This window comes from Serinus canaria, chromosome 21 (genome assembly GCF_022539315.1).
Source record: "Serinus canaria isolate serCan28SL12 chromosome 21, serCan2020, whole genome shotgun sequence".
NCBI lineage: Eukaryota > Metazoa > Chordata > Aves > Passeriformes > Fringillidae > Serinus > Serinus canaria.
This window is the reverse complement of record NC_066334.1, coordinates 3,407,154-3,551,332: the sequence shown is the minus strand read 5'-3', so window position 1 is coordinate 3,551,332 and position 144,179 is coordinate 3,407,154. Positions and strand designations below refer to the sequence as shown.

At 42.9% G+C, this 144,179-nt stretch overlaps 2 protein-coding genes and 1 long non-coding RNA gene across 5 annotated transcripts; all 3 read right to left on the bottom strand.

The window, feature by feature from the left end:
• Positions 1-39,547: 39,547 nt before the first annotated feature.
• LOC127060332 (uncharacterized) lies at positions 39,548-44,215 on the bottom strand. The gene is made up of 3 exons (XR_007779262.1): positions 43,950-44,215; positions 43,044-43,172; positions 39,548-42,315 (listed from the first exon to the last, which is right to left on the bottom strand). It is a non-coding gene; the product is annotated as an uncharacterized LOC127060332 (long non-coding RNA).
• Positions 44,216-52,765: 8,550 nt separating this feature from the next.
• On the bottom strand, positions 52,766-105,043 carry PRDM2 (PR/SET domain 2). 2 transcript variants are annotated; one of them, XM_050982319.1, is made up of 8 exons: positions 104,966-105,043; positions 97,397-97,470; positions 90,860-90,977; positions 90,502-90,605; positions 87,506-87,658; positions 81,603-81,729; positions 61,076-61,186; positions 52,766-60,188 (listed from the first exon to the last, which is right to left on the bottom strand). In XM_050982319.1, the coding sequence occupies exons 2-8, from the start codon at positions 97,403-97,405 to the stop codon at positions 55,819-55,821; spliced, it is 4,992 nt and encodes a 1,663-aa protein (XP_050838276.1). In that variant the 5' UTR covers positions 97,406-97,470; positions 104,966-105,043; the 3' UTR covers positions 52,766-55,818. The 2 variants fall into 2 exon arrangements, with proteins under 2 accessions (XP_050838276.1, XP_018775988.2); XM_018920443.3 differs by lacking the exons at positions 81,603-81,729; positions 87,506-87,658; positions 90,502-90,605; ... (1 more) ...; positions 97,397-97,470; positions 104,966-105,043 and adding an exon at positions 64,443-64,465.
• A 9,426-nt stretch (positions 105,044-114,469) lies between these two features.
• Positions 114,470-130,334, bottom strand: PDPN (podoplanin). Of its 2 annotated transcripts, none has more exons than XM_018920303.2 (6): positions 130,012-130,334; positions 118,321-118,406; positions 117,797-117,890; positions 117,523-117,558; positions 116,616-116,727; positions 114,470-115,630 (listed from the first exon to the last, which is right to left on the bottom strand). In XM_018920303.2, the coding sequence occupies exons 1-6, from the start codon at positions 130,079-130,081 to the stop codon at positions 115,624-115,626; spliced, it is 405 nt and encodes a 134-aa protein (XP_018775848.1). In that variant the 5' UTR covers positions 130,082-130,334; the 3' UTR covers positions 114,470-115,623. The 2 variants fall into 2 exon arrangements, with proteins under 2 accessions (XP_018775848.1, XP_018775849.1); XM_018920304.2 differs by having other exon boundaries at positions 116,622-116,727.
• Between the last annotated feature and the right edge of the window lie 13,845 nt (positions 130,335-144,179).

The window sequence follows — 144,179 nt, the reverse complement described above, 5'->3', positions numbered from 1 at the left end:
ATTTCTGGGATATATGACCAGCACCCTCCTTTTTCATTTATTTCTGCTCCTTTTAGCTCCCAGGCTGCAAAAACAACAGTGACAAGTATTTTAAAGTATAATGGCAAAAAGGTCCATGGCAAGGCCAGGCTGGATGGGGCTTGGAGCACCCTGATCCAGTGGAAGGTGTTGCTGCCCATGGCAGGGGCTGGGACAAGATGGAATTTATGCTCCTTTCCAGCCCTAAACCCCTCTCTGATTCTGAAACTTTAAATTTATGTTCATATAGGACTCCTCACACAGAGCACAATTGTGGGAACCCAGCACATCACTCCTGATGTCCAGAGCTACCGAGAGAACCCTTGGGGGGGGCTCAGGAGCCTTGGAATGTTGCCAAAAGCACTTGGTGGATGGATTTTGATCCATCTAGGGATGTGCCACCGATGTATGAGGAGATGGAACCTGTGGGAATTACCCAGGTGTGAATGGTGAAGGGAAAAACGTAGTTATAGGGTAAATTAAAGATTTTGGAGTTTTAGAACAAGGAGGTTATGGAGACAAGATGGAGGAAACAAGGCGTGTCACAAGACTCTTCTTTCTTCTTCTTGTCGTCCATCTGCTGCTGTGGTGTTGGCACTTGGGGATTGGTCTGGAGTGAGAGTGTATCCGGTGATGAAGGTGATAAGTATTAGAGATAAAAAGTAAATATGATATACGTAGTTTTTGTTATAAAAGATGTGCCCGCCTTGGGGGTGCTCAGAGTGCCTTTGGCTGCCCTGCTGGTCAGATCCAGGTCGGGCAGAGAAGGGACTTTACAGATAAGATATAATAAACAATTCTGAAGACCGAAAAACCCAGAGTCCAGACTCATCTTTTGAGACACAGCCTGCCAGAACCATCCTAAGCGTGTGTGGGGACAGAGACAGACAGCCCGACCCCACACACAATCAGAAGCTATTCCCTTCACCTCAACTAACAGCAATAGATTAATCTCTAATATCTTTATTTTTTTTCCCCAGTGTGTTTTTAATGCAGCCATCACTGCAAACCTGGTCCCCATGATTGCTGAAATACACTCCCCTGATGAGAGGACTGTTCCATTCACCCCCAGCTCTCACAGAGGCAGTGAAAGCAGCAGGATGGACCTAACCTCTCATCACCCAGATGTCTGATGGCTTTAACTGGCTTTAATTACACTTTAATTACAGTTACAGTGAGCAGCACTTGAGATGGTCTATGGCTGGCAGATGTATTTATTCAGCTATTAGACTTTAAATCTGTTCCTTTCCACAGATTGCTGTGATGTTAGGGAGAATTAAGCATCCCATTAATAGCACCCAACAGTAGGTGGATAACAAGCCAGACTTGCAGCTACAACACCAGGAGTCCAGGATAAAGAAAACAGAAAACTTCCTGCAGGTGACCAAGGTGAAACTCTGCCATTTGTTGTCCTGGTTCTTGACTGTACTTTTGTAGTGGCTGTTGAGAACACAGCCTGGTTTTGATAAAATAGAGATGTTTCCTCCTTCAGAGTGTTTTTATTTTAAGGAAGTAAAAGCTAAGGGTGCAGGAACAGAACTGCAGACTGGGATTTGGATGCGTGAGAGAAGCAGCAATTTGCTTACCAGCCCACAGGGGGTTCTGAGGCATGGAAAGTCAGCAGGAGGAAAACATCTGTCTCTGGTTTGGGTGGGAGCCTGTCTCTGCAGGCAGCTCTCCCTCCTCTCAGCCCAGGTCCATGCCCGTGGGACAATTCCTCTTTTTCCTGTGTTCAGACAGAAATCCAACTGTGGCATTCACATTCTCTGAAAATTCCCTTCACCCAGGGTTTTTCTCCTGGGAAGCTGTCAGAGAAAAGGGAAACAATTCTGATCTCATTTGCTTCTCCTGCACTGTGCTCATGTGGAATGTGTTTGGGGATTGTTCACCCACAGGTGATTGTTCCATTGCATTCTGCTGGGAGTTGTTTTCACTCTTTGGCCAACCAGGGCCAAGCTCTGTTAGGCTCTGGAGAGAGTCAGGAGTTTTTGTTGTTATCTTTTTAGCATTCTGTAAGTATCCTTTCTGTATTCTTCAGTGTAGTATAGTGTTCTTTAATATAATAAAGTAATAAATTATCCTTCTGAGAACATGGAGTCAGATCCATCCTTCTCTCACCTCGCTGGTGCAGCTGCATTTACAATATCTGACCATGCCATCTATTTAACTTTGGATGTGCTTATTCCAGAATTGCTTCTGGGGCAGATTTTCCAAGGCACTGCAAATCTGCTGAGCTCTGCTCCTGCAGCCAAGCTCTCAGCTGGCCCCAAAATCCCACCCAGGACAAGGGATCCCACCAAGGACTGCCCTCCATGGAGCTCCTCTGGCCCAGAGCCATCCCCCAGGGGCTGCTCCAGCCCCTCTCTAGGAGCCAAGTGCTGTTTGAAAAATTGCTGTGCTGTCCTTTGGAAATTCAAGCTCCTTCCAGAGTTTTCTGTAACAAACAGCACAGGGGACTGCAGTGGCATTGGTGAGCAGAGCCAGTTCCTGAAGAACCTCTGTGGTGTTTGTGAGGGTCCCCAGGATGAGAGATGAGAATCTGACTACAAGTTCTCAGAAGGCTGATTTATTATTATATTATATTATATTATATTATATTATATTATATTATATTATATTATATTATATTATATTATATTATATTATATTATATTAATCTATACTAAAGAAAGAGAAAGGATACATCAGAAGGCTTAACAAGAATGATAAGGAAAGCTTGTGACTGACTCAGAGAGTCCAACACAGCTGGCTGTGAACACACAAAACATGCAAAAATCCATTTTTTCCCCCCTCTTTCAGGTTTTGAACTTGTGGTGCCCTGGGGCTGAGAGCCTGCATGCCCACCCAGCACAGCTCTGGACCACCCACACTCTGACTCGGCCGCAGAGCACAGGAAAAAATGATATCAGGGATATAAAAGACAGGTATCCCCATTTGTAATTATCACATGCCAACTAACGCCTGTTGTCGGGGAAAAAAACATTTTGCAAGCATCTGGATGCTTAAACAAGCACCAGAGAAAGTTCATTAATATAGAAATTGGAGTTAATTAACTAACTGATGGTCTCCTCTGTTGCATTCACTTTAAAGGAATCTGCATCCTTCCCTTGGTCTGCTGACTGGCTTTATTCAGCTCCAGTTGCTATATCAAAGTGATATATTCTGCTTACAAATTCAAGGCAAAGCCCATTTATCTACTACAGAAGGAGAATGGATTTACATTTAAATGGCTGTTCTTCATGTATCTAATAACTCAGCTGAGTAATCAAAGAAGTACAATCTAAGCAGGAGCCTCTCTGTGTTTGGCATTAATAAAGCCTCTAAGATTCCTCCACACATTCCTCCCAATTTATTTATTTCACCAGAATGGGAAAGCTGTTGTTCCCCAGCTGCAATCAGCCAGTGAGAAGGTTAGTTGGGAATTAACAGGCTGCTTGCTTAGGCTTACATTTCAGTTAAAAACTCAGGCTCAACAGGAGAGCAAGGAATTACCACGGCACATGGACTTTCATTCCTTTAAAAAAGTAAATAAATAATGCTTCAAAGGTGTGAGGAGAACCTTGGCAACAAAACTGTGGCCACTGAGAGCAGCTGGAATCGTGGGCTCACTGAATTCAGTGAGAAATTGCAAGGATTGAGCTGGCAAGATCCAAGCAAAACAATTTGCAAAGTGAAACACACTTGGAATAGGAAAAGGCCAATAGGAAATAAAATTCAAAATTATGGTAATCAACTTTTTAATTCCTTTTCCTTGGGCTACATTCAAATTATCTAAACATATGCAGAGAAATCTGTGTGTGCATTAAGAAGCAAGCAACTCTAGTTGAACCAAAACTATCTTCCCAGTGAATGGCTTGCAAAGCACAGAACTTGCTATTAAATTTTGGGTTATAGCAATTTCAGGGGCAACTTGACCCCAAAAACCTATTAAAATCCAAGTCAAAGATAAGCAATGAGAAAGAAAATGACTCTGAAGGGAGGCAGAGAAAACCCCAGGCTCCCTGCCCCGTTGATGATCAGCTGACTTTTCACTGCAGCAGAATGTTCCAGGAGCTGGAGAGGGCTGAGGAAGCACTGAAATGAGAGGAGTTTGGAGCTCAGCACATCCCTGCTGCTGTTTGACTGCAGGGACCGCGCAGCTGCCACCATGGACACAGCAGATGGCCTAAATAAGGCTAATAAAGATACATTAATGTTTCTGTTGCCTTCCTTGTAAATAAGATTTCCCTCTGGGCTGGCTAATTCATTAGCCAGTTTCTCTGCAGCTTCTGACCACAGATCACAGAGCCATGCAGGAAATGTTTAAGTCTGCTGCACACAGTCACCATCCTGTCCTTTCCCACAGCAAGGATTCTGCTCCAAGAACTCTGAATTCTAGGAGAAAGTCTGCTGGGGTGTGCTGCAAACCCAAGCAATGGTTTTGGTTTTGCTGCTGAGCTCCCAGGAAGTTTAGATTTAGAAACAACTCTTGGATAATTTATTTATAGATTTTTAGGTAACCAACTCCAATTTAAGTATTTTCCCAAAACCCCACAGCTGGCTGAATGCACAAGCAAAGCACAGAGCAATCAGATTTATCCTGTATACCCTGTCTGCCTCTGGGCCAAGGATGCTCTTCATGCCCTCTGGAAAATGAGTATTTTATGATTGGCTTTTTGCAAATATTAAGATAAATATTATATGTGTTATGTTAGAAAGTTATGTTGTATTAATTTTTTTAAGTAGTGTGTTAAATAGAGCTTAGTTTATAACATAATGTTAAAATAGAAACTGTGCTATGTGAGATATTTTTTTTAAGAAAGAAAGGAGGTACTCGAACCAGACAGCAGCCACAGGACACCTGAATCTTTCAGAGAAAGAGAATTTATTGCCCCATTATCAGGAGAAATGAACTTCTTCCTGCCTCACTCAGCCCTGCAGACGCCGTCAGGATTCAGAGGAAGAAGCTGACACTGCCCAGACAGAATCCTGTGTGTGAATGGAATTGATGCACCATGGATGAGCTGTGTGAATATGCAACAGGCTGTTGCTTTTAAGGGTTAATCCTCTATTAACGTGGGTCCTTTTTGGGGCTTATTTTGCCCAGAAAGAGGTACCTGGACTGTCTGTAACTCTTTGCTTCTATTGTCTCATATTGTCCTAATCAAAATTGTCCAAAATTTTTATTACCCTAATTATATTGCTATTTTTATAACCATTTTATTACTATTAAACTTTTAAAATTTTAAAAACAAGTGACTGGCATTTTTCACACACCCCCTGCTCCACTTGTGAGTTCCCCTGCCCCTTCCCCTGCCTGAATGCAAAGCAGATCCCCTGGGAGGGTCCCAGCCCTCCTCCCTCAGCAGGAAGGAGGAGAGGAGAGCCCTGCTGGAGGAAATGCCTCCAACAAATGAAATCACACCCTGCTAAATAAAACCAGCTCCATTATCAGCTCTGCTTTCCACCTGCAATTACTGTACATTTCAGCTGAATATTTTTTCCTGGCAACTGAAACAGTTTCATTACAGCTTAAATATGTGACAAGGAAGCTGAGTGCAGACTTGTGAAAAGCAATTATTTTGGACACTGATTACTTCCCGTGCAGGCAGCCAGTGCTGCAACTGCAGAGAGCTGGGGAAGACCCCAGTGATGGGTGAGGGACTGCAGGGTCTGGAGCAGTTAATTAATGTTTTGGGGTGAGCAGGGAGGGGGAAACTGCAAACACCCAGCTTAACATTCAAATTAATTAACATGAAATAACTTAATATGTTTAGTTTAAATGCAATTAATTTACGGGGGAAAAAAAAGAGCCAGCCTAGAGACAGATAGCTGGTGCATCTGGTGCCACAGTCAGAGCAACATCAAGTTCCCATGGCAACATATTTGTTAGAAACAAGACAAACATACTTGGGATGGTGTGGTTTTGGTTTTAGCCCATCTGAGTGAGGAGCACTGCACCAACAGGGCTCAAAATATGGAGATAAAAACTTAAGGACAGCTATGAAGACTCTTTTTCTTTCTCTAAGCTGAGAGGGCATTGCAGTGGGATCTGAACTAAATCTGGGAATGCCGGTGCTGATGTTGGGAGCTGCAGAAAGAACAGCATTGCATCAGCACTGGGACCAGTGTCCCAGCCCCTGTGGGCTCTGCACAGCTCTGCCACAGCAGATCCTGGCATCCCCCCTGCAGACAGAGGGAACTGCATTTATGGCTGCTCCAAGGCAGCTCTGCTGATTTGAGTCGAGCTTTGATGGTCCTTAATTACTTCATTAATTAGAAAGAGCCAAAAAGACACCCCAAACCTGTCACTCAGTGCTGTAATTGTATTTTTTTAACCAGTGAGTCATATCTAATGATGTTTCTAAAAGATGGAGGAATCCTGGCATACCTGAGCTCACATATAATTATTTTCTGAAGAAGCAGGTGTCACAAACCCCCTGGCAGGTGCTGTGTTCTCTGTGTCAGGGCTCAGGCTGGGCACGGAGCCCCACAAGGCTTGAACACCCTGTCCTGTTTGAGCAGGAGGTGAAAGACCAAGGGCAGATCACAGAGATCCAGGAGGTCCCTGGGCTACCTGAGCCACCACCCCCATGGGAGTTTGTTCTTCTCTGACAGGAGCTTTAAAGCCAGTTCAACTCAGATCTGGAACAAAAAAAATCCTTAAGTGGCAAACTTGGGTTGCACTTCCAACTGGTTTCAGCCAGAGATAAATTGATGCTCTGCCCTTTCTCAGGGGTGTGAGACAGTGATTTTCTTCCCCTTTCAATGCCATTAAGTGGATGTGACATTCAGTCAGGATCTTATTGACAAGTGAATATTCCCCACGCAGTCACCAGTCGTGGCCACTCAGCTGCTGCCCTGATCAGGGATAATGACAAAGGGAGCTGCTCAACCCCTCCACATGCATTTAGCTCCTGGATAAAACCACTGCCTCACCTCCTGCATTCCAGCTGCATCATAAATCCGCTCCTTTCCTTCTCCTCCTTGAAAAAAAGCACCGGTACTCCCTCAAAATCAGATTTCAGAGGAAATTTCCATCCTTGTGCTGCACTTGCTCATTAATTATTTACCAAGACCTTCAAAACACAGCAGCATTGATTGCAAGTTTGTAATTAAGGCTGACTTGTATTTTTCACTTAGAGCAAATGTTCATATCCTTTGTGTCCCCCCCATCTCATAGCACCAATTCTCTGAGTATTGTAAGATTTTACGGGAATATTCAACAATTAGTTCAGTTTGTGGGTGCTGCCTTGAGCAGTGGCTGTTCCTTGGCTGCCTGGTTGCAGGAATGGATCGACACAGACTCCAATATCAATGTTTTACTGAGCAAAGCTGATTTTAAGTTGGGATTGTTTCCTCTAATGGCTGTGATTATCTGCTGTGCAGAGCCTTCTCTACCCCATCGTTGTTCTCTAGGGATGATACCACAGAAAGATAAAAGGCCAGAGGGTAATTATACAACTTTTCATTTCCACTGATCTCTAAGCACTGAGTAAAACACAAAAATGCCTCCTACACACACCAGCCAGCTTCAGCACTAAAGATTTACCTGGCAAATAGAGAAAGGATTGAGGGTTCAGAAATAAATTTACCTGGTAAATAGAGACAACACTGAGGTTTTTTTCAAGGACTAAAATTAGAAAACCTCTTTTTATCATCTGAAATATTTTCCTTTTGCAGCCAGCTTGTTAACTTGGCTGTAGAGGGACCTGATAAATGATAGAAGTCCCTCCAGGAGTGCAGATACTTGTGCTGGAGCAGCAGCAGTGCAGAAAAACCTGGAAATAAAACCAGCATTGAGATGGCCATGTTTGCACATGGGATCATTTAGGTTGGAAAAGACTTCCAAGATCACGCAGTCTGTGAAAAATGTCCATTTTATGATTGGCTTTTCACAAATATTAAAATGAATATTATATGTGTTATGTTAGAAAGTTATGCTGTATTAATTCTCTTAAGCAGTGTGTTAAATATAGTTTAGGCTATAACAAAATGTTAAAATAGAAACTGTGCTATGTAGGATATTTTTTTAAAGAAAAGGCACACAGTGAGATAGCAGCCACAGGACACCTGAATTTTTCAGAGAAAGAGAATTTATTGCTCCCTTATCAGGAGAAAGGAACTTCTTCCTGCCTCACTCAGCTCTGGAGACGCCGTCAGGATTCAGAGGAAGGAGCTGACACTGCCCAGACAGAATCCTGTGTGTGAATGGAATTGATGCACCATGGATGAGGTGTGTGAATATGCAACAGGCTGTTGTTTTAAGGGTTAATCCTCTGTTAACGTGGGGCCTTTTTGGGCTTATTTTGCCCAGAAAGAGGTACCCAGACTGTCTATAACTCTTTGTTTCTGTTGTCTCATTTTGTCCTAATCCAAACTGTCCAAATTTTTATTACCCTAATTATATTGCTATTTTTATAATCATTTTATTACTATTAAACTTTTGAAGTTTTAAAAACAAGTGATTGGCATTTTTCACTAGTCCAACCACCGCGCCTGCCCTGCCAGGTCCATCCCTGACCCTGACCCTGACCCTTCCAGGGGTTGTGACTCCACCACTTCCCTGGGCCTGTCCAAGGCCTGGACCCCTCTCAGTGCAGAAATTTTCCCCAGGGTCCAACCTGAACCTGCCCTGGCACAACCTGAGGCTGTTTCCTCTCACCTGTTCCCTGCAGGAAGGACCTGAGCCCACCTGGCTCCACCCTCCTGCCCGGGGCTTGGAGAGCAGGAAGGTGCCCACCCTGAGTCTCCTTTGCTCCAGACACATTTCCCCAGCCTGCAGATAAAACTTGCTGATTTCCAAGCTAAAAATCTTTATTTCTGACCTCATCCTGACTTTCAAATCAGAAAGAAAGGCACAAACACTCCAAGCTCCTCGGCCAAGGATGGTGTTTGGGATTTTCTCCCTGTTTCATCCATCACACTGGTTACAGAGTCCAAACTCTCTCACCCACAGCTGCACAGTCACTGTTGTGCCAACAGGAAAAAAAAAGCAGCTTCTGTTGGCAAACCTGGTAGATCAGAGCTGGGTCAAAGCTGCCTCTGGAATAAGGAGGGGCCTTTTCCCCAGGCTGGTTTGTGATTTCTTCCCCTCAAGAAGCCGACACAGCAGTTGCCAGGGCAGCTGTGGGGGAGAGGGGGATGTGAGCCCGGGCACACACAGAGATCCCAGCCCAGCCTTCCTGTCCTGACTGCAAGGCCGTGTGTATTCCATTGCCATCTGCCAGAGGTGGGGCAGCTGTCTTCTGTCACTTGGGCAGTTTTCTTTATCTCTGCCACACCCAATCCTCCCTCTGGAAGATTTACAAATTTATAAAAACTCCAGCATCCCAGTGGGAGATGGGAGCCCAGAGGGAGGAGCCAAGCATTCCTACCTGGATAGAATCTGAGATTCTGGAACACCAGCACAGCTTCTCCACTGGATTTCCCAGAGGAGCAGCAGCTGCCTCTTCCCCTGGCCCTTCAGAGGCAGAGTGCTCCCTTCTCCAGGATCCCTGCTCCAGCAGAACCAGCCCTGGCACTGCAGGAGGGCTGAGCCACAATTCCAGTGGCACTGCTGCCAGCCCCCTGACCCACAGGGTGTCAGGCTGTGCTCTGGCTCTGGCAGGGTTGGTTTGGTTTACTCCATTGTTTATTTTATCCTTTTATTTTCTTCCCTATTAAAGAACTGTTATTCCTGCTCACATATCTTTGCCTGAGAACCCCTTAATTTCAGATTTATAACAATTCAGAGGGAAGGGGTTTACATTCTCCATTTCAGGGAAGCTCCTGCCTTCCTTAGCACACACCTGGCTTTCCAAACCAAGCCACTTCCTCACAGCCCCAGCAGAGCCCTGCCTGCTACCCCAGCATGGCCTCAGCCACACAGGAGTTACTCACAGACTGCCCTCACCTGCTCCTCTGCAACTCTCAGTGACTACACAGCCCCTAAAACAAAGTGCTCTCAGAGGAGGGAAGGAAAAAAACCCAAAGAGAATATTCTACCTTCCCAAAGAAACAAAACTCAATCAGATTTGCAACAAGGAATTGTAAGGCTCGGAATTTTTATGGAGTGGTTCTATTACTGGGATTCCTGCAGGGGACAATCAGTGGAAGACTGTTGCTCTTGTGTGATGACATTACCATGTGGGGAAATTGTTCCTGGGTATAAAGAGGATTTCCTCTGATGAGCTTCTGAGCAGAGCACTGGGCATCTGTGTCTTTGACAAGGAAAAGGACAAACAGAGTTATCCAAAATACTGCATGGATGATTTTTGTCACCTGGTGTCTCTTCCCTTCTAAATCCAAGGCAGGAGCACATTTGTGAAGTCTCTCCAGGAGGACCAGAAGCTTGGATTGAGGAGTGCTTGTTTTTGATTGGAAAATAAAGCACAGATTTCTTCCAGACTGTTCTGCTCCACACTTTAAAAACAATGTCTGTTACAAGGTTATGACTTTCATCAAACCCAATATGTTTCTATTAGTGATACACAGAACTAGGGAAAAAAGCTAAATTAGAAGTCAACACTTGGGTCAGATAAAAAAAATTAAATTTCAAACCAGCAAAATTCCAGTTTATCAGCTGGAAAAAATACACATCTGCATTTCTTGCTTGGTCACAACACTTAGATTCCTTTTTTCCTCGTGGAACAACTAGAAATACTGAAAATGCTGGGTTGGATTTTCTCTTTCATTCATGGGCCTCTCAAATTTGATCAACAAATTTAAATTCAGTATTAATGAGCATCAGCTTCTTCCCTCCTTAGGCAACAGCAGGGAAGAGGAGAGTGAAAAAATAAATGATAGCAACCATGAAATACTGATTTTTAAAGAAAAAAAATGAGACATCCAGTTGTTTATTCATTTTTCTTGCAGTCTTATGAAATAATCAAATTAATTAAGCCCCTCAAAAAATGTGGAAGCCAAATGTGTGTCTGGGGGGAAGGTGCACAAGAGCATAAACCCCTTGTTCAGCATCACCTCTCCCTGACCTGGGGAGATCCAGGTGCTACAAATGAAGCAGAAATTTCCAGAAGCATTAGACTTAAGAGTTCTCAGCACCTGTGAACACAACACCCAGGAAATAGACACCACTCACTGCTCTCAGAAAAGAAAAAGATCATCTCCATTTTTCCTGGCTCTGTTCTTTAAAACATGAGGTTTAGCAGTGCTTAGAACTGTCTGTGCTGCAAATCATGTCGGCAATGATCCCACAACTGCTGACTCTGGGAACATCATCCTCACCTTCCTCCTCTCGTGCCCTGTGCTGACAGATGGATCCAGATCCCCACCAGCAAATCCCATTTGAATTTCCAATCAGAGGCAGTGACAAAGTTCCTGCAGTTTTACTGTGGAGCATTCAAGCAGCTCTAATGGTATGTGTGCTTTAGACATTTTTAGGGAGAAAGATGCAGTGAAAAGAATGAAATTTAATATTTTGCTGCAGCTCTGAGCTGGATGCTTTAAAGGGCTCCAAAATGTCAAAGGCTTTGTCTTGTCTGAAAGTAGGAAAAAGTATTTTAAATAAAGTCCTGGACTACCCAGCTCCACCCAAAACAGCGGAAAATGAGTTTATACTGAACTGGGCTTCAGAAGTGACCAGGCTCAGAGCTGTCTGGTCAGAAAGTTTTACCAGCACATATTGCAGTGCCAGCCTTGGGTGGGAGGCAGGAGAATGGCAAAGGATGAGCAGCATCTGCTGGGCTGGGGGAGCTGGGGAAAGCAGGATGTGCTGAGCTGGGAGTGCCTCCCCACCCACGGCTGAGCAGTTTTACCCCCAGCCTCTGAATATTTATGGCTCCAAGTGCAGCTGTGCTGGAGCCGCCTTGTCTGCACACTCTCATCCCAAAACCCCTCAGGATTTCACCTCCTGGCTTTTATTCATGCTTCAAAGGGGAGATGCCACTCAAAATGCAAGTTGGTTTGTGTTAAACACCTGAGCAGTGTGAAACAGGTGTGGTGCAGCACTGCTGACCCTGCACTGAACCTCAGGGCTCAGGGGACCCTCAGCCCCCGAGAATTCAGTGAATTCCAGGAGGTTTGGGGAGCTGTCAGGGGGGGTTTCTCACAGATTGGGCAGCTAATAGTGAATTATTGCAATAGCACAGGAAAGGATGGAGAGGCACAGGCCAAAAACCAGCACCCAGATGGCAATTCCACATGGAAATAAAGAGTGTTTGTTCCCAGCACAGGTTCCATCTCCAAACATCCTGCACTCAGAGCATTGCTGCAAAAGCAAGAGTGGAAATCTCTCTGAGGAGAACAGCAAGAGCTGATTTCACATGTCATTCAACAAACACCATCCCTGCTGCCTTCCCTGGCACCCCAGTGCTGGTGTTCCCATAACAACAGAGGAGATGCTCCACTGACCCCGCTGCTCACGGACAGCCTGAGCAGCCAAGGGGATCCAGAGCTCCTGAAATGCTTCCAGAACATTCAAGGACCAGATTCTTACCCAGGAACTCAGTCTCAGTCTTGAAATACACCTGCAATAGCACCCACCTTCATCCAATATCCATTGAAGGGGTTTTGATGGAGATGAAAACAAAAGGAGATAAAAGCCTAACAAAAAATTTGGGTCCAAAGCTGAAGAAATAAAAAATCCAGGCTGAAAAATAACCAAACTAAACCCATCTTTTTTTTTAGCCCCTAATTTCCCCAGAATCATGGTGTGTTTTACATATGGAATTCAATCAAGAACTTTCACAACTCTCTACATAATTTTCAGTACAGAATAAAAACAATGAACCCAGTGAAGCTTCAAGCATTGGACAGAGAAACATAAATCATGGCATCCAGGATGAGCAGCAGCACTGAGGTATCAGTGGTAAAACAATACAGGACATTTGTAAAACAAATACAAACAAGAAAACCTATTTATTAAGTTAATTGGAAATTCAGCATGGAATTTGCCCCGAGAAACTTGCTCTTCCATAAAGAATTGAGATTTCTTCCAAGGGCTGATGCATGTGCCTTGACAAAAGGACTGTCCAAACTGGTCATGTGCCCACAGGCTGTGGAGTTAAATTTGGATAAGTTTGCTTAATTATTCATCCATTTATTAACCATGACAGCCCCAGAAAAGAAGACAAACACCTTTCCTCCAACACATTACTCTCCACTGTAAAACATCAGCCCTGGCAACTCTCTCCTCATCACAGACCTATTTCTGCTCATTAAAGGAAATTATGGCACCAGGCTGATACTTGGAAACCATTTCACAGAAACAGACCCTGAGGGCAACACCCTACAATGGACACCCCTCTTTCCATGCAGGAAAACAGAAGGAAGGAGACATTTATCAGCCCAACAACCACATTTATCAGCCCAACAACCCCCCCAGCACTCAGGGACTCCAGGGACTGACGTTGTACCCAGAGGGATTTCCAGGAAATGCCAATCCTGCACTTTCTCTGCAGTCTGTCACCAGGGCAGGGTCACACCGTGTGGTGGTCCTTCCCCAGGGGAATGTGGCCCCTTATCACAGTGACCTTTCAGCTGCCTGAACTCTGTCTGACAGGCTCTTCTTGGCCCAGGAGCCAAGGCAGGGCTGTCACTGTCACAGCATGGGGACAGGACTGGACAGGTCAGAGTAAACCACTGAGCCACAAAAAAAAATCATCCCTGAGATGATCCTTGGCCTACTGAAGGGTTAGACTTGTAAAGGGGGAAAAATGGTGACAATAAGAAGAAAGTGGATCAAGGAGCTTATTTCCTAATAAGAAATGTCATAACTCATTCTCAGGCTCTTTGTGGAGAGAGGGGAGCCTGGACAGGGGTGGTTGTGCAGGTAACAAAAATCCCAAGAGGTCAGAGAGGCACAGCTGAACCCAGCTCTGCTCTCAGGCTGAGCCCCCCTGATCCCACTTAGAGATCCCTGGATGATTTCCAGGGACCTGAAGGGACAGCACAAAGGGTCTCGCATTCACACTCTCTGATAAAATCCCTATACCCAGGGTTTTTCTCCTGGGAAGCTGAGAAGCCTCTGAGAAAAGGAAAACAATTCTGATCTCATTTGCTTCTCCTGTGCTGTGCTCACATGTGGAATGTGTTTGGAGATTGTTCACCCACAGGTGATTGTTCCATTGCATTCTGTGTGAGTTGTTTTCACTCTTTGGCCAACCAGGGCCAAGCTGTGTCAGGGCTCTGGAGAGAGTCAGGAGTTTTCATTATCATCTTTTTAGCCTTCTGTAAGTATTCTTTCTGTAATATAATATAATATAATATAATATAATATAATATAATAGAATATAATATAATATAATATAATATAATATAATATAATATAATATAATATAATATAATATAATATAATATAATATAATATAATATAATATAATATAATATAATATATAATATTATCCTTCTGAGAGCATGGAGTCAGATCCATCATTCCTGCCTTCCTCAGGGCAGCCCTGCAAGTACAACACGAGGGGGAATGGTTTCAGACTGCCAGAGGGCAGGGTTGGATGGGATACTGGGAAGGAATCCATCCCCAGGAGGGTGGGCAGGCCCTGGCACAGGGTGCCCAGAGCAGCTCTGGCTGCCCCTGGATCCCTGGCAGTGCCCAAGGCCAGGCTTGGAGCAGCCTGGGACGGTGGAAGGGGTGGCACAGGGAGGTCTTTAAGGTCCCTTCCAACCCAAGGCAACCTGTGAATGAAAGGAAGACCCCTCTGGGAAGGGAATTCCCTCCTGTCTTTGGAGCTGTTCCCTGCAGCTCCTCACTGGCCCAGACCCAAAGGCTCCTCACACACACAGGTCACGTTTTCCCTGTGTCTGGAAACTGCACAGTGCCTCTGTACCTTCCAAAAATGGGGGAAAACCTTCACTCCTCAGGTGTGCCATGTGCAAAAGGGGAATAAACAATTAACTCTTCATCAAGAGCACTGCAATATTTATTAATGCCTCATGGTAGCTGAGCTAACAAATAATATAAGAGCTACCAAGAGCAATTCCCCAACAGGATTCACCACCAAATTGTAAGAGTAATTGCTCACCAGAACTTAATTTAGCGAAACCTCTCCTCTGGCAAGAACTTCCATGCTCAGCTTGCCCTACCCTTCATTCCCAGAATTATTTTGGGGTGAATTGTTGCTGACCTGGGTGGCTCCATGTTCTCTTGGGGTGCTGCAAGCAGCACCAAGCAGGAATTTCATTTTTCTTGCACCTGCCCCTGGCACAAAGACTTTTGTCGCTGCCTTGGCCACACTGTCCTGGCAAAAATCCCAAACACGCAGCAGCCAAAATCCTGCAGTAAGCCCAGTGTGGGTGCTCCAGGCTGGTCTGGGGTTATCTGCTCTAACATGAAGCTGAATTAAATCAAATTGATGCAGCCCAGGAGAATTCTCAAGGTTGCCTAGGATATCAAATAAAACTTTTACAGAGGGCACAGCTACAGAGAAACTGACTGATGAATTTGGACTGATTGCCAGGAGCACAGGAGGCCCTTGATGTGAGAGCTGGTAAGAGCTGGTTTCCCAAAATACTTTTTATTTCCTTAAAATATATATATTTTTTAATATAAATAGGCAGATTGCAGAGCTATTTCTGAGAGAATTCCTTTTTCTCTTTGGATTTCACTATTCACTTTGGGAAGCTTCAATTCATAAAACTAAGAACATTTCTCCCAACAGAAGACACCATAAAGACAAAAGCTCTGGTTTCTAAGTTTTTACTCCCTTTTTTCAAGTTTTTATTTCCTTTTTTTTTTATCCCCCTGCAGGTGAGATCACCAGTACACCACCCTCACACAGCTGAACATTTCTTGGGCTCAAGTTGTCTGGACAAATTTGATTTACATCTAACCTGGCCTATTTGATAAACCCAATGCTGCTGCTTGTAATCACCAAATCTCATTAAATCAGCCCAAATGACCCTGAAATGAACCCGATTCTGTGCAGATTAGCTGACCTGCACCAGCTCTCATCTATCTCATGGAATCTGATTGCAGCCCAGGATCTGCCCCAGGCAGCTTTGGGATGTCAGGAGCTGCCAGTGAGGAGCTGGGCTGAGAGATCAGGTGGGTGAGGAGGGATGGAGGGAGGAAAAGGAGGGATGGAGGGAGGAAAGGAGGGATGGAGGGAGGAAAAGGAGGGATGGAGGGAGGAAAAGGAGGGATGGAGGGAGGAAAGGAGGGAGGAAAGGAGGGGTGGAGGGAGGAAAAGGAGGGAGGGAGGGATGGAGGGAGGAAAGGAGGGATGGAGGAAAGGAGGGATGGAGGAAAGGAGGGATGGAAAAGGAGGGGTGGAGGGAGGAAAAGGAGGGAGGAAGGGAGGGATGGAGGGAGGAAAGGAGGAATGGAAGGAGGGATTGAGGGAGGGATGGAGGGAAGGAGAGATGGAAAGAAAGGAGGGATGGAAGGAAAGGAGGGATGGAGGGATGGAAGGAGGGATGGAAGGAAGGCAGAGGGATGAAAGGAGGAAAGGAGGGATGGAGGGAGAGATGAAAGAAGGACTGCAGGAATGGATGGAGGGGTGAAAGGAGAGTTAGAGGGGTGAAAGAAGGGATGGAGGGGTCACCTGAAGCCCAGAGGGTCACCTGAAGCCCAGAGCCACCAGCCCCCCGTGCTGGCCCTGCCTGCCCTGGGGTTTGCCAGCACAGACACTGCAACTCCAGGAACTCCAGGAACGTTTGAGTCAGGCTGGCTGGGAGCTGGGCTTTGCAGCGTGCTCTGCCTCCCTCTCCTGGTCTGTTCCCAGGAACTCCATAAATCAAGCAAGGCGAGCAGCCCCAGCCCTGGTGATGGATACTTGTGTGTTTGAGGTGCCCAAACCCTGCAGGTGGAGAGTGGGCACCTGGGAACCATCCCCGACCCACCCTTGCCATGGCCCAACAGCAGGAAAGAGAAACGGGGCAGCCAAAACACCCCAGATCTGTGGGAGTCACTGTCTGAACCTGGGAGAAGCAGAGAAAAGAATGATCAAAACAATTCTTATCATTTGCTGTGCCTGTGTTTGTGCCAAAGCAGAATGCAATGTGGAGATTGTTCACCCACAGTGATGGGGTTTTGTTTCCTTGGCCTGTCAGGGCCAGGTGTGTGTGTGTGTGTCAGGACTGTCAGGAGATTCTGGGCAGTGTGTGCAGTTCAGTGCTTGGCAGATTCAGTTTAAATGTAATGTAATATAAAATAAAATAATATAGTATAATAAAGTAATTCGTTTGTCACTGTCATGTTTTCTGGAAAAATCCCTTCACCCAGGGTTTTTCTCCTGGGAAGCTGAGAAGCCTCAGAGAAAAAGGAAAACAATAATAATTATCTGATTTGCTTATCCCGTGTTGTGCTGCTTTGGAATGTGGTTGGAGATTGTTTATCCAACATGTGAATGTTTTATTGGATTCATGTTTTGACTTAATGACCAATCAGGGCCAAGCTGTGTCAGGGCTCTGGAAAGAGTCACAATTTTTTCATTATTATCTTTTCAGCCTTCTGTCTGTATCCTTTCTGGATTCTTTAGTATAGTTTAATATAGTATTCTTTAATATAATATAGATCATAAAATAATAAATTAGCCTTCTGAGAACATGGAGTCAGATCCATCATTCCTTCCTTTGTCTGGGAACCTCACAAACACAATATTCATTAACTTTCTGATACCAATAGAGTCAGGTACATAATTTTCTCCCCCTCACTGGGGCACCCTAATTTACAGTAGGAATCCCCCTGCAGATCACAGGTATCAGAGCCCACCCTTTCTACGCAGCCGTTCTTAAAGAAATGATCACAGCCCCACTGTCTCATGAATAATTTCAGATTTGTTATAAAATACCCTCCCCCAGGGAAAGGAGGGGTGGGAAGGCATCTGAGCCACCATTCCCTAATTCAATCAACATGAATGGAAGCAGCAAACCTCAAGTGGAATATTACCCAGCTCAGCGAGGGTTAAGCACAACAAAAACTCTCCAAAAAAGCAGAGAAAACACAACTTTCCTGGAGTGCAAACAGCACTGGGCATTTCCCGGTAACTTTTTTCCCAAAAAGCTGAAAGGGAAGGGAAAAAAATACAAAAAGCATCAAAACACTCTGTTCTACTCCCGAGGCAAAGCACAGCCCCAGCCTGGTTTTGGGTTTATGTAGATAAATGTGTGATTGATGCCTGGCAATAGTCATAGCTGGAATACAGTAAAATGCTAAGATCAAGAGGATAATTAGCATTAGATGTAATTAGATCCACACAGTTGGATTCTAGGGGAGTTAATTTGTGTTTTAAACTTTCTTGTGTGCCTTTTGCCATCAAAGCTGGAGATCATGGTGGCTGTATTTCCACCCCCCACGTGGAGAACATAAAAATATTAAATGATAGAAAGACCCTCAGAAAACCCTGGCATGAATCCCATCCATCTCTGATTCTAATGAATATCAAATTTTAACTAAAATGCCGAACTTCAGAGGGGGAAAGAAATTCTCACTTCTGAAATGCCTTCTCTGGGATTCCTACATGTGTATAACAAATCTTCACAGGAGTTAATCCCTTTTAAACAACAGTGAATGTTAAATTACCCTTCTAATTCATCTGCAGTTTGGCTCGGAGATAAAAGCTTTGTTTTTATCTGCAAAAGCAGCATTTTGCTGTTTACAGGAAACAAAGCCCACCTTATCTCTTTGCCACTTATCATTTAATGAGTTTGCTGTACTTAACACATTATTTACTAAAACCCTGCATTTTGAGAAGGAGGAAACAAGAAAATCTCCTCTTTCCATTAGGAAATGGGATTAAGAAATAGAGGACATTCAGAAACAGAATAAAGATTTTTCCTACTTTTGTATTTTAAAGCAACCAGTTGAGCTGGGGCTGCCACCCCCAGCCTGACAAACCCACAGGGATTTGTGATGGATCATTATTTCCCAGGGCAGGGTGTTATTGGCATCTCCAGCACACAGCAAGCTGATGGATAAGCTGGTGGGAAACAAACTGCTCTCAGGTCTGCAACAGGCCACTGGAAACATGCTCGCCAGGCTGAAGTGATTTAAAAAGGGAAAGGAAAATGAAAAAAAAAGAAAGAAAAGTTTTAAAAAAGTGGGGGGAAAAAAGGGGGTGGAAAAAAAAGAAATTATTTCTTGGAGAATAGTTGTGCTCTGTCTCAGAAAACATTTTGAGAAACACTTTTTATTTTTATTATTGCCACAATTTTTTAACTTGAAACCAGGTGTTTAATGGAAGTGAGGATCCAGGCAGGAGCAGTTCTCCCTCAGCACAGCAGGAGACAGCAGGCAGCAGCCACCGGGGGTCAGCACCACAGCACAAAGAATTTATCTTCAAACACCAGCTTTCCTAGAAAATCACAGTTATTCAGGCTGTGGGAAGTGGCCACAGCTTGCACAGGCTGCTGTCCAAGAGAGGGGCTGGAATACTTAGTGAGAACTTCAGCAGCCATGGACAGAGCTGGTTTTGGAGAGTCCTTTGCCATCATTATCTGTCTGTGGGTGAAAAACAGAGGAAGGAGCTCCAGCCTTTCACAATCTTAAAAATTACATCTTGATTTAACCTTTAATTTTAACCTTGATTTAATCTTTAATTTTACACCTTGACTCCTAACTGGGGTCTTCCCAGACTTTTCAGAAGCTGGGAAACGTGGATCAACAGACTGAATTTCTGTTCTCAGAGCTGTGTGCTGCCATGGCCAGGTCACTCTTGATATTTCCAGTACATTCCAGGGAACTGAGGAACCTCTGCTCCACCCCTGACCCATCAGGCTCCCAGACCAGGCAGGAAAAATCAAACTCTCATTAAAACCTGCATAAGCACCTCTGTGAGAGAGCCTGAGCTGCTCAAACCAGGCACAGGGGCTGTTTCTATCCAGGCTGGGAGATGCTGCAGGGAGAATGAACCTTCCTTTTGCTCAAACTCCCAGCACCAGATGCCTTTTGCTTTGCCAAACCTTAAGAGACGCACTCTGACTTCCCTGGAATTTAATTTATTTGGGTTTTTTAACCCTTGAGCGAGGGCAGCACTTCCAGCCCCACTGTGAGTGCCAGAGGGTACCAAGGACACAGAATGTAGCAAACCACAGCCCCACTGCTGGGGTGATTGGGCAAGCTGGAATGAAAGGATTGGTGGAAATAGAAATAAATGGAATTCCCTGGTGCTTGCTCTGCCCACAGGAGGCAGCACAGCCTCCTGCCACAGCTGCAGGGCAGGGGTGACTTGGATCTGCAACCCAGCTGGGCTGGGAGCCCTCACAAAGGGATGGAGCCCTACAGGATAATACTGCAAAAATGCAGCATTCCTGACCTGCAAAAATGCAACAGTCCTAACCTGCAAAAATGCAACACCCCGACCTGCAAAAATGCAGCATTCCTGACCTGCAAAAATGCAACAGTCCTGACTGCAAAAATGCAACATTCCTGACCTGCAAAAATGCAACATTCCTGACCTGCAACAATGCAATATTCCTAACCTGCAAAAATGCAACACCCCTGACTTGCAAGAATGCAATATTCCTGACCTGCAAAATTGCAACATTCCTGACCTGCAAAAATGCAACAGTTCTGACCTGCAAAAATGCAACAGTCCTGACCTGCAAAAATGCAGCATTCCTAACCTGCAAAAATGCAACATTCCTGACCTGCAAAAATGCAACATTCCTAACCTGCAACAATGCAATATTCCTGACCTGCAAAAATGCAACACCCCTGACTTGCAAGAATGCAATATTCCTGACCTGCAAAATTGCAACACCCCTGACCTGCAAAAAGTCAACATTCCTGACCTGCAACAATGCAACATTCCTAACCTGCAACAATGCAATACTCCTAACCTGCAAAAATGCAATATTCCTAACCTGCAGAAATGCAATATTCCTAAACTGCAACCCATCTGCCACAGCCCTCAGGCACTGCAGGTCTTTCTCTTCTGCAGAATGAGCCCCATCCATTTCTCCCTCCCCTCCCTGTTTTCTCTTGACCAGAGCTTTGATGGCTCCACATTTCCATTCCAAAACCAATGGAACCAAACCTATTTCCAACTCCAGCATGGCTTTCCCATGTTCAAATTTCATGGAATGTGTTTCATCCCAAGCCAAGATAACATATGGATATTTTGAGGGTCTCACATCCCAGCTCTTGAGGAATGTTTCATTTTGGAAGGGCTCACATGGTTTTTATCCCATCCTTACACCCACTGCACTCACCAGGAGGACAAAGCACAAAGGCAGGAACCTCAGCCTTGTTCAGCTGATTTACCAGTTCAACCCATGATGGCCTGGGTGTGTGAAACACTTTCATTATTTCATTTCAGAACTTAGGAAAAATATCCATTCACACGATTCTCCAAAATCCCCACCTACCATAAAATAGGATAAAGCCAGAGCAAAGGCAAATTCTTTGCTTCGTGGCTTTCACCCCCTTTACCATTCTAATCATGCATGGCCATTAAAATTGCCTCCAAAGGGAGAATAATAACTAATTCCTGTTTGTAGCTGCAAGTGTAATCACACACGTGTTTTCAGTTCATTATTTTGGTGTCAAAAAACAAGAGGGTTGCAATTGCAGTGAATTATTACATCCATGTACTTTGCTATGAGCATTAAGTGACAAAACCAAATTAGTCCATCAGGAGGGCAGATGAACACTGCCCATAATTGAATCAGGAGTGAATCAGCTCACAAGTGCTTTGTGTACAGATGCTGTAATAAAGGGGTCTGATTATTGGGATGACAGGGAACAATTTATATTTAATTTACACAAAAAACATCGTGGAATATTTTCTGTTTCGTGCTGTTGGTTTGGGGTTTTTTTTTCAGATACTTGGTATCTGGTTCTTGGTAGCACACAGCAGTCAGAACATTTGGGAAAAGCTTTTCCTTGTTGTTTTAAGAATAACCCCCTCCTGCTGTGCATTCTATAAATAGCTGTAGGTGCATATCCATAATTCCACACTTCATAGGACATCCATGGTCCCCCCTCAGAGGCTGCTCTGGGCTGGTTTTAAACACAATAATCTCACCTCAGAGGCTGCCCTGTGCTGGGCTGGTTTTAAGTACAATAATCTCACCTCAGAGGCTGCTCTGGGCTGGGCTGGTTTCAAACACAATAATCTCACCTCCCTGGCTGCTCAGGGCTGGTTTTAAACACAATAATCCCACCTCCCTGGCTGCTCTGGGCTGGTTTTAAATACTATAATCTCACCTGCCTGGCTGCTCTGGGCTGGTTTCAAACACAATAATCTCACCTGCCTGGGCCCAGGAGTCCCCAGGGTGAGGGGCAGAGGAGCTGCTGGCATGGAGAGCTCGGGGCCACCTCAGCTCCCAAGTGCTGCTGCAGGCTGGGTCACACCCCCCAGGTCCAGGGTGCAGCTCTGGGGAATGCAGCACCAGATCCACCCAGGAAATGGGGGTTCAGCTCCCCTCCAAGGCCATCTTTTGTGGCATCGTGTTTTTAAAGATTTGTTATTATTGTGTTAGTTGGTTTGTGTTAAAAAAATGGTTTGGTCCTTGGTTCCCCCCATGTTCTCCCCTCATGATGGTTTGTCCCAGGTTGTCTGTTACTTTCCTTTCCCGCCACTTGCCTGCCCATCAAACCCAGTGATCCTTCCCTCCTCCCTCCCTGCCCTTATCAGTCCTCTCCCCTCCCAGTGGTGCCACCTACTCCCCTTGTCACTCACTGTAACCACCCCCCCTTTTGTTCCAGATTTTTCCATGTCAATCACCCTTACTGTGCTGTATGATTTGCCCCTGGGGCTTTTCCCCTCCCATGTATGATCTTTATTGGCTCAGATATGCTGTTCGTTCCTCCCCTACCCTATTCTTATTGGTTACTTTGAGTGTCCCCCTTCCACACCCACTCCCTGTATCAGCTCCCTCACGAGTACTCCCTGTATTTGCTCCCCTGTCTCCTTTGTCACTTGCCTTTGGAACCACTAAGGAATAAAGTCTCCTTGACAGCCACGCAAGTGTCCTCTCTTTTTCCTTCACCTTGGACTCCTCGTGGTCTCCTCCTTGCCTGTGCCACCCACGCCACAGACGGCACCACCACCTGGGGTCCTCTGAGGGAACCTGAACCTGGCAAATCTTGCGGCTTCCTCCAGCCCAGCTTGGGGAGCAGCTAGCCGGGACTGACTTGCTCCTGTGGCTGCAGGGAAGAGCTGCAATCTTTTACCATCTCTTTAATTCCCACATCCTCTTTGTTTGAAAATACTGCTTTTTCCTCCCCTCTTCCAAGCAGGTCCAATCCATCACCCTCAGGACACCAGCTACTGTCTGGCCATCAGAGAAACCTCTCTCTGCTGTAAGAGATCCCTGTCCTGTGTTCCCAGCCAGGCTCTGCAGCTCCCAGGAGCTTTCCCAGCCTGAAATAAACCAAACCAGGAAATCCTCTCCGAGATAACAAACCTTCCAACCTGTTACACCCCACTCTGCTCACTGAAACGTGGCCTCCATGGTTCTCTCAAGCACTTTATTATATAGAGTTACATATTTATATATTTACAGGGTATTAGCTGGCCCCTGTCTGTGATGCCTCTGTCCTTCAGGGCCCAGTGAAGCTCCCCAGGCAAACAACAGCAGCAAAATGTTTGTGTGATTAAAAGGAGAGCATTGAAGAGCAGTAAAAGCTACAGACAGCAAGGGGACTCCATCCACTCAATTCCCTCCTGGGAGCACAGTCCTACCTAGTGAAGTGAAAAGAGGGAGATAAATGTCACTTCTTTTTGTCCCTAATAACAGCACATTCCACTGGGTGGAGAGGAAAAATATTCCTGCTCTTCCCATTCCATTTCTGTGCCCCCTGAATCTATTCAGCTCAGGCAGGAGCACATCACCTGCCAAGGAGAATTTTTACCCAGTGCTTTTCTGGGAGGAGGGAAATGGTGTTTCCTCCTAGAGCTGGAGTTGGCCCTGGAGACAATCAGGTTATCCTGTTCTCCTCTGAAACACAAAACTCCAGGGGCTTCTCAAGCAGTTTGTTTGTGATCCATTTCTTGTCATGCCAGAAAACCAGGCTTGGTTTTGACAAAAGTGTCACCTTTTTCTGCACCAGCACACTCCAGGTGATTCAGCCTGGCAGGAACATGCACAGAAGGCTGGCAGGGATTTTACTCTGCTCTTTCTCAGGCACCACAGTGGTGGGCACAGATTCATGTGGTTGCTTTTGAGCTGCTGAAGTCTGAGAGCACCAGCACATAAACCCAGACCACAGCTCCTGTCAGGGAACAGGAACTCAGGAGCAGCCAGATTTGGTAAAAGGAAAATCCCCAACCACCAAATCTGACAAAACAAAGTCAATTTCAATTGCGTGGTGCTGCAGGCAGTAATTTTCTCTCCCAGGTGTCTGCAACACAACAGCCTTGGCTGCCTGCACTGCAGTGACAGGACAAGAGGTGATGGGTCCAAACCCCAAAGGGGATATTTGGGTTAAATATATGGAGGAAATTCTTTCCTGTAAAGTGTGGGCAGGCCCTGGCACAGGTGCCCAGAGCAGCTGGGGCTGCCCCTGGATCCCTGGCAGTGCCCAAGGCCAGGTTGGACAGGGCTGGGAGGCACCTGGGACAGTGGGAGGTGTCCCTGCCTTGGCAGAGGTGGGAAGAGATGGGTTTTAAGGTCCCTCCAACCCCAAGCATTCCATGATTCTATGGCCAATCATCACAAGTCAGTGGTGCCTCACCTCAGCAGGCCCAGACTCTTTGGTATCACCAAATCACTCTCACTTCACCCACCTGACACCTGCTCCAGTTTCTTATTTTCCCAAAACTAGTTAATCTAACCCGAGGCACAGTAATTACACCAGGCTGCTGCAAACCTCTCTGGCATCCACACACACAGCCCCCCTCCTCTCCTGGGAGAGCAAATGAAACAGCTTGTTACCATGAAAGATTTATCAGTGACTAAAGCACGTAGGAAACCTGATGCTCCAAATGCCAGAGAACACATCCCCAGCCCTGATCCTCAGTGGCCCCAAACCAACTGACCCCAGCAAGTTTTATCCTGACTGTTTGCTGCTGCTGCCCACGGGAGGCAAGGAGAGCTGTCACTAAAGGTTTGCTCTGGGAGCTGGAGCTCACAAAGTGTTTTAATTCAGGAAACCCAGCAGCAGAAATTAATCCATCCCTGGAAGTGTCCAGGGCCTGGTGGGGTGGGGCTTAGAGACGCCTGGGAGAGAGGGGTGGAGAACTGTGGAGTTTGTGAGGTCCCCAGGACGAGGAGAGAGATAAGAATCTGACTACAAGTTCTCAGAAGGCTGAGATATATTATATTATATTATATTATATTATATTATATTATATTATATTATATTATATTATATTATATTATATTATATTATATTATATTATATTATATTATATTATATTATATTATACTAAAACTATACTAAAGAAGGAGAGAGGATACATCAAAAGGTTTAACAAGAATGATCATGAAAAACTCATGACTGACTCCTCAGAGTCCAACACAGCTGGCTGTGATTGGTCATTAAGTAAAAACAATTCACCTGAAACCAATCAAACATTCACCTGTTGGTAAAGGATCTCCAGAGCACATTCCAAAGCAGCAAACACAGGAGAAGCCATCAGATAATTATTGTCTTCATTTTTTTCTGAGGCTTCTCATCTTCCCAGGAGAAGAATCCTGGGTAAAGATGATTTTTTAGAAAATACCAGGGTGGCAGAGAACAAGCTGGGTTTGAAGTTCCTTCTAACCCAAGCCAGTCTGGGGGTTCTGTGCATCCCCCTCCGGGCCTGACAGGCACTGCTAAGCTCAGCTTTTGGGGAGAAGAGAGGTGAAACTGCATCCCCTCAGCTTTTGGGGAGAAGAGAGGTGAAACTGCATCACCTCAGCTTTTGGGGAGAAGAGAGGTGAAACTGCATCACCTCAGCTTTTGGGGAGAAGAGAGGTGAAACTGCATCACCTCAGCTTTTGGGGAGAAGAGAGGTGAAACTGCATCCCCTCAGCTTTTGGGGAGAAGAGAAGGGGAAACTGCATCACCTCAGCTTTTGGGGAGAAGAGAAGGGTGAAACTGCATCACCTCAGCTTTTGGGGAGAAGAGAAGGTGAAACTGCATCCCCTCAGCTTTTGGGGAGAAGAGAGGGAAAGACATCAGCTTTGGGAAGAGGGAACTGCATCCCCTCAGCTTTTGGGGAGAAGAGAAGGTGAAACTGCATCACCTCTGCCTCAGCTCCAGGTAAATGGTTTGAGAGCAGATCCTGTTTGGTGGCTTTTGAATTAAATAATGGAAAAATGCACGAGGGACTAAAGGGCACAAAATGAGAGAGCCCAGATGGTGAGTGTTCATCTGAGCCTCAGTTTAGAAGGTCAGAGAATTCATTCTACATCTTATCAGGGGCTGAAATTTTCCCATTAATCACTTTTTTCAGATCTAAAACCCATCAGATCTGAACTGCTTCAAGGAGCACAGCTCCTGAGCAAACCTTCACCCAAGTCAGGGGGTACAGAGCAGGTCTCCTTAAAATACTATTTTGTTTGTTTAAAACCACATTCAAGCACCAGATGAAGGAATTCTATCTTGCAGATTCCAGGCTTTGTTTGCAAAACAAAATCTTTGCAAAAAGATGCCAGGCCAGATGAGATTCCAGGGATTTCATGCTGCATGATAAATATTTTGCTTAGGTAATGCCACATCAATCTAACCTCACATTCCCCTTGAGAGGAACTGGATCAAGAGCCAGAAACGACAGATCCAGGGGGGAAAGGCAAAAGCTTTGAGGCACATGACATTAATTTCCATAGAAGAACCCTAAGAATTTTTTTATCATGAATTTTCTAGAATTTATGATTATTACTTATTATTTATTATTAATTTATTTTATTATTTATAGAGGGCAGTCAAACCAGACTCACATCCATCTGGGGAGCAGCCAAAGTGGAATACAGAATGCATGTAATGGGTAATATATGTGTAATGGAAATATAATATGGAAGAGATTCACTGCAAAATCCTAAGTTCTGGATGATTTTCAAATTATTTTCTTGTTCATTCTGGTTGCATTTTGAATCAAGTTCCTTTTTTCATAACCAATGGAAAATTAACTGGCAAGATATAAAGAAAAAGTATTGGGAGCCTAACAAATCAGCAGCATCTGAGAGCCAAGGAATTGATGGAAAATGGAAATTAATCTAATGGAGCAGTGAGTCAGAGAATAATGCATGGCTGTAAATCCAGAAAACTGCAATACACCAAACAAATTGCTTGGAATTTGGCCATGTATAACATAAATGGTTTCTGTACTAAGCCCAGTTCTTCCAGAGAACACTCAGCTCTCCTGGAGATCAGGTCTCACTCTATATATTCAATATTTCATGGGAGATCAGATGGGAAATACTCCTAAAATTCTTAGTAACCTCCATTTTGAAAGTTTGGTAGTGACAATCATAAATCCTTCAGACTTTATTTAAAATTTTCCTTCTAAAATGAACAACTGGAGTCTTTCATTTGGGTACAAGCCACATTTATAGCACAAACCTGTGCCAGATTTGAATTCGTGCTCCAAGCAAGACCCCCCAGCACTGCCTGGGGCAGGAATTTCTTCTGAGATCAGAACATTTCGGATGGGGCTGTGAAGCCAGCCTCTTTCCCAGTTACTCCTTTGGAAATCACCAGCTTGTAGCTAGGCTGCACAGGCAAAACATCCCTCACCCTGCATGGCTTGCTAAGGAAAACAGAAATCTCATTCCCTGAGTGATCCCAGGCAGGAATTACAGCCCACTTTGGGAATTGCCCTCCCTCCAAAGGTGGCACTGACAGATCAGCCAAATTTAATTCCTGCAGCAGCAAGGGTTTGCTGCTTGGGAAATGTGGGCAACAGAATTACAAGATCTGTATTGTCTCACCCTTCAATGAGTCTGAAAATGGAATAAAAGTTTTTTAAACACCTCTCAGTTGCCTCATCTCTGGGTCAAAACTCCCTTAATCTGCCAGGGAAACTGGAGTTTTGTCAGGGAACTCTGAAAGCAGGAGCTCAGCCAGCTGCAGCCTTCCCATCCCCACTGCTCCCAGGGCAAATAAACACCCAGGTGATCACCAGGAGCACAAAGTCATGGGGCTGTAGTAAACTGGTGAGGAAAGGGGCAATGGGATAAAATGGGGAAGTAGAAAAATAACTTTCCCAAGAGCATCCCCTGTGCCGAGCCAGCAAAGGCAAACACAGAGGGAGGACCTGTGCAGAGGGCAGGGCAGGGCTGCCAGCTCACCCACAGGCTGGTTCTGGCTGCAGAGATCTCCTCCAGCTGCCCATGAACCATCAGCCAGTGGTGCAGGATCAGCTGCTCAAACCCCAACTCTGCAACTCTTTTATCAGCAGGGACAAGGTGCAGCTGGCAAGGGAAAAGCTGACTTCCAAACATTCAGCATTGGGTTTTCAGGGTAAGTTACTGCAGAGCAGCACAGGGAGAAGGGGATGTGTTTGCAGGGGAGCATCACACAACCCTGGTTCCTCCATCAAGAGCAGAAAGTGCTCCAAAAACCTGAAGGACATTTTGCAAGCAGAGCCCAGCTCCTCTCACAGGTACTTTGGAGGAGAAATGTCCTTACACCACAGGCAGGAGCTATAAAAGCCACGAGATCCTTGCAGGTGGAACATCAAAGAGTGCTGTCAAGCTGTGATCTATCTCAGGCTCTGCAATTCTCCAGGCACAAAATCTGACATTTAATTAAGGCCAGCACCTTTTTCATTCAAGCACATCCCAGTGTTATTAAGGAGCCCAAATGCCACCAATGACAGTGACGTGGTACTGGGTACCCACAAATCTTTCCTGTGAGATTTGGACTGTTTGGGTCAGAACTTGGCTCCTCAGAGGTGGCTGATGAGGGCAATCACAGGGGCAGGATCAGGTTTTGTGGTTTGTGAAGGCTTTGGCACAGCCCTGCTTGACACTGTGACCTTTTGTGGGCCTGTCCCAAATGTCAGCTCAGTGACACAGGACACAAGTGTGAAAAATGCATATTTTGTGATTGGCTTTTTGCAAACATTAAAATGAATATTGTATAGGTTATGTTAGAAAGTTATGCTGCATTAATTTTCTTATATAGTATACTTTTAGGTCATAAGATAATGTTAAAATAGAAACTGTGCTATGTAAGATACTTTCTTTTTCTAAAGAAAGGACTGGCAGTGAGATAGCAGCCACAGGACACTGAAATCTTCCAGAGAAAGAGAATTTATTGCCCCATTATCAGGAGAAACGAACTTCTTCCTGCCTCACTCAGCCCTGCAGATTCTGTCAGGATTCAGAGGAAGGAGCTGACACTGCCCAGACAGAATCCTGTGTGTGAATGGAATTGATGCACCATGGATGAGGTGTGTGAATATGCAACAGGCTGTTGCTGTTAAGGGTTAATCCTCTGTTAACGTGGGGCCTTTTTTGGGCTATTTTGCCCAGAAAGAGGTACCTGGACTGTCCCTAACTCTTTGTTTTTATTGTCTCATATCGTCCTAATCCAAACTGTCCAAATTATTACTTTCCAAGGGAGGGGTAAGGTCGATTACTCCAATTATATTACTATTTTTATAACTATTTTATTACTATTAAACTTTTAAAATTTTAAAAACAAGTGACTGGGGTTTTTCACACAGGTGAGGACCCAGAGCTGGGTGTCCCAACCCCGTGTGTGCTCCCACAGCCCCAGGGCACCCTTCCTGCCCACACTGCCAGGCCATGGACACACACACACCCCCAGACACTGCAGCTGAAGCTCTGCTTCCAGGAGTGCTCAGCGTGTGTGGCCATTGCCGTCAGGACAGAAAACTCATGGGAACACTCATGAAATCCCTTTGGATGTCACCAACACCCATGGCAGCCATCCTTACACTGCATCTCACCTCCTACCTGAGGAAACATCTAGAAAATGCTCCCAAGGTGATCCACCAGTTGGTCTGGTTGACTGACTAATGTGGAATTTGAAAACCCAGAAGTCCCAGGTTTCCTTTTGAGGCATTTCCCTCTAAGAATGGGAAAGGAAAACAAACCAAGCTAAACCTACCACCTGTGTTTTCCCACCTTGCTCAGCTGGGACACAAACTGCTCACCCAGAATCAGAGCTTTCCCCCACATCTCTCCTTTGGGTAAGACCTGACATGATGGATCCACAGCCTTTGGACTGATCCCAGGACATGGAATAGGAACTTTTAATACCAAACCCTCTTAAAGATCTGCCTGGCATTTTCTTGGAGGCAGCAGCAGGATCTCAGACTTGATTAACTGAGTAACAGTCAGCTAATTAGTCACCTAATGAGTCATCCTGCCAACTCTACCTGTGAAAGTTCAAGAGGCAGAGCACAAGTCCCACGGAGACCTGCAGGAAACTAATACACAGTATTTTTAATGCCACCACAATAAACATACAATCCAGGTATTTTTAATGTCACCACAATGAACATACAATCCAAACATTATCAGTAACAGGACTGGCTGCTGGAAGAGAGAGAAAAGAGAAGGAAGAAGGGTGGGACATTGTGCAGGAGAGATTTGCCACAATACCTGTACCAGCACAAACAGTAATAAGAAAGTACCAGTAGATCTGAGAAAAACAAGCTCTAAAAATGCAGAGCAAGTGCTGTTATGGCATCACTGCAGAAACCCAGGTTTATCCATGGCCCCAGGTAAACAAACACATCCTTCCTCAGAGCTACCTGCCAGCAGGGATAGGAAAACAGGAGTAAATCTTGTGAGATCCAGTCTGTTAAACTTGGGGAAGCAGGAATGGAGGAGGGTGGGCGTGCACAGCTCTGGGGCACCTCAGGGACTGGTGCTTCAGAGCACCTGAGAGGAGCAAGAGGCAAACGTGGAAAATTTGGATTAGTCACATCACACACCTCCTACTTAACAGCCAAAAGGCACAGACAAGAAATAACCAGGCCCATCTGCAGAGAGTTAGAAATTTAGGAAACACCTGGAAAAGGAACAGAGCTTCTGGGTGCTACAGTGACACAAACAGCCAGGGAAAGCTTCATGGGGAAAAAACCACGTTGTCCTTCACAGAGCTGAATACCAAAACAGATATTCACTTGCTGCAGCAATTGCCCTTCAAAGCAGCAAATCAGCCTCCACTTAGAATGTCGTTGTTTTGAAATGCAAAAATCACCTCACAGTCTTGCTCACACCCAGACAGTAACTTCACCATCAGAGGAAGAGCAGCTTGTTCCAGCCCACTTAACCCAAACCCACAGGGCCATCCCACCCCTTGCTGTTTGTAAATATTTGGGCACAGAGCTTTTGAGTGGTTCAGGGGTATTGAAGGCCAGTGCTGAAATGCAAAAGGGGTCACCCCAATCCCTTTGGAAAATACCAGATTTTAGGGAAGAACTTGGGAAACAGAGCAAGGACAGAAGGAGCAGCTTGTTCCAGCCCAGGTTAACCCAAACCCCCAGTGGTTTCAGGGGTATTGAAGGCCAGTGCACAAATACAAAAGGGGTCACCCCAATCCCTTTGGAAAATACCAGGTTTTAGGGAAGAACTTGGGAAACAGCAAGGATAGAAAGGGCAGCTTGTTCCAGCCCAGGTTAACCCAAACCTACAGGGCCATCCCACCCCTTGCTGTTTGTAACCAGCAAACCCAGGGCCATCCCACCTCTTGCTCCTGTCTGTAAATATTTGGGCACAAAGCTTTTGAGCTGTTTCCGGGGTAGTGAAGGCAGGTGCACAAATGCAAAAGGGGTCACCCCGATCCCTTTGGAAACCACCAGATTTTAGGGAGGAACTTGGGAAACAGAGCAGGAAAGGGACAGCAAGGACATTACAAACCAGGATGTAGATGACACGGAGCTGTGCATGCTCCCCCCTTACCTGCTTCCATGAGCTGGCACTGCTGCCCAAAAACTTGGGAGAAGGTGACAGGTCCTGCAGCAGGGCTGGAGGAGGCCGGGGGGGAGTCCATGGCTTCCCTGCCGAGCTGAGTGTTGGTCATGGAGTAGAGCCCGGAGCTCCCAGCCCTGCTGTCCCCGCAGACCCTCGGCGGCAGGAGGAGACACCCAGGGAGGAATGGTGCTGCCTCCTCCGAGGTGCCAGCCTGCTCCTTTCAAGGGACACGATCAGCACACGTTTTCAGCTGAGTGCCAGCAGTATTTTCATGGAGAAAACCAAAGGTCTGTGCCTCTCCCGGGAGGCTCTGGTGGCTTCAGGCACAAATTAGTGCCGGGCACTGAGGATCGGCCCCTTCTGGGGTATCTGCCATGGTCAGAGCAAAGTCCCGAGGCTCTTTTCTTCTCCCGAATGTCCAAGCCCAGCCCTACCTTGTCCGTGAGCTCGGACACATCTCGGGAGCACGGGAATTCTCCTGTGGGGATGCGGAGGCTCCGTCCTTCCAGCCCTGCCCGCTGAGGGCACCGGAGCACCGGGGATCCTCCTCCGCAGGGCTCGGAGCCCCGGCTGCCCCTCAGGAGCTCAGGGGAGGCTTTTGGGGCAGGTTTCCAGGGCAGGTTTTCAGGGCAGGCTTCCAGCGGAGGCAGCCGCGGGTGGCACCGGCAGGGCCGGGCCGGGCTCGGGGGCTCTCGGCATCACCCCCGCCGCTCGTCCCTTCCCTCCAGCCCGCTCCCCCCTTCCCCCAGCCTCACCGGCGAGGGGGAGGAGACTGGAGCCACGTTAAATAACATCCTGTGCCCTGCTGCAGTGCCCGCCCGGCCCTCCTCCCTCTGCCCGCCTGCAGCGGCTGCTCCCGGAGCGCTCCGGAGGCGCTTGGCGGTGGGAACTCCGGCTGGGAACGACGAGCCGCCAGTCTTAACCCCTTCCCGCCTATCTTAACCCTCTCATGGCTGCCTTAACCCCCTCCTGCCCTCCTTAATCTCTCCTGGCTGCCTTAACCCGCTCCTGCCCTCCTTAACCCCCTCCTGCCCGCCGGGATGCTCCAGTGACAGGGGAAAGGCGAGCACAGGCTGCCAAACCTGCCCGCGGTGCCCATCCCGCAGGGATGCCCGGCTGGAATTCCTTCAGTGTAAGCAGCAGGCAGGGCTGTTTCCAGGGAAAAGGGGCCAAGAGTTAACTCCCAGCAAAGTCTGACAGCGCTGATTCATCTCTGTTTGAAAAGCTCCCCCTGCCAATGCAAAGGATGCTGACTCCGGGAGCGCTGCGTGAGTCTGTGGTCCGTGAGTCATCGGAGCTTTTTTGGGGGAAGTCTGCAGGGAAGAAAGGTTCCCGCGTGGTGAGGAAAACACTCGGTGAGCCGGGTGGAAATGAGACACTGCCAGACTGCAGCAGCAGAAAGCCCAGGGCAGAGAATGAGAGGTTCCTGCAGGTAGAGCAGTGCCGGGGCAGACAGGGCTGACCGCAGCCCGAGGAGGCAGAGAGGGGCCGGGAACACCTGGAAAATTCCCAGCTGAGGGAATTGCAGTCACATCTCGTGGTCTGTGCTGCAGCAGCTCCTGGGGCAGCATCGCTGCACAGAGTGAGCGCCCAGCCGGGAGCTGTCCACAAACCCCAGCTGGATCGGTGTGTTGTGTTTCCTCCCTCAGATATTACATCCATTTTAGGAACAAATGTTTTGCAGTGAGGGTGGAGAAGCCCTGGCACAGGTAGCCCAGAGAAGCTGTGGTGCCTGTAAACATTCAAGGTCAGGCTGGATGGGGCTCTGAGCAATCCAGGGAGGTTGGAGGTGTCCCTGCTCATGGCAGCAGGTTGGACTAGATGCCCTTTACAGCATCCTTTAATTGGTCTAGGATTCTATGATTTATATGATTTTAGGCTCAGATTATCTTTGGCAGGATCCAAGCAAACTGACCAGAGGCTGTTTTTGTGTTTATTTCACTAAAGACAGAGGAGCAATCTCTGCCCTCACACAAACAAGAGATTCAACCTGACCTTCCTGTCTACCACATGGAGGAAAGCAAAACTTGGGCCATTTGTTCCATATGTCTTCAACATTTTTTCCTGTGCTGCTTTCTTCCTCCCTAAGTGTGCCTGATGCTCTCCCTGACCATGTCACATGAAATCCACCCAGAGCTGTTTGGTAACTTCCCTGCAGAGCCCACTGCAGAGCGGCATCCAGCTCTAAAAGCATCATTTAGGCCAAAAAAAAAAAAATGCAAGAGGCCACCTGCAAATCCTTATTTCCTTAGCAAAACTTTTCCAACTTCAGGACAGCAGGGGTTTTAGAGCTGCAGATGAACTCACAGATGTATTTTTCCTTCTCCCCAGTTTCAATGTGCATTGGGAGAGTGCATTGGAGGTTCTAAACCACCAAAATAATCTCAGGTAACCTGTCTGCTGCAGGTGCCAAGGGCTTTGTCACTGGAGGGAGGGCACTCTGGGGATAAGAGGGAGCCCAGTGGGGAGCTGTTAGAGGTTGTTGTTTTATCTCCCAGCAGCCCCACAGCTGGTTTAGAAAGACAAGTCTGCTATTCTCTCACCAGATGCAGCAACACAAGCTCTTTAAAGACTGCACAGCTCAATTTCCATCAGCCAAGTGCCAGGAAAAGTCCATCTACTGCACCTTTATCAGCCCTTGCCCTGGAATGAGAGCTGAGAGAGCTCCCAGGCCATTTCAGGAGGCTGCAGCTGTTCATCTGCTCCCCACTGATGACCAGAGGCCCCAAAATGCAAAGGGGGCTGCAGCCCCACATTTCTCTTCACAGAGAAAAGCAAGGCACAATTCTCACCAAGAATATTTCTGGGTTTCACATTCTCTGAACCTCAGAGAAACAAAACTCCATCACTGTGGGTAAACAATCTCCACGTTGTATTTTAATTTTGCACAAACACAGGCACAGCAAGTGAGATGAGAATATTCTTGGGAAGAATTGTGCCTTGCTTTTCCCTGTGAAGAGAAATGTGGGGCTACAGGGGGCTCTGTGGAGCTCCAGCCCCCAGCCCGTGCTGCAGCAGGGACAGGTCACACCAGGACAGAAGAGCCTTGGAAAAGGCAGCTCAGTGGAGATCTGCTTCTCTTCCACATCCAATTATCCCACTGAACACACAGCAATGAGCCCCAGGAAAATGCATGAAAGGGAGAGAAGAAACTCAGCTCAGCTCATGACACCAGGAGAACAGACGTTCCATTGCTGTGGCACTGCTCAGCTCCAGAAATACCCTGGGTGGGAATGGGGTCATTCACCACAATGTTCTTTGTACAGAAGGGTTTGGGAAGGGCTCAGGAAAGAACATTCAGAAATTATCCTTAATGAGATGTCATCAGCTATGAATGGTAGCAGGCGAGAACTTATCTCTTGTGTCAGAAATCAGCATTTCACTGGTGCAAGGCAGAGGCTCTGGGAGGGGAAATAGCAGCTAAGGGTTTCTGCATTTTCCTCCAGCACAGCACTGTCACAAGGAGGGCTGGTGCAATCACTGGCTGGGTGCATGGGGATGTGTGGATTGATTATTCCTCCTCAGACCACAGCACTGACATCAGCTCTGGAAGGTTTCTGCAGTTCTGATGCCTGCGTCGTGCGAGGCAAATGGAGTTTTGTAGAACTCACTTTGAAGAAAAGCACTTAAGGTCTGGCATCAGAGGCAGCAATTAAACACATTTCTGCCTTCCTTCAGATTACATCTCCAGCAGCTCTTGGCTGAAAGTCAATTTTGTTTGGTTGAGTTTTATTCTTTCTGAAAAGAAAAAGTTTGGAAGGCACAGAAGAAAACGACGTAAGTGGTGCAGAAAGGAAATGCCCTTAAGGACTTAGGGAATATTTAGGGTAGTTTATCAAAAGTAAGGCTTTAGACTGGCTTAATTAATATATAAATATCCTTGTAGAAAAGAAATACCAACTCTGAAAGGACTCTAATCAGTTGGTGCTGGGCCCAGGGAGAAGCTGAACTCAGACAGAATCTACCAGGACAGAGTGCTACAGGATTTCCCTTGAAGGGCAAATTAAAAGCATTCCTGAATCAACAAACCCAGGTAAGCCTGATGGAGGAACCCAAGAAAGGAGTTCAGGGAGTCTGTCAGTTCTGTCAGTTAAACACAGCAGCTGCAGGAAAATTCCATATAAAAGAGAGTAAATACATTGTGCAGAAGGCAAGATGTGAGTTAATAATGAGCACTGTGTTTTATAGCACAGATTTTCTGGTGCAATGCCTGTCCCCACACAGTCTGTTCCCCAGAGCTTCACCTGGAGGAGGGCAGAGGCCCAGAGAAGCTGACTTTGGGCAGGAGATGAGCCTGGAGTTCATACCCCCACAGCCCCTGACACTGGCACACAAGGACCAAAAGATTACCAGGAATCCAACCCTGCAAAGTGCTGCTGAAGTCAAGGTGACCCAAACCAGCAGAGCAGTACAAAAAGGGGGGGTTGCCCTATTTGCATTATGAAATCAGACACATCTCACATCTAAGATAATACATCCAGAGCTGCTCTCAGATAAATGCCCCTTCTTCTTCCAAGGCAGCTGCAAAGCCTGAGAGGAACCAAATGAAGCCCAGCATGAAACTGGGCTACATTTCATCCCCTACCCCAGCACCTGTCAGTGCCCCTCCTCTTCCTCACTGGGGAGTGGGTGGTGCTCATCTGTGAGCAGCAGGGCAGAACTTGCTCTGCTGTCACTTCCAGGTGAGCTCATCCCTGTCCCCATCACATTTTCTGGAAAATCCCCTTGCCCAGGATTCTTCTCCTGGGAAGCTGAGAAGCCTCAGAGAAAAAGGAAAACAACAATTATCTGATTGCTTCTCCTGTGTTTTGCTGCTTTGGAATGTGGTTGGAGATGTTTATCCATCAGGTGATTGTTTCATTGGTTTCTTGTAAACTGTTTTTACTTAATGACCAATCAGAGCCAGGCTGTGTCAGGGCTCTGGAAAGACTCACGAGTTTTTATTGTTATCTTTTTTTTAGCCTTCTGTAAGTATCCTTTCTGGATTCTTTAGTATAGTTTAGTATAGCATTCTTTATATAATATAGTATCATAAAATAATAAATCAGCCTTCTGAGAACATGGAGTCAGATTCATTCCTTCCTTCCAATGACAGGGGTCTCAAAAAACACAACACATCCCTGCACCACAGGAAATATCCCTTGCAGCAGGAGGCTCAGCACTATTTCTGTCAGTGCCCACGGGGCTGGAGCCTCCCTGGTGTGTCCCAGCACTGCAGCAGCTTCTGAGCAGTGACCTTGGCTGGGAAGGGCTCGAGGGCTGCCCTGCTCAGCCCAGGAGGATGTTCCTCTGCAGTGCTGCATGTGCAGCTCTGCTCCTGCTGCTCTCCCTGAGATGAGCTCAGGCAGCATGGATGTCTCATTCGTATTTTCTGGAAAATTCTCTTTGCCCAGGATGCTTCTCCTGGGAAGCTGAGAGGCCTCAGAGAAAAGGAAAACAATTCTTATCTCATTTGCTTCTCCTGTGCTGTGCTGATGTGGAATGTGTTTGGAGATTGTTCACCCACAGGTGATGGTTCCATTGCATTCATGTGAATTGTTTGAACCTAATGACCAGTCAGGGTCAGGCTGGGTCAGACTCTGAAGAGGGAGTCACGAGATTCATTGTCCTTCTTTGGAGCCTTCTGAAAGTATCCTTTCTGTATTCTTTAGTATAGTTTTAGTATAGCTTTTAATAATATAATATAATATAATATAATATAATATAGATAATAATATAATATAATATAATAGAATATAATATAATATAATATAATATAATATAATATAATATAATATAATATAATATAATATAATATAATATAATATAATATAATATAATATAATATAATATAAATTAGCCTTCTGAGAACATGGAGTCAGAGCCATCAATTCCTCCTTCCTCCTGGGGACCCAGCAAATACCCCAGATGGACTCGTGTCCTCTGTGCCCACTGCTGAGCACTCACAGCTCTCTGTGCCACAGCCTTGGAAGAGCATTTGCCACCAGCACTGGCACCAAGCACTGAGCACCCCCTGGATTTGCTGACGGGGCTTTGGGAGGGCATCCAGCCTCTGGCAGTGTTGTGTGCTCTGCCTCCTTCTGCCAGCACCACACACACTGAGCTGAGCAGCCTCAGGATGAGAAAGTGATCCTCCTTGTCTGGTTTTGGATGCAGCCTTCTCCCAAAAAAGCCACAGCTCTTACAAAAAGGAGTAATTGGTGCTGCTTCATGTGACAGCCCAGACAGAAGAATGGAGGCACGCAGCTATTTAAGGAATATTTCTCAAGGTTCTCATGCAGGGACAGAGTGACAGCTCAGCACAATCAGATCCCTTCAAACTCACCTGAAACTGGGTGGCATTTCCTGAGAGCCAAACAGGCTGTGACACTGCCAGAGGAGCCTGGCTGCCTGTCAGGCTGCTGCAGGCACTGGCAGGCGACAGTGACAGCAGTGGCTCTTCTCTAAGGGAACAGATTTTTAATGCATAAAGAACCTTCAGATTTTCTGGGGTGAAACAGCCATTTTTAGCCCATGTGAAATTAATATTAATATACATAATTCAGCCGTTCTCAAACCTATTTCTGGTACCTGCTGTTGTTTTTAAGGATGGGATGCATGGGATTAATGCACCCATGACTGCCCACCTCCCTCAGGGATTCCCTTACAGGGTTTTCAGCTGAAGGAGGCTCCTTTTAGAGTAGATTTAAAGAAGGTTCTTACAATGAGGGTGGTGAGGCCCTGGCACAGGCTGTGGCACAAAGCTGTGGCTGCCCCATCCCTGGAAGTGTCCAAGACCAGGTTGGACAGGGCTTGGAGCACCCTGGGGTGGTGGAAGGTGTCCCTGCCCATGGCAGGGGGAGAATGGGATGAGCTTTAAGGTCCCCCCAGCCCAAACCACTTTGGGATTCTATGGAAATGGCCCTGAAGAAAGCATGAAATGTCTCAGAGTGCTGTGCTGGCACCCAGTGCATGAGACAGGGAGCACTCCAGGAGGAAAACAGCCCTGCCTGAACATTTCCCTCCCAGCTGAGCAGAGCAGCCTGGGAGTTCCACAGGGCTGACACACCTCAGCAGAGCTTGGGACTGGGATGGATTTGCCCACTGCAAAGGGCTCGTGGGCTGCTTCTCCAGGCATGCAGGCCTCGGGGGGAGCTGTCAGGACCAGGAATCCTGTCTGTGTGCACTGAACCTGTCAGACCAAGGTGACACTTACATCTCCTTCCTCCTCTCCCACCACCCACCAGGAAAACCCCAAACCATTCCATTGTTTCAGAGCCAGAGCACAGTCAGTCTCCATTTTTAAGGCCTCCTTGGCTGAAATAACAACAAATATTTCCATAATGCAGTTTTTCACATTAATTTATTGTTGTTCTTTTTCTTTCCATGGCAGACAGACAGCAGAGCTTTCAGTCCTCCAGAGCAATTCAGAGCCCCAGCACAAACCAGGTCCCACCACATCTCCACACAGTTTATTTTCAATAAACTCATTTCAGCATTGCCATGAGAGCCCTGCAGAGCTGCCAGTGTTGTCCTTGCAAATTCTACATGCAAAACCTGAGCTTTTTCCCCACCCTCTCCTTGAATTTTCACAAGAACTTGTGATATTGGTCAAGGGCAAAATTTCACGTTTCATCAGCAGGCACGGGGGAGGTTAAAATTTTGCTGCAAAACTGTGAAATTCTGCCTTGGGAAAAGATGGCCATACTTTTCCTGAATTCACTGGGAATGAAATCTCCTCACTGGTCCAGAGAAATGACATCATTTTGAACTGATGCTTTTTTTCTGCAAGAAAAACCATCCCCCCCCCCCCCCCCCCAGAAAAACTGCATTTTTATCTGAGGAAAAATGATGAAGTCTGGTGCAACCATGGGTTATTTCTTGTTGGTGACATGGACATTTTTCTGCTACAGCTTAGACTGTAATGGACCCTTCAAACAGACCAGTACCATATAAAGCTGTGTGCTGTGGTCTCTTGGTTGAGTCCCATGTTATAAAACTTTAAAAACAGAGCATTTACAGTCAGGGACATAAAGACGTGCTTTTAAAATGGTAAATACATATTTACAGGCTTGGGTGATAAACCAGAATTCCTCTGGGAAAAACGTTCCCACATCACAGCCATGTGCACACTTCTCTCCTTGAGTCTGTCAGTTTTTATAGTTGATAACACTGTAAAAAAGGCAGCAAAAATAAATTGCACAGAAGTGGCCTCTAGTAACCTCACTGGGATGCCTTAAAGGCACTGAACTGGGCAGCATCCACCCAGAACTCCATACCTGGTGGAACTGACTGGATGCTGAGTGGGTCTGAGGAGAAGGGATTGTTCAGAGCAGTATTTGGGCTATTTGGCAAGAAAACTCTTCCTCAGCAACAATCCTCAAGTGAGCAGTGATCGTTTATACTCTAACTGTGATCTTTGAGGAGGTGTCCTGCAAAACTGCTCTGGGAAAATTAATCAATCACTCACTAATAACACTGGTGCTTGAAGCTAGAGTATATTGGGTTTATTAGCACTTTATACTCATCTTTCAAGTGATTTAGGCACTCTCCAAACACACAGGAAGAGCACTGCTGTTTGAAAGAACAGGGTTTACCATACTGAAATTACATTACAAGAGAAAGGACAAAATGTGGAGAGAAAAAAAAATAAAAATAAAAAGGTGACGTGCAAAACCAAAGTGAGACAAACTGATCAGAGAGCTGTGTGTGCACACCAGCTGCTTGGACATAGACATAAGGCCAGGAAAATTAATTTTTTGTGCTATTTGACCAAGATTTACCAAGCTGCCTAGCAGATCTGGATGCTCCCTTCCAACTAGTTTGAATAACCAATGAGATTCTCAGTCTTCCAAGGCTGCTGTGAAAAATCCCAGCCTTTGTTTGCAACTAGCACATCTCTTTCAAGGGGAGATTACTGCTAGATAAAAACTCCAAAGGGAACAAACCCTAGAGATCCTCCACCCCAGAAATGAGACAGGGCAGCCAGCATGGCACAAGGATCTCAGTGGTCTCACAGGCTGGGGCTGGAAGCATCACTTCCAGCATGGAAGGGGATGCAGATTTTTATGGCTCATCCAGGTCTCAGCCTTCTCCCAAACCACAATTGCACTTAGAAAGCCTCCAAGAGGGGTTTATCCAAAAAATCTGTGGTGAGATAATTCAAGATCCTGAAAACCTTTTCTTTCCAACTCAAACAACACACACCTGAAAGATTTTAATGGTGAACAGTGTTTCTCCTATAAAGCTTTTCTATTAATTTTGAACAATTTGATTTTCATCAAAACGATACAAAATTAACTGTTTCCAGCAATTCCATACATATATTTTTATCTGTCATATATATATCTATATATATGAAGATATATCTATAAAATTGATCCTTTTTTTGACTTTTTCAGGGTGGTGGGGAGGAATATCAGCTGGGCACTTGTTTCTTCCTAACTAACGTGTGCATACACAGATCTGTGCTTATCTGTGTGGAGTGCAAAGTCAAGGACAGGAATGAATTGACTGAAACAAGAAGGAAACGCACCAATCAACCCCTTTGGCCTCCTTAAAAAGTTCCAAACCTGGGTGTTGCACTAGCAGGGATCATGGCAGAAGGAACCCTTCACCTCATGGGTGAAAGGGCAGGAGTTCTGCCCAGACCTGGCAGAGGATGTAGCTGGGTGTGACTGAGCCCATCTGGGGGCAGGAAAGAGGTGAGAGACCTTTCTGCACTGCATTTTATCAGCTGAGCTGACCTGTGTGTTCCTGGAGTTAGTCTGTACTGGCTGTCCTCAGGGATGGCCTCTGGACAGCACCCCCAAAAACAAACACATCTCTAGAGACACACACAGGTGCTCTGTTTAAGGACAAGTCTGGCCTGATACTGCACAGCTACACCTGTGTTTGACACTGTCCCTAAATAAATAAATCCTGGCTCCAAACAGGCAGCACAAGTTTTGGCAGGTTTGAGACATGGATGTTTGTTTGTCCCTTGATGGGACTGGGCTGTCACTGCATTTCCCAGGGATCGTGTGACAATGAACATGTGTCCTGATGCACTTCAAAAACAGCAGCATCTGCCCCTTAAAGCTAAAAGTCCAGAGACTGGGGTACCCACAGACTGACCTGTGGACACCTCAGGACACCCTACCACTCCCTTCTTTGTGGGATGCCCAGTTCTTTACCTGTTAGGATGGAAAGCAGAAACCAAAAGGATGCAACAGTCTTCTCAGAATTTAATTGCATAGTATGTTAAACCCTCTGTGTTCTCCCAGAAACTCCTCCAGAGCCACCCACCCTCTGAGCAGGGGTACTTTGCCTGCAGGTGCCTGAACACTTCTCCAGGTGCTCTCCAAGCTGGCCCGTGGGCTCCATGCACGGGCAGAGACCAGCCTGTGGCCAGCACCCCCAGCTCAGCACTCCCTGGGGAAGGCAGGAGCCTGCTCTGTGCTCCCTCCCTTGCAGGGAAGGCTGAGATGACAGAGGCACACCATCACTTCCAGCAGAAGATGCACCTGTCCCTGTTGTCTGCTGAGGAACCCATCTCACCTCATCTGAGCAAAGCAGGAGAGGATAATGCTTGGGGATTGCTTCACCTCACCCTGTCCAGTCAGCAGTTTCTGGTACCTGAAAATGCACAGAGAGTTTAATCAGAAATAGTTTAAGGAGTCACAGTTCCATGTTCCATGGAGCTGGAAGCAGGACAAGTCATTCAGTGACCTCTGCACAGCAAACAGACCCCCATGGTTTAATTTTGCTTGGATTTGGACCACAACTAAATGGTCTGTGCCACAGCTGAAGATATTAATATTCATTAGCAACCATCCCCATTATTCAGGAGATAGCAAACCTCAGAATTTTAAAGTATTCCCTCAAATGTTGGGTTTTTTTAATGGTTTAAGAAAGAATAAACTTCAGGCTGCAGTGTCTTAATTTTGTTGGTACTCATTGTCACCTTTAGCTTTACACAAGTGAAGGATCCTGTTCCTGAGCTGTTCCATCAGGAGAAAGGAGATCATTATCTGAAAGTTAATGGTGGGGAAATGAAGAAGCAGAAAACAGTGTCTTGTTTGAACCAAGAGAAAATCAGCTCAGCCTCACCAATACTGGGGCTGGGTCATTGGTTTGCCCAAGCCCATCACGACAGGCACGAGATGCTGGGCAGGGTGTGCAGAGCTGAGGGCTTGGCAAATTCAGTTGAGATGTAATGTAATACAGATTAATATAGTACAGAATAATAGAGTAAAATATAGCATAATAAAGTAATTAATTGGCCTTCTGATAAGATGGAGTCCTCCTCATCATTTCCTCCTCCGTCAGGGCCAAAAATACCATGGCTGGCAGTGTGGCTGTACCTGCTTTGGTCAGACACGGCCGGGGTCTATTCCTTGAAGGAGTGGGATGAGGTGGAGCTGGGTTTCTTGCCCTGCCTGCTGCTGGGGCTGTGCGAGGAGGAGGAGGGACATCTAGAGGCCATGCGGAGCCTGCAATGTGCAAAGAGGCAGAGGAGCATCAGGGACCGGGCACAAACAAACCAGAGTGGTGCTCTAGCAAGCCATGAGAAAGGAAAACGACATTCCACCCACACTGCAAGTACCAAGAGCCACTGCTGAAGGCAGGAGGGTGGTTTTGGTCTCGTTCTGAGCTTACCCTGTGAGTTTATTTAAGCAGGAAACAGAAAATGTCAGCTGGAAGCAGCATCCAGGCTCCCACCACTTGTCCCAGAGGCACCGGGGACAGACAAACCCAGAAACTAAAGAGTCGTGTTCCCTTCTCTCAGGACAGCCCAAATCAGGTTTTACAATTCATATTTGTGGAAAATGAATTTTGCTTTCCAAGAGCCTCTACCACACCTGGTCACTTCTCCCCAGGTCCAAGCTGGCAGAACACTCCTGTCACGACTGACAGAATTGACACTGCAGGGCACAGCTGTGCCTTTGCTGCACTCCAAACTTCAAACCAAGAGTCCCAAAGTGAGGGTGAAAATCTGAGATTTTTACTGAAACATTTTCATTTTATGCCTCAGTTGACTGTGATTTCAAGAAGAAAGCCTGAACACAAGACTGGAAGCAGGGAAGCCCAACTGCCTCTGCCCTGTTCTAGACATCCAGTTCAGTTCCAATGGAGACCCCAGCCAAACTTCCAGGCACTAAAAGATTCCCCAAAATCCCCTGTTTGTTTTTAAATCCAGCACCTTTTGCTACCATGCACAAACTTGTCTGCTTTCCCTCACACCTGTGCACCCCTGGGTAATTACATACCTTCCTTCTCAAGGCAAATTCTTCACAATTCTGACCAAAGCAAACCACTTATGCTCTTCCAAGAGAACATCTTTTGAAATATCATTTTCTTACACAGCAACACGTCTAAAAAAAGTTCAAAGCCAGGTTTCTCTCTGGGTTATTTTTAGAGTTCAATGCACACCCTTTAAAGGAGATTTCAGTTTGTCCTTCCACACAATGCAACTGCAAGTTGGACATAAAGAAGTGCAAAACTTTCCATTACAACAGAAAACCAAAACCACAGAAATTTTCAAAAGCAAGCAATTCAATTATTTTCAAATTAAAATTGGTGGTTAAAATTGCCTGCCAAAAGTTTTGTTATTGTTCTATGTAAATCATCCACTCCAGCCTTTGTGAATTCAATCCTGAAACTTTCAGCCAGTGGGGAAGAACCAGAAATTGGTAATGGGGAGGTCAACAACAGCCAGATTTTTGTTGTTCCATATAAGGACTGATACCAAGGGAAACAGAAGAATATACAAAATAAATTTAGTTTGTTTGGCTTCAGATTTTTACTATAACTAAAAGAGGGAAATTTTAGTTTATTTCTGTTTAGAATGTCTCCATGTAAGTAATGCTTTCTGTCAAAATATTAATTATGACTTCTTAAAGTTCTTCTATAAATCAATGACATCTGTGTGCTCCTGCATGCAGTGAGGCAGGGTCTAGATCCCATGGGAAACCTAAAAAAAATTAAATGTTAAAAGGCTCAAATCCAAAGAGACCAAATATCAGGGAAATCTGACCTAGACTTTCAAATGCACACCCTGATCAGGCATTGGGAAGAAATTTTTTTCCTGTGAGGGTGGCACAGGGTGCCCAGAGAAGCTGTGGCACCTCTGGAAGTGTCCAAGGCCAGGCTGGATGGGGCTTGGAGCAGCCTGGGGCAGTGGAAGGTGTCCCTGCCATGGCAAGTGGAAAGAGATGGGTTTTAAGGTCCCAGGCTATTCTGGAATTCTAGGATTGTTCACCCCTCATTTCCTCAAGTTTTAAAACTGATAGATCAAGGCTTGTTATTGAGGGTTAGAGGAATGAGATAAAAAAGGATTTCTTTTCCTAATTGAGTTCCATATGGAGTCCTTAGTGCTGCCTTTCCATGGTGCTCCAAAGCCACAGCCCTGCCAAAGCCAGAGAGTGAAAATGGTGTTTGACAGGAGTCAGGGCCCTCCTTGCTCCAACACTCACCTGCAGAGCGTGCAGAACTCTCACCTGAAGCCTGTTTAAAGAAGAGCTGGGGTGTTGGGATGATTGTGACCAACTCCTGGTGTGCAAGGGGAGCTGTTCTCTGAGAGGAGGGGAGCTGAGATGCCCCTGCTGCTTCAGGAGCTGTGATTGAAATTGCTATTTTTGTCCCTGTCCCTTTGCACCTGCTCTCCCCCTCTCAGCCCTGGGTAACTGGAGACAGGCAGAGAGGGAATTCTGAGCCAGCCTGTGCAGAGCTGCTGAGGGATGGTCCCATGGGAAGGGCCAAGGGCTGTGCCCAGCCCCTCACAGCCCAGAGCAACAGCACAGCCCAGGCTGCCCCAGCTCTGCCAGAAACATTGATGGGAACAGTCCCAGCCAGAAAAAAATCATTAAAAAAAATAACATCAGAAAACATACTCTGATTGTAAGGAAAAAAGGCCCAGAACCCAAATGTCAGGTAGCAGAAAGGACTTGTGTGCACCAAGTTTTCTCTGTCAACTAGGGACTTTAAACCCAAGCTAAACAGCTTGGTGGATGCACCAGCTATTCCATAAATTAAAGAGAACCCAGAAGTTCCATGAGGCTGTTTTTTACAGGAGCTAAAGCTCTCTCTCCCAACTGAGAGCATACCCAAACCAGAAGAGATAAATCACCTGATTTGGTGAGACTCCCTGCAATAAAAAATCCACTAAATCCCAGCTCTTAAAGTTTTCCATCCTCAAATCTGAAAGTGTTCTGCAGTGTGAGTCAGTTCCATGAGCCCAGTTTTTCAGATCCAGAATGGAGTCAGGTGGAAAGGGATTTGCCAAGGTCACTCAGAAAATCTGCAGCCTTAAAGCAGAGGACTGAACAAAGGAAGAGATTCCCACAGCACCCACATTACTGTCACAGGTTAAATTGTCTCCTGAATATTTAATTTGTCCAAACCAAGCTCCTAATTCCATACACCTTCCCAGGCTTCCCCAGGAGCCTTGCCATGAGCAGCAGACACAAACTCAAAGGCCAGCAAAAATGCCAAATCCTCACACACCCCTTCCCTGAGACATTCCCAAAATACATTTGGTATTTTTTATTCAAATTAGCTGGTCTTCTACCACACTCCTTCAATTAACATTCTCCTGGGTTGCTAGTTTAATTCTCTAGGAATGCCCTAGAAAAATAAGCCATGATATTTGTGGGCATGAAGGCTGGAGTGATCTGAGCTGGCTGCCAGTCCCACCTGGGAATTCAGTGAACAAACTCATGGCACTATGTGGTAAAAATTCAGGTGATTTACATTCACATTTTTACCTCAATTAAAGTGTTTTTTTCCCTGCAAGGATTAAACTCTATAATCTAAAATAACCCCAAGGATATGCTCCAGAATTTCAGACACACACACACACACTCCACAATACATTTAACAATAAGCATGCCAGGAATATATTCCATCAAGTGTTTCCTACTCTTAAATAAAAGAATTGCTAAGCTGACACAAATCATTGACTGCCTAGGGAAAAAAAATAGAAATGTGGATGTTTAAGCCCAAATTGTTGGTTTTGCAGAATTAGGCTGAGTAATTTCACAGGTCAGAAGGGAAGCAAGAAGGTTCATGGGGTGGATAAATGCCATTTCTGGGCTTTCTGCTCTGAGATTAAACCCCAGTCCTGCCACCCTGACTGCAATGGACTCTCTGCCAGCAGTACATTGCTCAATGGGAAAGCAAATACATAAAACAAGGACTTGGAAGAACATAAAAACCATCACCCACTAAGGAAAAGACCTTCATTTGTCTCTTTCAGTGAAACAAAGTATTTCTCAAGACAAAAAGTTTAATGGATAGAATTTGTTGAAAGGGATGTTTCCTTTTGTATGGAAAAGTCCTGACTCACTGCAAGGAAAATGGGGAAGCAGCAGGAAGCAAAAAGGATCTTCATGTGCTGGACTGTGGATATTTGGAGAATTATGTGTGTTTATTCACAGAAGCAGGGAAAGAGCTGGAGCACGTCAGGATTTTACCTTTCCTTCACAGAACATGAATATTATGGTCAGGCCTTGCATGAATGTAAACTGGAAAAACCTGTTCTTGAGATCCTTGGCATTCTAGACTTCCAAGAAGACACCTAAGAGCACTCTGCAGCACAGTGCTTCAAAGAACTGAACCCTTTAGAGCAGCACTGCTGCCCCACAGGAGCTCACAAACCGCTTTGTTTCACACCTGCTCTGCAGTTTCACTTTCTTCAGGGCTGGCTCAGTTCCACTCCCTGTGGATCACGAGGAACTGGGGTGAGGAACACCAAACCAACAGTGAGAACTGCTGGAAAAAATCTCACACCATGCCTACAGCTCACCTGGGGGGCTCTAAAATTAATGCAGTAAAATTTACTATTTAAGTAAAATGGTGTTTAACATTTTCAAAAGCAACCAGGGACCTAAAGTAGCCCCTTGAAAAAGAATCCAGCACTGAGATGGCTTCTGAGCTCCTCCAGAAAATCAGTGGCCTTGAAGGTACTTCAAGTTGAGCTCAGATTCTTATTCACTTGAGAAATCTTGATGTAAAACAGTAAATTTAGATGAAGAGGATCATGCCAGCAATTTGTCTTCCTGCCCTTTTAAAGCGGCACAGAGTATTTGGAACCATTTTGAATTAAAAACAGAAGTACTCAAATTCATCTTCTATACTGTCAGGTAATGTGATTTGATAAAAAGTTTGTATCTACTAAATGACATTCCTAACAGAATGAGAAAGCTTTCATCACGCATAGGGAACACTGTAGTTTATTTTATTTAGCTTTAGAGAGAAATGGTGACACCAAAGGAGTTTCAAAGGATTGCTGAAGAAGGATGAGCCCTCAGTCCTGCCCATCTCATTACACAAAAAAGAAACCACAGAAAAAAGTGTGTTTTGATTTGAAAAGGTAGATGAGGGACATACTGAATATGCCAAAATGAACAGGGAATACAACTTCAAATTCCAGTGACAGAGGAGTTTGAGTGTGAAACTCCTCAAAGCAGCTCAGTAAGAATTCAGTATTCCTCATCTTCCCACCTCCTTCCACACTGCAGTGCTGAGCAGAGATCTCAGCACCTGGAGGAAACACTACATAAATCCCCCCTGAGTCACTGGGGCCATGCACAGGGTGTACATGGGAATGAGCTCTGCATTCCCAGCAAAATCACCTCCCTGAAAAAGTCCTTGCATTTACACAAGTATTAGAGGGGACAGTCTCCAGCTGCATCAGGGAAGGGATAGGTTGGATATTGGGAAGGAATTTTTCACTGAAAGAATAAGAAAGTCCTGGAATGCTCTTCCCAGGGAGATGGTGGAATCACCATCTCTGGAAGTGTTTACAAAAAGCCTGGCCATGGCCCTTGGTGCTACAGTCTAGGTGAGGTGTTAGGGCACAGGTTGGACTCGGTCTTGGAGGTCTCTTCCAGCCTCATCATTCTGTGATTCTGTGATTGAACTCTGCTGAGCAGCACTGCCCCAGCTGCAGAAGGAATCACAGACTCACTGAGGCTGGCAAAGACCTCCAAGGCCATCGAGTCCCATCCCCACCTTGTCACCCAGCCCAGAGCAGTGAGTGCCACATCCAGGTGTGCCCAGACACCTCCAGCATGGGGACTCCACCACTGCCCTGGGCAGCCCCTGGACAGTCTGAGGCCACCTCCTCTTGTCCTGTCCCTTGTTCCCTAGGAGCAGAGCCCACCCTCCACCTGGCTGCACCCTCTTGTCAGGGAATTGTAGAGACAGACTGTCCCCCTGAGTGTCCCCCCTGAGACCCTCTTCTCCAGGCTGAGCCCCCCAGCTCCCTGAACTGGAAACAAAGCAGGCTTTGCAGATTGTTACTCATTTTTTGACTGACACATGGCATTGAGTGGTGCAAGTCTGAGTTTTGCTGCTCACCTGCTGTGTGCCAGACCACCCTGAATGACTGAGCTCTGCATTTCAGAGAAATGGAACATCACCTGCTGAATAACCAAAGCCATTTCTCACAACCCTCTGGCAGTTTCTGGGAGTTCTGTCATCCAAACCATGACTCAGAGACCCTGTTTGGCTCATGAAACATGAAAGTCTTAAAAAATTAAATAAAGATATATATACACAAACAATGTGCATGCTGCTGATGACATTGTTTCACTAACCACTCGAGCTGTGAATCAATTAGGAAAATGAAGCAGCTTTGGAAAAAAAGCCTCCCTTCAACTGGATGTCTGCTGAAGCTTCCCTTGAGTTTCAGTTTTACTGCCTTGTATCTGAAAAAACCAGAAATTAGAATTTCAGTACACTTTTCCCAATGAATGCTCTCTAAAACCATTTCTAAAGACTTACTAAGAGAAGTAAAGGTGCAGCAAAATGAGAATGGAAAGTGATGAAGTGTGTGTGGGAAGCAGCACCCAGAGGTGACTCGAGGGCTTCCTCTGTGCCAAGGAAGAGGCTCAGAGGCAGCAGTGGGTGCAGAGAAATGGAACATCACCTGCACAGGACTCCTGTGCTCTTCTCTCAGTAACCTGGTGTCAGACCCTGGATGCCTTACACCCCTCCCCACTCCAACCAGCTACTTGCATTTTAAACATCTAACTGGTGCTAGACTGTAACTGATGGGCACAAAGCAGCACCAACTCCTGCTGCAGCCTGTGACCTTAGTATTCATTTCATTCCAAAAAAATCATAAGACATTTTTACTCAAAAAAAAAAAAAGATCCCAAACAAAGCTTGGGAAATATCAGCACATGGAAAAAAGACCCCTCTTTAATACCATTCAATTCCCACTCTCTCATTTGATGTGTAAAATGCACTATTTACTGTACACTTATACCATGCCTTATTGAGGAGTATTTTATTTGCACCTTGCTGTGAAATAGATTTTCCTCACCATTCTGCTCTTGCAAAGTATTGGAAGGTGCATCTTTTTTTCCACTAAGAGGCTGCTAATTTTTAGTTTAATTAAATAGTTCACCCCTCTCTCATCACAGACTTACCACAAAAGCTGAGCTCCAACCCAGCATGTGCTTGTTCAAAATCAATTGTTTAGCTCCTTTTCATCATGAGCAGAACTCCATCACCATGTGACTCACGAGATCACATTCAGGAAATAAAGGCCAGAATTAGTATGTAAGGTCCTCCAAGTTCTCTTTTTAAGGTCATTCACAAGCTATTTGTCTGTCTCTAGCAATTCAGCTCCTTGGTTAAACCCAGCTCCAGTAAAAACCTGGAGCTGAGCCCATAATTTTGGAAATGAAGTCACAAACCACAGTAAATGAAGTGAATGCTATTCCTATTTGCATTCAATATTGAACATTTAGACATCAAACTCTACGACATCTCCCCAAAGAACATCATCAGGAACCAAACTAGAATTTTAAATAACAGCCTTGTAACACAAAATGCTGACAAAGCAGAGAAGCAGAACCACCCCAGCCTGAATCCCCCTGGGCAGCTCCCACCAGGGCTGAGCTTGCAGGGCAGGAGGGGCCTGGCTCTGACACCTAGCACTGAGCACAGCTCAGCCAGCTGCTGCCACAAGGTGCTTCCCGTGCCTTCCAGCAAACTGGAACATGGAAAACACAAAAAGGTAAACACAACCTGTCAGATCTCCCTCTCCACAACAACTCCAGCACTGCTGGTTTTATTAAACCAACACTCATTTGATCTCACCCAGTGTGTCACTTGGGCTCTGTAAACAGGACAAGTTAAATTGTTTTCATTGCCTGTCTGGATGCATTTCAAGACGTGTCAGCACTCTGTGGGCTCTGTTACAGCTTTATTGTTGCTTCAGATCAGACAGAGGCAGCTATAAAAGCCAGAGAAATTCAATTATGCAGATGAGATGCAATAGCAATAGTAGCTCTGAAAGCTGCACATTTCTCTTTGTGATGAGTCACCTGTTTAGGACTGAAACTCTTTGATGATCATCTCTCATTTGGAGATCTCCATCACCCAGCATTTCCCTCATCAACTGGTGAACACAGCTCAACATCTCAGGGTGGCACATCCTGGGGACCCAAGAGGATTTAACATCACAGCAGAGAAACCACACACAAAATGGCAAGAGGATTTCTGCCATGATATTCAAGAATGAGGCTGCTTTACTCACCATCAGTTCCCTGCTAGCCATGGCCAATAAATCCTTACAAGGTGACTGAAACACCCAGACTGCAGCAAGAGCAAACACCAAGTGATATTTCCTTTGTCAGTAAAGATTGGAAACAATGAATCAAGTTTATGTCCCATCCTCTGCAATCTCAAGACTGTGAGTTTTCACTTTTATTCATGTTTCCTTTTTCTTATAAAACCTCCAAATACAACACTGGGTATGTAAAACAATGTTTTCCCCAGGTAAATATAGTAAAACCCAATCAAGAGTGAAAACCTTCACTGTGGCTTCCTCCCAGCTCCTTGGTGTAACTGCTGCTGGAAGCAGGCCAAGGATTCACCTCTTCCACTGTGGTGCAAATCCCAAACTGCAGAGAGTGCAAAACCACTCCATGAGCAATGCTGGAACCTCTGCATCATCCCATCAGATCTTCCCCCATCAGTCAAATTCAGGGAAAATGTTATAGACAGAACATGCTCAAGGAATGGCACCCCACATGAAAAAATGAACTGGGACTCCTTACCAAAAAGTCTTACTCAGATAGAAGCACTCATTTAAACAACTCTATAAAATAATACTTACTGCTGGCTGAGCTGGGAGCAAGGGGGGGAACTGCCTGCTGCAATGCTCTGCAGCCTCAGCAATGTTACATTATCCCACCCCACTGCCACACTGACATGGACACAGATGCTTCCAGCTCCACTGCAAGAGGCAGAACTCACCTCTTGGAGGGAATACAACATTCCAACATTCTCTAGAGCCAAAAAAACCTTTGCATGTATTTTTCTCATTGAACTATTTGACAAGTTAAAGCATATCAACCCAGAAAATGATAATATCACTAAACCAGAAAACTATAGTATCAGAAATTGAAATAGTGCATGTAATTTTCATTTAAATAGTTTAAATTTATTAGCTGTGTCCAAAATTAAAACCTAAAATCCTCAAGCTGAGTCAGAAGTGGCCAGCTGGTATAAATTCATGTCACTGAACCAGGAGGACACAACTGAAGGATACAAGCACATTTAACTCCTCCTAGATGAACTTGTTTTATCTTTCTAATCTTTATCTTTCTTCCATCTTGGCACATCTGCTTTCCACACAAGAGGCAAGTTTCCCCCAAGTTTTTAAAAAGTTCACTTTATTGGTTTTAGGAATGGGTGATGACATTTCCATCTGGTTGGTCACTAAGTGCTTGTAACACCAGGGGCTGGGACTCACAGCACAGGATGGACAGACAGCACGAGGAGGAGGAAAATCCCTCTGCAGCTCTTACCTGCATTTCCAGCCCTCCAGCAAGGCTACAGCATTCAAAAGCAAGGACAACCCCACTTTTATGACAAATTGCAATTTTTAATGTTTTCATTAGAATAATCTTTATATCACTCTCCAATAGAAGAAACAATATACCTAACAGCAAACTTTAATACAGGAACATGCTCCAAGATTAACAACCCAAAATGAAAACAAAATGAAATTAATGTAAAATGTAAATCACATATAGTACAATTGAAGTGTCCAAAACAATTTAAATAATTTTAAATATTTTATTTTCTTAAACTTGCTACAAATGCTTTATACAATATTTCAACATAAAGTCCCCATAACAGAAATGTAACAAAATGGGAATGATAGTGAAAGTGAAAGTTAAAGTGGCACAAATTCACCAAACAAGTATTAAAACTACAAATTTTAAAGAGGTAGATTACTTTTTAAGAACAAAAAATAAAAGGGGTGTCTGAATAAAGAAACTAGTCACTTCCCATCCATTCTGTCATTAATTGTGAAAGCTCTGTGAACACGTGACAAACAGTATTTCCATAAAAAGCTGTTATGAACAATAGACCAATTCATTGTCTTAAATTAGAGGTGTACAACCTTTTAGAATAATTATATATCTCATTTTCAAAATATGCAGGTCTGCAGCCCTGCTCTAGCCTTCTTATCCATAAAAAGATACACTGCATCCATTATATATCTGGTATTTAGAAATTCATCACTGCTATATAAAGTTTTATTTGCATGTGTAAATAAGAACGTGGAAAATCCATAAAACATCCAAATCAGGCTTTTTTTTTTCCACTGTATTCTGGACATGAAAAGACTCAAAGTGAGGAGAAAGTGGGAAGGTAATTCTGCCCTGCTAGGTTGGCCTCTACCAGCTCATTTAGACAAAAGGCTTTGAGAGACCCAATCCATGACAAAAACACCTGAGGGCAGCAGCTGTGGGCCCTGACTCTACACTGATTTCTGGACAGGCTGAAGGAACTGAACTGCCCAACACCATCCACCAACCAAGAGGAAAAGATTTGGTTCAGTTCATCCCACTGCTCCTTCTGCCATTTCCTGTGGGGTTCCATTTGTGTGTGACAGCACCCTTGGCTTCCATCTGTATCATCCCATGGGTGTCAAGCACCAATAAGAAAATTTAGGCCTGACACTGAGCATGAGCAAGAAGCCTGCAGGCAACTGCATGGCTGTGACTCAGCTTCTGTGAGTTTCACAAGCTTGGATTTCACATCCCTTGGTGCAGTGCTTATCCTAAGATGAGCATGCACCAGCTCTACCATGGCATTAAGGGATTTTTTTAATTTGTTTTGTTTTTACAGGAGATTCCTGGAAAATTGAAATTAAAAAACCAAAAAAAACCAACAAAACAAAAAACAAAGATAAAGGACAAAACAATTTGTGAAGAAGTATGTTTACACAGAAACACTGAGAGGCGAAAAACAAACTGGCAGACAATTATACATGAAGCAAGTCTTGAAAAAATTTTAGGATTTCCTGGAAAAAAAAAATCAAAACCCAACAGTGCCTACATGTAATCAAAGTTAAACTGTGCTGACATTAGTGTATGAAGGCAGAAAAATTCTTCATACTGTAGAGCTGATATAAAAAGAATTTGAGGAGACAATCTGGATTTATGGAAGTTACTTCAGAAACCAAAAGAATTCCCTGCTGTAACCATTTGTTAAACTGATAAGGACTCCAAGCAGCCAAAGTAAACCAAGGGTGTTTGAGCCAGCCAAGGAAACCTTGCCCCAGGTCAATTGTTATTTCCCCAAATGCTACAGAACAATTCCCATATGCACCCATTCCAAGTACTTGGTTATTTTGCCTAAGGTCAAATGATTCATTTGGATGGAAAGATGTGGTGTTTTGGCTCCTTATTCTACTGATCTGTTCTGGCATCATTTAAATGCAGTTTCACACAAAACTAAGAGAGCAGCTGATGAGAATTAACATGAAGATGTTTATGTCCCAAGGGAACAGGCCTGGTAGACATTTCTTGTTCCTAAAAGGCATTTTTACACCATTAGTCTCCAAATTCCAGTAACATTTTTCTCCTTCAACATATCCTAATTTGGGTATGGATTATTTTGTGTCAAATTCCCCTCCAGCACTTGGGAATAATTCTGCTATATTGAACACCTTTACTTTCCAAGGCATTTCCTCACTATTTGCACCTTTGTCTCTCACTGTCAGACACACCAGCTGTGAACAGTTTGGATTTTGACAATGAACAGATCCTGCTCTACTTGTTCTGACAGAGGCTGCCAGTTCCTCCCCCTCCTTTCGACCAAAAAACCCTACCTCGGCCCTAAATCTGGTGTTAATCACAGCCAGGCGCTGCAATTACCAACCCCAAAAGAACTCTTAATTACCAGTGAGCTTTGTGAAAGTTCCTCAGCAAATCAGACTCCTGTTTCCAAGAAAAACAGGGCAGGAGCAAGGTAACAAAGGTTATAAACACTGTGCAAAATATACTGTTGATTTGAGAGACTACATGAAGACGTAAATCGGGACTCAGGCACGTAGATTAAGATTTTTTATTTATTTATTGAAGGATTACCCTTTCTTGTGATTAAAATGCTTCTTCTCAAAAAGAAATAGAACTTTAATTATAAAGTTTTATAGTGAAACATAAAAAGCATGATACTTCTAACAAATTTACATGGTCATGTAACTTTTCTTACATGTCTATTTCCCTTATATTAAGTCTTTTATGATCTCAGTCCGTATGCACATACATTTTTGAAGTATTTGGTCATGGTTTGTTTCTTTCATATATATATATATATATATGCAGAGAATGCTTTTTATTACAAACCAAAGCAAGTTATTTTAGTGAGTAAAGAATGCAGTCATGTTCTTTAACTTAGTGAACCACCATAAATAAATCTAGAATGCTTCTGGGCTACCTTAGATGTCAGATACCAAATACAAGGTCAGTGTCTCCAATAACATAGAGTTTAATGACATGAAGTTTATTTGCACTCAGGTATTGACATTTTTTTTTCCAGAGTTTTCAATTCAGTTTATAATTAAAGACATTCTCTATACAAACCGTGTATAATTTCATGACATGACAAAATGCATCAAGTATGTACATCATACCCCAGCATCAGTAAGCTGCTCATCCATGTTTTAGGAAATGCAACTTCTTTTTTTATTTAAGCATGAGAAACTCAAAAAAAAAAAAAAAAAAGAGACAAAAAAAAAAAAAAAAGAAAAAGAAAAAAAAGACCAGCAAGCAAAACAGCAAGCAATGTGTTCCTGGGTTGTTTCAACTTCAAATGAAATGCTTACCTGAAATCTTTCAGTTCTTGCTTTGTACTGCTTTCATCTCTTTTGTTTTCTGCTGCTTCTGCATTTGCTGCCTGCTGCAGACTCCGTGTGATTGGTCCTCCAATCCTCTCTCTAGATTTCACACTGAACCTGTCTGCCTTTTTCTTACTTGCCACAGCAGATTTACTTGGCAAAACAGCTTTATTATTCCTTTGTATTCTGACGTGCAATTTCCGGGAGGCTTTGCTGGAGATTCCAGAGGAATTGTTCTTAGAAACCACCTTAGTTTTTTTCCCATCAACATGGGACATTTTAGACACTCTCACAGGACTAGAGTTCCTCAAGGATGAAGATGAATTTGGCTTCTTAGATCGCATGGAAGGTACAAATTTAACGTTTTGTTTGGATTTGAAGGAGGCAGAGGGGAGCTGGAGCTGTGCAGGTCCTGAGGTTCGTGCTCTGGTCTTGCCCAGATGAGGCTGAGTGCTCTGCATTTTGATTTCTGCATCTGCTGTTCGCCTGCGCTGGTTGCTGCCTTTGTCACTGCTTGCAGGTGAAGAAGCTGCACTTTTTTTGGAAGAATTCTTTTTGGAGGAGGGAGAGATGGGTTTTTTGGGGCAGCTGTATGAGGCGTGTTTGTTCAAACTCCCAATGTAAGTGAACTCTCTGTTACAGTAGGGGCAGATGTGAGAGTCCGTCTCAGATGGGTTAGTTTTCAGTTCTGCCTTCTGCTGGGCAGATTTCTTTTTTTGCAGGATAGCTTTCTGTACAAGCTGGTTTTTCTTTTTCAATGCACTTATTTTGAGTTTATTGGAGGACATTTTGCTAATCTCCACATTGAAATTGAGTCTTTTAGGCTGACCCATTCGTCTGAAGGCATTCTTCCCAGGCCCAGCAATGACCACCATGCCATTCTTAGGCTGCACTGTCTGTTTGAGGGGGACTGGATTTTTTTTAGGTGTGTATCTCTTTTTATCACTAGCAGATGCACAGGCCAGTATGTGTTTGTGTAGCTCAGGCATGTTATCAACACTTTTTCCACATTTTGTGCATCGAATGGCAGTAGTAAAAGTCTGTGGGATATTATGGGTTGTGAAGTTTGTTGCAGTAACTCCAATCCCCATGGGATTACGATGGTGATACTGGAATGGAGGTGGTTTAAAGCTTGGGTAGTGTTGATTGAGGCCCATACGGACATCTGGATCTTTAGATTTCACTCCAGAAGCCATTATTTTTATAGTTGTATAAAGCTCTTCAGAAGAATCATTCAGATCTTCATCTTCCTCCTCTTTTGAAGGTTCCAAAGAATCTTCTGGCAGGTTCTGCATGTGCTCTGCGTTCGCCTTACTGGGGTCAGTAAAATTCTGGGGTCTCAAAGTCCCACTTTCAAACTCATGATGAGTGCACTCTTTGTCTGGATGGAGATCCCGTTGATGCTGTTGCAAATTGCACAAAAAAGCAAATTCCTTTTTACACACTGAACAAACAAAGATATTCCCTACTCCATGAAGCAGAAAGCGATGTTCTGACAAGTCTGTTTTATCCCTAAAAAGCTGTACACAGAATTCACATTTGAAGGGCCATTCTTCAGCATGAATGGATAAATGCTTCGTTAGGTCTTTAATGGAAAGGAAAGGTGATTCGCAGACATTGCACACAAAGCTCTTGTTGAAGGTTTCCTGCACCACTCCTGATTCACCTGAAGTGTGAGGCTCTTCTCTCGCTTTCTGCTGCTCGCTTTCAGCTTCTTCCTGTTTTATTATTGGGAGAGAACTTTCAAGGTTATCAGCAGAGGAAACAACAGAAGAAACTACAGAAAGAGGAGGTGGAGATGGAGACGATGAGGAGGAAGAGGATGAGAAAGAGGAGGAAGAGGATGAGGAAGATGAGGAAGACAGAGTTGGGGGGCCAGGAGAAGCAGCAGAAATAAGAGGTTCAACAGAAGGGACAGGGGATGGCGAAGGAGAAACTGTAGGTGAAAGAACTGGTAGTGGGGACTGGGCAGTAGTGTTGGAGAGTGGCGAGGGACAGGAGGAAGTGTTAGTGGCACTGGCAGAGACCTCTGGAATGGGTAAGGGCATGGTTGGGAGCAGAGGGGGAGGTGACGTGGCCACAGTTAACACGGGCAGGCAGGGCGGCGGGGAGGGGGGGTTGGTGGGTGTTAACAACGGGGGCAGCTGGCACCCAGCAGGTGCAGCAGGCTGCACAGGTGGCACGGGGGAAGCAGAGGAGCTGAGGGGCTGAGTGTCAGTGGAAGACGCTGCCGAGGGAGCAGGATCGGCGTCGGGCTCAGCCGGAGGCTGCGGGGCCGTGCCGGGGCTGGCGGCGCCGTCCGGGCCCGGCTGCTCCGGGGCTGTGTCCGTCCCGTTGTACTCGTTCAGCAGAACCTTCTGCAGCATGCAGGTGGTGGGCTTCTTCTTCTTAACACCACTGCACGTTGGATGTGTGGAGTTCTCTTTGCATTCCCTAATTTCAGCATCACTGCAGGGCTTCTTATGCACGCTTAGATCTAAAACAGACTCCCAGGGAACCTGAGTCTTGCTTTTGACATCAGACCTTTGTTTCATACCGCTGGATAAATCCAGGGGCTGCTGGTTGCACACATTGCCAAAAGTTGGAGCTGCTGTCCAGTCTTTTGAAATTTTATATTCTTCAAAGCAATGAGGGCTCAAAGTCTCTTTGTCCTCCCTTCCAGTCAAGCTCCAAGCAGGTGAGTTGCTGTGGCTTTCTAACTTTGGCATTTTTGAACTCCTAATATTGTCATTCCACACAGTTTTTCCCTCACCTGATTTGACAAAGTCTCGAAGCACTGGACTGTGCTGTGGAGAGCTGGGAGGAGAGCTGGTCCTTCTTTTAAATCTGCTGGAAACTGGAGGCAAAACAGATGATGATGTAACAGAAGGTCCTATTTTAGGGATTTCACTTGATGGAGTTATCTTATTGTCCTGTGTCTGAAGAAGCTGCTTTAATTTTGATGACAAATAAACCCCTTTTTCTTTATGAAAAGGTAAGCTTTCTGTTGAAATGCTAAGAGGAAGATTTAAAGAACTAGTAGGAGTTATAGGTTCTGGGTCTATTTCAGTTTTTATTTTTGGTACAAGAGGAGGGCTGGCAGTTCTTCTCTTTTTGGATTCACTGCTCCCACTGCTAGAGGGTTCCTTAGGAGGTTCATTCACATGTGTTTGTGTAACCTTTAAATTTGTGGAAATTTCCACTGTGACAGGACTGATTATACAATTCAATCCATACAAGTCTGCAGAGTTGGACTCCATCTGAATCACGTCACAATTGCTAGTGCTGCTGTTGGACTGAATTTTACCATCAATGTAGTAATTTAAATTCTCAGAGATATTGCTGGATATATCCATAAGATAGACATCATCTCCTTCACCTTCCTCTTCTATTTCTGTGCTCGCTATGTACACACTCTGAACTGCTGGGGCTGGCTCTGTTGGGAGAGGTGGCTCTTCAGCAAAGAACCCTTTTCTCCTGACACCTTTGGGAATAAGATGACGTTCGTGAACCCTACGCTGATGCCTCCTCATGTTGGTGTGAGTACCAAAAACCTTCTTGCAGTATTTGCACGGATGCAATTCTTTGGGCTCCTTATTCTCCTCAGCAAACGTGGAGTTTGACATTTCCTGGGAAACTTTCTCAGAATCCAAGACAACAGAGTCTTGCACAATACTGGAAACATTCAGGTCATCTTTAAGACCATCATCCACAATCACTTGGTTATCAGCAACATTATCCAAGTGTTGTGAGGACGTCAGCGTGAGGAATGGTTTCCTCTTGGGCCCGGCCTCGTGGCGTCGCTCGTGCCTGCGCCGGTTGATCTGAGTGCCGAAGGCTTTCCCGCAGTAGCGGCACTTGAACGCGTGGCTCAGGGTGGAGATGTGGATGTGCATGTGGCGCTCAAGTCCTTGCTTTGTTGTAAACTTCCTCTCACAATGCTGGCAAGGAAACATGAATGTTTCCTGAACATCACCGTTGGATTCCCCCTCTGCTTTTGGAATTTTCACCACGAGTTTTTTCTTTGGAGAGCTTTCTGGAGAATCCTCTGACGTACTCTTTTGGTCTTCCATGGAGTCCAACTTTTCTTCACATATCAAAGGCATTTCAGCATTTTCTTTAGGCATATTGACATCTTCTATCTCCTCTTCATCTTCCTCTTCTTCATCCTCCTCTTCATCGTCATCTAAATCATCTGATGCACAGTTTATTGCTTCTCCTTGTTTGTCTTCAGTTACCACTTGTGTTTCGTGGGTGGGACTGGGGATCATCAGCTTTGGAAGCACATCTTGATTTACCATCTCCTGGATCACAGCTGTTTGCTCCAGAGACAGCACAGCAGAAACAGAAGGCGTTTCATCTTCCTCTTTGTGACCTGGAACACAAGGGTGCAATAAAGAAAAGCATGAGATATTTTTAGCAAACACTTCAAGATATGCTACACCTTTCTTGTCATTTTTTCTTCTAGCACAACATATCCAACATTCCTGACCCAAGACAATATCACCACTTCTCATTTATTTACTCATGTGGATGAAAGTTTTCCTGCATGCACGTCCTACCTATCTGTTCTCAGGGATATCCATTGCTGAAGAAAAGAAGGCCACATTGGATGGGGCTCTGAGCAACCTTGTCTAGTGAAAGGTGTCCCTGCCCATGACAGGGGGTTGGAAGAAGATAAGCTTTAAGGTCCCTGCCAACCCAAAATGTTCTGTGATTCTGCAATGATTCTAGAAAAACTCCTTTGCTGCCAATCCCCACAATGCTGCCTAAGTGGGTACATTATAAGGCAAAAATCCTTCTCCATTCCTTAGCTGGGCCATAAGACACCTGAACAGTGGTGCACGTGTTGTGCAAGCAGAAGGGACAACAGAGGGAAGGAATGGAAGAGTTATGGGTCAAAAGAATTAATAGTGTCTTTTTTCCCCCTTGGTACTGACTTTGTTAATTAGCAATAAATAATGACCATGAAACTAAGCCCCAAAGACACTAGAATAAGGATTTTGCTCTGCTATTATCTTCTAAGGAGTTTGGGTTGATGTCTCAATTTTGCAGCACATTAGTTTTTCCCGTGGTCACAGTTGTACATTTAATGACATGCTTCTAATAGCCAAGTTCCTAACTAGTAAAACAATTGGGGTAAACAATATAAACATGTTCATTTTGCTACAGTAAGATAACCTGCTAATGTACTAAACGTGACAAGCATCCTTTGATTCAAAAAGATAAACAGAAGGGGAAAAAATACACTTGAGAACTCACCTTCTTTAGAATCCCTCATATCTGCAGAAGTAGAATCCAAATCAGTCTTTTTCTGTTTTGTATCTGCTGCCTTCTTTCCCTTGTTTTTACCTTCCTGAGTCTTCTTCTTTCCTAGTGGGAAAAAAGCATTTATTATTCCCGCTTAACAATTTTTGTCATATATGAGTGGCAGATTTAAACCCTCAGCTTTGGAGTATAACAAACTCCTGTAGAGACCCTGCTTTCCTGAGAAATACAAATGACTGATTAGAACAGACAGCATTTAGATAAAAACCTTCAGACACTGAAATACTTTCCTCACTTTCAAAGCAAGAACAAACTGCCTGTCCAGGGTTAAGCTGCTCACATCATGCAGGTACCCAATGCCATAATATGGCCACTAAATTCCTGTATCCCACAAAAGTATATGGAAAATAGAAAATCTCTTCATATACTGTTAATTCTAATGTTAATTGGAAGATCTTACAAAATAGGAACCCATAGAGGTTTATTCTAGTTGTATAAACATTCTGAATGATGAGAAGAGTTATGATGAAAACAATGAAGTAATGACACCATGAGAAGAGTGAAAGCAGCATGAGCCTGACAAACAGGGCAAAGGCAGTACAGCCAAACGAGATGGAACTGGGTAACAGAAACCACTGAAGGTATTTTGATGGGTCCTGACACAAACACCACTTTCAAGTTATCACTTTCTGTTCACACAATGAAGAAGCAGCATGTATTAGTTGCAGAGGATGATGAACACAAAAGGGTATTATATGCAAAGAGCTGACCAGTACTGTAAGATGTAAACACACTGAAAACTTCATTTTCCACTCCACTACAAAGTACTGCTAATTTTTGCCATTAAGGTTATAGATTCAGGCCTAAAACACACAGAAATTCTGCTGTGGGGTGTGTAATAACAAATGAAAGTTTATAGTTTTTCATTCACCTCATTGCAGACTGTACTCTCCAAAGAGAATACAGAAAACACCACTGAAACTCCACAGTTCTGCACACAACTCTTGGGAAGAACTGGCCAGAAGCAGCCACCCAAACTCCTCCTGTGCCCCCTCTAACACACAAAATGCTACTTTATAACTCACTGCCCATTGCCCCTGATCAGAAAGGTCCATCACAGCCCTAGAGCCATTTCCTAGCTAGAAGCACATTCTTCCACGTCACAATCCTGTCAAACTCCTCCTTTTTACCCCTTGAAAATATTTTTCACATCCTGAGCCAAGAAACTGAAATGCCTTTTAAAAAAAAAGCTCCTCTGTTCCAGGAAGCTCCAAGTACACATACCCCCCCAAGAGAACAGCTCAGACAGCCTCAGCTTTAAAAGGAAACACTTGTTTTGATTTGAACAAACTAAATAATTATCTATATTTCCTCTCAAGGAGCTCAGATTTCATAGGCCATCCCCAAATTCCAATGTGTTTCAGTTTTATGTTTATAATAAACCTTTTTTAAATTTCTTATCTAATTTAACAGATTTTAGTCTTAGAACCTGACAACAGTCACTCAGACTGAATTTCTGTCACCTTTGGACAGGACACACACATCCTCCCCAAAGTGAACTAGCAATTTTCTCTGAATATCCTCAATTATTGTTATGATGCCCATGTCTGACCTGCCATAAAGGACTGATCCTGCATTGTTTCAACAACACAACATTCAATTCTGCTTTCATACCAAACACCTGTGACTGTCAGAAGATTTAGCACATACTTGGGGGTTCACATAGGCATGAGGAAGTTAAAGCACACTTTCCTTGCATGACAAGCTACTAAAAGTCCAATTTGAACACCATTTTTTATTATTAGCACCTCTAATGTTCATAATTACAACCAAGATCTGAGTATGAAGGATATCAAAGAAGTTTCCAGAAGTATCTCTCAAGTCACTTGAAATTTTCTGGGAAGGTTCAGTAACACAATCCAACAGTTCCACTTCTAGGGAAGAAGTGGAAATGTAAGATTTCAACACATTCCTGGGAGTCAAACATGCATCACAATACACCTTATGAGTGATGTAACAAATCATACATCATTCCAGGAACCCTAAGGACTCAAATTTTTTGCAGACCACTTATCATCTGAAGACCACTGTTAATATCTTGACCTAAAACCAACAAAATTCCTGATTAATCTCTCTTGACAGGTGAGACTGGAAACAAGAATTAAAGGGTTGGTGCACAGGCCCCTCTCACCTGCCAAACCTGGCCCCTGCTCAGACACTTTCCCCCCCACAGTGCAGTGTCCAATGTACTGCAGATGAAGTCACAGGGCAATTCTGTATCTAACCCTACAGCAGCCCTGAATTGCAGCATAACAACAGGTTACTGTCAAAGTCTTCAAACCAAGACCAAATTAATTCTTTTTTCTAACTTTATTGACAACATACTGTGCTCTTTCAAGGGTGAGGTAAAGTATGAAAAGGCACCAACACAAATCCCAAGTGCTAAGGCATGCAGATATGTTTCAAAGTGTGATCCAGTTAGAGAATATAAAATTTATAGTACCTCAAATCCAATGATAATCTGAGAATCACTACAAGAGCAGGATTTTTACACAAAATCAAGGTACTTGTGTCACATACCTTATGCTACTGATGGAAAGCAGACCATTTGCAAGTTCTGCCAGTCCTAAAAAGAGATGCAACTTGCTCATGATGTAACCTGTTCCATGATACAGCTGGAGATGTTTCAAGTTCTTGGCCTTTGAGCAGTGATGTATTTGAAGAGAGGATTCACCCAGCATCCAACTTGCCCTTTCTCTGAACAGTGAACAAACTTTTTGTGCACACACAACATTTCAGATGTGTCAGATCAATTTCTGACACAAATCAAGGAGAGACACCAAACCATTGCAGATGGCCTTAGTTTGTTCATCTTCTAGACTGCAGCTTTCTTTGACAAGGTTCAAAGAATTGAACCATGCACTGAAACATGACAATGACTGTCCCAGATGCACAATTTCATGGTCCTGACCATTCAACAGCATGTGCCCAGCAAGAGAATTTAAGAGCAGAGTAACAGGTGATACTTCACTGCTATGCTCTCCCAGCTTTCATGTATCTGGAGTTCAGAACCTTTTGAAGACATTTAACAGCTGCTGACAGACTTTCTCTCATGAGTTCTCAAAGTGCTTTTAAAATCCATATAAACCTGAAAGATTTGCATCATCTTCTTCCTGCAGATTTCCAATGAAAACACAACCTACTGCTCAAATAAAGGGTATCAACGAGTAGTCCAAGGCCTGTCCCTTGGTTTTCTTATTGTTTCAGAGGTCAGGAATGAACTGAGCCTGCAGGAGGGGGGAAATGCCTCTGAACACAGAACCTGGTGGAAGCCTGAGTATAAGTACACACGTGCACTTACCATCAGGTTCCTGAAGGGTCCTACATGGCTGCTACGGCCAGCTGGATCCTCCACTTGGTCTAAACAAGAAAGATACAGGAATGAAACACAGGGAAAGTGAAATGGAAACAATGACAAAAGAATAAATGAAGGGCAGAACTTAATATGTGTGTATGTGCTTTAGAAGAATTGTAAAAGAAAGATGCAAAGGAAAACAAATGAAATAAACAGATGGAAAGTAGGAACGTGTCTGTAGTGATGAAGATCAAAAGAGGAATTCACCAATTTGCAATCTGTCTTGCAACTGTCAATAGGGTTCCTTTTTCTCTCCTCTCCACTTCTGCAGCAAGACAGCTCAGCCTTCACACCTTTACAATCCCTTTATAACATTGCAACAGGCACAGGAGAACTGATGCTACCACCAATGGCCAGGTCATCAGTAATTCCACTAATTTTGGAGCAGTTCAGAAAACAACAGAGTAACAGTGTAAGAGAGAAGTAATCCTTATTTGCCCATACTTCATTTTATTGATAAAACCAAGACACCTCTGAAGAGCCTAGAGTCAGCTGAGCTCAGACTTTTGTTGTTAACAAAACTACTAATGGGACTATTAAACCACAGAGTTATTTCTGGTGGGATGGAACAAGCCTCCTCAGAAGCTGGGAGGGAAGACATTTAACACAGTCTTTCCATCCACTTGGAGCTGAACTCTATAATTAACTATTGCTCAACTGTACAAGATGCCATTGTCTTTAATAACCTTTAACTGCAGCACCAAACATGTTCACAGTTCAGATCATAAAGTAAGAAGGGCATTCACACCTGAGCTCAAACACTGCTTCAATCTCTTACAGAAACACAGAATGTGGACATTTGTCTCCCCAAAATAATTGGTATGAACTGAAATTACTATGACTTCTTTGAGATTTGTACCCAACAACTAACTGGAGCCCAGTAACATACCCAGACCTTACCCCATGAGTGCTCTGCTGAAAAGGATCCCAGAAACCAGCCCAAATCTTAAACCTACCACAGAAACCTGCCCAAATCTCAAACCTGCCCCAGAAACCTGCCCAAATCTCAAACCTATCCCAGAAACCTGCCCAAATCTCAAACCTATCCCAGAAACCTGCCCAAATCTCAAACCTACCCCAGAAACCTGCCCAAATCTCAGACCTGCCACAGAAACCTGCCCAAATCTCAGACCTGCCACAGAAACCTGCCCAAATCTCAAACCTATCCCAGAAACCTGCCCAAATCTCAAACCTATCCCAGAAACCTGCCCAAATCTCAAACCTATCCCAGAAACCTGCCCAAATCTCAGACCTACCCCAGAAACCTGCCCAAATCTCAAACCTACCCCAGAAACCTGCCCAAATCTCAAACCTGCCCCAGAAACCTGCCCAAATCTCAAACCTACCCCAGAAACCTGCCCAAATCTCAAACCTACCACAGAAACCTGCCCAAATCTCAAACCTGCCCCAGAAACCTGCCCAAATCTCAAACCTGCCCCAGAAACCTGCCCAAATCTCAAGTCTCCTGGAAAACAGTGGAGAAGCTCCCTCAGAGACCCCCTGAAAAGTATTCTCAGGTGACAGACAAAGGCAGCACTTGGCAAGGCTGTGGTGAAGGGAAAAGACAAAATGGAACATTACAGTGACAATGCCACCCCGTTTCATGTGTGAATCACAGTGTAATAACATAAACTCACTGGTTAACCCTTTGCAACTGGCTGAGATTAAAGTCTCCATCAGTCCCATGCAATAGCTGCTAATATTCTATAAAACAACTTCTAATTATTTTATCCTATTAAAAAAAAATAAATCAGTACTTTGGCATTAGAAAGAATGGAATAAAGATTAAGTGAATATTCAAGATAAAACATTCTATTGGAAAATTCAGCAGGAAACAACTGCACTATTATTTCCATATTCTTTTGATTAATGAATTTTAACATACTTTTAACAACTTGAAATTTAATTTGAGAAACAGCTTGCTGTGCACCAGAATTCATCTGTTCTTATATCCAGAATGCTGGTTGATGTCATGTTTTTCAAAATAAATTCCTTAAGCCTTCAGACATCAGTACAATTCTGAGCAGTTGTTTGTTCTGCAGACAGGCCAGAACACATGAATGACTTTTTCACACACAGAATGCTACATCCAAAAGAACAGCACAACTTGCTTCAAAAAATTAAATCCAAGTTGCATTGGCTGGAGGTGCTCAACAAAATGCAAAAACCTCTTGCAGTGACTTCTTAGAACCTTGTCCAACTGTGAATGGCACAGCACATGGGTGTTAAAGACCTTACATATTTAATAAGTTGAATTGATTAAACAGTAAGGTAACTAGGCACCAAAAATGCTGTTTAATTCAAAATGTTCATTATTAAGATGTAAATATTAATGTGTTCTTTAAATATGTTTCTCTGTTTGCATTTAAGACTCTTTGTTTTGCTTTTTGTTTGTTTTTTTTTTTTTTTTAGTTCTTCCATTATTCACAAATTCTTTCATTATTCTCCACCAGCACTTGCTCACAAAGCAAAGACAAAACAAAAACCACCTGGCTAAATAAAGGGCAACATTGCTGTGTGTTAAGGGCTGCTCTGAGCCACTGAGACTGCCAAGAATTCCCAACATTTAGGGAAAGCCTGTAAGAACAACATGTCTGATATACATATATAGATACTTCTATATATAAAATGAATGTTTATGAGGATTATTCATATAATCAGGGGGATTACAAAAATTTGCCAGAAACATGACCTCAAACCCACAAAGTTATGCAAATATTTTATTCCAATATCTAAGCCAAGAGCCACATTTCAGAGGAGACAGTCCAGGGTCCCTTCTGCCCATGCAGCACCTCAGCCTCACAGCCCCAGCACCTGGCTCAGTGTCTCACTCACAGCATCCACCAGCTCCTAGATTCTGCTAATTAAATATTTTTTAATTTGCTGTCCAAAGGTTTAAGTGATCTAGGGTAGTTGAGGTTCAAAAAGTCACACTGCAAATTACTGGAGAAAAAGGAAGCAAGAGTAAAAATAGTAAAAAACCTAAAATTAGGCTAAGAATAAAAAGATTGCAACCTTGAAAGAAAAAGCCTCAACAATTCTATTTTATTTAAACAAACATTGCTTAAATGTTGTAACATCAATTTCTTCCACAGTATTACTGGTAATACAACAATATATCAAAGTTCCTTTTAAGTGCTTGCAGTTAAGCACAGCTTGAAAGGATTCCAGCAAGCTTAGCTGAGGAACTCCAAGTAGCTCTGAGCAGACACACTCATTACCTGGGGAGGGAGGGAATGGCTTTGGAACCCAAAAGCTCCCAACTTAAAATGAGACAACACTTGAAACTGCTGCCTACCAAGTGCTCTGGAGAAAAACAGCCTTGTACTGGCAACAAAACAGGCTCCAAAACCCAAACACAAGTTTCCCAAGAGCCCGTGGCTCAGAAATTCCAATGCTGCCACAGAACATCTTTGTGATAAAATTTTTGAGTATTTTTTCTCCACAATCCACAAAAAGCTTTTCATTTTTATTTCTCTGTCAGTGTGAGACAGATACCCTGTACTAGGAGCATTTCCCACTTTGCCTACAGATCATCCCAAGCACTGGTGGGTACATACACATGAAAACCTCCATTTTCAGCACTGACTCTTGCTAAAATGGAAAAATTTAGAGGCAAAGTCAGCACTTCCAGCAAGTTTAAGGGTGAAATTCAAGCCACAGATCAATTTTTTAACCACCTCATTAAAAGGGATGTCAATGAAATGTAATTGGCTCCACACACAATATCATTAAGAGGCCTATTTCAACAATGCTGTCAGGTAGGTATGAAAACCTACAAAAAAAGCAAAATGTAAAAGCTTTTATTACCCTGCTTTCTTCAATCTGTCATCATTGTAAGTATTTGGTGGAGTGTACTTCTTGCAACACCATAGTAAAGTGATCAGGTACAACTACTTTGTGCAGGCATAACTTGTATTGTTAAGCAAATGAAACACTAAAATTGACACGAGCTGTTTCACAGTGCACAAAAACAATCACCACAGAACTTCACCCTCCAACTCCTGAGAACCACAAGAATATTTCAGAGCTGCAGAAGATCATGGTTATGTACTGTCAATCTGTCCAGACCTAATGTATCAAATAATATTAAAGCTGGAGAGGAAGAATACATACAGCTATACAGTACAGAAAAAATGGATAAGTCTTGTGAATTATCTACAGATTATGGGCAAATGCAATGAGCAAAGGTTTCTCAGTAATTTTTTCCAGCAGAACTTGCATCTCCTCTTCCATAAAAAGACACTTTCAAGCTTACCCAGTAGGAGCAGGAGAAAGAGGAAGCCAAACTTCACAGCAATTCTATTAATACCAAACTGCCTGTTGTATAATGCTACCCATTAAGCATCACTTGACTCCCATTTAACCACTGCACATTTTAACCACTGCATTTTCCACCCACAATATAAAAGGGGTGATGAACACCTTGGGAAGGTGTTTCAGGACACCTAAAGACAGAGGTACATGCCCCAAACTGTGCATGGAACTATTTGTACCAAGCACTAAATACACTTTTTGCAGGAAAGAAACTGAGCCATGCACTGACAGAGACTGTTAACGTGACATTTGCATAACAGATGAACTTGTTGCCATGGAAAGCATAAGAAAATTCTGAGCTGGGCTATTTAAAACACCAATTTCTGCAAATGTTTGGCAAAGTCTCCACTTTGATAATAGCACTGAAGATCATGTTACTGCGTCTCACCACAAACTTCTGGGATGATGGTAGTCAGTACAAGAAATGTGAGGATGATACCACAGGTGTGCCATGCTGAGAAGAAATGACCCAACAGTTTGTAAGAAGCAGGAGGGAATATATTGCCATGATACAGAGTTAGTAAGACTAGAAAATTCAACACTGTTCACAAATTCCAGATAAACAGATTTTAAAAAACTGGTGAAAAGTTCTGAGTGGGAAGGCTGTGTTAAATGTGTGGGATTACACCAATCCCTACAAGCTGAACTATGAGCTATCTCCAGTCTTCTTCATACAAGTTAGCTTGTGTAAATTAAATTATGTACCATAGCTCTGTACCAGACAGGAGACAAAACCAGTTTATACTGTCTGTCAGAGTATGTCATCCACTCTTGCAGCATCTCATTCCAATCCCCAACATGTTCTGCCTTCTGACTAACCTGAGTGCACATCCCAGGAAGTCTTAAGTTTATAGACTACAAACTTTTAATGACTTAAGCAGCACAGAATGTCACCCAACAATTACAAGGCATGGCAAACAAAGGTTTAATTCCAGGCAATTTTAACTCACACAAGAGCTGTGATGGAACAATTAAGTATAAATGTAGAGCTTTAATCCTAAGCAAGATTTGGAAATGTTATTTCTGCCCTTATGCCAATATTTCTAAAACAGTAGAAAGGGGACACAAAAATGGGCCCAGACTTGCTCTAGACTTTCTCAAACACTCCAATTCCTGCCTGCCACCCTCCCTAACCACACAGCCTCCCCCCATTCACTACAAATTCCTAGCAAGCTGCTCCATGGCTGCCACAGCTCCCACAGCCAGCCCAGGACAGAAAACATGATGAACATTCTTCTCTGTACTTCTTTCCATGAGCTTTTGTTTTGCTAAGTATTAAGACAAAAGCAGCAGCAAAAGAAATGTCAGCTGGCACACACACTTTCCAGAAATAACTGTTCTCTATATTTAGCCACTTTTTATTTAAAATTCAGTTAAAAATAGAGCACCCAAATTGTGTATTTATACAGAGAATGTCTAAATTTAAATCTCTGCTTTAACCAATCAAAGCTTTTCTCTAAGCCCAGAAAATGTTGCTTTCAGTCATTAGAGCTTGCTCCAAAATGTTTGTGAAATGCAGTTACTCTCAGATAATTAGAAACACCACCTATACTGACAGCAGTATTTAAAGGTAATGCAAATGAAAGCCCTCACACCACTACTTGTACCAGCAAATTTAAAATGAACACTACTGGATCAGTCTGCCTTCATCTGTTATAAAGAACCTAAATATTTGTCATGGCCCTATTTGGATCACTGAACATTTGAGAGGATTACATCAAAAATATCTGTGGTTTTAGCTAAGTTACCTCCAAAAGTAACTACTTAGGCCTTTACACCTGCCATTTTATTCTGCTCTTTGACAAACCAGGTATGTTCCAATCCAGCAGCAGTCACACAAATAAGTGACATTTTAAAAAAAGAATAAAAAAAAAGGACTTTTGAGTCCACTGCAGACCCAAAAGCCCTTCTCACACAGCTGATCAAGGTGGTGCCTTGCTATCCAGAGCATTTTCCCTCTATGCTACACATGAAAAGCTGTCACTGCATGGAAAACCAAACCCAAAGCACTGATCCAAATGTTTGCCTGAAGAGGGGTGCTGGCTCAGCCTGGAGAACACAGCTGTACAAAGCTACAATCCCCAGGAACAGGGCTGCCTTTGTGTCTAACAGGAGCCCAAGGATTACTGCAACAAGAGTGCCCAGCCCTGGGGAAACAGGAGCAAAGCCTCTCACAGACAGTGCTACCCCCATGCTAAAGCTCCCATGGATAAAATTAAACCCCCCACAACTGCACAAGTCACACTCAACGTTTGCATGGACAGTCACTCAGATTTGTTCTGTTATTCATTTTATTCAAATTTGTCATCTCATTTATGGTTACCACATCTGCAACATGGCACTTCTCAGAAATTTTTCTCCAAGTATTCCCAGTAAAATCACCCCTCTGTGTTTTACAATGTATTTCACCCACTCTTTGACATCCACTTCCAAATTTCATTCCTTTAACCTTATTATATTTCTTCAGTACAACCTTCTTCAGTACTGGTAAGTATGCAGTGGTTTTCCACCAGTGCCCATTAAAAATATTACAGCATCTTCTCAACTGGGTCTCCAACCTAACAAAGAACAATAATTGTTAATAACCAGCTCCTGTCAAAACATATTTGCAGCATGAAAACTCTGCTTCTCTGTATCTGTTAAATTTGGAAGGACTCATCTCCTTCCAGCTCCAGAGTGACAAATCCAAGGTCATAAGGCAGAATATCACAGCAGGTCCTTTACAGAAGTAGATAAATTAGGATAATACTATGTTGACATTACTATCTAAACTCATCATTTGAATGTACAATATAGTCACCAAAATATTTTTATCTGCTGGGAAATTGTGGAAGATTTGCTTCACTTCCTTGGTGAAACAAAGTGCTTCATTCATTTCAGCCACAGCTCACTGATACTTTCTTAGAGAAAGGCCTGTCAGCCTTCTCTGATAACAGGAGATACACTGAATTCTATTTCCAAAGGAACTGTAATCCTCCAGTTGCCCAATCAGTCCATTTCTCAAAAGGACTGTGCTGCAGGACAACAGCAGCAGTTGGTGCTCATGTTAACAAGACCAACAACAGAAGTTCTAAATTTATAATATGCCCCAAACCAGACAAGAGCAAGTTGCCATGTGCTTAATTTGTGACACCAAGCAAGGTCACAGGCTCACGAAGTTATTACAGGGAACAGCAACTTCTTCCATTTTTCAAACAGTGAAAACAAATCTCAGAGCACAAATGTTCTTGTCTTCTGCTCAGTTAACTGCTACATGTGAGATGAAAGTCTAATGTTATCTAAATGGGTTAAAACCAGAAGTTTTTTGCACACACCTGTTTATAGTACAAAACACCAACTAAAACAGACTACAGAAATAAAATGTAACATGACTTAGACAATTTAATTTGCAGGTAAGGAACCAGAAAATAAAACCAGCTCTGGTATCTGAGTGGGGAGAGCAGAGGGTGACACCCAGCAGTTCAGCATTTGAGAGCTATGAGCTAAGTAAGCTTCAGCACAAAGTCCACTTTGCTTTTGCAATCCCTGACAAGGGGCTGTAAGATCAGAAACACTGGACCTACTGCTCTTTACCTGCAACTTGAAAGGGAACATTTTGCAGGAAAGTCAATTTTTTCCTCAACTCACTGCCACTTGGTGATCTACTCCTTGGGAAAAGCTCAGGGCAACTCTCCAGGCCTGGCTGAGGATCCAACTATGGCAAAGGTGGGTGTTTGAACACTCTGATCCCAATCCCCAGCTGGACAGTCAGCTATCCCTGCACTGAGCTGCTTCACACCACAGCTCAGTTTCCCTGCCACCACCACAGGGAAATTTGCATTGGACTCAGCCCTGAATAATGGTGATGCCTGAGATGTTCCCAAATTTCTATGAATCAAGTCACTTTTCCAAACACCAGGCCTTTCCCATTCAACAGGCACATTGTTTCTGATGGACTGCCAAACAAAACCAGATCTGTATCTGAGGAGACTCCAGTGAGGCACCTGACTCTCAACAAGAGTTAGAATAATGTATAGCTGACTACTCATTTCCATGGCATTTTGCAGCAATAATAATCAGGATGATGGATTTTCAGCTATTATAATACTCTCACTAGAATAATTTTATGTCAATCAGCACATTAATAACAGTGCCTCTCTGAAGTTCTGCAGCATTAATCATAGTCAATCAAAAGCTCTCACACAACTCTGATAACAAAGTGTAACAACAGAATTAACTCTTAGCAGCTGGTAAGCCCCCAAGTGCTCAGAAATGATCCAAATCAATATTGTGATTTTCCAGGGGAAAAGTGTCTGAAAGGCAAGTAAATACTTCTAGAAAATGGTCAGACATTGCCTGATTTCTTAGCTCCAAATGCCACTGAGTCTTGTTTCAAAAACTGGTGATAAACCCTAGCAGAAAATCAGTCTGCTGGAACATTTCCTTGAGGAACTCAACACAGCAAGTGTAGAATTCTTCAGAACAGTCATTCCTGTCAATCTGTGTAAGGCTCTTGGCAGGAATGACAAAATAAATTGACAGATTGAAAAAATAAATAGACTCTAGTCTCACAAATGGTTTTTCTTTTTTTTCGTTCGAAAAATATACAAACCAGTTAATAAATCAAATATAAAATTTCTTTGCTATTTTGCAGGTTTGTAATACAGCAAAGTGTGAATCTTCAGAGAGTTGACAAACACAAGTTACCTTCTGAAGAAGACTTCAATTAAAGAAAAGAGCTCTCAGCCACTCACTTAAATAGTCTGCATGTCTTCCATGAATAAACCAGCTATCAAAATTTGGTGTGCACACTCCTGAAGTTAAGTTAAATGTGCTTGTTCAACACTACATAATAAATTACACAGGGCATCTGCAGATAAGACCTCAGTATAAAATATTCCCTGTAAATAATGCAAGTAAAACAAATGGTCAATGCAAAATTATGGTAAATTGCAATAAAAAAGTTTAGTACAGTTAATGATACAATATTATTCACATTAATGCTGATTGAATGGTTTTGAAAAGATGATGCACTAAAAAAAATCTAGAGAAAGGCAATAGAAACACAAGATCCTTACTACAAGAACTTAAAGCCTTGCCTAAATAAAAAGATGGTTCAAGCAGGAGGCAATAAAATAAGAATATTCTCAAAGTCAAAAACTGACTTTACCTTGCATCCACCATAATCCCCAGAGCCTCCAATTAGGAAACGAACACTCAAGTGGGAGATTGCACAGGAGGGTCAGGAAACCATAGAAAGAGCAACAGTGGCTGGTAAAGCCTGGGCTTAACGTGAGGGAACACAAAGCAATTCAAGAAAGGATTATTCATGTGAGCAAAAGTCACCCAGATTTCCTGAGATGGGAGGCAGTCAGTAGCCCATGGAGTTTGCTCTCTTATATTCTATAAGCAAGAGGTCAACTCTAAATCACTAAATCCTGAAGGAATAGAAAACATCAGTACTTGTTTGTCTCTGGAAAACAGTGCTTATTCTACTCTGCAGGAATTCATCCCCTTCCTATTTCGGAACAAATCCTCTAAATCTATCTCAAAGCTCTTCCCTAAAAAAGAATCACCAAATTTTCTCCCCATCTTCAACACAGAAGTGTTTAAACAATCCTATGAGTCAGCAGAAAATGGTCTAAGAAAGTCTTGGAAGATCCCAATACAATAAATATTTCTACAAGGAAACCAGTATTTCAATAGCAACTGAGTAACTAATTATTTTCATGAAAATCAAAACAGTATTTACTAAGAAAGAAGGAGAATAATTTCCAAATGCAGTGGATTATTTTTAAAAAACAGCAGTGAAATATCAAGCAGCTTTTCTTCCAGGTCCCTCCTTGCCTCAAAGCTAATCCTGATCAACTGAAAGAAAAAATTGATTAATAATAAAAAGCTGCCTGGTGCCTTATTTCACTTCCCACTGTGGATTATGTAACTGAAGACAGCATTAGCAAATTTGCTGGGAAATGCCACAAATGTGGTCTAGATATACTTTACTTTTTTAACTTGAGAAAAGCAGTCTAAGGAAGTGTGACTAAAAATGCAAAAGTATGAAAAAAATCCAGAACGCTTTAGAATCTGAGTTACCAAACAACCCAAGGATTTTCATTCTGTTAGGTAACTACCTACATCTGCTTTAAGCAGAACTAAGTTAGTAGCTAGAAATACAACTTGTAACAACCATGAAGGCCAGATTGTTATTTTAAGTCAAACACAAAAACCCCATGGAGATAAAGTAGCAGTGAGTGCAAAGTGCTTGTAATACTTCCAAAGTTTATACATAGAAACAGAGTTTAAGGGGCCAACACAGGCAATTCGGTGCTGAATTTATTTTCTTAAATACAGGTAATTTATTTTTTAATTCCTGTAATGAAGGCTTATTTTCTCCCATTCTTAAATCCATAGGCAGGAGCAAGGCTGGAATGAGTGACAGCAATTGCACTTGGCTGTTCTGAAAGCACAGAGCAGCTGTCCCAGGAACTGGGGGCACTGCTGGAGGTGAAGGCGGGAATTTGGAGTAAGACAAGTCTCCCTTTCAAAGGCCCCCATGTATGGGGGTTAAAAGAAAACTTGCATTGCTGAGAAGAGCTCAAATGCAGGAGTTACTCTCCAGACAGATGCTTCTGTGAGGGATATGGTCCCTTGGCATCCCAAATGGTGCTTCTGAACTGGAGCTGTATAAACCTTATTGCAAATCAATGTGATTTGGGGAAATCAAAGTAAATTCCATTTGAAGACTTTGTTCCAGATGATCTTGATGACTTCTTCCTTCCTCCCTTGTCTCTTCCCAGTCATTGGTTAGGAAATTTTGAAGCCTTGAGCTCTTATCAGAGTTCTTCATTAAATTTACTGGAAGTAGAGCTTAGATAACAATATCATTTCATGATATCCTCGCTACAAACGTACCTCTTACACATCCCTCTATAAGCTACATTCCAACTCATACACAATCATTTTTCTCACAAGCTCTTTTCTGTTTAGAAACAAACTTTTAAACTTAGCCCAAGTACAAACCTAATAAATTTGTGTAACTTAAAGAACAGACAATCACAGCATCACTTGAGCGTGAGTTCCATTTGGGATGACATCCAGATGGCAACCCAAGGCCCACCTTTTATAAACAGGATGCATATTTATGGCACTCTCAGGTACAGCTAATTATTTGGAACTGCATGAGAATACCTAATAAATTATTAACAAAAAAATAAAAACTGCAAGGATTTCTACTATCACAGAATTCAACCTGCTTATTTTATCCCTACATGTTCAAGTTCCCCAGCAGCATTTTGAGATTGTTTCAGCAAAAGTCACACTCTCAGACAAGAGAATAAAACACTGTAACTTTTAGGATGACAGAGTTTATTTACATGTGGGAAGCAGCAGCTTGAAGTTGCACTTTGCATTCAGCCTGATATAAACCAAGGCACAAGAATTATCTGTAACAGCCAATAACTGGTTCTTAATTCACCCACCTTCCCCTCACAGTGCCTCTGGGCCAGTGTTAGTCATTACAAGTACCCCTGTAGTTCATGCTCTGCCTGAAGCCCAGTAAGAACCATGGGAAGCAGCAACATTAGCAATAGAACCATTTAAGGTAACAAAGCTTTAGAAGATTTATTAGCAACAGTTTGAGGTTTTAAAACCACACTGAACAATCACCAGGGGCTGTCCAGGACACAGGTGACCCTGGTGCAGGTGCTCTGCCTGCACTACAATAGCAAAATATTTCAGGAGTTGACACGACTGTGGCTGAGAGGTCATTTGGTTTCACAACCCACTCCAGCTGCATTATGCAGCACAGGCTTCTGGAAGAATGAAATGGAAGATTTTCCCCCCATCAAGAGCCTGATGGCACCAGTGCAGCTCCCAGAGCTCCTGCAGCTCTCACTGAGGAGCCCCAGGGCTGCTGGACATGAGGGGAACACAGAGAGGGCCTGAGCACCTCCAGAAACAGAAACAAGCACAGGAAAAATAAAACTCCTCTTCTCTCCCCAAAAAATGCCATTTCAGAGGTATTACTCCCAGGCATGGAGCAAGACAAGCTTTCATCCTGAGTAACATCAGTTTCTTCTTCCTTCAAAACCAGACTTTTGATCTGCCACTTAATCCACAAGAGAAATGAGATTTTGGCCTTGTTTGATCACACTGTGGAGCCTGTGCAGCACCTTAAAGCAGACTACAGCCTGACAAAAACACTGGATATCTTTATGTCTGACCATCCATTGAATGGCCATCTTTTCCTTAAAAAAATACTTCAGCTACTGAACAGTTACTTTTTTTCAGAAAGACTGAGTCTGAAGCCAGAGACTTCATGTGCTCTTTCTAAAGGAAATACTCTGTTGATGTTACTGCTCACTGCTACAAATTATTCCTGTCATATGAAAAGGAAGACACACCTGGATGACACAATAAAAAATCCACAGTACTTCTCTCAAGGACACGAGTCCCACTTGCAAAGTGAACCCAAGCTTTTCTCTTTTTAATTTCCTTAGAAGGAGAATTTATTACAGATCTTGTGCTAATGCATTTGATTGAGCAAATTTCCCTACAAGCTTGGCAGGCAGCACATTAGCTACAACCTGGGAGAAACAATGACAAACATTTAACAAAAAGAATTTCAGAAAATGCAAAAGAAATAAAAAAACCTAATCTCAGCTATTGCTGGCCATGCACTGGCAGCAGCTGGCTCTGAACTGTGCAGTTAAGGTAGAAATAACAGCTTGGCTCTGATAAAATCTGTGATGGTACCCAGTTCAAGTTCAGGTTTTCCTTTTTGGGGGTTCCATTCCCATCCCTCTCGACTCCTTGTCATCCTACTAAATTTCTTTCTACATCTCAAATGCACCTTAGGAAGATCACATTGTTCCAATGTATGAAAACAAAAGCAATGAATGCTTTTTTCCTCCAGGATTCCTGAGCTGCTGTGCATGGTAGAAGGAAGATGTAGGAGATTTATTCCAGCTAAGGAAAGGTACAGCCAAGCCAGGCAGGAGCCATCAAACACAAACACCTGGGGACTATAAAGCAGTCTGAATGCAGAACACAAACCCAAAGCCATACAGGAGGGAGATGGGGACCTGGAGGAAATGCCAGGTGCCATCCTAGATCCACCTAAAGGAGATTATGGGCCCTTGTGTCAGGGATCACTGGCAAACAGGGCAGCTCAAGGTCAGGGCCAGCAGCTTGGTGGGACCTCGAGTCTGCCCAGCCTGGGCAGCTCCAGGCTCAGCCACAGCTCACAGCTTCAGCCTCCCAGCCTCTGCTCACTCAGGCTGACTCACAGCACAGAGCATTCCATCCTTCACTCAGAGAGGGGACTCCTCCTGCAACAGGAACAGGGCACAGCAGTGAAAGCCTCCACTGACTGACTGGGTTAAACAGCCCATTTTTAATACCTGTGCAATGGGCACCTCTTCTGTCAAGGGCTCATTACACAGATGGCACAACAAGGTGATCTGTCAAACCATAAATATCTAAACTCTAACCTAAACCATCTATCTCTAAGCTATCTATCTCATATCTAACTTATGTTCAAGCAAAAGACCTAAGATGCATTAAAAATGCAAAAGGATATTTGTTTTACTGAGTACAGAATAATTAGGGTTTTATCTAATAACCACAAGGTCTGTATCATAATCATAATACACCTCTCAAATATCAAATCATAATACACCTCTCAAATAATGTCTTGTCTAGCCAATCCTAAGGTATTGAATTGTCACTTTTCTACAAAATGTGATTCTAAAAGACACACTGATTCACAGTTGTTAGAATTTAACAATTCTTACTTGGTTCTATTTTCTTCTAATATGTAAGACAACAGTGTGCAACACAGGCCAAAATAAAATTTAAAAATAACTATGTGGTCTGTATCATAATATACCTCTCATATAATGTCTTGTCTAGTCACTCCTAAGGTACTGAACTGTCACTTTACTTTTCTGGAAAATGTGTTCCTAAAAGACACACTCATTCACAGTTGTTAGAACTTAACCATTCTTACTTGGTTATTTCTTCTCAATATGTGAGACAACAGTGTGCAACAGTGTGCAACACAGGCCAAAATAAAATTTAAAAATATTGATTTGTTTAGGTCATTAATGAATTCCAAATTCATAACCTTCTGGAGGAGCTCTTCTCTATCAAGTTTCTTGAATTGCTATTTAAATTAAATATTACCTTATACTGACTCCCAATTTTTCATATGCATAAAGTTAATTCACAAAAAAAATCTTTCTCCTCCTATCCCTTTGTATCACATAATCAGAGCTATCTATTTTTAAATTAATTACTTTTCAATCATGTTCATCACAGTTTCCTTTATTTCCCCAAACCCCTCAAGTCTAGGGTTAAGAAGCTTCCCCATCCAAGGATACAGCTGAACCTACAAAAGCAGGGATAGGAGTAGAAACCATTCAGGAATCCTCACTGCAGCTACTGCTACCAAATCTGCTGGAAAAAAGTGTATATTTCTTAAAAAAAGATTGCTGTGAATGGCAAATATTAGTAGATGCTACTACAAACACTAAAATAATTGAGAGTAAATGCAAAGAAAAAAAAATCCAATGAAACCTGTAAAAAACAGAACTATAAAATGTCAAAATATCCAATGAATTGCCTTATCATTTTACAGCTGAAACTTTAATCTAACAATTCAACTCAACTAAATACTAAGAATTTGGTCTTTCTGCTTCATGAGACAAGGGTATAACTCCATAAATAGATTATTCTTGGTTATTCTCAAATACTTCATGAATATAGTGCTTGGAGTTGGTTTTTGCTGGGCTGCTTTTCAGTCAATAATTGTGAGCCTCAGTAAGGAGCTTCTGCTTATAAAAAGGGGGAAAAAGATTTAATATTCCTAATTATGCAAGCTGTAAAATCCAGAACAGTTAAAACACAAAACCTACAAAAGAGCACAAAATCAAAAACCAGAAACCAAATGAGTTTACTGGTATATTTACCTATAACTTCATGAATGCAAATCAAACTTCAATGCCACGAAAAATTACCTCAGAAATTATTCTGTCTGGCTTTTCTGATTTATCATATAATCAAATTCCTGCAGGTTGTTTTTCTAGCCTTTCAGGTAAATCATAGGCACACAAATTCCATGGGCTAAGATAATGCAGATTTAGGAAAAAAACGTAATACAGCCTGTAATTTACCAAGTGCTGTTTACATATGTGCTAAATATGCTTTTTCATTATAAAATAAAACTCAGTGCTTGAATTTCAGTTTTTATTTCCTGAACCTATGAAATACTATTCAAAAATAACTAATTCTGTTGCACTACAGTCTCCTCTCCTCAATCTCAAATAAAATACTTACACAACTGTTTTCAATATCTGACCTTGTTTCCAATCTGAGTTCCAGTCACCTTCACTACCTGTAAGATCAGGCTCTATATTTTAAGTTTCAAAAATTATAATGATGATTCTTAAAATATTATCTTTCTTCAGTTCATTTGTAGCCTCCAGAGAATACCAAAATGTACATACTCCCAAGCAAGAGGAATTGATACATCTGTGCTGCAACTGAATATCTTCTTTTTTATATCTAGTCCCTGTAACTAAAGGCTTTGTTGTGATTTTGGCCTAAAACGTTAGTCAAAATGTCAGTTATATAAGGCCACGCGTGGAGGCACACGCACTCTAAAAAACCCTGCTGCTGAATTAGTAATGGAAAAAATAATGGATGTCTGCTCTAACATACATATTCACAGAGGGAATAATGCGTTTTTACCACCTCGAACTCTGTCCCACCCTCCCTCCCCGGCCCAAGTCAGCCAGGAGCAGCCATTCCCACCGCCTGCGAAATTCCAGAACCAGCAAATCGGCCTAGAAACAACAAGAAATTAAAAACCGCAGGGAAAGAACAGCACGGGAATTCTTCACTTGGCTGGACTGACGTACCCCCAAGCCCGGGCTCAGCCTCCCCTTCCCGAAGGATCGCGGCGGCCCCGGGCTCGGCTCCGCTTCCCAAGGAGAGATTGCGACGGCCGCGGGCTCAGCCTCCTCCTCCCGGGGAGGGATCGCGGCGGCCCCAAGCTCAGCTCTCGCTGCCCAGGGAGGGATCAGGGCAGCCCCGAGCTCAGCTCGCTGCCCATGGAGGGATCGCGGCGGCCCCAAGCTCAGCTCACTACCCATGGAGGGATCGCGGCGGCCCCAAGCTCAGCTCGCTGTCCCAGGGAGGGATCGCAGCGGCCCCGAGCTCAGTTCCCGCTGCCCACGAAGGGATCGCGGCGGCCCCAAGCTCAGCTCGCTTTCCCTGGGAGGGATCGGAGCGGCCCCGAGCTCAGCTCGCTTTCCCTGGGAGGGATCGGAGCGGCCCCGAGCTCAGCTCGCTTTCCCTGGGAGGGATCGGAGCGGCCCCGAGCTCAGCTCGCTTTCCCTGGGAGGGATCGCGGCGGCCCCGAGCTCAGTTCCCGCTGCCCACGAAGGGATCGCGGCGGCCCCGGGCTCAGCTCGCTTTCCCAGGGAGGGATCGCGACGGCCCCGGGCTCCGCTCCCTTTCCCAAGGAGGCACCGAGGCTGCGGCGAGCTCGGCCCCCGCCCCACGCGGGATCGCTGCGGTTGCCGGAGCCCCGCGGGCGGAGCGGGCCGTTCCCCCCGCCCGCGCCGCTCCCGCCGCCGCTCCCAACTTTTCCAGCCGCAACTTCCACGTTCCGCCCGCGGCGCCGCCGGCCGGGCCGCGCCGGGCCGGGCCCTCCCCACCCTCCTCTCTCGGGCCGCGGAAGGTCACGGCGGCCGCAGGCCGGGCTGCCCCGCCCGCTGGCGGCGGCGGGGCCGGTCCGGTCCGTACCTCTGCGGGCCTTCGGGGAGTGCCGGCGGCTGCGGGCGCTCGCTCGCTCCTCCTCGATCGCGGCCGCTATCGCCGGGTCGTCCTCGCCATTGTACCACACCAACAGCTCCTCTCCCGCCGCGATTGGCTGCCGGGACACAACACAGGGCGCGCGGCCAATCAGAGCGCGCGTTGTTGGCGGGGCGGGGAGCGGCCGCGGCGGCGCCCACGGCGCTGCTCCCGCCGAGCCTCGAGGGCGCCGCCCCGCGCGCCCCCTGCCGGCCGGAGGGCACAGCGCAGGGAGCGCCCCGGGCCGCGCACGGGACAGCACCCACACACCGAACAGCCAAAAACAACCCCAAACACCCCGAAACGACCCAAAACCACCCCGAAACAACCCCAAACACCCCGAAACAACCAAAAACCACCCCGAAACGACCCAAAACCGCCCCGAAACGACCAACCAAACCGCCCCGAACGACGAAACGACCCAAACACGCCCCCAAAGCACCCAAACCCCGACAACCCAAACACCCCGAAACAACCAAACCGCCCCGAAACGACCCAAAACCACCCCGAAACAACCCCAAACACCCCGAAACGACCCCAAACCACCCCGAAACAACCCAAAAACAGCACAAAACAACCCCAAACACCCCGAAACGACCCAAAACCACCCCGAAACAACCCAAAACCACCAAAAAACAACCCCAAAACACTCCAAAACACCCCCGAAACAACCCAAAACCAGCCAAAAACAACCCAAAACCACCCCAAAACAGCCCAAACCAGCCCGAAACCAACCCTAAAACTCATCATGGACTGTAATACACACAGACAGAGAACAGCACCCAACACCCAAAACAACCCAAAACCAACCCAAAACCTCACACACACACAACAGCACCCAACACCCAAATCCACCCCAAAACACCCCGAAACAACCCAAAACCAACCCCAAAAGCACCCCCCAAAACCTCATCATGGACCGTCAAACACACACACAGAACAGAACCCAACACCCAAAACTACCCCAAAAACCAACCCAAAAACACCCCAAAACCACCCAAAACCTCATCATAGACTGTAACACACACACACACACACACACACTCAGAACAGCACTGAAACACCCAAACCAACCCCAAAACCACCCCCAAAACCCCATCATGGACTGTAACACACACACACACACACACACACACACACAACCCCCAGAACACAAAATATCATTAAAAAAATCACCCTCAAAAAAAAAAATCACAGGAAAACACAGAAAAACTCCATAAAAGTGACAAGACCAAAGACCAGAAAAATACCAATATAAAAGATAAGCCCTAAAAATGGCAAAAAATGACCAGAAAAAAATAACAGAAAAAGTCAAAATCAGAAAAAAAGAATCACAATTTCCCCCCCGCAAAATCACAAAAAAAAAAAAAAAAAAAAAAAAAAGGAATGTTAAGAGGTTGGAAGGGACCTGAAAGTCCATCCAGTGCCACCCCTGCCATGACAGGGACACCTCCCACTGTCCCAGGTGCTCCCAGCCCTGCCCAGCCTGGCCTTGGGCACTGCCAGGGATCCAGGGGCAGCCCCAGCTGCTCTGGGCACCTGTGCCAGGGCCTGCCCACCTTCCCAGGGAAGAATCTCTTATCATCAAACCCAAATTTCCCCTCTTTCTATTTGTACCCACTGCTCTTTGGCCCATCATACAGTTCCTGACAACACAGAGGTAATATTAATACAGTTTTAGTTAATGTTACTATAGTTAATTATTAATATGGTCCTTGTATTAATAATTCATGCATAGTTGTTGTTATTATTATTATTTTTAGCATGAACCTTCCAGCTGTAATGTCCCAAATTGTGGTTTGTCTCAAATAGTGACACTGATTTAAATCCCAGTGCTCACTGCTCTGGATATTTTATATATATATATATATATATATATATATATATACACTGTTAATTCTTTCCAGAGAGAGCAGCCATGTTGGGACAAACATACCAACCTCATACAAAGCTTTAAATGACATTAATTAATTATAATATAATAATAAGTTACTGCTCAGGCAGCCCCTACAGCTGGGATCTGGAACAAATTCTAAAGATCCAGAAAAAGACTGTCACAGTGGAATACAGATAAGTACAACATGTTTCATAAATCCACTTCACAACAAAAATGAAAGGTTTGCTTGCCCATTCCAAATTGATTATTTCTATTCTTTTAATCAAATTTTAAAAAATCACAGACTGAATTAGTCAAATGGGCCTCACTGCAAATGCTACTCATAGTCCCAGCACTGCCAACAAAAGAAACTATTGATCAGTTCATTTCACACACCCCTTAAAATACCAGACTCAATCTAGTAAATCCCCAAGCTGGCAGACTGAAGATTTTAACTTACTTTTTAAAACTTCCTCATTGTTTCTCCATTTCCTGAAGCATTTTACCCAAAACCAAGAAAAATTTAAATGCCTTAACTTCAATTCTCCTCTTTCAGGGTAAATGAACACGGGGCTGGTGGAGATCAAAGCCTATTTTCAGTCATGGCATCAGAGCAAAGGGTGTCCTCAGATTACTATTTCCAGTCTAAAGCCAAAGGGGAATTTCGTATCAAGAAGAAAATTAGGATTTCTTTCTTCTACAGCCCGTTTTTAGTGGGTCTCACAGCACATGATAAAGGTGATAATTATCATCATACCCCAGACACTGGAACAACAAGAGGTGCAAGATCCCAACCACCAAGGGAAGAGTAAGTTATAACACAAGCAAAGCCTGGGCTTGGCTTCCTTGAGTTCCAGAGGCCTGATGGGATAAATAGAGGCAAAATTATTTGCATGGCCTTGGAGCTGGTGAGCAGCAAGCAATGCAGCAGAGCTGTCTGATGCAAAAAACCCCTTATCATTTAAAAAACTACAAAGGCAGAGCAAAGATCTGGATGGAGTTTCAGGCAATGCAAACCCAGGGTGGTAATGAACATGTAATTTGTTGGCTGCATGGCTGGAGCTAACGTTCAACTTGATGAATTTAGTTTTATTGGGACTGCTCTAGAATCTAAATTAAGCCCTCTAACCTTGTACTTCTAAAATGAGATGCAGCAGCAGCTTCAAAACCAGACAGTTAAAGCTGCTCCCTCCTAGAGCAGGACTACACTGAGCAAGTGCCACTTGTGCCACCACTCCTCCTCCTCGTGACACCCTCTACACTCCTCCAAAACCCAACCTCCTCCAAACTGCTCCCTACAGATCCTTGGAGCAGCAGTGTCAGACTGGGACAGCCTGGCTAAGAAGGTATGAATTTTGGGAAGGCTCATTAGGTTAATAATTCCCAAACACTTTTTTGTGCTTTTTGTTTTAACTGCAACATTTAACTGTCCTTAATCTGAGTATTTTCTGTTCAAAAGGTTTACAGTAAGTTCAAAATTTGTTATTTTCAAGAGTCATATCCCAACAAGTTATTAACCTAAGTAACCTCAGAGGTTCTAGCACAGATTGACTAAAAATCAATTAATTGTGCATGTTCAAGCACTCTAAAGTGCCTTGTAAAGACTGAGACAGGCATTTGCCTGCCCAGCCTCATCAGAGTTTCTATTTTTCACCACAGACACAGCATTTTACTGGGATAGTGTACTTCTGCACCTGGGTGTGGCCTCATCTCACCAAACATAAGCCCAGTTTGACATTTACCTGAGTGAATCTTTCACACTCTATAACCCTGCATTTTGTTGCTCTCTCTCATGGAACAGGGAGGATCTTGAGGTGTTATAAACTTGTTGGGCAAAACAGTCTTCCACAAGCAAATTAATTTCATTTTAATCAGGGACAGTTTCAGGGACAGTTTCATAGCCTAGCTTCTTCAGAATGCTTTTTGAAAGTGAGTTTTCACTGTATTTTATTTTTCTAGAATTCAAGTTTTGTCCTGTGTGCAGAACCACACTACAGAGAGAGCTCCTCCCATGAGCAGAGGCAGAAGAGCTGAAACTGCATCATGAGTTTAAGCTGCACCCTGCAATATCACAGCTCTCACCCAGGCATCCTGGGGAAAGGAGATGCAAAGCAGCTTACAAACACCCTCAGCCCTTCAGCAAAGATGAAGAGAAGATGGAAGAGAAAAACATTTGCTTGTGCTCACTCACAAATTCTATTCCATCCCATGACTATTCATTGAGAGCAGAGAACTGGGAAGTTAAAGCTCTACAGTTCTGAGGAGGTTCTGCACCAAGCAAATTTGGACTTTGTTATTTTAGCAACAAGGCTTGGAAATCATCCTGTTTAATTTACAAATTAAAAAACTACAAAAAGCTAAAGGAAACCTTGGCAAAAATAATACCCCATGACTTTACTTTCAATGCTTCAAGGTAAAGCAGAACAAAATTACACACAAGCCACTTGAATTCTCCTTTAGGGGTAAATAAAACCTGTGCTGTTTATTTGTCAGCAAGTGGAACTCCCCTAAATTTATGAATTATGATAAAGATCAGGAAAGAACCATGTGTTCATATCTGGGCTGGTAAATTTACAGCAGGTCTGAAATGGCAGTGTAGAGATGCTAACATTATATGCAAAAGATAAGAACATTTAAAATGTTCTTTATTAAATGCCTTCGTCTCAGTTAGCAGTAAGGTGTGACTGGGATAAAATTCATCAAGTTGCAAGAGACAACAGTCAAAGGAACAAAAGGATATTTCAGTGCTGAGACAAGGTATTTGTTATTCTGTCAGCAGTGCTCAGCCTCTTTTAGTAGTACAGTTATTTTCTGAAGTGCAGTATCATCCATCAAATAAACAAATTTCAAATAGGTGAATGCTGTCTCTGCCAGGACTGAAACATTTGCAGAAATTTAACATGTCAGAGTGACTCCAAAAGCACATCTATACTAATGAGCTAGAGGGACTGTGGACAAAGGCAGAAGAAATCCAAGATAAAGTGAATAGAGAAATCAAGGCTGGTCTCAGAGTTGTACTGGGAGCCTGTCTCTGTGAATAAACACTGCAGGAGAAGTCAGCAGTCTGGCAGGCAATACTGCACCTCTGCTTGAATGCCATTACAAAGTTCAGAAAATGTTTAGAAGGTTTCTTCAATTTAGCTTGAGTGACCTAAAATACAACATTCATCTCCTGCTGTACTGCCCATAAACTTCAGAACTGCACAGGACCAACGCACTCTTCCATTAAGTAAATACCAATTACTTACAGGTACTGTTGGCCTCACCTGGAAATGGAAGGAACAGCAATTCTGCAAAAACAAACCTGCATATACCCCAAACACCCAAAAGTATTTTAAATAAAAACTAAGTCAAGCTACATACACTCATTGCTAGGAGGTCTTGACAGGGATTCAAGAAATACTTTAGAACTACAAGATTCTTAGCCTCCACCATTACAGTGAAACATTTTTTTTTCTTGATTTGGGAGATAAAATGCTCCAGGAATTGCCCCCTTTTCCCTGCCTTCCCCTCACTCCCTGAACAAAACCAAAATGGTATAAAACCATGAGAAATGGTTTCATGGAGCTACCCATAGATGTGTATGACAGCCAAACTTTGTCAAATGATGCACAGACCATAAAAATAACTAATTACTGCAAAAACATCCTCAGCAGAAGAGTCTTGGTATCTACAAAACCAGAAAAATATTTTATATACTGGGTAGTTTATCGTTCTAGCTTGTATCAAATTTGGTGCTACAGCAAATCTTTACCCAATAAGATAGACTTAGTGTTGAAACATCCAGTGGTTTAACAGTAAATCTAATGTCAAATGTATTGGCAGATAAGAATTTATACCAACGATGTGTAGCATTTGCAGTGTTTTAAATGTTTCATAAAACGTTTCAAACTCTGTTTAATATAAATAGAAAAAAGAAAAAAGTTTTTTAATAAATCAGAATAAAAAGCGTTAACAATAAAAGCCAGCCAAGTGATACCTTTAAACTCTTGTAGTAAATGGTCCTGTTGATCTCCAGAGGGAAGAGGTTCTGCTCCTTCCCCGAGCGGGCCCAGTTGATGTAGCGCAGCCAGTTGCCCTTCTCTGGGTCGGTGGCATCCACACACATCCAGCCCAGGTTGGGGTAATACACCTGTGGGAAGGCAGCAGACACAGGGACACCTGCTCACACCAAGCACTAAAACGTGGGATCCTCTGAATCCTTCCCCTCAGGTGTAGGAAAGACATTTGTGCTGTCCTTGAGAGCCAGAGAAGGCTTCCAGAAGATAAGGAAAGCCCTGTGTCCCTCTCGAGGAAGACACCAAGGCTATCCCCATGACAATGTGATGGAGGAGAGAAAGTTCAAAGATACAGACTTCAGCAGGCCACAGAGTGACGTGGCTCCTTGTTCACCTATTGAGAACTTTGTTTCTTTCTTATGACCAATGGGCAGTCAATGTCTCTGTTAAGTGATCGTAAATATCTTGAAAAACTATAAAGGCAACATGTTGCTATAATAAATCCCTCTTATGCACCCTTCTGATGGACTCCTGGGGCTTTGTGTCACACTCTATAGTGACACTTAGGGAAATCCCCAGGGCCTTGCCTCGGGAGAGCACATCACTGCCATGGGAGGGCACACCTCTGCCTCGGGAGAACATATCAGTTTTCCCCACCTGAGCTAACGGAGAGGACTCAGCCCATGGTGCTCTGCAGCACTACTGCCAATCTACATAAGATTGCCTGCCCCACTGGCCATTTGACAGTGCCCACCCCAATTACTCATCCCTCCCTGCCCCTGCAGGTTGGTGCCCTTTGCCCACCCCTGTGCCCTCAGGTCATTGGTCACTGACCCCACTGTACTGCTGATTAAATGAAATAGAATTTTATCAATAAAAGTGAAGTTTTAATAAATACACAACCATCTTAGTTTCTTTCCAAGTAAACAGAAAACATCTCCCTTACTTGAGCTATTCCAGCATGGATTTCATCAGCTGACTTTTGAAAGAACATTCACCAGCACACCCAGCCCTTGCAATATGAAAGCATAAACAGTGTCCCAGGTGAGACTGCAAAAGCAATTCTTTAGATTAAAATGGAAGAGAAGAGCCAAAGAATGCTGTGGGAGAGCTAAACAGATATGGAATATATGTCTAAATGTAGTTACTGATTACTTTTATATATATATATATAAACACCTACTGTGGTTTTATATTATTTTATTATGGGTTTTCCATAAACCAAAATACTTTTTTGCTTTTCTAATTTACAGAATATTACAGTCTCACTTACAGAACACTGTTTAAAGGCCTCGTGCACTATGAGAAAGAAAATAGCTCCAACTCCTCTCCATAACACTGTCTTGAAGTGATTCCTGTAGCTACAATAAAACCCACTCAGCACAGCTGTGCCAGTCATTCTGAACCAGCATTTCCCTCCCTTTTCAGACACTTGTTCTCACTTTCCCAACTGTGGCTTTTCACCAGCAGAAAAGGAAAATACGTTCTCTCCTCAGATACAGAGGCATATATGACACACACAACTTGTATTTTTCACAATGAGCCTGTGGTGTGACAGTTCAAAACCATTAAAATTGACTGGAGATGCCAGTTTTAGAAGCCTTATTTTTTATTCAGATGAATTTGACTAAAGAAGCAAATGGAACACTTGTGGAAAAGGTTGTTCCCCAAGCTGAGTGTCCATATACTGACTGCTCCTACACACCACCATCCTTGTGCAAACCATATTTTCTAACAGTTGAGATTCTGGACTGGTTTCAGGTATCAGCAAATGAGACCAACTGTTGCAGTCTCATTTTAGCTGCTTTTTTCCTAACTCTAAAGTCACTATTAAACCAACACACAATTACTCTGGAATCTAACAAGGGTTCCCATTATCACCTGCACTGTAAACACAAACTGAAAAAATATCCACCATGAACATTCAGCACTGAGAAAACACAACTGGAAGGTCAATAATTTACTTGACTGATTCAATCTCAGCAAATGTTCCTGTAACAGATCAAAACTGGAGATACCTTATGCAGTGGAGTTTGTGCCAGCATGAGCTCAATGCAACATTATACTTGAAAATTGTATTGCTTTTCTACAGGGTAATTTGCATTTATAGGAATGTCCTAGATCAATTCCTCTGATAGAGGTCAACTCTAAGCTCTGTGCATGTTTTTAGTGTTTCAGGGAGTTCCATTTCTGCAAACAAGGGGACAGAAGGATGGATGACCATTATCAGTGTCTTTAGCCTAAAAATCCATGTTCCAGAACATTCTGGGCCACAGTTCCTCCACCCCTGCCCTCCCTGACTATTCCCTTTGCTAAAAGCATGTCCTGTGTTGGTCTTCAGAAAGACTGAAGAAATCTTTGGAAGTGGTTATGAACTGCCTTAAAGAGACCGTAAATGGGATTCAGCTCCAGATTATGACATTTATATTTTGAAATATAAATTTATTTACATAATATCCAAGGTCTCCTGACTACCAATGGAGCTTCCAGAGCTGTTCGGCTGCCCAGACAGCACTTGCTTCAAGGCAAGCCCAGCACAAGAAATACCACAACACTTGAGAACTCTTACAAAAACTCCAAAAGCTGGTCTTCAAAGAGCTAAATGAGGAGTGATGTGGCTTCCTTAAGAGATTCCATATTCTCCTAATTTCCCTGATTTCATAAGCAGTTGACAGCACTCAGTTGCACTCAGGGTTCAAGCCAACAGAGATCAGCAACAAACTTTTAAGGGCAACTGTGATCCACACACAGCATATAAGAAATACAGCAATTTCAAACAATGCCACTGGTTTCTAAAGCTTTGTCATTCAGAATAGTTGTTCCATCCAAGTGTCTATAAATAACTTAGTAATAGCAGTAACAGATGGCAATTACCTTATATCAAGTTTATTTCTAAAATATCTGGAAAATTCTAGGCTAAATACAAAATATTGACCTGGTGACAGACACATTTTTCCATTTACAAGCTGCTTCTTACCTCCCACATGTACACATTGCTCTTAACTTGAGATCTTTTTTTCTTGTCACCAACAAATGGTCCAAACTTCTTGCCTTTCAAAATTGACTTTGTTGCCCAGACACCTGAGGAGACACGTATCAGGAGTTAAAACTAATCTAAGCAAATCTTCTACTCAAAATTCATATTCTTAAGATCATTACATGTGTCTGTCTTGGACTGGGGAGCTGTCCACTCTTCCCAAGAGGAATTATTTCAGACAAATATACCAGACATCATCTCTACCCAGCACAGGAGGGCACCAGGCTTCCACAGCAACTCAAATTTATGTGAGCCACTGCAAAAATCTTCATTCTCTTTTCCCAGCTGCAGCACTCACCAAGCCGAGTCTTGTCAACAGCAGATGGGAAGAGCCTCACATCCTCAGGAAGGCCCCTAAGCACATGCTCAGGAACATCATCCAAGGTCTCCACAGCAACAGGGGAGTCAGTTGTGCTCTACAAGTCAAAAAGCCAACCACCATTAACAGGCAAAAACAACTACACAACAGGTGATCAACCCACATGAACTTCAAAACCTTCTGACCTGCAATTAAAGTAAAATCTCCCAACTCACCGTACTGAGGATAATGTCACATCTATTAGCAATCATTTATTTCCCTTTTTCAAAGAATGACTTCCAGGCATACTCAACCTAAACAGTCCCCCAAAAGCAATCTAATATATTTTCTTATCTTGCTTTATGTGACAAAGTGCCCCTTGTGAGAAAGACTAAAAAGTAACTTTAGGAGAAAACCAAACTCAAAGCTCCAAGAAGCGCATACAGTAAAAAAATCTGAAAAGTTCCTTGCTCTGCTGATTGAAGTGAGCATGTTGCAGTAAATTAACCACTCCAAGAACTTGCACTGGGGATCCACCCACTCTGCCACAGCAGCAGGATGTTCTGCCTGGAACAGGGTAAGACAATGCCCTACTTGCAAAGCCACCAGTGCTGAATGGAGGGGGTGGGGTCATGCTGCTTTTGGTGTTGAATAATCCTAAATCCAGGCAGACTCATCAATCCCAAAGTTCAGCATCCCTTTAAGGGTGAGGGTGAGGAGATGTGGCAGAGCTGACAAAACACCTGATAAAGGAACAGACAAGGGATACTACTGACAACCTGCCTAGAGCTGCTTGGGCACAGCTGCCTGGGGACACCTGCCTGACAGGCCAGCACTTTTTTCATTCACCCTAGAAAAGGCCAGGCCCACGTGTGAACAGGGTCTTCTGACACACCCCTTCTTGCAGTGTGGTGGAGATTCCTCCCTGGAGTGGAGACATACCATCTCTGAAGGCTACCCAGTGCCACCCCTGCCATGAACAGGGACACTTTCCACTGTCCCAGGCTGCTCCAAGCCCAGTGCCCAACCTGGACACTTCCACAGCTTCCCTGGGCTCACCACCCTCACAGCCAAACCCTTCCTAGAGCCCATCTAAACTCTCTGTCAGCATGAAGCCATTCCCCCTGTCCTGTCACTACAGCTCTTGGTGACTGAACCATGTGCATGTCAAGTTTACTGCTCTGCAACAGAGACTGAGCTAAAAGCAGCTTTTAAAGCAAATAAAAGGATTTTAATAGTAATTATTTTAGTATCATAACTGTTACTCATATTTCCTACATCAAGTAACAGGTCAGAATTTAGCCAGCAGCTTATAATTAATACAAGAAGTTTTAAGATATTTTTATATTAAAGTTTGATAGGCAACATAAAGCTAATAAATTATTTACTGTCCAGTAAGTGATTAGTTCCATTTTATGGAGCCTCCAAGGTTCAATATTATTCTTATAATATTATTCATACTATTACTACTCACACTTGCCATAAAACAACCTGTTCCCTATTACCCACTCAGAATTGACAAAACACTATTTCTGATATAAATTACCAGAATTTCAAAGTTATAAGAATGCAAAATTTCCTATAAAATCTCTCAGCATTCCAAATGAACTGTGCATGGTGAAATTTAAGCCTTTATTGAACCACGTGCCCTAAAATAACTCCCGGCCCTCTGATATGAACTCTCATCATTCTGGTCAGGAACAAACACTGGTGGCAATGGCAGGAACAACTCTAATATTAAGGATGTTATACCTGACCTCTGGACCCATTTTTAGGAAGAGGTTAAACGGAGAAATTTTTCCAAACAAACTTTAATTTTTTGGAAATTATTCTGGCTTTTACCTATAGCCATAAAGCAGAGATTCAAAAGGAATTTTCACCTACTGAATAGTAAACTACTGAGTAATATTCAAGAGTATTCTCTAGTGAATACTTTTGAAATACACCGAAAGGTTACTGGAAATATATTTTAAAATGCATCTCAATATGCAATCAAATTTCATTTTTTTCTCTCTAAAGCCAAACAAATAAAACTTCTCAGCCCTTGCTCCTCAGCAGCCAGTCTTTGTCAGGGTGCTGCTCTGACAATCATATTCACTACATTTTAAAATGTACCCAGTTTGCTGAGTGGAGTTAAAAGAACAAGTCTTCTGCCAGTTTTAATTGCAACAATGAGGAAAACTATAAAACTGGAGTCAGAGCAAGGTTATTCTAGTGCTGCCATCATAAACTTAACAGCTGCACAGAGAGCTCCCAGAGAACTATTTGTAGGGGAGAAAGACCCCCAAATTGGAAACCATGGAAGGGAGAGAATGCCAGAAATCTCTTCCCATCCAAGAGTGGAGACACCAGGGATAAATACTTATTCAATAGTTAGAATAGCTGAAGTCTATTCAAAGCAGAGCAAAGCTTTATTCTGCTCTTCTAACAACCCAAAAGGAAAAATACTGATGAAAGCAGCCTGATTTTCAAGCATCTGTTTGCCTTGAACTGATATGCAAGAAGCCATGTCTCAGCTGAAAAAGAAACATGCTTCTCCCAGCATATCAAAGAAACCTAAAAATCTTCCCAGTACATTACCCCAGGATCTCATCAGGGGAGAAACAAGCCTGTTTTTCCCAGTGGTTTCTAACAAGTTATATACAGAAATAGAAGAGGGTGGCTGACAAGCTCTCAGAATGATGCACTTCCAGTTTCAAGCTAAAAGCAGGATGGCTTTTTAGCTGGGTTTCATTTGGGGGCTTGGTTTCTTTGCAGAGTGTTGGTTTTGGTTTGGTGTTTTGATGAGCAGTTAAAAATCTCAAATCTCAACCCTGCAAATAAATTTTAGCCTATCATAACAGATTCCACTGATTCAGACAGAAGTGTACAACACTGTGATACATCCTTGTTTTTCCTGGTATATTCCTTAATAGTCACACATTTTAACTGCAAATATCCCTGAACTGCTCTATTTAAGAAGTGTATTTGTATGGAGTAGTATACACTCAGAATTTTATTGTGCATCTACCTGCAAAAATCAGAGATTAGCAGGACAGTCAGAGAACACAACACTCAGACTCATCCAACACTTGTCACATTAATGGATTTCACAAGTACTAGAAAACTGGATATGGCCTTTACACAACAATACACTTCATACCTCAAATGAATGGTAATAAGCAATCAAATTCAAAACAGTAAATAAACAATTTAGTTCAGTCAAATCAGTGCAATTTCTTTTTATTAACAATTTAGATGTAGCTACTTGAAACTTTTTCCAGATCACCACTTGTCCCCAAGCAAAGTCTGTTTACCAAAAAGAAATACTACATTTCAATCACTTTTCTACCAAAACTTAACAATCACATTTAAATTTATTTTTCTGTTTACAAAATTTTCCCCTTGATAAGGGTAATGCACTTGTGCATGTCCTACAGCCAACTTTTGCATTTATCTGAAGCCTTAACACAGTATTTGCCACTCCTTCCAAGGCTGCAATTTTGAATACAAAAACACCTGAAGTTTATTTCACTTTTAAGCTTCTTACTCTGAAGTTCATCAGAAAATTACATTCTAGCATGTAAATCAACCAGCATGAAGGGACTTTAGGACAATTCCAAAGGATCATTTGAGGGATGAAGTGGTGCCTTTACTGAAACAATCTTTTCCTGTTTGCATGAAATCCAGCACTCTGACAGTACCTTTCAACACATTAAGCAAAATTCCACACCACTTTCAGTATCATTGTACTCGTGAACCAAACTCAGATTCGTCTACAATGTTACAAAGTGTATTTAAGCAGAGTAGAAAAGGCACCTGCAACAAGATACTTAGAGGTGATAAAAGATTAGAGTGAAAAGAAAAGAAAGCATCCTGAACGGTGCCATGAATGACAGACAGCCAGTGAGTGTCGTGTCAGGGTGGAAACAGGACTGGGATAAATGAGAAGATAAAGGAAAGGATGCCACTGAAGAGGGAGGGAAGGAGGGAGGAGATGGCAGAGAAGTTAGAAGAGGTACCTGAGGAAGGGTAGTTGTGCCAGCTAGCAAAGGAAAGCAGACAGGTCTCTACCTTACCTGGCAACCCCTCTTTGCCACAATTACACACAATTCATGTGCTTGGAAATTTAAGATGTATTGGAAATATTTGAAATAATCATTGAAAAATTCAGAAGGAAAGAGGTGAGGAAGTTTCAGAACAAGTGCAGATGTCCTTTGTTCCTGCATTCCTCAGCACTTTTTAAGTAACTGCCTATGCTGTTTTCCCAGAAGAATCCAAATTCTTCCTACTCTGTCTTACTGCAGTCTGAGATAATGCTACCAACCAAACCCCATGTTTGCTTGGGGTTTTAAAAATAAATTATTCAGCTATTCTGATGAACTAATTTACATATTAGAGGAAGATCTCCTTTCAAAAGAGGACTGCCGATCCTGAGACAGCAATCTTCCAAGAAACCCAAAAACATGAACTCCAACAACAGGTGGGGTTTTTTTAATCCTTCTTCTCTTTACAACAAGAAGGCCATTTCAAAGAATTTAAGGGAAGGTATTCCTTCACCACTTCAAGATTTCTGTGGGATAAACCACAAAACTAAGTCTTTTCATCCAAACCAAATCAACACCAGCCCAGTTAGTTTCATGGTCATCAAAGTCACACCAAAAGCACAGACAAGCAGAATGAAAGAAATATGAGAATGAACCACTTGAGAGATGTTTGGCATCAGGCAAAAACATTCCTTATACAGACCTGGCACCACAACTTGTCAACAGTGAATGAAATGACACGAAAAAACACCACACAGTTGATGCGAAATACACACTTAATATGAATAGTCAGCCAACAATTAAAGCCATATGGGCTCCATGTGCTCTGGAAACCAAAGGTGAAAGCCAGAAGGCCCAAGGAGGACCCTAAGCTGTTGTCAGAACTCCCTGAGGAAGGACAATCTCACCCTTTAAGTACAAGATGACACACAGCACAGCACAGCATAAATGAGATCAGCAGTCCCCATAAGAAAGATGAGGATTTTTGATACAGCACAGAAATCTGATTTAATTCTAGAAACAAATCAGGGTGTAGGAAAACAACAGACAGGATATGAGGGGACATGGACACACACATAGGAAGGAAGCAGTCAATAGTAACAATTACAGATTAGGATCTACAGTTCTCAGAGTTTTAGCAGAATCCAAAGCTTATAGGAATGATTAATAAGTCCTCTAGGAGACAGAGCAATAGGCTGCTGGCTTCATGCCACTGAGTGCACCAAAATAAACCTTAGAGGTGAAAAAAATTCAATTCTCAATAGAAATTCTGAAGCAGCAGTTAACCCTGCTGTCAAACAGATTATAATATTCTGTTAATAAACAGATTATTAATGCTTAAAAGTGTGCTAATACAAATGTCATTTCTATTTTATGTATATAACTCATATTTGTCTATAGAGATAATAAAATTATGGTTTTTCACAATACATATTTCAACACTCTGATAGAGATTATATTTTGCTTTTTACCTTTTTAATATGTACAAATATATTGAAGACTTTTTACTTTAAATCAGAGGAAAAAAACCAACAGGAAATATCTCACCAACCCATTCCATGCTGTAATTATGCACATACCTCTATGACTTCACAGATAATACCCTGCAGCAAATGCTAACTGTACTCAGCCTGCTGCTGATCAAATAAGGATAATAAAAGCACACATTAGCTAAAACACTGAAGTATACAAACTGTGTCCTGTGGTTGTTTCTGACTCATAAAGCTTCTGTTCATGGCTGAGGTTTTCAGCAAGGTAAAAATGGCTTTCCTGCAGTGTGATGTCCTGTGGTCACACTCCCAGGCCAAAGGGGCTTGGTAAGATCATCCAGAGAGAGGAGGACTTGTGACAAAAATGTGAGGTAGCATGTACTTTTTCTGTATCTCTAGGTAACACAACTGTGTGTGACAGACAAACTGATGACAATTCCTGCTTGGATAAACAAATAAAAGCAGAATAAAATGCTGCACAGTTGGTGCTGATTAGAACAACACCCTCCAGTCAGGACACTCGTGACTCCTCACAGCAAAGTGCTGCTCCAAAGGAAATGTGCTTTCCCAGTCTTTCCACTTGCTTCCAGGAGAAACACTTCAGATTCCAGAAAAGTCTGACATTTCCCAATCGATCAATTTGTGCCAGATTGTTTACTGCACATTTGAAAAGGAATATGACTACAAAAGGATTTTTAAAAATGGAAGCCTTCAATTTCAAGGCACTTTTATAAGGAACTGAATTGTTACGTGCAGGTTCAGGAGGAAACAGAGTTTTCTAGAGCGGTGTTCTGAGAAGAGGTGCCAGGAGTAATAACTGACCCACTGCTAAAGGGAATTCACAAAAATCTCAATTCCATGAAATAATAGACATCTCACAAGCATACACACTATGGAATGGATAATGATGAAATTTAATGAGACCGAAGATTTTAAAGAACATTTTTTAGTGGATGATTTACTTTTCTTATTAATAATTAACTGCTCTAAGTATTTTGATAAAGTCTTACATGTCTACTCACCTGATTCATTTTGAATTCCTTTTGTGTTCTGAAAAGATACACACAACAAAGAAACTCCTTTGATTACATGAACCCTAAAAAGAAAAACAGACAATTGTAATATGTACCTATGTACAAATTTGCATTGAACTGAAAGTACACAGAGCTGTGGTTTCTCTTCCTAAATTGTCTGTAGAAAAGGAGCATTTTGCTTTAGAAAAAATCTGCTCCAAGCTGCAGTTTTGTTATTACAGCTCAAATGCATCTGAGTAATCTCAAGATGGACAGCTAGCACTAATCTTCAAATGATGATGTAACAGATATGCTCATGGAAGATTGTTCCATTTGTTTTTTAAAGTAAGTTAGTTTGCTCAAGCCTGAGTACTTTAAAGAACTTTAGAAGTCAGATCTCTTTAGAATTTTATATCAAAGCATTATTGAAGGACTTAGATGGCTTTCAAACGGAAAAAATGCATGTAGAGTCTCTACTCTTCAATAATAGAAACAGCAAAATATTCCTTAAATTGAGCTCTATTGAGGTATTTTATTAAATGAATGCATTTTACATTCCTTTTTAATAAAAGCCTGAGATTTCAAAAGGTATCTGACAAAAATTTCTAGTCCAAGTAGGCATCAAATTTGGAAACTCACAGCTTGAGGGAAAACTAATCAGAATGATGCCATATCTAAGGGTTGAGATCAACTCACTTCCTTTCTTTGTTAATGCATACAAAACAGCTTTTTTGCAAATTAGGCCCAAAACACTTTTAGACCCATTGTCATACAGAATTTTCAATGAATTACCATCCCCCATTTTTGGAAGTTAACTGGTCCCTCTTCACTTAAAGCACTTTATTCAAGTACTGCTATTTCTTCCCTCTCTTTAGTTTTCCTACTATAACAAAGTTCAACTGAAATTTTTTACTAAGTACTCTGCTTAAGTACTAACATTTAATTTAAAATAAGTTCAAGCAAAATCTACTCCACATAGATTTCACATAATCCCTCTATCTTTGCACTGAAAGGATTTTAATGCTGTGCAAAAGTGCCAACACTGCCAAGCATCATTCAAATGTTACACTGCTTAGGAAATCTGTAAGAAAAGGAAAAACATCCCTGGGAATGATATTTCTGCTGTATACACCTCTTCCAGGATTAACTCCTTTTGTCCTGGTGTTTTTATACTATGTGGGCACTTAAACAAAGAGCTGAAACATCTGTATTTCAGTTCCAGTTTTGCAACTGATTCTGAGGGATTTAAAGTTTGCCAGCAAAGACCAGTTATGGGATAAGGAGCTCCATCTGAGCAGCTTGCACACATTCAAAGAAAAGCAGTCCTTTTGGAATGCATTATCATTAACTTGCTAACTTATTTCATATTGGAGTCAGCACAAACATCGGTACTTGAGCTGAGACCTGAACATCAGGGAAAAACCCCAGCAATCTTATTCATTGTTCATTGGGACAAAACCCGTGCACATCATTTTATAAATGAAATCATTTGTGTAGCAGGAGAGGTGTCAAGTAATACCCTGATATGAAACCAAACTTAATGAGACCAAAATGTCTCATTTTTATACACTGTTAGAATATTTTTATACAATTACTGACATAAAGGCAAGAAAAGGCAGAACCTCTTAAGGACACAGCCTGAGGAGCACCAGGCTGTGGCTGGCACGAGTTTGTTGGTCCTGTCTCCCCTGCCCATCTCTGCCTTTTCTCCTCCCTCTCACCAAAGATCATCATTCCCTCCATGCCACAGGCTCAGCTGCCCACATGAACACTTTTGCCCACAAATCTGGGAAGGAGTCTAGGAAACAGTGGTGAAGGACAATCCTCTGACACTTAACCCCCAAACTCCAGATATACCCAGACAATAAGGATTTAAAGCACTTTCTTACAGAAGCAAACACTGAGCACCATCACTAGCCACACTAAACGTGGAGAATCTGAGACAAGTACACAGCAATAAAGTGATGGATGGGTTGCAGAGTTAAAGAAAAGGCCTGCCAAGCTGAAAAATTCCTCTAAGCTGAATTTTCAAACAAATTACTCAAAAAATTTTAAAAGCAGACAAAATCTTCTTACTTTGTTTCATTTGAGGAGTAAAAATACACTTTTCTTCTTTTTCATATACTAATTCAAAAATACCTTGCTAAGAATTAATAGTTAGAAAAGAATTTTTGAAACAAAAGTAATGGCATTTTTATAAATAAATATTATTTATATATATATATGTGTAAATATTGTATTCAACTTTTATACAACAGGTTGTATCCTAACCTCTCAATGGTATTTCTTAGGAGATGACAACACAACTTAATAAACTGATGTAGTTAAACATCCATACAATTCAGTTTTTGCAGATTCCTAACAGACTGTACTACTCCATATTCTTGCAACTATCAATTACCAGTGGAACCACTTGAGCATAAAACAGAATTAGGTGAGAAATTAAATTTGTAGTAAACCAAAAGCTTTTAGAAGTATTTTTAAAGCTATTAATTTAAAAAACACAATTCATATTAAAATTTTATACCTGCAGTTTGGTATTTTTTTCCCCCTTCTATATTACTTATTTTGTTAACAGTGAATTCAACTATGTGGAAAGCAAGTTTAATTGTACTGGAAAATAAATAAAATTAATACTGTACAGAGTCTTGTGTGCAACCACTAGTTTTCTTTCCACCTAAAACGAAACATTGTAAGAACAGAAGTATCTATAACAGTAAACTCAGGGTTTAACTTTTGCTACACAAAGTTCAACAAACTCAAGAAAATACGAAACAAATTCTACGTCAGCTCCAAGCAGGATCAGTGAGTACCAACAAGATCTTTACTCTCATCATTGTGTTAAAAATAGGTTAGAAACGGTTGTAAAATGGTTGATAGCTCGTTAAGCATGTACTGTTAGTTTGGTCATTATACTGTAAAAGGGGTTAAAAGGGCAGTTATCAGAAATGCGGTACTCAAGGTACCTTAACACAGCTCGGTAAAGCACCACGAGCCAGCCTGGACAGAGCTGTCATGGCCAATCCAGCGCCTAAAACCTTCTGTAAATGAAGGATCCAAAGAGAAACCAATGCCAGGGACACAGAACAGGATCAGAAGGGGCACCTGAGCCAGGGAAGCTGCGCCGTTCCCCTGGGCCAGCGGGGCCAGCGCTGCTGAGCAGCCCCAGCGCCGGCGCTGCAGCTCCTGCCCGGCCCGGGCCCTGCTTGGGCCTTTCTCTTACTGTAATAAATGCTGAAATCACTTCAGTACCCCCTGATTTGGGCCTTTCTCTTATTGTAATAAATGCTGAAATCACTTCAGTACCGGAGCCTGGTCCCGTTTTTAACAACAGCCAGCAGGAACAAGCTCTGGCTCCGTGCACTAAGGAATTCCCAGCTCCACACAGCCAGGTCCTACACAGGATTTCCCAGAAAAGCCCCCAAGAAAACCACGCTGCTCTGATGTGTCACCAGGGGAATCTGGCCTCCATTAAAGGCACAATGATGGTCTCATTAAATCAGTTTTAAAGTTAGTCAACAACTGCTTTAGTACTTTGAAAAAATCACTCAGCAGCCCCATCAAATACACATAACAAGTATTTTCATCCAACCTCTCCTTCAAACTCAACAGCAACATAAGCTAACCTATTAAAGACCAGGATATTATTAATAACACTTACCACAATGAACTTCAATCATTCCCTGACAGCCCTAAGAAAAGAACAATAAAGGCTCTATCCCAAAAATGAAGCACACACTCCTGAATTTTCAAAATTCATTCTCAGAAAACATTGCCAAGTCATATTGATTTTAAACTACTACTTACTGCTCTATCTCATGAGTACAAAAATACTACACACTTACTCAAGACAATAAAGCATCTGGGAAACCATGAAGAGAAAGAAGATCTACTGCACTCTTATCTTAGAGTCACAGAAAAATTATTTTTCTGAAAGACTCTGTTTCAGGCAACAAATTATATTTTGTTCATATAAGAATATACAAGGCATTTGTATTTAAGTAAATTCTGTGGTCTCCAAAAGAAAATCCTTAAAGCAAAAATTATTTTGACATTATTTCTGAATCTGTGCTGCAGAATTTTAAATATTCCCTTAGAAAACCTATAAGGAATAAACTTACTTGCTTTGTTTGCAGACTTTATTCCTCGTTAGGAATAAAGTCTGCAAACAAAGCAAGTAAGTTTATTCAAAACCAGCATTGCAGATCATCCCTTTCCAACTCAATCAGACTAGTAAGCATTCCTGGGTTTTACTAAGTAGAATATCATCTGCTTTTATAAGCCATATTTATAATTTCTATATGTGGGGGGTTTTTTTAATCTCAGATTCTAAAAACATTTTGAAAGAGAATGCCGCTTCCAGTTCAGAGGAAGGAAAAAGCAGGCATGAGAGTATCAGTCCTATTTTGGAAGCTGAAAATGGGACATGCATTACGTCACTGCTCCAGTAAAAACATGTTCATTAGAGAACCAGCAACAACTTGAAAGTCTCCCCAGCCTGTTTTCCTAATGACCAGGGTTCAGGCTGGGATACTGCACAGCTCTTGGCTTTGTTTTACTGCAGCACATGACCATTTTTTAAACATCAGGACATCTACATGTTTTCAATTCAATACTGAAATACTCTCACCCAGGAATTCTCCATGCATTAGGTGAAATAAAGCTTGCCAATTTAAAAACAGATAGTTCGTGCTAACTTTAAAAGTTTTAAATATGCATGTGATAGGGCATCCTGTTTCTATTGATAGGCACTTAAATGCAAAGACATTTTTAGTTACTCAAGGCTGCCTGAATAAGAGCAGAGAAAAAATGGGCCGACAATGATTTTCTGAACACTAAAATCTATTACCTATTGTCCAGTAAGAAAAAAGGCTTTGCTTACTGCCACATAACCAAATAAACTGCTACACCTCAGGGAGGTTTATTCAGGTAACCAAGATAGTAAGCCAAGAAATCACCAACACAACACAAACCCCAAGTTTATTAATTAAACAACAACTAGTCAAGAGAAGTCAACAGAAAATATCAAGCCTCTAACAAGTGCAAATATGCAGAAATTCCATTCCAATCTTTAGATATGAGTGCACTTTAATTTGACTCACAAATGCAGTAAAACCCAATGAAAATTTTCTCAGATAAGTACACTGCTGATTTATTACTCTGTGAAAAAGCTGATCTCAATCATTTCTTTTTACAACACAGGACTCATCCTCCCACTTTCGACTACAGCATGTTTTATACAGAGGCAGAGAAGAAATATTTTCCAGTTCATTTTTCAGCTTATTCTCAGTGGAGAAAAAACACACTGGTAAAAGAAATTATGTCATTTGAAGGGTTAAGTATCAGGATCATGTCTGCCCTTTCCATGAGAAGAAGTTCAACAACAAAGATATTACAGTACTTTACACAGGTTTGCCAAGGCAGGAATTTATTACTGGTCATCTCTAAACCTCTTTGAATTTCTGTTTCCAACAGAGAGACACCCAGTAAGCAGCACATCCCTTTTATACAGTGTATATTACTTGTTTATCCCTAAGGATCAAGGATTGTATGTGGAACAGTGGAATGGAGACATCACTGCACTGCAGGATGGACTTCCAGAGCCATTTCAGTTGTTACAGAAAAAGACTTTCTGCTTTACTTCTCTTCCATTCTCAAGCAAATTTTCAATAGTAAAAAATGGATGTGTTATACCAATGCACAAAAGTGCCTGAACATTCTTCCTCACTTTCCATGCTGTGCTGGTAGAAAGCTGTTTTTTGGATTCCCCTAAAACAGGCACCAACTCAGGAATCTCCAACCACCACACTGATCCTGGCGCTTTCTAGCAAAGATACTTTATCCAAAGTGAGGATTTTCCCTTTAATTAACATAACTGGGGTTTCAATGTAAGTGCCTCCATTTTTATGGTCTATGCTATGGACTGTAGAGGCACTGCTGTCCCAACAAACCCTGGGAGCCATGTCCTTGAAAACCAACAGGTACCTTCACATGGTTCTCACTGCTGTCTCTGCAAGTCCAAAAGTTCTTTTGTTTCTTAAGTCACTCCTTCATCTATCAGTGACACAGATCCCCATCTGAAAAGTGCCAGTGCTCTCACTGACTCACCATTATGCCTTCCTGCAGTTGGAAGAGTTGGAAATCTCCACACCAAGGAAAGCAGCCCTGAATTCTTAACATGCCCATTGTTTTTATTGAAATGTTGTGTCAGAAGACAAAAATAACAGAATCATGGAATGGCTTGGGCTCAAAGAGATCTTAGAGCTCATCCAGTCCCACCCCCTGCTATGGGCAGGGACCTCCTCCACTATCCCAGGTGGCTCCAAGCCCTGTCCAACCCAGCCTTGGACACCGCCAGGGATGGGGCATCAAAAGCTTCTCTGGACACCCTGTGCCAGGGCCTCACCACTCTCAAAGGGAACAATTTCTTCCCTATATCTAACCTAAACTTCCCCTCTCAGTTTGAAACCATTACTTCTTGTAATCAGTTCCTACAGTTCCTGGTAAGGAACATAATTACATGCCATGCTGCTGTACATCTCCAGTTACCCCAATCTATTTAGTATATTTGAATAAGCTGGAGAAGACTTTGCATCCAAACAGCATGCCCAAAGTCCAGAGCACAGACTGGGAACAGCAAACTGGGGCAGCATGAGAAGCACAAGCAGCCCTGCTCTCCTCTAGAGCTGTCCACTGCTGCTCACTCAAATGTAAAATAAGAATAGTTCTCTTGACACTGAATGATCATTTAGCAAGTGCAGCCATACCACCTTCTCTTCCTTCCTCAGCTGGAAACAACTTAAATTTTCTTTACTGCTTCAGAACGGAAATTTTGCAGCTTCATATGAATTTGAAACCACTGGAAACTTCACTGAATACTTCAGCTACCTGTCCATGAGATGGTTATCAGCAAAACTCCGCAGGCTGCTCTGCCTTCAAATAAAAAATGCACTTAAAATACATCTCCTAAGCTGTTCTAAATGTCTTAGAAGAATATTTTTCATGTCACCTCAAACGTTTTTCCCCCACGGTACCACTGCACAATGAATTATTCTCCGACTCGGAAGAATAATTCACAGATGGCCATTTCCAGAGAGGGGAACCAATTCCGGAGTTAATTCCTTCAAGCCCTGCTCACTCAGCTTGGCAGAACGTGACCTGCAGGAGCTTTGGGCCCTGCGAAGTGCCAGAACTTCCGAAGACAGTTTGAAAGAGCAGAGTTCTCTCAGCATCGCGCTGGCAGCGGCAGGAGCCAGCCGACACTTCCGAGGCAGCATTTTCAAGATAAAAAGATTGAAAAAGCCGCCCAGGGGATGGAGCGTCCTCCTCCAACCGGCCTCCCTCGCATCCTCCACCCTCGCTTCCCCTCCCCGAGGCGCTCCCACGTCCCGGCGGGCACAGGTCCCGCACCTGCCGCCGCTGCCCTCACGCCCCCGGCCGCCGCCCCCCCGCGGACGCCGGGGCGGCTCCGCACCCGCAGCGGCCCCCGCGGGCCCCCTCCCTGCGCCGCCGGCTCTGCCCTGCGCCCGCCCGGCCCGGCCCGGCCATGCCCGGCGGGTCCCGCCGCCCCCCGCTCACCCGGGCCCCGCGGGCGGCGGAGCGGCCTCAGCGCCGGCACCGTCCGGGCGCCATCTTGTCTCCAGCCTCGGAAGTGACGTTCGGGGGAGGCCGCGGGCAGGGCCCGCCGCGGGACCCCCACAGCCCTTCCTGGCCTTCATCTTCATCGTCCTCATCCCCAACAACCCCTTCCTGGCCTTCATCTTCATCGTCCTCATCCCCAACAACCCCTTCCTGGCCTTCATCTTCATCGTCCTCAGCCCCAACAGCCTCTTCCTGCCCTTCATCTTCATCGTCCTCATCCCCAACAGCCTCTTCCTGCCCTTCATCTTCATCGTCCTCAGCCCCAACAGCCCCTTCCTGGCCTTCATCTTCATCGTCCTCATCCCCAACAGCCTCTTCCTGCCCTTCATCTTCATCCCACTCAGCCCCAACAGCCCTTCCTGCCCTTCATCTTCATCGTCCTCATCCCCACAGCCCCTTCCTGCCCTTCATCTTCATCCCACTCATCCCCAGCAATCCCTTCCTGGCCTTCATCTTCATCGTCCTCATCCCCACAGCCCCTTCCTGCCCTTCATCTTCATCATGCTTATCGACTTTATCATCCTCATCCTCAACAGCCCCTTCCTGCCCTTCATCCCCCTCATCCCCAGAGCCCCTTCCTGCCCTTCATCACCTTCGTCCCCCTCATCAGCTTTATTATCCTCATCGCCCTCAACCCCAACGATCTCTGCCTGCCCTTCATTGCCTTCATCATCCTCATCCCCCTCCTTGCCCACATCCCTAGTGCCCCCTTCCTGCCCCTCATCATCTTCATCACCCTTGTTGCTCTCATCCCCAACAGCCCCTTTTGCCTTCATCCTCTATATTGCCTTCATGCCCAACATCCACAAGAGTCCCTTCATCACCTTCATTCCTATACCCCTTTCTCCCCCTTCATCCTCTTCATCCCCAGCACTGCCTTCCTCCCCTCCATCCCCTTTATCCCCTTTCACCCCCTTCACCCTCTTTCCCCCTTTATCCCCTCCACCCCTCCATCCCCTGAGCCCCCTCAGACCACACCGTATGCCCCAGCCACCTCCATCCACCGCCCTCTGCCAAACCAGCAACAGGTTCTCCAAACTCTTCCTCCCCACCCTTTTGGTTTTTTTAATGTCTTTTTAATCTTTTTTCTAGTAAAGCAGCTCCACAGTGTTCTCACCTGTGATTAAAAAAAACCAAAACCAGAAAACCAACCCAAGGAGGTGGCTGAGGGGAAATGATTTGGGTCGCTGGGGTGATGTGGGGACTGACCCTCACAGCCCTGAGGGGCCCAGGCTGTCACTGGCTTGGGACCCATTTGTGCTGCACATAAATTGTACTGCTCCATCTAAACCAAGCTTTTTGCACTGTTTTTTGCTCTGCTCTCCATCTAAACCAAGTTTTTTTTCTCTCTTCTGAGCATGTACCTGAGAGGGAAAAAAACCCTCCATAATCACCTGCTGAGAGATGTCTCTATTTGTACTGCAGGACATAACAGTGTGTCTGCCCTTAACTTCTCTCTTCCCTGAACATTCTATTCATAATGCAGTCAAAGATATATTCCTCCCAGGCTAGGACTGTATCTTACCTGGAATTGTTAAGAATTTACTGTTTTCCCAGAGGAAAATCCCCGATTTAAATCCAAAGGACATTAATACAGTTACAGAGAAGAGTAAGTTCAGAAATGTTTTACGTTTATTTGATGATATACATCAATGAGTAGCATTAAAACTGTCAGAAAGGCTGGGTACAAAAGGTACTCATATAGAATAGTACTCCTATTCTATTCTATGAAGCTGGAAGCTGTATTTCCTCAGCAAGTAGCCAAGCAAATCACCTCTCTGCCCACTCTTATTAAAACACAGCTTTATAAAAACAATCCACCATATTACCAAGAAACAGCTACAAACTTAACCTTTCATACATTTGGAAGACACACACTGCCAGGGAATTTGAACACCTCTGCAGTGATCTTAGGTTTGACAAGCAACAGCAGACTGAAAAATAATAGGACACAGTGATTTTTCCACCTGGAACACTCAGGATGCATTTATATTACAAAATGTTTTGTAGGTTCACCATAATCAGTTTTGAAGCCTCTAATTTTAGTAGTAAGAAAACCTCAAATAGGTTTAAACTACTTTGACTTATTAGAGTAAATTAATTCTCATTTAGTTGTATTAACATTTAATTTTATAAGTAAGTTAGACTAGTTACACCTGTGTAAGTTTGAAGGTTATTTTAAGAAAAATCAAGGTTCCCATTTAACAGGTTAGAGCCCTATACCTGTTACAGAAAAATTTAAAACTTAGAACAAATTACCTACCCAACTAGCTAAAATATGAACTTTTCTACCTTCAAGGTAAAGTATAAAATTTCCCAAATAATCACAAATAGCAGAAATTATAACTTTTCTCCAACTGTATGTAGAAGTCATCCTTATTTCCCCCACATTTATACTGAGAATATCTACCATCTGGTGGTGTTCCAGGGGATCTGCACTTTCAATTTACACTTTCAATTGTCAGAGAAGCCTACAAATCTTTATTTGAATAAAGTTCTTATTTTTTGTATTCTGAAAACATCAGTATTTCTGCTGTTGTGCTCTCTAAAATGATGAATAAGCTTTTCTGGTTACTTGGGGGTGTGTAAGCACACAGGAGAGACAAATACTAGCAAAAACATTTTTGTAAATCTTGGGCATCTAAATTTATTCAGGTTGACTGAAAAGGTGACTTGTGGGTTACAGAGAATTTTCTTCTTGTCTGTGAAAATCTTAGTGAGCCATGGCAGGAAAAAACATTTCTAGAAAAGATTTTTTTTAAAATCAGAAGTTCTAAAGCAGCCTTGAAAGTAGGTGGACTCCAGTGGTACCAGTATGGCCAGTTTTTCTCTTGTTAAATGGGACAAGGTCTCTTTTATCATAACTTTCTGTGCTGTTCTGGTTTTTCCTTATAAACATAGAAGACAATGTGCTGCATATTATGGCTCTGGGAAAGATTGAACTGCTTGGGTTACTGGTCATTAATAGCTCTGAATTTAAGCAATATTACCATCTTTTTCTACAAGTGTCATTTTGGACAATAAAGAATTGAATGAACTGCTAAGATATTTTAGGAAGCTGTTCTCAAAATGTCCTGGGGAATGGGACTCTTAAGACTCAAGCATGAAGTATTCCTGTACATTTCCCTTCCTGCTCATTTAGGTGAGCCCTTCTAACCTCAAGGTCCTTCACAGTCCTCATTTCTGCTTTCTACAGCCTGCACCAGTAGCAAGTTTTGTCACAAAAATCTAATTTTTCTCAGCTTAAAGCAATGTCCAAGCTTTCACATGACTTAAGCTTGGTTGTCACTCTGATCTCTGTTGTCACTCATCTGTTATTGTTGTACAAAAGTTCCTCACCTGCTGCCCCACAAGTGCTGCTTTTCCTACAGCTGTGGAGGGGTCCCTTTTCAGGACCACTTCATGGAACTGATCATAGCTCACAGCTGGGTAATCTTACATATTTGGGTTCTATTTCCTGCTCCAGGAGGCTTTCCCACAGCTCCCATCTGACTGACTTTAGCAAAGGGGTAACCAGGATATCTGATGGGACAGGAGAAGGGTGTTAAGTCAGTTCTGTTGATTCATTTCCTCTTGATCGCAGGTTGGGATCCCAAGGCTTTTACCCTGTTTCACACAAGAGATGGCTCCTGTCCAAAACTGATCGTTGCCCTCTCCAGAACATGACAGCTGCTGAGATCTTCAGTCCAGCAGGTAAATTCTGTAGGACTTGATAGAATGGGTTGGATTTTAAGGATTATCCAGTTCTACCCTGCTGCCATGGGTGGGGACACCTTCCACTAGGCCAGGCTGCTCCAAGCCCTGTCCAGCCTGGCCTTGGGGCAGTTGTAAGATGGATTTAGTAGCCATTTCCTGCATACTACTCACACTAACTGGCTAAAATTCATCTGTGTAAATTACACCAACAGTGTCACAGGGCTAAAGATACAGTCACTAAAATGTAAATTTATCAATGACATTGGATAATCTCCATTGCAAACTAGAGCAGATATTTTAGGACTGTCTCTATAAACTGATTTGAACACTACAGCATTGGGGCCAGAAAATTGATGACCATGAGTTTCTTAGCTGAATTAATCACTTAAACTTATTTAATCAAGAAATACTTATATTGAGAGAATATGTTCTTCCTCCGTGGAAGGAAGAGCATGTAAGAATCATTTTCAGCTCTTGGTTGTGCTGCCTACTACTTGTGAGTGGCAGGCTGGCTGGCTCAGAGGATGAAAATATCACTGAGAAAGGAGAAAGCATCTCATTGCCTGCACTCCCTCTTCAAACTTCCATCAGCTGCATCAACCAGAACCACTGAGGGGCTGTATAGATGGTGTAGGCAAACTATGAGTAACCAATAAGTAGCTTTTGTTTTGTTGGAAGCATTTTAAAAATGTAACCAGGCTTGATGAGTAGGAGGCAATACATAAGAATCTGAAGCTTTTCTGTTATGAACATACACATCTTTCCTGTAAAAATGCCATCAGTAATTCCCACCACTAGCTGGGGCTCAGGTACAGCTTACTGAGTGTGCAGTTATCCTGCATCTACATCAGCCTGCACTGAGGAGCCTTTCACTTTATTCTGCTAGTGCATTTCTTTACCCCTTGTTCTTTGTCAGGTGTGAAACCTGAAGTTTCATGTCTTCATGAAACCTGAAGTCATTCTTGTGGCTCTTGCTCACTTTTCTGCATGAAATGCAAGCATAGTTTACCTTCTTAATAATTCTATTGCTACTTTCCCCTCCATCAAGCATGCTTATTGTGTTAGTAAATTAAGCATTGATCATGACAAAATGAACTAGAAGAATTCATCAGGAAAATTATTTTTAAGGAGAAGCTTCATAGTTATGAGTTAAACATTTTTTAACTTCAGGCCTTCCATGTTTAAATGAAGAGGTGACAGGCTTTGCCTCCCTGTGAGAAGTGATTAAGAGTAATGTATGCTTACATTTTATTAATATTTTGTCCATTACAAAGACACAGATCTTAGTTCCAGGAATAGTTTCCTCAGGCTAAGTCCAGGTCTGGATCACAGAGGGAACTTTGAACAGCAATTTAAATCAATAAATTCTTCCACTACTTTATAACAGGCAGCCTTTGCTCTACTGTAAATGTGAGCTGTGCTTTTTATGTACATCTTGCCTTTAAGGGCTGGCTTTTAGGTCAAAATCTTTTGTACTACCTGTATGTAAAGCTCTGTCTAAGTGGTGAGAAGTGGACTTTTCTCAGTTCTCTTTGTCTAAAGAGTTTGTAGGGGTATAGGCAGGAAAACAGCTCTGGGCTGTCCCTTATTTCTCAGTAAATTGCCTCAGTGCCTGATGTACAGGAGAGGACATTCCTTCAAGAAAGAAGCTGGAATGTACTACCCTGTGCTCAGTTATTGCTGCTTATTCAACTCCTGTGGGGTTTATTCCTGTGGTGGATAGGAAATGAGGAAGAGCTGACATTCCTATCTCTTTTCCCTTGAGCACACCTGCTGAACCTGCTAATTCCTTCCCTGTTTCCTGCATGGGATGAATCAAATGTCATGAGGCAAAATAACCACAGGACTCAAAGGAATGTGTTATTTGAGGATAACATGGTTCATAAAGGCAGGAAATGGAGCTGCTTCCCAGCTCAAATGAGACATACAGTACTAATTTCCTAAGACAAACATCAGTATATTTAAAATCATCTTGTTAGAAAATGTTTTGTTATTCTGGAGGGAAGAAAGGAGTATTTTAATAAGGATTTAAGTTCATCCACTTGTAGACAATGACTTAACTCTGTTGCTGGTCAGTATTGCTTTCAAGTTATTACCAGTATTTGCAAGAAAAATTACTAGAAGGGCTTGTGTAGTACAATGAAATCTATGTTCCTAGACCATTGATTACTTCCAGTTCTGCATGGGAGAAAGAAGCCCCAGGGTTCTCTGAGTAATAGGGCAGATTCTGCTTCAATAGGACCATCTTCCCCTTCAAAACCCAGCTTTTTTACATGGCTCTCACTGGACTGGTTGCTGTCTTCCATCAGCATCACTCTTACTGACTCTCCTAGTGGAAAATAAGTTGTAACATTTTAAAGATTTTTTTTCCCCTGATGCAAATTTTTCTGAGTACTGATGTGGGTTAACATCTGAAGCGGCCTCACAGGCTGGCAAGTCCATTGGCAAGTCCAATTTTATCTCAAACTGGAAAAGTGAACAACAATTAAATTTTAGTGAAGACAAAGTGTTGCAGTCCTCTACTTTCCCTTCTCCTACCATTTTCCTCTTTTTTTGTGCGTGTCACCCTTTGGTTTTGGTTCTGACCTCTCAATAATCACTCATCCTTGCCAACTACCTTCTGGAGACAGAACACAGCTTTGAAAATGCATGGAATGGGCAGCACTCCTTTGCCTGCTAAGACATTTGCCAGTTAGCATTTACCAGAGTCTGAAAATCTGACTTCTCAAGCCTGGAAGAGCTGAACAAGCTCCATGCTTGAATGGGGATCTTTGTGTTGCAGCCCAACTGTTTGTTGCAGAGCAGGGGGAGCTGTGGGTTTGGTCTGATGCCTAAATCCACAAGGCCTGGACAAAGACACATGGCCAGTGTGATGCTCAGTTTATTTATCCATAAATACCTCCGTGCTGCAGCTGTGAAAAGTGTACAAAGCATTAATTCAGCCTTCTCATTATGGCACCTGGTGTCAAGTTACAGATCCCCTGTTACCTCCTGCATCCATCAGGAGTTGTCAAACCAAAAAAAAATGCTGGGGATTTCAGTATGATTAATCCTTTAGCTTAAAAAAGCTGCCTACAGAGGGATGGGTTTGGCCAATCTGATGTTTCAGGTGGTAAGGTAGGTGACTACAAATAGGTGTAACAACGTCTTCTTGTTACACCTATTTGTACTCACCTATTTGTTACACCGATTTGTTCTTACACCACTCTAAAAGTGGTTCAGCAGCATCAACACTGCAGAACTTCAGCTGGTGCCTGAGAAATTAATTTTAGATTGTTCCTCATTAAAAACAACCCAAGCACACTCCTGATCTGAGTGCTCTTGGAGATTTAGTGAGGTGCTTTTTTGCTCTGTATCCTTTGTTTCTGTCTTATAGAAAAGAACATTAAGGATGGTGTTACTGTAAAATGTAATGGAACTTCACTTCATGGGAAGTAATATGGAGCTGTGACAGGACTAATGTTTTAATGTTTAAAGTTTCCTGGGTTGGTGACTTTTCTCTTACCCGTGTTATAACCTTTGGCAACTCACTTCATCTGGCAGTGCTTGCCATCTGCCTGTGAACAATGCATCCGTGCTTTTGGTTTGAACTCTTTACAGAGGTGTTGATGTGCAGGCTGTCCTTACTCTTTAATAAAATCAGATGTGGTTAAGATAATTGCAACAGCACACTGCAGTGCTTCTAAAATAATAAGCAATTGCTGCATGTTTTAATTGATTTTTAATTATAAATTAGCACTTCTTTAATTTATAGGAGTAAGTCAATCTCCATCATTCTTCTGGTGCACACTTTTTTAGTGCTGGTTTTATTGAATTAATTCTTCTGACATTTTCTGTTCTTAGAGGAAAAACATGCCTTAAATGAACTCTGGTAAGAATTGCTGTATTGATGTCCAGAACTATTATAAATATTGATGTATCAAGTCACTGCTTTCATAGTTACTAGTGCTGTGTATCTTCCCCACAGACACAAATGCAAGGGGACAACTATGTTTATGATACTTTTTAGTGACATCTGGCATTCTCACAGGAAGCCTGGTGCCTGCTTGTCTGTTCGGGGGAGCCACATTCATGACTCAAAGCCAAGCTGCAAAAGGGAACGTTATTGTTACTAACTCTAAAGGAATGAATATGATCAGGAGCGAGGACTTTAAGTTAAAAGCAAGTGTTGATTTATTGAGTGTTGTTCCCTGTGAATGAAAGTCAAGCTTGGCCAGCTGGTGAAAGTATGGAGCTGTTGTTGCCTCGGGTGTTCTCATGCAAAGGAAGTCTCCTGCCCTTGGCCTTGGTTGTACTGATCACTCATTTCAGCTCACAGAAGGGTTTGTCCTGGACCAATGTTCTGTTTGACTTCTCACAAAGCACAAAAGGTCCTGTCTTCCACAGAAATTCTACCAGAAACCTGCATAGCTTGTGTTCAACCCACCTCTGAGGTCCTGAACTAGTGACAGGAAGTGGAATAACGTGACAGCTCAGTCACAGAACGCTGCAGCAGATTCACATGAAATACAAACCTCTGTGTGCATCTTTAGTCTGCATTTCCAATATGTTTGTATCATGAAATTACAGATTAATTAAATCAAGGAATCAGTAACCCATAGATACGTAACAAATGTGCAAGATTTTAATGAATTTTCCATTGTTTCTTGAGGTTTGCTGGAAGCTGACTGGAATGTTCTGCACTTGAGATTTCTGGGCAGCAAGGTGTATGAATCATCAGAATATTGAATGTATCAGTGCAGCAGCAGTTGTTGGATTTTCAAAGAGATATCTTCTGGTTCTTTGGAGTCCTTGCTTCCTTTAGCCATAACTGAGTATCCTGGACTCCAGCTGATAATCAGAAGGAAATTGTCTTCATGTTTTTGTTGGTCAGATTTAACACAGCTCAATATTTAGTACTGAGTCTCCAGTGCTGGAAGCCCCCAAATGTTTCAGTGGAGTGTGGGCCATTTGGTCAAGGACTGACTTTTTACCTAAGATTTAAAAAGTTTGCCTTAAACAAGGGGGGGGGGGGCTATAAAGGCACAGATAAGACCAAAAAAATTTACTTGTAATGTGAAGTTAAAATGGCTTCTGGAGCAGGAACAAAGCACAGTGTCCTTGAGCAGAACACTGCCTGTTCAACTGTTCTGTCCATGATTCAGGGAAACTCAGAACTGCCCAGAAAGGTTCTCTGCTATACATTTTTCAAATGGAGGACTTGTTACTATTGGAGGCATAAGAAAGGTTTCCTCATTTTGGTACTTGCAAATTAGCAGTGAGTGAGCTGAGGCAGAAGGAACTGGTGACATCTGTGCATTCCCTTCAGTGGGTGAATAATTCATAATTCCATATGCCACACATTTGAGCAGGCATCAGAGCACCTTATGGGGTATTTCCCAGTACAGATAAGAAAATGTTAAATGGAGGCTCACAGAATTAATATTCTTTTGCTGCAAGAAGAAAAAACTGTAATTTTCCTGCTTTCATATCCATTTACACAATGGTAAAGATTAAGTTTACTCCTTGGTCACAGACTGAGGGTCTCATCACATCAGCTCCAGAACTAACTAAAGACTTCTGAAGTAGTTTTCTCTCACACGTTTAGTTTTCAATTATAGTTTCATTTATCAATGTCAAATGAGTTGGTTGTAGACATTACACTGATAAAACAAGTAGCAAAATTAGTCAGGAAAATTGAAGGAAGTGTAAGACATTTTACTGGATTTTTTTTTGAAGAAAACAAGAACAATGATTGTAAAATAATACAGTTTATATTATCATTTTTATTTCCAAAGCTTGCATTGATATGATAGTTCAAGGCACATGAAATTAACAAAAAAAGCAAACACAGATAAGCTGACAAATTTAGCAATGGGTGATGATATTGATTATCATGATTTTTACACCAAACACTAAAGTGTCATAGCATTTAGGGAACCTGATGCACTGCAGTCACTTGACATGCAAAGCCTTTGCTCTGAGCTCTGTACATTCAGGTTGTGCTGCTCTAAATATGCCCCAGAAAAGCTGCAGACTCCAAAGCTGCATCACCCCTCAGTGACACATTCCGACCTGGTGTTGCACATGTTGTCAAACAAATCAGCTGTACAGTCAGAAAATGGGACAGGCACAATGAGAAAACACAGTGTACACTAATTCAAAAGCTTCTACACGTCAGCTCTAAAGTGACCCATCAAAACTGGGTATTTTCCAAGCACCCCTTAATTCAGGATGTGTATTTCAATTCCTGCATGTCTCTGCAACAAGAGAAGGCAGGAAATTCCTGATGCCACAGTCAGACGAGCAAGCTTTCAGTTGGTGGGTCAGTTCCAGCCAGACCTACCATATTTTGCCACAAAATAACATAAATATCAAGAGCAGAAAATCTGTATCAGCAGTGGAAAGATTTTAGCTTTCAATATCCAGTATTTTTCTACTTTGTAAATAACTGGTTCTCACTGAAGCTAATTCCTTCTTTTTGATACATCATGTGGTAGATAAACATGCCAGGGGCACTTAACCAGGCAAAACCACTTTTTGTTTTAAAAGAATACATATCATGTAATGTGAAATAATCTTTGGTAGCATTTAAAACCCAAGCATATAATACCTGCAAATCACATTTCAGATGTACATCTCTTTACTGGAGGGTTTTTTTTTACTGCAATATCTTTTTCTTCTAGTTAAATTCTGGTTAATAAAAAATCCTATGAAATATTCCATGCTCTGTGCAAGCGGGGGGGTGTGAGGGTGGTCCTTAGAATTGTGTGGTATCCCCATAGATCGGAAATTTCTTGACTATATTTTCCATGGATCATCTTCTCACACAAATACAGGAATAGTCTTTAGTTTGTATGAAATAAGAAGCACTTATATTTTCCAGCATGGAATGGCATGGTTGCTTGTTTCAACTGTGTTTAGGGCCTGGAAAACAAAAAGCAGACATTTTATTGTTCATCATTACCCAAATGTAAGTCATGTGGTCTTTTTTTTCTCCTTCTCTTTGTCTTTCCTATCACCTCTTTATTTCTCTTCCTAGTTCCTATTTGGCTTTCTCCTAGTGCACAGTATCTGCTCAATTTCCTGGGGTTTTCTTACTTTCAGAGTTTGTAAAACTCTTTAGATTTGTGTGTCACCAGAAAATAAGGTAGAGATAGTTCCCCAGTGTCTGGTATTTTCTGAGACCCCATTGTTGGAAGGAATGATGAATCTGACTCCATGTTCTTAGAAGGCTAATGAATTGTTTTATGATCTATATTATATTACAGAATGCTAAACTATAAGATACTAAAGAACACAGAAAGGATACTTGCAGAAGGCTAACAAGATAATAGTGAAAACTTGTGACTCTTTGCAAAGTCCTGACACAACTTGGTCCTGATTGGCCAATGAATCAAAACAATTCACATGAAACCAATGAAACAATCTCCTGTTGGATAAACAATGTCCAAACCACATTCCAAAGCAACAAAACACAGGAGAAACAAATCAGATAATTATTGTTTTCCTTTTTCTCTGAGGCTTCTCAGCTTCCCAGGAGAAAAATCCTGGCGAAGGGATTTTTCCAGAAAATATGACAATGACACTCAGTGTTCACATGGTATCCACTACTTCTGGAGCCTGCTGTAGTCCCTAGTGAACCCCTCTGTTCCCCAGAGTAATCCTGGCCCAAGCACCTGATATTTTATCAGCATGTGCACACTGTCTGGGAAGTTCTCTGAAGCACATGAGAGCATGCAGACACCACACCACCACTGGCAGCTCTTGCTGGGTCTGTCTAAGGCATTGTAAACCAGGAAAATAGGTTGATTTTTTCAAAATAGAAACCTGGGAAATTTCCCAAGTGATTCTTGTGACCCTGCTCAGAGGAAGATGCTTGAAGAAAAAGCCTGATGAGCAATTTACTTACGAGTACCTGCCTGACATCTTCCTTACAACTGCAATTATTATTCCTGCAAGGATTCCAACTGCAACAATGATTCCAATAATTATTCCAAGCAGTGCAATTGTTCCCAGACCACCTGAAAGAAGAAATTGGGAATGTTAATATGTATCTCATAGAGACCATTGATAAGAGGCTGCTGATAAACCTGGTGCTGTTCTGCTGTATCCCACTTCTTGGGGAAATTTCTTACTGTCTTGTGAATTCTAAAGTAGGTTTGGATGTTCAGCAGCCTGGTATTGTATTTGGGTTCCCCCCAGACAAAGGAAGGAATGATGGATCTGACTCCATGTTCTCAGAAGGCTAATTTATTATTTTATGGTACTGTGTTATATTAAAGAATGCTATACTAAACTATACTGAAGAATATAGAAAGGATACTTACAGAAGGCTAAAAAGATAATAATGAAAACTCCTGACTCTTTCCAGAGCCCTGACACAGCTGGGCACTGATTGGCCAAAGAGTGAAAACAACTCCCAGCAGAATCAATGAAACAATCACCTGTGGGTGAGCAATCTCCAAACACATTCCAAAGGAGCAAAACAGAGGAGAAGCAAATGAGATAATTATTCTTTTCCTTTTTCTCTGAGGCTTCTCAGCTTCCCAGGAGAAAAATCCTGGGTGAAGGGATTTTTCCAGACGATGTGGATGTGGATGCCACAGCCTGGAGCCATGCCTTTGGGCTGAAGGGCTCCAGAGAGATGTGGATGTGGAGACAGTGAGCAGGAGAACCAGGGAAAGCAGCTCAGGGAACAGGCTGTGCCTCCCCTGGAACTTTTACTTAATGGCACAGGCACAGGAAGGGCTGCTGGAAAGGGATTGTCTGGCAGTTACAGTTCTCTTGTCTTTACAAGCAAATTTTGTCTTTAATACCTTCATCAGTTTTCTCTGGTTCCCCACTCCGTTCACCTGTAAAGCCAGAAAGACAAACATTACTCCCTCTGCTGTGCACAGAGTGGTGCCTTCCAACTTCAAAGGCCATAGCCAAGGAAAACCTTTCTTGACTTTGTCACAATGGTGTGAGCTTGTTCTTTTGATAGAAAGTGAGCAAATAAAGTTTGAGAGAGTATTTGAGATTTCCAGATATTGTTTAGTAGATAGCAGTATAACTTTGATGTGTAAAAATAGAAATGAAAGGGATTTTTACCATCAACACTTTCTGTGTTAACTTCATAAGCAGTAGCATTTTCACTTTCTCCATCCAGGATGAAGGAACTTTCTGTGGTCTTCAGTTCTCCAAACTGCAAAACATTTATTACATTGTGTGGTCTAGTAGGCAAGGAGAAGGGAGAAAGAGGGAAAAAAAACCCTCAGTACATTCAGTCTACATCTATTTAGTAACATTTAAATTTCTTGGTCTGTCAGGTGTGGATGCATTTTTAGCTGTCACCTCTCATGTTTGACTTGTGTACAGTGACCAAACAAACCAGGAGAAGCTGATTTGTCTCCCCAGCTAGAGGATTTCTACATCAGATCTCTTGGTAGGACTGCAAAAGGTGTAGAAGGCTGCAGAATTTTGCAGACCTGCCTTTTTACAGTGGGTTTTTGTAAAGTAGTTTTTGAGTTTAGTTTGACTGAAACTGTTTGAGAGATACTTTATTGGAACAGGTGGGAAGTGGCAGTGATAAGAAGGTAGCATAAAGGATCTTTTATTTAGCATTATATACTCACAATTGTTGGAAATTCTTCAAATTCTGTGTCATTTCTGTCTCTGAAATCAATTGTTGCACTTTCTTCTCCTTCTAGAACTGAGCTTGCTGCATAAAATTTTAGAAAATTAGTCAGGATTTTCCTTGGTAGTCACATGTTCTGGCTCCTCTGAGGCATAAACTTTGTTAAACTTGATCTCTGTGTGGTGTCCTGTGTCCCTGCCTTTGCCCACATGGGAATGGGAAATTATTTGGAAAAAGCTTGAATTCTGTTATACTCTTGCCCAAAGCAATAGGATAAAAAGCTGAAGCCATCACTTAACTCTGGTACAACCTTGAAACATACTGGTTACTAGCATTTTGTCCAAGAAATTATTTCCCTTTTTATTAAGAAAAGTTTCTCCAAAGTGGATGTGATGATTCCAGATTTCAAGCTAAGCATTTGCTTATGTATTGGGATAGATTCCTTCAAGCATCTTCCATTTTCTAAAATAGTAAAAGCTTTCAGCTCAGCCCCAGCTGCAATCTTTCTTTCTAGACCTGCCATCAATGCCTATGGGTGCAGCTGTAGTTTGGAAATATTCCTACACAAATCAGTCCTGAGGCTCTCCTAAAGCTGCAAACCTTAGCTGCCATAATTTGAATTTTTAGATAACAATGTAAGGGTTGTTTGTTTGTTTTTATTCTAGATCCCTAGTTCATCTGTGCTCATTGATAAAATGGATATTTAGATTTTGGCCCACCCAGTGCTGGTAATTTATAAATACAGCCAGAATTGATCAGTAGGGAAATGAGCTGGAAAGACAGGGCTGTGTGGAGATGACTGGCAGTACCAAGGATGCTGAAAACCTGACTGTCATTGGATTCCATCTTGTGCTGATTGATAAACCTGGGTCAGGCAGTGTGTGATGGTACTGTGCTGGGAGAGCTCCTGGGAGTTTGTGATTCCTGGTGAGGCTGCTTGTCCTGCTGCTGCCTGGGGCACAAAGGTCCTGCTAATTCCAGAGAGCTGAAATTTCAGCGAAGAGCTAATAGTAGATGTCCTGAGCAAATACTTGAGGCAAAAAAAGCCATGAAAACTTCTTTCCTGGACTCAGATTTTGTATCTAACTTCTATTTTTCAAAGCAAGCAGATTAGAAGAAAGACAGGACTTCACAGTTCTTTTAAAAAATGAAAATTACTGTACCATTTGAATAGCTTAGGTATGAGAAATATTCACAGCCTCTTTGTTTTATTAAATCATAACACTTTGTACTAATGACAGTTTTTATTTTATTTCTAATTTTAAAACTTTCCCATCTCCTCTGCATATGAAGTTGGACAATTTATGAATTGTTAGATTGATTCCAAATATTTTTATAGAAAACTTTGCTACCCCTAAATGCACTCTACTTGTTTTATAAATGTCATGGAGGCAAGTAAACAGCTTTTGTTCTGTGACTGAAACTAAAAAGGATGGGCATTTTGCTTGATAGCAGCCAAAAATAAATTAAAAATGTAGAATCTCTTTGGATCAGCTATGTAGATATCACTGAGAAATCGTTTTTCTTTAATTGTGAGTTCTGTTTAAATTTGGTTTATTTTTACCTGCCCCTTTTAATATAAATATGTTATTTCAAATAAAAAAGCCAATATTTAATATTAAAATAGGTAAAAAAAATATATTGGCAGCCTAGAGAAGATTTTTCAAGGAGAAGATGAATGATTTGCCATTGAGAAAAATAACCCCTGGTTTTGCTTGAAATTCTCATTTGAATTCTACGGGAAACTTGCAAATATTTTTCCTTGGCTTCCAAAACCGTTTTCTGAACCAAACTAGAAAATTTTTATCCATCTCAACCAATATAAGACTGAGAGCTTTGTCCCATTTCTAAGAGACCAAACACTGAACTAAACTTAGATTTCTAATTCCATGTTTACTGAACCAAATAGAATTTTATATTTCTGAATCCTTATAAGCCTGAGTACAGATACAGTTTCTATTTAGGAGCCAAAAGGGTGTGCAGGTCGTACTTTAGGCAGTAGTGGATGAAGAAACTACATTCATGTTATGCCAACATGAGGCCAAATATAGTGGCTAATTAAGCCTGAAATCACTTTGTAATCCATGGACAGACTAGAACAGGGTAAATCAGAGTTCCAAATTAGATGGTAGAAATAATGGTCTGGTCATTTTGGATTGAAATACCCCAGGTATTGTTGAAGCTGCATAAAGGGGGCTGACTTTTTGATGTACATTTAGACATTCTCTAAATATCAGTGCAATTTAAGATATAGCACTATTTTATAATCCTTCTTTTTTGCTTATTAAACAATATCTTTAAAATACAATATGTGATGTACAATCACAGCTATGTAAATGTTAAGTGTGAACTAAGAAATAGCAACAGAACCCAGCAGCACAAATGTGTATGGATCAGTTTACCCTGTAATCCCAGTCAGAACTGAAGAAACATCCTTTATTCACTAGTTAAGAATAAGCAAAGATGGAGAAAACCAATTACTAGAGGAAAATCCCCCAGTAGAAGGTGAAATAAGTTTTATTTGTTAAAAACAAGCAGCTTATGGGGAGAAGCTGCTTATACTCCTGGCATGGCAGCAGCTTTCAGCCCTGAAAACTGCCTGGCAGGAAAAGAAAGCATGTCACACAGCAAAGGTGTAGAAAATCAGTGAATGTCACAAAGAAACATAAAATATTTTTTCCTTGGGTGATGCTTGTTGCAGATTCTTGGCCATGAGTGGGAAGAAAACCTCTTTCAGTGCCTTTGCCCTCCCAGTACTGTGATTGACAAAAGGAGGTGGCCCAGATTAATCTTGCCTAATTTTAGGTTCTTAATAAAGGCACCTAAATAAAGTGTCTACTTGCCCTTATCTTCTTTTATAGTCTGTAGGGAAAAATAAATACCTCAGGAAGATAATTCAGCTCACCTGAGATTTGGGTCATCCTTGGTAGTGCTGCCTTTGCTTAATTGCAAAGGGAAACTGGAATATGGCTTCCCTGTGAACTGCCCAAGGCTCAGACTGATCTGATCTGGTTTCTGTCACTCTGAAGGTCTTCACCCAGCCCTGTTCAAGCTGAAATTCTGTATCTGATGCAGAATAATCCCTGGACTCTATTTCCAGGTTCATTTTAGACTGACAGTGGAGGTGGCTGGCTGGTGGTTAGACACTACCAAACTATCACCCAGAGAAAGACTGGGAGGCAATTTTTATCAGTGTTCTGCATTTGTAGGAAGCAACACTGGCTACTAGACAGGTCTTTGTCAGAGAAAGTCATGACGAAGTTAAATATTGAAATGAAATTGGGAGACACCACTGGACTTTCAGCTTCTTTCACTGTGCCCAGTCCAGGGCTCAGCACCACTGCCATCCAAGGGCATGGAAATGGGACTGAAGGGGTGTGTGCTTGTGTCATTTCTGGATTTCATCTGATGTGGGCCAAATGTAGCAAGAGTCAGGGTTGAGTGGTGCTTCTGCATGTGTTCTTAATATTATCTGAGAGGAGGTTGTAAATAAAAACATTGCCTCACAGTGCTGGGGCTGTCTCCAAGGAGCCTCCTCTCTTTGCAGCTATATGTTGCTGCAGATGTGAATTAATCATTGCATCCCTTTCTGCCAAAGTTCCAGCTGGGAGCCTTTCAGTTCAAAGTCCCAGCTGCTCTCAGGCTGCAGCTTCTCACACCAGGACAAAATTTGATGTCTTTAAAAGTTTAATACTAATTTGAAAACCTCCCATGCTTAAGCATCCCATGACCCACTTAGGGGAAGCTGAGCTCACTACTTCCATGCACAGTGACAGTTTACTAGAGAAACCTCTTAGAGCTGCTCTCAAAGCACAGTGGCTGTGTTGGAAAGGAGGGGGAGTTGTAAAACTGTTGCTCATTAGCATTTCTTTTGGGTATCTATCTCCAAAGCCAACAAAGATGCTTCTGAAGATGAAATATGTTGTAGGATCTTGTTTCTTTCCCTGCATAAACCTAAATAAACTCAAACCCTAGTGGGTAAAGGCAATTGTAAGCCTGTATTTTAGCTTGGTCCTTGAAATAGAATGCCCTCAAAATAGAATGTTTCCATTTCTGATAAGAGACCAGGAGATAAAAATGGCAAACCTTAAAGGATTCCCTCCAGCAAGAACTGCAATAATCCTTTGCTCATTGCCCTCTGCTTCTGCATTAAAAAAAACCAAAAGAACCCAAAAAAACCCAGCTTCAGTTATTTATAACAGCTAAAACTATTAGCTAGCAGAGGGTTTAGCAGGATAGGTCACTTGGGACATATCACTTTTCTGCTGGAGATGTAACTGAGCAAACATCTGGAGCTGACTGATGATTTTCAGTATCTGCTTCCTGAATTGGTACAGACCAAGTGGTGTTGTTTGAAAGACTCTGTGTGGATGAGTGTGTTGGCCTTCCTGTTTTGACTGCATTTTATTCAGCATTTATGTCCTGATACAGGAGTTCTCTTCCTGCAGAAATATTCTTCACTTAGAGACCTTAAATTGATTGTGAGCAAACTGAGTTTTGGTTAATTTGATTGTGAGCAAACTGAGTCTTGGTTAATTTGATTGTGAACAAACTGAGTCTTGGTTAATTTGATTGTGAACAAACTGAGTCTTGGTTAATTTGACTGTGAGCAAACTGAGTCTTGGTTAATTTGATTGTGAACAAACTGAGTCTTGGTTAATCTGATTGTGAACAAACTGAGTCTTGGTTAATTTGACTGTGAGCAAACTGAGTCTTGGTTAATTTGATTGTGTACAAACTGAGTCTTGGTTAATCTGATTGTGAACAAACTGAGTCTTGGTTAATTTGATTGTGAACAAACTGAGTCTTGGTTAATCTGATTGTGAACAAACTGAGTCTTGGTTAATTTGATTGTGAACAAACTGAGTCTTAGTTAATTTGTGAGCAAACTGAGTCTTGGTTAATTTGATTGTGAACAAACTGAGTCTTGGTTAATTTGACTGTGAGCAAACTGAGTCTTGGTTAATTTGATTGTGTACAAACTGAGTCTTGGTTAATCTGATTGTGAACAAACTGAGTCTTGGTTAATTTGACTGTGAACAAACTGAGTCTTGGTTAATCTGATTGTGAACAAACTGAGTCTTGGTTAATCTGATTGTGAGCAAACTGAGTCTTAGTTAATTTGTGAGCAAACTGAGTCTTGGTTAATTTGATGGTGAGCAAACTGAGTCTTGGTTAATCTGATTGTGAACAAACTGAGTCTTGGTTAATCTGATTGTGAACAAACTGAGTCTTAGTTAATTTGTGAGCAAACTGAGTCTTGGTTAATTTGATGGTGAGCAAACTGAGTCTTGGTTAATCTGATTGTGAACAAACTGAGTCTTGGTTAATCTGATTGTGAACAAACTGAGTCTTAGTTAATTTGTGAGCAAACTGAGTCTTGGTTAATTTGATGGTGAGCAAACTGAGTCTTGGTTAATCTGATTGTGAACAAACTAGTCTTCCTGATAAGGGAATTCCCTTTCTGCAGAAGTATTCTTCACTTAGAGATCTTAATTTGATAGTGAGCAAGCTGAGTCTTAGTACCTCGTTACTGGAATTGGTTCTGTTGCAGTTCATTGAAAATTTCTATTCGTGGTGGTGGAAGTTTAACAAAAAAGCATTATTTGCAAGGGATCTGCCTTTTAAATACAGCAGCTCTGTAGTTTTCAAAAGCAGTTTTGTCTGTGATTTGGCTTCATCCTCAATTGAAGTGTATTCCAGAGTCATGTCCAAAACCTACAACATTAGATTAATTGTGTCTGAGAATAAGTTTCCATTATTTTTATACTTTTGGATTTATTTTTTTTAAAAGTTTACAGGTGTCTCTTTTGTTGTGAAATTGTTCAACACTGCCAAATCCAAGCCACAAATTTTTTTATATTTTGAAAATGCAAGGGTTTGAAGAATATAATGTAGTGGATTCTGGGGTTTGAATTTTGCAACTTGAGTCTTTGGACAGTTACAATTTTCAAACTTCAGAAAAGTAGTGAAGTTTGGTAATGAGAACTGAAATTCTCATTTGTGCCTGGGGCTCCTGCAAAGTCATCTCTGCAGTATCCAGAGAGCTCTGTGTCCTTGGCCTGTTTGGGGCCACAACATTGGCATTTTCTTTCTCTGTTAATTCTTTCTGGAAGCTGGAGTAATCTGTCACATCCTTAAAAATCCCCTGGCGTGTATTTAAGTGTCTAGACTGTTGTTCAGGAGAAAGTATGTACCGTGTAAATCCTGAAGTGCTTTCTGCACTTTCCTCAGACAAAGCCTGACAGCTCTGCTCTACATAACAAAGGAAGCTGGATGACAGAACACCAGAAACTTTGGAAAGTATCTGCCAGTTGGAAAATGGTCGTGAAGCACAAGGAAGGATTTAGCTCAGCCTAATTTAGAGTATGACTGACTTTGGGCAGGTAATTCCATGTAGCATGTGATGACAATGCTTTGCTGAACTGTCAGAAACATTTCCTTTGGTCACCACACCCTGCTGCAGATGGGTTTTATTGCTGGGGCTGGCTTAGCCAAAGGAACTGTCCTGGTTTAAAATCCTGCTTTAAAGCCAGAGTTTAAATCAACAGTGCCAAAGTGGCAGAGAACCACTCGGCTGCTCCTCAAGTAATTCACATGTCTTCTGAATGTTACAATATTCCACTGCCAGAAAAGCAAACCAGGATGAGCTTTAACTGGGCAGCTACAGAGAAGCAACTGCTCTTCAAGTGCTTGGTGTGTGCAATGACCCCCAGCCAGAGCCACTAAACAAAGCCAGGAGAGGAAAAGCTGAAAACTTCCCAAGCTTTGTCTCCTGCGTGGTGAAATCAGCCACAGAGCTGTGGGCATTAGGAAGGAAATGACAAACTCCATGACAGGACATTCCTTTAAAATATTCCTTGCAGAGCTAGAGAGGACTATTCCAAATTTATGCTTTTAATAATGCTGCTGTGTCAACATCTGCTTTCTTGTCTCCTAAGTACACTAACCTCAGACTTGTTATCCCATGAATATGGTATAAAATTACTTTTTTATTGAGATTTGCTGCCCCCTGACCCTGATTCCCTGTTTGCAGTTTTATAACAGTCTGATTGTGTCCTCTGAGCAGTGAGGGAGGGAACAACAAGGTTGGACTTGTGATCAAGGTGTAAATGTCTCTTGCATCTTGCTGTAAAGTGGCAGAATCACAGAACTTCCAGTCTTTTGCTGCATGGCTGGCTAGGAAGAAGAGTTGCAGCCAAGACAAAGAAAAAATACAAAACTTGGTGTAAAGGATCAGCAAACTGGGCAGATGTGCAGCACAAAGCAGACATCTGCTTAAAAATACTGGGATATGTAAATGCAAATGAAAGGGATTAAGAAATGACCTCTAATACAGTAATAAACTAATCTTTTCCCTAAATGACTTCCTTCCATGGACTCTGAGGTACAGCTGTGTGCCCTTTCACAGCTGCCTTGTACATGACTAACCCTTTGTATCTGCAAGCAGAATGTTTGGCAGGTTCCTCAACTCATTTGTATGAAATACTCATGCCAGACCCTGCACTGGAAACTCTTAGGGGTTAATTCTGTCCACACAGTGATTTTTGACTACCTACTTTATATTGCCATGCAGCAGGCGAGTTCCCTTCAAATGTGTTTAGTTTGACTTTATCCTCCACTAACAATAGACTTTGGATGGGTTTCATAGTCATGAAAACATTTTAATGTGGGGTTTGGAGCTTAGAGTGTCCCCATTACAGATTTAGTAGTGGCTCAAGCTCTCTGAAATGGTGCTGGTGTCACAGCTGAATTGTGCCCTCACTGAGGATTATCCTGATGCTGGATGTTGTAGTGTTTGTAATCAACAAGCAAAAGGATGGAAAAAACATGAGGAAGTCATAAAGCAACATGAGAATGTGCTCAGCATCAGCTCCTATGTCCTTTGAGAGTTTTTGGCCAAGCTTCTGAGATGGAGAGCAGGAAATCAATAGTGCATTTGTCTCTTATTTTTCCTCATTTGTTTCTCTTTAGCACATCCCAGCATACCTATACTCCCAATCCCACATCTTTTTCTGAAAGTCTGTGTAACAAATTGTGCTCTGCAGAGCTCTGAGCTTTGCTGTGGGATTAATCCCCGTGGAGGGGATGGTCTGTGCACACACAGATCAGAGGGGCCCTTTGAGAGGATCTGGGAGGCAGGATCTGCCAGCATTTGGGTTCATCCTGCAGTCCCTGACCACATCCAGACAAAAAGCAAACAAACCAACAAAATAAACGTGCCACTGAGCCAGCCCCTGGGCCTGAGCTGGGCCACCAGCCACAGTGGGCATTTCTGTGGTCCTTGTGTGGCTCACCTCAAGTGACACATGGAGAAACACCACACGGTCCTGCTGGAGCCCCACAGCCTGAAAACCTTCCTGCCCTGCCTCATCATCTACCTAAATGCTCTCCAGGTTCTTTGCTGCTTTGGGGGGTTTTTTTGCTGCTTTTTTTTTCCCCCAGATAATTTACAAGTCCTTGATCTGAGGTAAATGCACAGATTCAGTAGAAACTGCTGAACTGCAGGAGCTGAGAATCTGTTTCTGGCCTCTCTGGTTCCAGTTTTAGTGTGCAGCCTGAGTTAATGAAAGGTCCACTTGTAAGCCCTTAAATATGACTCTTTTCTTTGTTTGTGAAGTTACAGATTCAAAAACTAACTGTCAGAATACAGATGTGCAAACCTCCCTGGTAATTTTAAATTTTTAAATCAGGTAATTTTTTTCCCTTGCCCAGCTGAGGAGAAATTGAATTTTATTTGTTCTCTGCTGTCTTCCACAAAGATGCTGCAAAATTCAGACTTGCAGACCTACTAAGTAAGATTCAGCAAGATGATTTTCTCCTTTCTGTGATAATAATTTTGGGTATTGGACACGTGGAGTTAGATTCATATGGTGAAGAGGCATATATGGACTTGTGTAAGAGTCCTCCTCATTCTTCATGCAGGATGGAAAGTTGTGCAGCACTTATTTAGTAGAAAACTGGGTCCCTTTTGAGCCAAATGTGACCATTCCATTTGCTTTTACATTTTATTTACCACCAGCAGTTACAGAGTTTGATTTTCAAAAGGCTTTAGAGTTGCCTGATTTTATTGTTTAGTTTTGCCACTGCAATAGTGACAGAGTTTGGGTAAATCAGGACTGTTTCGAAACAATCTTTTCTTGTGGTTTTGTCAATTCTCTTTGTTATGATTTTGAAAAACAGAAAGCTTTTTGGTCTTTCACAGCTGACTGTAAACTTCAATTTCCTTTCTTATGAGATAAACACTTTAAATCTGAATTATCCTGTCCATGTTCTTACTTTCAGTCCAAACCAAACGTAACATGACCTTGTATAAGCCTGCCTTGCGTAAGGAAATAAAATCTAATATTTGCCTCTAGGTAAGATCAGGCACATGGACAGTTGATCCAGCCCAAGTGACATGTGGTATCTTGCTAGACAATCATGGTAAATTTTGTTCATGTTATGTGACAGCCAACAGAGTAATCTCCTTCCCTGCAATGAAGCAGCACCATGGGAAAGGTTTGGAATCAGGAAATGTGCTGTCTCTGCCAAGCACTGGTTTGGATGCTTGTTGAGGCCAACTTCCATCTCAGCTCCTTTGGTCTGATTCTGTGTGTGAAGATTTGCCTGAGTTTTGACATGCTGAACGAGATCAGCGGGGCCAAAATGCATCTGCTAATATGATAATGATCAATAAAAATAAAAATAAATACAATAAATAATCCTTTTGGAAATATGCTTCCTGCTGGAAACAAAGCTGCTTTTCTCAATTTGGTCTCAGTCCATAACCTGGAGTGCCCAGCCACAAGAAAAGGGTAGCTGCAGGTTTATTTATGGCCTTTTCCAGGTTAAGAGGGATCAGCTGGAGACCTTTTTCCTCTAAAACCCTCAGGCCACAGTGTGTTCCCCAGAGGTTCATGGATCTGGGTAAAGCCACTCCACCAAGCCCTCTCCATCCCCCTGTCAGCCAGCAGAGACTGCTGAAGGTGCCATTGTCATTTCATGGCTCTTCTAACTTGTAATTGCTGATGATTATCAGCAAACAGCAGTGACAGACACTGAATACTCAAGACTTATTTTATCTGGAGTCTGTTTTCCTGGTGTATCCTTTGGAAGTTGTCTAAATTACTTTTTCCACGTGAGGAAAAAGTCCCAAGCCCTAAACTGAGACAGAAATCCTTAGATACTGTAAATCACAATCTTGATCCAGCTCTGGAGTTCAATGCAAACTGTACAGCTAATAAAGCAGAGGTAATATTCTTACATTCTTATTCCTAAAGCAGGAAATATTCCTGTATTTTTTATGACTAGTACAGTTTCTAGTGTGAGCATTGCTGGACTCCTCTCGACGTTGAGAGAAAATAGGCTTAAAAACTTCTCAAAAGTTTGAGGATGAAAGACCTTTTAACCTGTAATTCTGGTATCCTAGATTGCTTAAGATAATTCTAGAAAATACTGATGGTTTTGCCTCATTTCTAATGGCTTTAAACTCTGGTACACTTAATATAGATGCATTTTAAGAACAAGGTGGCTGGGTGAGCCTAGAAAACAACTTTTGTGACTTGCCTGGTATCTGTTGTTTTAGTTTTTCTGTGAAATTTTGAAGCACAACTCCAAATTTCAGCCTCACATTCTGACACACAGAACACCATTAGAGGTTTCAAGTCAACATCTCCCCTCAGCGAATCTCAATTATATCTCCATTCTTTCCAGCAGGATGACACTGATGTTATCAGGCCAAAATCAGGTCAATGTTGCTGTTTGGGTCTAAGGCTGATGAGTAGCTCTGTGCTTTTGAAGAGCAGTGGGCTGAGTTTAGACTTCTTGTGTTCAGAGCACTGGTATGAAATTGCTGCTTGGAACATGCTCCATGGCCATGGCAGCTGCAAACCATGCTGCCTCTTGGCCAGTTCACTCACGAGTCAAACCCTACTCAGAAAAACTGAGTTTCAAAATGGCATTCCTGGAATCAAGCACTGCTCAGGCTAATTCTGATTTACTGTTAACAAATCAGACTCCAATCCTTTAGCTGTTGAAGGAATTTTTATTATTAATGTCTATTTTACCTAAAAGTGTATATTGTATCTTTCTTATAAAATTCAAACCACATGACTTCCAAAATTAATCTTTTTGATACATAACACTTCAATCTGGCTTTATAATAAGTAATCAATATAATAGGTAATAATTCCCCCTGGTTCATTTTCCCTCATTGTGTATATATTGCTTCTGGCTAAGTTAGACTCAGCAAAGCCCTGCATAAGCCTCAAATTCTAAGAGTCTGAAAAGTGTCTAAGCCCAGAAGTTAAACTCCTGACTGAACAGATTTACAAGTCACTTTCACAGAGCTATACCCCTGATTTAGTTAAACGAAGCCATTGCCTGCAGAGCCTGCTGTGAGTGCTGAGTGAGCCTGGAGCCATTTCCAAGGGCTGTGCAGGGAATGCCTCCCCTGCCTGCCCCGACCCCTCTCCCTCCCCTGCACACACACTGAAAATTCCTTCCTAATGGAGTCAAACCCAGCCCTTCGAAAACTTTACTGCTTCAATCCAGATCCCAGCTGCAGTAGATGTCCTGTTGCAGCTTAAGGATTACAAAGAAAGTTTTACAAGCAGGTCAGAGTAACTATGTAAGCCATGAGAGAACACAGAAACTGTTAAATTACAGGAAATTACTGGGAATAACTGTAACCAAACTTTCCCCTTACCTTCTTGAGCAAGTGCTACCAAAGGCAGGCTCCCGATGAGGAAGATGAAGAATGGAACTTTTAGAAACATATTTGATCTGCTCAGAGAGTCGCTTTCCAATCCTGAGACCAGACGGATCCAAATTTGAATTACTGGAGAATCAAGATGATAAAAAGAAATCACTGCGAAAAAATACTTTGGTATTCCAAGTATTCCTTTAGCTGCTGTAATGTGAAGAGGGGAGGTTTTCTCAGATGACAACTGAACAGTTAAAGAAAACTGAGTGGAGTCAGAATTATTTTCTTTAGCCAAGGGATGGGAGCAGCCTAAGGTGGTCCTCAATGAGCAGCCAGGCCCGCCCTCCCCACGCTGTTTGGTCAGGACCAAAGTCATGATCTCAGCTCAGATTTAAAGTTACAGGACCTGTTGTGGTTTTCAGAAAACTTTTATTTAGCAAAGGGGGAAAAGGAATTTAGGCAAAGCTAGGTGTTCGTTCCCTCCCTTCTGCAAACTGTCTTTTAAAAATCCTTCAGAAACACCACTAAGGACACTTTTCTTGTTATTTCCAGCACTGAATGGAGTGCTGGAAATAACACTGATGTGTTTTTCATTTCAAAGTGAGCCCCCATGTTTACCTAAGCAAGTGTGGTACTGAATGTGCATTTAGGGATACTGAAATAGTTTTTAGGACAGGCTATTTAATTCTGCAGTAAATACTGTCTGAATTTTCCTGTGTGTCTGTGTCTCTCAGCTTGTGTCCTCAAGTGACATCCTGGCTGTGCTCGACCACTTCTCTCTGCCCACAGGCTTGCTGGCCTCAGAGAGCCAATACCACCCTTCAGAGAGAGGATTTCTCCTTTTCATGTGCAATATTAGGAGTGCAGCCCTGGAAACCCAGGGCACTGGGAATATTTCTGTGTCTGCTCTGGGGTGCCCTGACCCCCAGGGCAGCACTGACTCTGACCCTCATCCATGGAGAAAGTTTCCCAGACTTCAGGAGAGACTGGAACCCACAAAAGTGTGCAATAGATTCTAGAGAGCAGTGCAGGTGTGTCACTGGGTGAGAAATTGAGGGTTTGGGATTTTTAGGATGTTGTGGATGGCAGCAAGGTGGAGGGCACAGGGTGCTGTCCTGGGTTTCTTCTTCATGCTTCTTCTTCCTCCTTCTCCGTGGGTTTGGGTGGCATTTTGGAATTGGGCAGAAAAGTCTGCACTGCAGCTCTGTGGGATCAGTTCTTGGGTTAAAAGGGAAAATAATCCAGGTGTCAGCTCTTAACTGGATTCTCTGCAAAGCCCTTGGACCAAGAGATTGTTGGCCATTTTTGAGGTGCTTTTCCAGCGTGCTGAGCCTGATGTGGACAGCGTGCAAAACTTTAGGTAAGATAACAAAAAACAAGAACTGAAGACCCAAAGAATCCAGTGGGTCTCTCTTTCCTGACACAAGACCACTCCAGGAGGGTCTCCCCCGACAGGGGAGCCCCTGGGAGGGCCCAGCCTGAGCCCCAGAGGTTGGGGAATGGGCAGCAGGTACTCAGCACAGCCCCTACAACAGTCTGTGCAAGACTTGCTTCTTTTTCCTTGTCTGTGTTTCTGGGCACCAGCTTTGCAGGGTAGGAGTGTGAGGCTGGATCCCCCCTCCATGTGTGAGGGACACCTCTGCCCACTGAGAATGGCTGAGGCACAAACTGGGGCTGAGCAGCACCTGGGGAGCAATGGCTTCTGATAATCCTTTTCTGAATCTTGCCTCATCTTGAGCAAGGGACAATCCACTGAGTTACATCTATTGAAGAGTGCAGTGAGTTTTAACCAGGGCTCACGTGTGAATTAAGTGTCCCAGTGACAGAGCTGGGTGGGGAAATGTGGGACCTTCTCCCACAGCTTCTCCCACAGTGCCAGGACCAGGCTCCAGCAGAGATTTGCTTCCTTTCTGCCCACAGCTGTAGGATAACTTCTGCCAGAGGAGTGGGCAGACTTGTGGCAGAGATTTTGTCTTTTTCTAAACAAACACATGTGGCATTCACATTCTCTGATAAAATCCCTTCACCCAGGGGTTTTCACCTGGGAAGCTGAGAAGCCTCAGAGAAAAGGAAAACAATTCTCATCTCATTTGCTTCTCCTGTGTTGTGCTCATGTGGAATGTGTTTGGAGATTGTTCACCCACAGGTGATTGTTCCATTGCATTCTGCTGGGAGTTGTTTTCACTCTTTGGCCAGTCAGGGCCAAGATGGGTCAGGACTCTGAAAACAGAGTCAGGAGTTTTTATTATTAGCATTCAGTAAGTATCCTTTCTGTATTCTTTAGGATAGTTTAATATTTTTTAATATAATATAGTGTTATAAAATAATAAATTAGCCTTCTGGGAACATGGAGTCAGATCCATCATTCCTTCCTGCCACAAGGGTCCCTGCAATTACAATACACACACACACACACACACACAAGCCCCCCAACCAACCAAACAAAAAAAGAAAACCCTAAGCCATGGCTGGGTTGTTTTGCTCAGGGAATGTGACTCAGAGCTGTCTTTAAAGACCCCACAACACTTGGTGCTCTAAAGGCCCAAAACAAATCTAAACAGAAGCAGTGATGTAAAAAGTGCTGCACATGGGGAATCAAACACCTTCCATAGGGATTTTTCTTTTCTTCTGGAAGTGATAGGTGCCAAAGGAATTTGTTAACTATCAATTATGGTGCTGTAATTGTGTTATTTGTGATGAAAAGGAGTGTAGGATGAGAACAGTTGGTGCCAATGCAAAGAAACAACAGGCAATGTTGGCTGATTGTCTTCAGGAAAATAGCAAAATAAATATTGCCATGTATTGTCACAAACTTTCAGTATCTTAAAATCTGGAATTAATTATTTCTTCATGACTCTGCCTCAAGTTTATTTAAAGGAATGTTTGCTTATTGGGGAAATGTTCCTTGTAAGAAAGTGAAGCTTGCTAGGGGAGTGTGTCAGTTTTAATGGAACTTATTTTGAAAAACTGCAACATTTTTTTTTTTACCTTATCAGAATGGAATGTTTGGAATTCTGTATGTATCTTCAGAACAAAAAATTAATGCAGTACACTATGAAAGACAAACCAGAACACTGACTTTTAAATGTTAACATATTCTCAGCAAGAGTGAAAAGAAGAGATTTTTAGAATTCCATTCAATTTTCAAAACTATTCAGAAGGCCTTTTGCTTTTATGATTATTCATATAAACAATTTTGTCTCATGTTTAGGAATAAGTCTTTCCAAAGGAGAAGCTTTTAGAAAATTATATAAAGTCTGACTTTAAACTGTGCTGTATCCTGGGTATAGAGTTGAGCACTTGAGCTTTCAGGAACTGGAGATATCAAAGTTCCTATGGCTACTCCAACACTTTTTAATACTTTTATTATTATTCTTCAATAAGGAATAGTTTCTTCTGTATGAGCCTATTTCTTCTGCTCCTGCCTGTTCCTGAAAGGAAAACTCCTTAGATAACTTTATTGAACTATTTAATGAACTCATTTTCTATCATGGTATCATAGTGCAACAAAGAGCAAGAAATGTGCCCACAGGTGCAAAAGAAGTTAGAGCAAGAGCCAAAAATGTCTCAGTAATTGTCAGCTGGGGATGGAATTGTTCCTGGAGGACAGCAGGGGCAGGAACCTGCCTCCATGGGGACAGCATGTTGCTGTGCAAGGAGATTAAGGCTGGGAGACGCTGCTGAGCCCTCTGATTGAAAACATCAACAGAATTGTTTCAGAGGAGCCAAAATACCCTTGGGAGAGAGGATGGATCCAGGGAGATGAGGGAGCAATTTTCCTCTGAGCTGTACCAGACTGAGGGGGTTTAATGGAACTGTGGATCACTGGTTTGTAAATCTGCTAAGCCAAAAGGTTCTGTGCCAATAAAGGAGTTCTGTGCAGCTGTGGTGGTCCCAGCTGTGGGTGTCTCTGGGTCTGGACTGAAGGCACTCAGACAGCAGTTCATGCTCACACTCAGGTGTTTATTATTCCTTATCAGTCAAACAGTCTCACTGCTGGGAGTTCAGCAGCTTTTCATTACAAGGCACAAAATGCCCAACAATCTCTTGGTCCAAGGGCTTGTGAGACTGAACTGTCCAATGAAGAGCTGACACCTGGATTATTTTCCCTTTTAACCCAAGAACTGATCCCACAGAGCTGCAATGCAGACTTTTCTGCCCAATTCCAAAATGCCACCCAAACCCATGGAGAAGGAGGAAGAAGCAGCATGAAGAAGAAACCCAGGACAGCACCCTGTGCCCTCCACCTTGCTGCCATCCACAACATCCTAAAAATCCCAAACCCTCAATTTCTCACCCAGTGACACACCTGCATTGCTCTCTAGAATCTATTGCACACTTTTGTGGGTTCCAGTCTCTCCTGAAGTCTGGGAAACTTTCTCCATGGATGAGGGTCAGAGTCAGTGCTGCCCTGGGGGTCAGGGCACCTCAGAGCAGACACAGAAATATTCCTGTGCCCTGGGTTTGCACATACAGGCTCTGATTTAACAATTCATCTGCATTTAAAGCATCACCAAGTCCTGTGCCTGTGTCAGAGCAGGAGTGAGCACATACCCCAGTGTGTGTTTGTGCTGCCTGCAGTGGATCTGCACAGTGCTTGATGCTGCCATGAAATGCAGGTTAGATCGACACAGGGATGTTGTAATTTGGTCTGGGAGTGTTATGACAAATCCCACAAATTGCCAGGATATGAGTGCATGGGTCACTCTTTTTTTTTTTTTTTTTTTTTGCCAGGCAGGTCTGTGTTTTCAATCCCTGTGGTTTAGGGGAGGAGGTGGAGAGGGTCTCAAGTACACTCAGCCCTTCTGTTTTCATTTCATAATCCATTCTTTCCATCTCATGGTACCAGTGGTTTGCAGAGCCTTGTGGGAGGCTCAGACTGTCTCTGGTTCAGTGAGAGCAAGGAATGAACCAGGGCTGGGGGAGTGGGGAAGTGGTGACTGTGACCTGCAATGTGTTCTGCCTCTCAGGCAGAGCTGTTGGGGGAGGATGTTTTCCCCTGGCTCAGTCAGTGTTGCTGTAGAAACCCAGGGGTTGGACTCAATCAGAGATTCCCCCCTTCACAAGGAGGTTTGACTCCATGTAAATACCCATAAGATGGGAACATGATCATCCACACTCAGTTTAATGTCCAGTGTAGACCAAAGTTACACCCAAGGATGAATTCTCTCTGACACATACTAGGAAGAGCACACAAATGTCTCTCCACAGAGGAATAGCCCAGCCACCCCTCTGTCACCACATTTCTCTTCCCAGAGAAAAGCAAGGCACAATTCTTCCCAAGAATATCTCTGGGTTTCACATTCTCTGAACCTCAGAGAAAGGAAACACAATTCTTATCATTTGCTGTGCCTGTGTTTGTGCCAAAGTAGAATGCAATGTGGAGATTGTTTCCCCACAGTGATGGGGTTTTGTTTCCTTGGCTATCAGGGCCAGGTGTGTGTGTGTGTGTGTGTGTGTCTGTGTTGGGACTGTCACTGACAGTCATGAGATTCTGTGCACAGTGTGCAGAGTTGAGTGCTTGGCAGATTCAGTTTAGATGTAATATTATATAGTGTAATATAATATAGAATACTATAGTATAATTAGGTAATTAATTAGCCTTCTGATAAGATGGAGTCCTCCTCATCATTCTCTCCCTTCGTTGGGGGTTCCCTGCAATTCTGTACCCCTCCACAGTCCCACAAAGTCTCACAAGTGGGCAGGGGCTGTACCATGGGGACACATTTTAATGTCCTGGCTCCTGCCTGACTTCTTACAGAACTTTTCATGAGTGTGCATCTCCATGTGCTGCTAAAATTTCTCTTCCCATGGAGCCATCTCTGTTATGTTACAGTCGTAGGTTGGAGACAGACACATGACAGACTCACGGAGCTCAGCAGCCATGGAGAGCCATTGACAAACAGCTGGGTTTATTGTTCAGCACCCCCTTTTATAGGGGGTTCAAAATTCCTGCCCTTGGACAACTGATTTGTTGGGGTCCCTGCACCACCCAGCTCCTTGGCCAGGGATTTGTCTGCATTTAGGATTGAATGGGGTTGGCTGGGATCCCCTCTTTGAGTTCAATCCCATCCTATCCTTGCTCACTTAGGGACTTGTTTGATTCTTTGCTATAATGAACTAGACTAGCTGAATTGGATTTTGTTATGGCCAGATTTATCTGTCCATCCACAGAGCAGCTGTGCTGTGACACATCTCATCCATCATCACTGGACAACTGAAATCCTAGCTTGCAACACCTCCAATCCATAGAAAGCAAACGCGTATTTTCCCTTCCTATTCTTTCAGTAAAAGCACTCAAAAAGTGTCAATTAAGCATTCTATTTGATGACATCCTTTACAAATCTGCTTTGTAACTCAAAAAAATACTGTCTCTTTCTGTTGCCAAATTTCCTGTTTCTGTACCCTGGGGGCAGCTGTGGGCCCTGCAATATTTGGTCAGAAGCATAAAAGCTGTTTTCTGCAAGCTTTATTAATTTTCAAGCCATTTCCTGTTTTCCCTTTGCAGCCAACCCCACCCCTTTTGGCAGGTACTGAAATACAGGAACACCCAACTCAGCCTGAAGAAAAGCTCAATCACTTGAGAGAGGAGGAGTCACCAGGAGATAAAAAGCTCCAATTTTTGTTATCTGCCTTCTGGGAGGCAGCTTTGCTTTCCTGTGAGGTGACCTTCCAGCAGAGGATGCTGTGTGGGATTGCAGACAGCTTTTGCAGAACTACAAATCCTTGCCTTCAGGAGAGGCCTTTACCTTCCCTTAGTCCCAAACTGTTGGAGTTCTAATCCATCATATCTTGTCACTGATTTGTGCAGTCCTTCAAGGTCTGTCTTGTTCTTGTATCATTTGGGTTTGAGTCACTTTGGGTTTAGTTTCTGATTTCTGGACTGCAAGAAATGAGAACACCTGGTGGCCTCTAGCTGCTCAGATGGCAATGCTGAAGTTTTTCATGGTGTCAGGGAATGGGAGAATGGAAGGTGCTGCTTTCCCCCTGCCTGTGTTTCAGGCTGCCTTTCCTGACTGACAGGGGATGTGAAGTCAGACCTGTTAATAAAAGAATAAAAAGTAAAGTGTGTCCTATAGGAAGAGATTGGTCTCAGTATTGACAAACTCAAATATGCTTATTATGCAGCTTTTTTAGACAAGCAGCTGTAAATCAAACCCTGTTCCTTGACCATCTGTGCTCTGACAGTTTAATAAATGCACAGAGCTGGGAGCAGCCCAAGCTGTCAGATGAGGAGAAGAGAGACTGTGAAGGAGAAAATTGCAACAGGGCTTGAGCTTGGAGTCCTCAAGCTACAACAATGATATTGTCAGTCAGTTTTAGAGATGGGGCTGCATTTTCAGCTGATATAAATCAGTTTCACCAAAATCAACATATGCCAGTGTTCACAAATCAGCCCTCCAATCTATGGGGCATTGAGGAAAGCAAAAATATTTTAGGATCTGAGAAATGGGCACACACTGAGTCAGTGCCTCCAGGCTGCACAGGGGAGGATGGAGAGAGAAATTCTGGGGCAGCCAGGTGCCCTCCCAGCCAGGCAATCTTAGATATACTGAATTGACTCTCAAAGTAAATACATTTAAAGAGAAAGAAGCAAGTCTCTGCACTTTAAATAGTTTTATTTGAGATTTATGGGCAGATGTTCCTGGTGCAAGTTGCTGTTCTCCATGATGGCATTTTAGTCAGTCCTGAAAAGAGCTGATCAAGATGTGCTGGGAGAGGGAAAGGGCACACAGGGCTGCACAGCAGTTTTGTGTAGAACAAGTTGGTTCATGTAAAATGGCAAGATTTCTCTATGATATTTCCAAGTCTGTCATTTGATGTTGACGTTTCAAAGTTGAAAATAAATTATGTTCATATTTTGAGGTTTTCCGTTAGAAAAAGATTAATTCAGGCCATTTAACACAAAAGCCTGAATTATATTTTTTATGTAAGATAAGAGCATTGCCCACCTGAAGCAAAACACAGGTGTGAAGGGAGTAGGAGACATTTGGTAGATGGTCTGCAGTGCCTTCCTCACAAGGATATGATGTTGGTTGTTTGTAAGGAGCCTGGAGCAGAGCTCTGAGCTGCTTCAATGAGGCTTCCTCCAGAGACACAGAAATTCCCAGGGGACCCAGTCCTGGACAGAGAAGTTTCATGGAGTTCAACAGGTTAAGAGCAGACTGTAGGGGGTGGACATGCTCCTCAGGACACCCTGGAGTTGGGATTTCTGTCAGTGAGTGCTTTATCCAGAAAAAAGTCTTCTCCAAGTCTGCCAGCAGCTGTCCCTACGTGACAGACAATGGAGTGACTCAGAGTTAAATATGGAATGCCCACTCTTTGCTACTTTTAAACCTGTCACTGACCACCATGTATTTAACAAAAAATTATAAGGTTGACGCAGGTTTTCTTAGGTCAGGGGTGTTTTTTAACTAGAACAGTTATATAAGGAAAGCAACACAGCAATGGAGCCAGGAGGGGAAAACACACAGACTGTGCTCTCACTCTCATTTATTGCTGAATGGTCCTCTGAGTTTGTTAATACATCCAGAGGCTTCCACTGCTTTGAGAGTGAGCTTAAACAGATAAAGCAAATGCCTGTCAGTAGGAATTTACATGCCCTAATTTTTTTAAATACACATGGTGATAGTGTGCTGGAAATTTAGCGAGAGACACTGAAATCCTGACAAGGTGACTTAGATCACACCTGCTGGGATTTCAGCAGAACCTGGGGCAGTCTCTGGACTATTTGAAGCCATGCTGTGTGCTAACAGCCAGCCAGGAGCTGTCTGGGCACCTTCAAGGTGTAGCAGGACTTGCCTGGGTTTACAGGGGGACCAAGGCACACATTGCATAAGGGCACAGCCAGCTCCTCATTAAATGACTAATTGTCTCTTTGAATGAGCTCAAGAGGCTTTGAGAAGAAATGAAATGCACATGGATGAATAAATAACAAATACTACCCCCCATGGGGTTCCATGAAAAAACTCCCATTTCAACCCTGATTTGAGGGAGGAATCACGTATCAAACCGTGTGGTTTCTCTCCCTTTCTGTGAACAAAGCATGTTCCCAAGAGTGAGCAGCTTCGTGGAGGGAGTGCACAAATGAACAAAGGCTGCTGGAAAGAAGAGTTGTGTTGGATTGTCCACAAGGGTCCCAGGATGAGGGAAGAGACGAGAAAGTTGACTCCATGTATCAGAAAGCTTGATTTATTATTTTATGATAGATAATATATTAAAACTATACTAAAAGAATTGAAGAAAGGATTTCACTAGAAGGCTTAGCTAAGAATAGAAAAGGAGTGAAATAACAAAGTCTTGTCTCTGCCCGAGACAGTCTGGGCAGGTGAACTGTGATTGGCCATTGATTGGAAACAACCAGATTGATCAATCCCAGATCCCCCTGTTGCATCCCACAGCAGCAGATAAGAATTGTTTACAGTTTGTTCCTGAGGCCTCTCAGTTTCTCAGGAGGGAAAAATCCTAAGGAAAGGATTTTTCATAGAACATGTCAGTGACAGAGTTGTGTTTCAAATGAGGAGGGAAGGGAGGGACAGAAAAGCAGGTTCATGTGGGGATGAAGACTCAGGAATGTGGAGGAGGAGTGCAGAGTGGTTTTTCAGTGGGGATTTATCTGCAAAGTAAGGGAATCAGCAAAGAGCCCATTTCCACAGTACCTGCGGCCAGGCCACGAGAGGGAGTGATGTGTTCACAGGTCCTGGCTGGGATGAAATTCCCTCAGTGCAGGGCGGGATTCCACTGCTCCCCTAATGCCAGTGAGGAATTTGAGCCGAGAAATACACTCCAGGCAAGTAAGCTTTGAGCTGCAATATTTTTTGCCCCGTTTTCCAGATGCAGCATGGTTTTCCACCCCAGCTGTGTGCCCAGATGGGGATGGAAATGTGTGGTTTGGTGAGAGAAACAAGGCAGAGTGATGTGGAAAACGCCAATCACTTGTTTTTAAAACTTTAAAAGTTTAATTGTAATAAAATGGTTATAAAAATAGCAATATAATTAGAGTAATAAAAATTTGGAAAATTTGGATTAGGACAGTACGAGACAATAAAAACAAAGAGTTAGGGACAGTCCAGGTACCTCTTTCTGGGCAAAATAAGCCCAAAAAGGCCCCACATTAACAGAGGATTAACCCTTAACAGCAACAGCCTGTTGCATATTCACACACCTCATCCTTGGTGCATCAATTCCATTCACACACAGGATTCTGTCTGGGCAGTGTCAGCTTCTTCTTCTGAATCCTGACGGCGTCTGCAGGGCTGAGTGAGGCAGGAAGAAGTTCCTTTCTCCTGATAATGGAGCAATAAATTCTCTTTCTCTGAATGATTCAGGTGTCCTGTGGCTGCTGTCTGGTGTGAGTCCTTTCTTTAAAAAAAGTATCTTACATAACATAATTTCTATTATGTTATAACCTAAAACTATATTTAACACAATACTTAGGAAAATTAATACAGCATAACTTTCTAACATAACACATATGCTTGTGTTAGATAATATAATATTAATTTTAATATTTGTGAAAAGCCAATCATGAAATACTCATTTTTCACAGTGATCTCAGCACAGAAACCAGGGGGTGCCTCCAGCAGCACTGATGGTGACCCCAGCTCACCTCCTGACAGACAACCACCCCAACAGGGAGCAGCAATCCTGAGAGTTTTATTAAGGAGCAGAGCACACCTCAAGTGAGAATGAATCCAAGCACTGCAGTCAGGGCAGAGATCATGGGTGTTTCAGCTGCTTTGCAAAATCTGGATTCATTCACATATCCTTGCACTGACGTGTCACTGAATCAGGCTCTGCAATCTCCTACAATGAAATTCTAAACCAGGGAGTTAACTAAGGGTCTCAGCTGCCACTGAAAATGCTTTGTCTAGGAGAAACACTAGACCAAGAGCATGGCTTTACAGACTTTTCTGCCAAATGTTTATAACATTGCACTGTTTTTCTGAAAAATGAAGTGAGTATCATGGCAAGGGGGAAAAAAGCAACAGAGGACAGCAAAAAATTTAATGAATCTTCAGCATAGCTCAAACAGCAATCAGATTCAGAGTCTGATTTTTGTCTGGACTTCACAATAAATTATTTAGGTCTGGATAAAATGAAATGATGACTTGAGAGTGGGTAGTGCCAGTCTGTGAGGAGAAGGAAAAGGACCTCGAGGAATGTGATGAAAAGGAGCTCACAAAGACAGACCTCATCTCTGCATCCCCAAACCACTGCCTGGGATCACTTTGTGTGACAGCAGCTTGTCACTCCGGGGAGACAAGGGAAAGCAGTTTAAATGCAGGGCTTTCCTATCTAAGTGGTAAGTTAATTCCTGCTCTAAACTGGGGGATGAATGTTTTATGCTCTGCTCTGTATTTGCAAGACCTGCCTTGCCTAAACTAATCCTGGGACACAAAGGAGAAGGAGATAGCTGCACTCTTGGAGGTCTGCTCAGCACTTTAATAGCCCCAAGCCATCCACACACCATCTTCACATCCAGGCACTATTGTGTCCTTAAAAAATAAATATTTAAAAGCCAGGGCCTTTTAACATGGAAATGCTGAAAGCTTTTGCAGTGAATATCATTTAACTTTAAAGCTCCATCCTGTTGCTGCTCTGAGTTATTTTCCATATGAAATGGTGAGGAAACTGAGGGCTGAGCACTCTGGTGACTCCCCCAAGGTTATAGAGCAGATAGGAGTGGAAATAAACATTGCAGATTCTCCCTCCAGTGCCAATACTGTCTCCATTCTATAAATCAGTTCATTAAATACAAGCAGTGAATTAAGAGGGTTTTTCTTTATTTGAATGTTAATAATATCTTGCTTTCACTGCAGGAAACTGAATTAGAGGACCATGATTCATGGATTTGTAGGCGTAGGCAGCTGTACACCAAGTACAAAGAATATTAACAGTTTTAATGGCCTGCAAGCACTACAGATAATTCAATATATTTCATAGCAAATAAGATTACTCCTAAAATGGGTGACTTAGATCTAAATATCTTGTATTATAGCCCATAAATCTGAGAGCAGTTTTACTCCTTTCCCTGTTCAAAAATAAAAAGGGAAACTGAGGCCCCAAGGTATTACACTCTAAGTGTAAGCTAAGGAAAAACTCTGGTTTTGAGATGGATTTTTTTTACCTCAGAATGTTCCATGGAGTTTGCCTTGTACTTCACTGCTGTACAGAACATTTATGTAGCATAAAGCTGTGTGCACACAGATCTTCCCAAGAGCTCCCCAGGAGCCCTTGGCTCAGTGGGGGCCCTGCTTTGGCCCCTGTCCCAGCAGGGAATGATGATTGTCACAGCAGCAGAAGGGCTCTGGAAGGAACAATAAGGTGTCTGCTCTGAGTGACACCTGGTGCCACTCTAGTGGGGACCATATTGCAGTAAACTGGATTTTCCAAGGCTATAGCAAACTAAAAATCATTAGGGCTTTCTTGAATATTTGCATTAACTAATCTTTTATTGGATTAATTTTTTTTAGCATCACAAGTGACAGATTCATCCTACTCAAAAACTGGACATTAAACACTTCTTATTAACTCTGTTCCTCTGATCATCCCGTGGAACAGCATGGGAAATGCTTCCTTCATGGAAAAATGTGCCCTGTAACACCTGACTGGGATAGCAGCCAGAGGAAAGCTGATCTTCTGGATAATCTGTGACTTCTTATATAATTTTGGTGAAAGGAAAGGTCCTGCCTTTAGGGACCCGAGAATAACAATACAACAAAAGTAATTTTAATTTTTTTTTTTACTGAATGTGTTTTGTTAGACTTTTTTGGTTTCTCTATTTTTAGTCTGCAGCCATTCCACATTCCCTAAAAATGTCTTTTTGCTTCTAGCACTGCCTGAGCAAATGGACAGTGCATTCCACATGTTACCACGTGGACAATATTTTTACCATATTTCTTTTTTGTGCCATTAACTTCCTGAAAAATTTACAAGAGCCTAAAGCAAACTTACTTTCCCTTCTGTGTTCCCTTCAAATTTAAGTGATTTTACTTATTCCTTTCTTGTGAGATGGATTTATTTTTGATGCTACTAAAGAAAAAAAAGAAAAAAATATGTAGAACCCTCTTGGGTTGTGGTGCCTGAGAGCACTGCAGAGTGGCCATTAACTTCATTAATGCTCCCCAGGGAGGAACATCACTGAGGTTAATGGGGTTTACCTGGGGTTCACCATTTTTTGGTGGTGTCACTCAGCTTTCTTGCCTTTGAAATGAGGCAGAACCCAGAGCTGTAGAAGGGAGTATAAAGGATTTATCCAGACATAAATTACAGCCATAAAAAGGCACAGAGCACTGAGCTACCCCTGCTTGTGGTGGTCCCAGCTGTGGGTTTCTCTGGCTCTGGACTGAAGGCACTCAGACAGCAGTTCATGTTCACACTCAGGTGTTTATTATTCCTTATCAGTCAAACAGCCTCACTGCTGGGAGCTCAGCAGCTTTTCATTACAAGGCACAAAATGCCCAACAATCTCTTGGTCCAAGGGCTTGTGAGACTGAACTGTCCAATGAAGAGCTGACACCTGGATTATTTTCCCTTTTAACCCAAGAACTGATCCCACAGAGCTGCAGTGCAGACTTTTCTGCCCAATTCCAAAATGCCACCCAAACCCATGGAGAAGGAGGAAGAAGAAGCATGAAGAAGAAACCCAGGACAGCACCCTGTGCCCTCCACCTTGCTGCCATCCACAACATCCTAAAAACCCCAAACCCTCAATTTCTCACCCAGTGACACACCTGCACTGCTCTCTAGAATCTATTGCACACTTTTGTGGGTTCCAGTCTCTCCTGAAGTCTGGGAAACTTTCTCCATGGATGAGGGTCAGAGTCAGTGCTGCCTTGGGGGTCAGGGCACCCCAGAGCAGACACAGAAATATTCCTGTGCCCTGGGTTTGCACAGGTACTTGCCCAGCAACACCAGGAAAGTGTGGGACAGCTCCTGGCTGCTAAGGCACCTCCACTGTCCACACCCAGGGTCCTACAGGAGCTCCAATATTCCAACTACTTTGTGCCACTGTTAAAAATAGGTTGGAAACTGTTGTAAAACAGTTGATCATTGTTAAGCATGTACTGTTAGTTTGGTTATTGTAAAATTATTGAAACAGGACATCCCCCAACGAGGGGAGAGAATGATGAGGAGGACTTCATCTTATCAGAAGGCTAATTAATTAC

Coding starts and splice junctions, on each gene's coding strand:
- PDPN (XM_018920303.2), bottom strand. CDS start 130,081: ATGTTTCTAAAAGTTCCATTCTTCATCTTCCTCATCGGGAGCCTGCCT. Junction 118,407..130,011: donor GGTAGCACTTGCTCAAGAAG/GTAAGGGGAAAG, acceptor AATTTTATGCAG/CAAGCTCAGTTCTAGAAGGA. Junction 117,559..117,796: donor TAACACAGAAAGTGTTGATG/GTAAAAATCCCT, acceptor CTGGCTTTACAG/GTGAACGGAGTGGGGAACCA.
- PRDM2 (XM_050982319.1), bottom strand. Junction 87,659..90,501: donor GCAATGTGTACATGTGGGAG/GTAAGAAGCAGC, acceptor GCCTTCCCACAG/GTGTATTACCCCAACCTGGG. Junction 81,730..87,505: donor TTTACTACAAGAGTTTAAAG/GTATCACTTGGC, acceptor GTGTCCCGGCAG/CCAATCGCGGCGGGAGAGGA.